At 39.1% G+C, this 121896-nt stretch overlaps 8 protein-coding genes and 1 long non-coding RNA gene across 11 annotated transcripts; 6 read left to right on the top strand and 3 right to left on the bottom strand.

The window, feature by feature from the left end:
- Positions 1–31961: 31961 nt before the first annotated feature.
- Positions 31962–35373, bottom strand: LOC105383791 (mitochondrial pyruvate carrier 1). Its single transcript, XM_048621787.1, has 4 exons — positions 35240–35373; positions 34721–34793; positions 34281–34381; positions 31962–33299 (listed from the first exon to the last, which is right to left on the bottom strand). The coding sequence occupies exons 2-4, from the start codon at positions 34786–34788 to the stop codon at positions 33124–33126; spliced, it is 345 nt and encodes a 114-aa protein (XP_048477744.1). The 5' UTR covers positions 34789–34793; positions 35240–35373; the 3' UTR covers positions 31962–33123.
- Positions 35374–35668: 295 nt separating this feature from the next.
- LOC119694164 lies at positions 35669–36246 on the top strand. Its single transcript, XR_005254786.2, has 2 exons — positions 35669–35907; positions 36051–36246. It is a non-coding gene; the product is annotated as an uncharacterized LOC119694164 (long non-coding RNA).
- LOC105383792 lies at positions 36102–48747 on the bottom strand. Its single transcript, XM_038119969.2, has 11 exons — positions 47834–48747; positions 47486–47619; positions 47200–47329; positions 46598–46763; positions 45746–45926; positions 44635–44752; positions 44105–44225; positions 42802–42921; positions 42215–42503; positions 37149–37266; positions 36102–36914 (listed from the first exon to the last, which is right to left on the bottom strand). The coding sequence occupies exons 1-11, from the start codon at positions 48605–48607 to the stop codon at positions 36660–36662; spliced, it is 2406 nt and encodes an 801-aa protein (XP_037975897.2). The 5' UTR covers positions 48608–48747; the 3' UTR covers positions 36102–36659.
- Positions 48748–48906: 159 nt separating this feature from the next.
- On the top strand, positions 48907–53611 carry LOC105383793 (50S ribosomal protein L1). Its single transcript, XM_038119604.2, has 9 exons — positions 48907–49066; positions 49168–49220; positions 49312–49442; positions 49645–49858; positions 50325–50492; positions 52369–52463; positions 52796–52934; positions 53231–53328; positions 53414–53611. Exons 1-9 carry the CDS (start codon positions 49048–49050, stop codon positions 53544–53546), a joined length of 1050 nt encoding a protein of 349 aa, XP_037975532.2. The 5' UTR covers positions 48907–49047; the 3' UTR covers positions 53547–53611.
- Positions 53612–53737: 126 nt separating this feature from the next.
- On the top strand, positions 53738–69359 carry LOC105383794 (ras-related protein Rab-11A). The gene is made up of 6 exons (XM_038119605.2): positions 53738–54008; positions 54478–54599; positions 56167–56399; positions 60179–60294; positions 67006–67131; positions 67667–69359. Exons 1-5 carry the CDS (start codon positions 53969–53971, stop codon positions 67125–67127), a joined length of 633 nt encoding a protein of 210 aa, XP_037975533.1. The 5' UTR covers positions 53738–53968; the 3' UTR covers positions 67128–67131; positions 67667–69359.
- A 91-nt stretch (positions 69360–69450) lies between these two features.
- Positions 69451–71911, top strand: LOC105383796. Its single transcript, XM_048621898.1, has 5 exons — positions 69451–69904; positions 70209–70366; positions 70775–70947; positions 71264–71668; positions 71868–71911. The coding sequence occupies exons 1-4, from the start codon at positions 69733–69735 to the stop codon at positions 71439–71441; spliced, it is 681 nt and encodes a 226-aa protein (XP_048477855.1). The 5' UTR covers positions 69451–69732; the 3' UTR covers positions 71442–71668; positions 71868–71911.
- On the bottom strand, positions 71906–77985 carry LOC105384101 (synaptic vesicle glycoprotein 2A). The gene is made up of 10 exons (XM_038119602.2): positions 77725–77985; positions 75953–76114; positions 75321–75483; positions 74825–74946; positions 74088–74332; positions 73686–73846; positions 73109–73253; positions 72633–72922; positions 72274–72401; positions 71906–72078 (listed from the first exon to the last, which is right to left on the bottom strand). The coding sequence occupies exons 1-10, from the start codon at positions 77813–77815 to the stop codon at positions 72026–72028; spliced, it is 1560 nt and encodes a 519-aa protein (XP_037975530.2). The 5' UTR covers positions 77816–77985; the 3' UTR covers positions 71906–72025.
- Positions 77986–79815: 1830 nt separating this feature from the next.
- LOC105384102 (synaptic vesicle glycoprotein 2B-like) lies at positions 79816–101774 on the top strand. Of its 3 annotated transcripts, XM_048621602.1 has the most exons (12): positions 79816–80063; positions 80143–80211; positions 81013–81113; positions 85803–85964; positions 86433–86595; positions 86950–87071; positions 87821–88059; positions 88429–88586; positions 90417–90525; positions 91439–91725; positions 99375–99502; positions 100757–101774. In XM_048621602.1, the coding sequence occupies exons 2-12, from the start codon at positions 80150–80152 to the stop codon at positions 100828–100830; spliced, it is 1605 nt and encodes a 534-aa protein (XP_048477559.1). In that variant the 5' UTR covers positions 79816–80063; positions 80143–80149; the 3' UTR covers positions 100831–101774. The 3 variants fall into 3 exon arrangements, with proteins under 3 accessions (XP_048477559.1, XP_048477557.1, XP_048477558.1); XM_048621600.1 differs by lacking the exons at positions 79816–80063; positions 80143–80211; positions 99375–99502; positions 100757–101774 and adding an exon at positions 80544–80696 and having other exon boundaries at positions 91439–91810; XM_048621601.1 differs by lacking the exons at positions 79816–80063; positions 80143–80211; positions 99375–99502; positions 100757–101774 and adding an exon at positions 80634–80744 and having other exon boundaries at positions 91439–91810.
- Positions 101775–102827: 1053 nt separating this feature from the next.
- LOC105384088 (organic cation/carnitine transporter 7) lies at positions 102828–121648 on the top strand. The gene is made up of 11 exons (XM_048621599.1): positions 102828–102991; positions 105879–105957; positions 111256–111417; positions 115540–115702; positions 116287–116408; positions 117502–117746; positions 118051–118214; positions 118546–118666; positions 119431–119714; positions 120175–120302; positions 120753–121648. The coding sequence occupies exons 2-11, from the start codon at positions 105888–105890 to the stop codon at positions 120854–120856; spliced, it is 1563 nt and encodes a 520-aa protein (XP_048477556.1). The 5' UTR covers positions 102828–102991; positions 105879–105887; the 3' UTR covers positions 120857–121648.
- The last annotated feature ends 248 nt before the right edge of the window (positions 121649–121896 follow it).

Consider the following 121896-nt stretch of genomic DNA (forward strand, 5'->3'; position numbering starts at 1 on the left):
GCGTAGTGATATGACAATTTCGCGAAACCTGTTTCTGAGTTGAGTTTCACTCTTCCGCTAACAGCTTATTATAAAGTTCACTTCACTATGTTACGTGAATGATGCCTTAACTTTTAATGATATAATGAAAATGAATAAAATAATACATTTATTTTTATTTTCTAAGTAATTTCAATAGTAAGATTACTATAGTACTTGTCATAAGTAGTTTTAGTAATTGAAAGGTAAACGTTGGCAATGCTATTATATCTATCAATTAAAAAACAAAGCAAAATATCATCCTACTTCAGCTATGGATGATTACGGACTGATGATGACGATGTCAGCAAAGTTATTATTTGTAAGAAAAAGTACCAACTATATTTTATAGATCGTACAGAAAGGTGTTTTGTGTGTTTGGCTCTTAAGTCCCAAGCTGCCACATAAGGCACGCACTTGAGTCATTATTTTATAACATTAGACAATAGCTAAGCTAGTCCTCAGTAAACACAAAACAATATTTGAAAGGATTCTTAGAAAACGGAAAATTAAACGTTTCATATTCATACATTCGTCTTCCAACGCTTCTTTCCGTTTTCCTGTATCATCCTGTATACACCGCGCACTCGGCACAGTAGCTATGTATTATATTGATGATGGTGCAATAGTTTTATTTAAGCTTTTAATTAAATACACTGAAAACTATGAAAACGTTCCAGTGAGAATGAAATTATTCCTGAGCGGAGCTATTGCGCTCATCGCGGTGACGCGGTCTCGGCTATTTGTAACTTAAGGGCCCGTACAGGGTGACGTGCCGCGCCAATTTTGGGTTTTCAATGCTCTTCACACAGCACACGCAGTGACACGCACACATGTAAGTTTGCACAGTGGGTCGATAAACTTTTACTCGCCAACTTTATTGACAATTATGTTCAAGTACATTTTGGGTGATTTTAGGGTAAGTAAGTATAATTCTTACTTACACTGGTAGGCACCAGGAAAGAGTAGAAATTAATAGGGGTGCCACTTTACTCTATACTCGGAACCCGATTAGCTTTCTCAAACAAATGTGGTATTTACTTGTAGAAAGGTAACTACAAGTATTAAAGTGTAGATAATAAGTTTCGGGCATCCTCCAGCCAACTGAACCCCGACGACAAAGCAAAGTAAATACATAGTGTCGCAAAAGGGCTATACTAAGCCAAAAGGGGATGACTCAAGGGGTCATTCTGAACAACTTTTGTTCTACGAGATTTGCAAATTCGCGAAAAAAAATATTCGTTTTCCATGGTAAAAAGTCACATGTCCAACAAAGTTAATTTCCAAAACTCGTAGAGCAAAAGTTCAGAATGACCCCCTGTCTTAATCCTTTTTACCGGACTGCCGAAAGAGGAGGGTAATGTTTTTTGATTGTATGTATGTATGTTTGTCTGTTTCTTTGTTCCCTCCTGTAGCCTAAACGGCTTGATAGATTTTGATGTATGAAGTATTGTTAGAAGCGTATTGATGGCGCAATGGTTATAGGCTATGTGACGTTCTATTAAAATGTACATAGCGCCCTCTAGAGGACATAACGTGATGATCGAAAAAATAATAATTCAACTTTGCCGTGTAAGGTATCAAATGAAAGGGCATGATTTTCACATTATAAAAATATGCATATTGAAGGTATTTAAATAACAACACCAAAATTATTGAAATAAAAAATTATCATGAACTACTGACGTAAAATTTCATAAAATAAAAACAACTAAAAAGTTAGAAATAAAAAAATACAATTATAAACAAACGAAAAACCCGACTGTACGCTAAAAACATGAAAACAAGTCCCAATGTTAATGGAAAGTATCGCAGGCGGGGACCAACTTGACCGCCACTCAAGGCCGTTTTCTAAGTAACATTCAGCTAAATGGTGAACCCTCTGCTGGTCCCCGCCTACGATACTTTCCATTAACATTGGGACTTGTTTTCATATTTTTAGCGTGCAGTCGGGTTTTTTGTTTGTTTATAATTTGTTTAGTACTATATACCGCTTTTTCAATACCTGTAAGTAAGTAATATTTTTTGGTAGCAGCATAATATTTTTAATTAATTTTAGGGTTTCGAACATCAAAAGAAAAAAAGCAACCGTTATAGGATCTCTTTGTTGTCCGTCTGTCACCGCCCTTTTTCTCAGAAACGGGTAAAGATATCAAGCTGATATTTCACATAGATGGGGAGTAACCCAAAAAAAATATTATGGTACTCCCTGTCCCACACAAGTAAATTGGGGCTTATATTTTTTCCAGTTATTTTGATGTGTATCCTTTTTTTTCTTTGTTGTTTTGTATAAGTATGTGTTTGTTTTCTTTAAATCTGTATTTTTTTTGTTGTTGCTGTCTATGTGTCGAATAAATGTATCTTTATCTTCAAGTCACGCTATCTATCGTTTGTTTTTTTTGTGGCTACTGTCTATACAGGGTGTTGCAAAATTGGTATACTAAGCCGAAACCTTCATGTGCAGCATGGTATATCTAAGCCCGAAACTGAAATCAGAATTTGGAAATTCGCGAAAAAAAAAACATTTTCCATAGTAAAAAGTCACGTGACCAACAAAGTTTCTATGGAAAATGATTATTTTTTTTCGCGAATTTTTAAATTCTGATTTCAGTTTCGGGCTTAGATATACCATGCTGCACATGTAGGTTTCGGCTTAGTATACCCTTTTTGCAACACCCTGTAGAAGAAATTCCGTCATTGACAATTTTACGTTACGAATTTATTTTTATTTATTTTATTTTTATTTTTACATTTTCGTGGAGAACCAACAGCATTTTGTTAATAAATAATTATTACTTATGAACACATAACAACTTGATGCCATTAACAGAATGAACTTAGTAAACCCAGTAAACCTAACACATACAGAGGAAAAACAAAATCTCTTTCTCTCTCTCTGAAAAACATACTTAATAGCCCAAACTCGATGCTTTTAGCTATTAACATCTTTGAAATAAAATTGAGCCACCACCGTGTTACTGCCCTCATCAGATCCTCATGAGACCATACCTCAACCAGCACCAAGAGACTGTATTTTTGATCCCTAACCTAATGTTCGTGCGTATTGTCATCACTTAGATCCATTCGCTATATTCCTGCTCCTCATCAGACCTTTACGAGACTGTAATGTCACGAGAATATTGCACACTATCTAATTTAATTTAATGTATTGAATATACTGGAAGAATTATGCTTCCTCAATTTCAAATCAAATTATGTTGGTGTCATAAAAGTTGAAAAAGTGCAATGACAACCAATGTGCAGTGATTTTGTATCTGTACACGATAAGATCGCGAGCTGTCAGTGCTGCCTAAACCGACGTGACCCTTCTTTGGAGGCCAGCGGCCAACTGAGTCAAACGTCACTTGTGTTTATGATTTTATAACACAGAAAGCCGCCATAGATATTTGTATGAAGATTTGAGGGAAAAAAATTGCTCAAATTTGGGATTAATTTACACAAAATAAGTGTATGTTTATTAAAAAACAAGGTATTTAGCGCCTAGTCCAAGCCTTTAACTTTATAATTTGATAAGAATCATATAAAAATTCTTGATGATTACGACACAGTTGTTACAATACGGGAGTGGTTTTTCGTCATATTCTGAATTTAATTTACAGTTATCCATAAGCATTTACTTAAATTCGAATGATTCAGCTCCTAGCTAGACTCTTCGACTACCGGTGTGATTTTTTTCAAGGCTGTAGAGCATCATTTACTACATAATTCTATGACAATGCCAACCCTCGATTACCTATTGCTGACCCTTAAAAGAAGAAGGTCTACACTAAACATGTATTTTAATACCTAATAAACTTACAAAAAAACGCTAACTCACACAGAGTTCAGCGAGAAAAATGACGTCGTTAACAATAACAATACGCCTAAAGAAAGCCGAAGTGGCTCACTGGCGGTCCCTATTCTGTACCGAACAATTCGCTTCATGCGTGTACCGTAAATAATAATTGGAGGAGACACCCCCCCCCCCCTCCCCTGTGTCAGCGCCCCCCCCCCCCCCCCCCCGTGTCAGCCTCCGTCTCTTTGTTAGCTACAAATCGAAACAATCAGATACAGCTTTTCATTTCTTTTGTAAAATACGTTTAAGGTAACGGCAAAGGAATCCTTTTGGTTGGGTGTATAATGAGAGTGAGTATGTATTATTATCTGCTTGTAACAAAGCCTTGGTTTTTTTGTTATTATTTGAATGGCTTCTGGTTAACCTCGATAATGACAAGGATGAAATCATTATACAATGTTTTGTTATTCCTACAATATTAATTATCTTCAGTGGATACCTAAAACCTGATACCTAAGTATTAAGTATTTTTAAGGCTTAAAGTAAATATTGCTATGGGAAGCGACTTCCCATACTAGACTTACAGACTTTTTTTATGTCATTAAATATGATCATATCTAGGTACACATATTATTATACACAGCATACCTATACCATTTTCCAGAACCAATGATATGGGTGACACTTTAAATTTTTCCATTTAACGCATGAATACTATTGCAAAATCTGTCATTTTATTGACAACGACCACAGATAATATATATTTCTTGAGTACACACTTTGGTAAAATGGAACGTACTAGAGACGGGACACATCAAAGTCGACGTTCTGAAATCGATAAAATATTAGAATTTTTTACATTGTATTATAGTAAGTAGGTATATAGTATTTCTAACTTACTTTCTCATCGACAGCTTTAAAACAAACTATGATGTTTTTAATCAGAGTGCATATCTCCCTCATGCTGCCTCTCAGAATAATAACAATTTTAATATATTTTATTAATAATCTACCTTCATGTAGTTCATCGATATCCTTCGTATAATTTGAGTAAAGTTTAATTTATGGTTTTATTATCCTATTGTTGTTGGAAAATTTCGGTCTGTTTTTTGTCATTTTGTTTGTTATTTTGGTAAAAATGCCGAGAAAGGCTGTTTTAAACTCGGAATGTCGTGAGTTTGTAATTCATTTGAGTTTGGTTGATAGAACAAAAAGAATTATATTACAGGACTGTGACTATTTGGCTCGGATAGATTGTTTGCAAGATGAACTGATCATCAATGTCGGTGTTTAATCTGACACATACAAATTGACCCGTACAAATATCGATAGGTACAAGTCGATAGAATTTTACTCTCGGACATCTCTAAAACTGCCAAACTCAAAACGTCATGAAAACGTCCCCCATATCATTGGTTCTGGAAAATGGTATAGATACTTTACTGCTACTTATGTATCTCGTTACACAAAGCCATACATGTTACTCATCAATAAGTATGTGTATCACGTTCGTTCAGAATATACACAACAACATAAATACATACAACAACAGAACTGAGTGAAACTCTACAAATACAAGTCAAAGATAGCATGTAAGTATCACAGAATTCAGAGAGACTCCATTTCCCCACTTTAATATTGATACACTTAAAACGCCCGTATTCTTGTGTTTAAACGTGAACAATATGTTATCTAAAGAAAAACCAGTTATTAGTTAAGAGTCTTTTTAAATCTTTACATCACAAATTATTTTAAAATCTAAAGGGTTAAGTGCCAATTTCTCCATAGTGGGTTAGAGCATAACCAGGGATTATTGCTTGGCTATTGACACATCGGTCAAGAATTTAATATGAAAATAACGTATAATTGATCAACCTTTCCCTGGTTACGATTTAACCGACTATTGTGAAATTGGACCTCAAGGTTTCTGTTTGAGAAATTTGTAGCTGTATATTTAATTTACGTTCCAACAATAGAATACCGTCTTTGTGTTTATTCTCATTTCTACTCGATAGTAATTTGATACAATCGAATACAAACCGTGTACACACAGGTAGAGAATGCAGTATGGCTTGACATAGATTCGAAAACGGTTACTAGTGCACGGATGTAAATAAATGTATTGTCTTGGGATAGGTGTATGAAATAGAGGTATAAAATTTGCATAGGTAAGTAAAATAATGGCTTAAATGTGATATATTTAGGTACTGAAAACAAAATATTATATTGGGTTTTATGCGTAAGTAAGCAAGACTTTCTAGTTTTATTAAATCTAAAAGAGCCGAAATAAAGGTAGGTTTACTTATTGTAAATATTATTCATATTTGTTATTATTATGCATATAGGTACTGTTGCCCGAGCACAGGATTCGAAACCTCCGTTTACGTTGCGTATCGTTAAATGTCACTGTCAAAATGTAAGGCAAATTTGTTAATTCCAAAAGTGGCATTTGTTTTTTCCATGTAAGGTGGAATTTCAACAAACGCTAAACGTATTTAGTAGCCTGTCATACGTCTGTCAGTTAGTACAAAATGTATTTAAAATTTGATTTAAATACGTTTAGCGTTTCGTAAAAGCGACCCTTCGTGTAGATTCGAAAATAGTATCGGTTCCTATGCTCGCGCCTCTGATTAGTTACCTTAGTCCACGTATTCAGTTTAAAAAAAAAACATTCAAAATGTTTGCAAGGTGTCAAAAAGATTTGTAGGTATAGCAAATTTCAAATATTCACCCAAATTCACCTCGGTTCCACTTAAATTAACATACTTAAATTGGTTTTCAGTAGTCACACCAAATACAAAACAGAAGGTTCTGAAATAGAAACCAAATAGAAAATTACAAATTCAAACAACACAAAATCCAGGCCCCACCTAAAAGTATAACCCTAAGCAGCGGTGACTGTTATACAGGGTGTTACATGCACGGCTTGCATACAGGGTGTTGCCAAGTTTCAGGAGATGTGACGCAGACGTGCCGGTGACTCCTCCGTGTCACGATACATAATTTGAAACTATGTCTTCAGGTAACATACACTTTCACACACACAAAACTCATAAACAGATAGTCTAGAGTGCGACAACGATAACTTAGCAGCAGGAACACAAAAAAGTTTAAGTATAAGGGAAACAATTTTACTATTTGTAAACTCTGACACTAAGGTAGTACTTATTCTGGTTCATTCATTACAAAATTGTCGGATTCTTTTAGGTACTAGTTCATTGGTTGACATTGGACAATATACAGAAGTTAAATAGACTTTGGGACGAGGACGGGCCAATAGGAGTAACTGCCACGTCCTTACTCTAAGGGCCATTTGCACCAACATATTAAATCTCGATTTAGTGTCAAATTTTATATGGACTGACGTTTCTTAAATCGAGATTTGACACTAAGGGCGTCTTGCACAACAAAGTTATAGTATATTATATAGTATATATAAAACTATTTAATTTTATTTAACTTTGTTATGCAAGCCACCCTAAATCTAGATTCAATATGTTTCTGCAAGTGGCCCTAAACCCATTACTGACAGTAACTTTCCTCCCAAAAAGTGATTCTGCATAATCCTTCCCTGTGCTAAAGTTTTGCATAAAATTTTATGAGATACCTATGATGAACAAGCTGGTCCCGCTGGCTTCGCTTCGCCTTAAAAAGTTTTCCCGTGGGGATACCGCGATAAAAGGTGCATATGTGTCCATGGGTCTCAGCTAAATCCGTACCAAATTTCGTTAAAATCGGTTTAGCCGTTTTGACGTGTAGAAATAATAAACATACTCACAAACTTTCGCATTTATAATATTAGTAGGATAATTCTGCGTGTCCAAAGGTTGCATTAATTTCGTAATCACAACTCTATCTAGTTGCATAAAAAATCCGAAACATCATATTTCTTCAAGCTAAAGAACTAATGGGTGACTAAGGCCCGGGTCTCCTATTTACGCCGTAGGTCGCGTCCAGCGTCACGCCGTAGGCCGCGTCACGATGCTCACTATAGAAATGTACTGATGCGGTCTCCCTCACACGCCGACGTTGGCGCGTAGATGTAGTGAGCATCGTGACGCGGCCTACGGCGTGACGCTGGACGCGATCTACGGCGCGTAATAGGAGACCCGGGCCTTAGGAAATAGTCGGCGTGAATTATCGCTCTAAAATTTATCTATTCTATTTCTGTAAAGTACCTACATTTTATTAATTTTTTTTTTGTTCTTACCCAAAAACTACCTATGCCTTGTTTCACGGGGAAAGACATCTGACAGGACCCTTATTACATTCGAATAAGAGTAGTTTTTGTTTGTATCAGATGTCTTTCCCCGTGAAACAAAGTGTACTTTATTATAAAGCTGTTTCTATTATAACTTTATTTCCTTAGAATATTATGTGGGTCGCTATGATTGGTGGAACATGCATCGAAAACACACAAAAATGAGTTTATCGACGCTGATAACGAATCCGTGCAGCGGCCGCACTTCAAAGAAGCACTAGATTCATAAACACAGTATTGCAAACTGTCTGTAACCGCGAGTGTAACAGACCGTACTATGTTTATCTCGTGTGCTACAGGCGGTATGTTTTTGCTAACGGTCCCCGCAGCGCCCTCGGTTCTACCGACCGACCTATCAATTCTACGGCGTCTTGAGGCGCACCATGAGTTACTACTGGTTTGGGACAAGACTGAGACAGTGTATATAATGTATACTTACCTAATTCACACAATATTATCTCCTAAGCTTGATGGATTGTGTGATGGCGCTGCCTTAACATCATTGTATACCTATAACTCACACAATATTATACTTAGTTTTGTGCATAATGTTGCTTCGAAGCTTGAATCATTGCATTTTTTTAAGTACGTACTTATGTTATTTTTTTAATATTTATTCAATTACTAGAGTTTTTTAAATGAGCACCGATTCTAGAGGTAATAAAAACTACGGGAACAAATGTCATACTGCTAACAATATTTCCTGTTTTCATAGTGATCTTTATAAACCTAATTTTAGATTTTCAATTATACCTCGTATTCTCTACTCACGAACAGTTACAATCATGTTTGAGGTAATTACACCTCAAACATGATTTTAACTGTTCGTGAGTGGAGACCGCGACTGGGTTGACGACTTGCGAAAGGTGGTTATGATTGGATGCAAAAAGCTTTAGATCGCATTCAGTGGCATGCTTTGGGAGAGGCCTACGTCCAGCAGAGGACTGGTATAGGCTGATGATGACGTTCCATTATGTTTTTTTGTTTCTTTCCAAAGAACACATTTACATGGTCACCCTACAATGACAACTGCACCTCGGGGACCACTATCTATGCTATAAGTCAGACGCGGCGAGAAGACACAAGACTGTCTTTATATTGATTACCGTACACAACCTCTACCCACGACCTTACACGGTTACTTATAGAGACTGTTTTTGTACCTCACTCGAACGCGGAAAGTTCTAGATTTTATACCTGCAAGTCTCTGATAGAAGGTGAAAATGAAATGAACTAACCAAATACGCTTATTTATATTTTTCTCAACACAAAACACTAATGTAAACAACTGTATTACTAGCCGGTTATGAAGGCGACTTTGAAACAACTATAAGCTTTTGTAGGTACTCATTCCTGTTTAAACTCAAGCAGTTTGTGAACAAAGCAAACCTCACAAGCAACAGCAGTTATATAATAATAGGTATAGGTGTATACTTAATATATAGGTAATAAACGAAGCAATATAATATGAACTGGGCAAGTTAATTCCCCGCCCGTAGCTTGCCAATAAAGGTTTACCTTTAGCGATATATTACCCCACGGGCAGTCCGCTAGTCGCTGAAAATGTTTTATGTGGCCTCGGTGACCTCTCTGTTTACATGCTCGCCTGGTACATCATCGAGATAAAAAAATATATACCTACTTTAATTCTTACTGTGTAGGTAACATTTTTATAAAAATATTGCGATTAATTCAGGAATAAGTTAGTATCTATCGTCAGATTATAAAATAAGTTATATTTTAAATAATTATGTTTTTTTATGGTTTTTACTATTTGTTTTACCTACCTAATTTCACGCGCTGATCATAATAATGAAAAGTTATTCCTTAAACCAGAAATGACTACCTTCGGCTAGCACTGTCTCCAAAACACCCTGTATAAACTAATAAACCCAGCAGAAGCTGCAACAAAGAAAAGCGAATACTTATTAACATCGCCCAGTAGGTCATTGCTCCGAGGCGATCCGGGCAATCTAATTACCTAGTGAGAATCGTATTAGTGCTACAAAGGACGACACGAATGAACGGCGATAAGGGCTACATTAGTAGTGGACGTACTCAGGTGCGACGGCCATATAGGTGCAAACGTATATTAGCCTAACCAACATTAAAACCCCCGATTACCATTACCATATTCAACACTCCAATTTCTCCATAGTCGGTTAGATCGTAACTAGGGAAAGTTTGATCAACTATACGTCATCTCTATCTATCTATTAAATTCTTGACAGATGTGTCAAAAGTCAATCAATAATCCCTGGTTATGCTCTACCCACTATGGCGAAATTATAAAAAACAGTGCAGCCGTTTTGGAACCACGCTTCCACAGACAGATACAGACACATAGATACATAGATAAGTTAAACTTAGCCGTCTTTGTCAGGAGTTAAAATTAAGACGTTGTTAAAATGGGGACAACAGTACAAAGTACTTCTTGAGACTCATTTGGTGGATAGCGAGATGACGATTCACGATCACGACACGTCCATGAAAATACATATAAAAATAGTGATGTTGCGTCTTCTGCAACCTCAAGACGTCGGCGTCGGCCACCAATTGGCACCTTTACCGAAAGTATCAAAAAAATTCAAAAGTAGTCTTAGTCACAGGAAAACACTTAATACATAATTATAACATCCTTTACAGGATCTTACAAAACACGCATATTTGTTACCAATCAAAGCCCTTGGTGCCTACGTTAATGCATCTTGCCCCTGCCCTCAACGCCTGAGCCCGTCTCTGGCAACATTAGCCCCATTTTTCTCGGAACTTCCCTAATGACATCTTTTGATGTTATGGAGGTGAATGCTAGTAATTATTTTGATTAAGATCGATCTTATTCGGTGCCGTTTGCTGCCTATTTTCGGTATTTGGCCTTTTATTGCCTCTGGAGAGCTGTGTTATAGCGAATTATGAGACGGATTAGGCTTCTTGTTTATTCTACTGGAAGGTTTGTAGTATTTCTTGGTTCCCCGAAATGATTAATTTAATTATACTTGGAAATTAATCACTTACTATCATAATATATTTTTACTTAAGTACAAAAATAATATATTTTTTATTATGAAATTGATTTACAATCCAGTTTCCTTCAGTTAACCTTAACATAATGTGGTAGATGGTACCTAATGTGTATATAAAAAATAACCACCTAATTTGCTTATCCTCGAATATCCCTTTTTCTTTTCGGTGACAATACTTAGAGCGCACTAGCCTATGTCACATTGGTCCTAATCACGGCGCCAATTCCTGTATTGGCGTTTGTTGTTCACAACCTATGTATGCAATAAAACTAAATAAATATATTGCAATATTTACTGAGCAATTCGAAACAGCAATAACTTGTACTCGTAATGTAAACACACATTGCCTGAGCACCACCCCCCCTCCCCCTTCCCCTCTCTTATCATGAGAAATGACAAAACTGAAACTTTCGCAATAGCCATCTTCAATTGCTCTTCTGAAATAAATAACGAAGTTATTGAATGATCCTTTACAGTGTCCGATTTGGAGAGACGAGAGGCGTTTCAGAAAGAAACTGTAAGGTTACGTCAGCATTAAATCTAACGGTCTTATTCATAAAAAAACCTTAAAGTAGGTTTACTGAGCTCAATAGCTACGGAACACTTTAAGCCTATTTGAGGTTTCATAAAAATCTCTATTCATAATCGTTCCGTAAACCTTCCTTAACTATAGTGATGCTAATAGATTTCACAGACCAAACATTTTGACATTTACCCTATTAAGTTGCCGGTCTGACGAAACCATAAACAAAAATAGCGAAAACTTTCATTCATTTATCAATCTCTATTATCTATGTTACCCACGGCGTGGCACTTAAAAAAGTTTACGTTGGCTTAAAGGCGCAGTGGCCAAGCCAAAACCCACAAAAAAAGTAATTATTTTTTTGCGTTACCATGGCAACTTATTTTCAGCAAATATTAACTCACAACAAATGTCAAATCGTCAATAAAGCAGAACAGCTGTTGACCGGCCGCCATGTTTTTGTACAATAGGAGGTTTACGGAAGGTGTATAGTAGGGTTCAGCCAACTTTAGCATATCAAGGTTTTACGAATCAGTTGGAGAGTTCTTTAGCGCTATTGATCGTTTATGAATAAAGTTTTTTTGACATTTGCTTATAGCAGGCCTATAGGTTTCCCGTAACTTTTTATGAATAAGACCGTATGTCTATATCTTTCTGTATATAATGTCAAAGCAAGCCAGCGATACATATTTTAAGGTCAATTAAAGTAACTTTACTTGGCTATAAGTACCTAATTTAACTTCAGTAGTCTCGGAGAGAGAGGGCAGCACTGTGCTCTGACCTACATCAGTTCCGTAAAGTAAATAATTATTTAAAGAGAAATATCAGTCATTCTGCATCAAAAAGTGAAAGAATACATTAAGTGTTACGTTACTATGCTGTGTAAATGTTATCTCAGTGATCGTGAATGAATCCTGCAAATAAATGCGAAGTGAAATACGTAAACACAAAACAAGGCTAAATACCCAAGAATTTGTGCCAAAGAAGACATTTTGTGAGTAATTTCAATGACAATAATGACATTAATATTTCTTGAACCTAAATTTAACAATGGTGATTGTATAACGAAGCAAAAATATAATTCATGCTCAAAAAATCCAGTGAATTCAAACTGTATACAAACATCAGCTGATTGACCAATCAGCTGTCTCTAAAAGTCGACCACAGTAACGCCACCTAGAGGTCAAGACAACTAACTACGATAAAAGGTCCTACACAACATTGATCATTGGACTTAATTAAAACACTAGTGACACCTCCCGGAAATCATCTGAACTACCTGGTACGTGAACAATACTACATTGCACAGATGGCTACAAATGCGAGCAGTGGCCGTAAGATGGCGCAGTCAGTAATATGTCATACATGTAAAAAGCAGGTTGATGCTAAAAGTACCATGATATGTTCGATATGCAATAATAATTTTGAATTTGAATGTACTGGTTACTCACAGAAATTATTCCGCTTAAAAGATGTAGAAGCAAGGAAGAAATGGAAGTGTAAAATATGCGAGTCGAAAACTAAAAAACATATACCTAATTCAAACGTCACTATGAGAAAAAAACATTCTCCGGCTAAATCAACTACAAAAATAACTGCTGCCAGTACATCGCAATCTACACCAAGGGGTCAGTCATGCGATTTAAATGACTCCCACTTACTTACCCCTAGAGACTCACCAACGTCACCGGAACTATTGTTTTCCAGAAGTATGGAATACACCCCAACAGAAACGGTGTTAGGCCAAGAAATGAAGGATACCATCGTTATGCTACAAGCACAACTAGCTAGCTCACAAAACGAGTTAGATAACACTTTCATGGAAAATCACGATCTTCAACGACAAGTATCCAAACTTACAAAAGAAAATGGTACTTTGAGGCTATTATGTCAGTCTCCGCTACATGAAAGTACCAATAAAAATTGCAAAAGATACTCCATGACATTTGGGGATCGGAACACAACATTCACGCCATCGCCACCCAGACGCCAAATGGCAACCAAAATGGAGTTGCAAAATAAGGAACTAGTTCTGAATCTTCAACGAAATATCAAACAGTTAGAACAACAATTGAAAGAAGCCCAAGATGAAATAATGAAACTTTCAGATCACATATGCGCACTTCAAAATAAAATGAAATCCCGTGACTTCTCACCCACTCAAGAAAACAGAGGTAAAGACACCTATCTTGAAGATACGTCAGACTACCTACAGCAAAATCGTAAACTGCTCATCTTTGGAAGTCAGCAATGCGTAGGGTTAGCGTCAGCTCTCATAAAATCAAGAGACAATACTGCATATGAGAAATATACGATATCATCAGAAAGCAAACCTCATGCCCTTACTGCTGATGTGATTAAGAATTGCCAACAGGTCGAACTGGCTTCGGATGACAAACTGATTTTATGCACTGGCGAAAATGACTATGATGTAAAAATTCTTTCAGCTCAGTTGCACAAATTGATTAAACTATTAAATAACATCACTGTAATAATTGTATGTCCATTAGAAAGTATGTATATAAGTAAAAATGACTTGTTCAATTGCTTAAGTAAGGTCTGTAGTCTCTATAAAAACTGCCATATTGTTCAGGCATCGGTTGGACTAGATAAAACATGTAAATTAATTAATTACACTATTGATTGCATTGATTATGACCAAAAATATCTTGATGCTAAAATGCTGAGAAAACTTATAATGTTAAATAAAATTAGCTCAAACAAGCAACAAAAAATGACAGAAAAACATTTCACTAAGGGTACTATACCATACTACTTTGCGAGGCAGTCGGGCAGGATTTCAGAGAGATCTGATTCCATTAGAAAGGGCGATATACCCTGCGATCTCCCCACGGACAATAATGGCCCTCAGTTATTGCTTAAAAAGGTAATAAAAGGAACTATCCCGTACTACTTCACGACTGCGTCAGGAGAGAGTACTGCTAATAAATCTGATGTCAAGGAGACTGCAAAGTGCAAATCCATCAAAAAGAGTACTATACCATACTATTTCCCCACGGTAAATAATTCACAGTTTTTTCGTAAATAATAAAAAGCTACATTCAACTTCAAATATGACTATAATGCACCAAAATATAGCCAGTGTCTCTGCCAAACAGGAAATATTAGAACTAACTTTAGAAGAATTAAAAGATACAGGCGAACACCCTGATATATTATGCCTATCGGAAACTTTCGTACGTACTGGTAATGAAAAATACCTTCATATCTTTGACTACGAACTAGCTACTTCGTTTTGCAGAGATAAGCAGCGGGGTGGAACTTGTGTCTTTATTAAACAAGGAATGATCTTTAAGGAACTAAAATACCTAAAATCATATGCCACGCAAAATACTTTTGAGATATGTGGAATCGAAATCCCTGATCAGAAACTCATAATAATTTGTGTGTATAGAACGCCTACATCTGACCCTAATATATTTATAAACAAACTAGACCAGGTTCTTTATGACATTTCCCGAAAGCAAAAATTAAATGTTAAAATAGTAATAACTGGCGATTTTAATATTGACACACTCAAACCAGGAATAATTAAAAATCGTTTACAAGCCTTATGTAATAATTTCAATTTAAAAATTCATATAAATGTTCCCACCCGGAAAAATTCATGTATAGACCATATCTTAAGTAATATTAAAAACGCATGTGCAAATGTTATACCTCTCTACCTTTCAGACCATGATACAGCTCAGTTTTTGAGGTTTCCAGTGAAACAAAAAATTCAAAAACCTAGGTCATATTTTGTATACAAAAAAGATTACAGTCTCGAGAATATCAACAAGTTCAGAGTTTATCTCAGTAGTCTATCATGGTCAGATACATACTTAGAAACTGACTTCAACAAAGCTTTCAACAGTTTCTACGAATTATTTTGTTTACTCTACAATCTATGCTTCCCAACAATAAAAATAAAGGTAAACAATATGTGCTATAATAAAAACTGGATAAGTAAGGGGCTAAGGAAAAGTTGCGTCACTAAACGGAATCTACGACATATCTACTATAAAAAGAAAAGTAATGAAAATAAAAGTAGTTACTTACTTTATTCAAATATATTGAAAAAATGTATATTGAAATCTAAAAAGAATTGTAACGAAAAGTTTATTAGTAAAAGTAGAAACAAGTGTAGAGCAACGTGGTCAGTAATAAATAATCTAGTTGGTAAAACAAAAAGTGACCCGAACAGCATATCAGAGTTAAATATTAATAAAGAACACATCTCAGATCCTACAAAAATAGCGACAGCCCTTAATAATTATTTTATTGAATCTACAAATACCTCCAACGTGACATCCAACACTACCGAACAACAAAGGAGATGTGTTTCGTATGCGAACTCTATATTTCTTTTACCCATGACTACCGCAGAGGTAAAAATGGAACTTATAAGCTTAAACGATACAAATTCAGAGGGATGCGATGGAATCAGTACCAAAATAATTAAGATATGCACTGATCAGTTACTTGAAATACTGACATATCTAATAAATCTATCATTTTCGATGGGTTCCTTTCCGGAAAAATTAAAACTTTCACTCGTTAAGCCACTGCATAAAGGAGGTAGAAAGGATGATCCTAATAATTATCGCCAAATAACACTCATACCAATATTATCGAAACTCTTTGAAAAATGCATGCTTAAAAGATTATTAAATTACTGCGATAAGTATAAAATTATCTCAAATGAACAGTTTGGATTTCAAAAAAGAAAGTCGACCACTCTAGCAATATTCACTCTTATTAGAACTGTTTTGACGAATTTAAATAATAACTATTTTACGACAGGTTTGTTCTTCGATTTGTCAAAAGCTTTCGATTTCGTTGCTCATGATCTTCTATTACACAAGCTACAAAAAATGGGCATAAGAGGACTTGCTCTACAATGGATTATAACATACTTAACGGGTCGACAGCAGTGCGTCGTAGTTAACAAATTACAAGCAAATGAGCTAATGTCGTATTCTTCTAACTATAGAGAAAACAGATGCGGAGTGCCTCAAGGTAGCGTGTTAGGGCCGTTACTGTTTATACTATATATAAATGATATACCGCAGATCACCTATCAAAAAACCATCTTATATGCTGATGATATTTCAATAATTGTAGCCACTAATAAAAAAAACAATTCAGTAAAGGACCATGAAGTGGACGTTAATGAGACCATTGACAAAATCATCGAATGGCTACAATCAAACAATTTAAAAATTAATTTAAATAAATCTGTATATATGCAATTTAATAATCCGGTTCAATCCAAATATAAATTTAAACTTGACATAGATAAAATAAAGAGTGTAACACAAACTAAGTTTCTAGGCTTAATTATAGACCAGGACCTAAATTGGAAAATACAAGTAGATAATTTGTGTAGTAGAGTCAATAAATTTATTTATGCTCTAAATCAAATAAGAAAAATCACTGATAGAAAAACTGCAGTCATATCTTACCGTGCGTACATAGAGTCTCTATTTCGATATGGAATCATACTGTGGGGGAATAGCACGGATATAAATAAAGGATTTATTGCTCAGAAAAAATGCATCAGGGCTATTTGTGGGGTCCCTCCTGACGAATCATGTAGAGCCCTTTTCAAAAATCTGGATCTGTTAACACTACCTTCACTCTACATATACGAAGTTAGTAAGTTTGTCAATGAGAACAAAGATTTATTCAAAATAAAATCGGATTTAAGCTTAAGACCTCAAAGGAATGCTAATAGATTAGTTTATGATGAGGTTCCTAACTCTTCTAAATACGGGAAAAGTTGCTTGACAATGTGTGTGAAAATATACAATACCATTCCGTGTGAATTCAAGTCACTAAGTAAGCACTTGTTCAAAAAAAAGCTTTACCAATGGTTGTGTGATAAAAACTTCTATGATATTAAGGATTTATTCAATATTAATTATTAATGTTATGTGAATTTTGAATAGTATATTATTGTGTGACATTTATTTAGTTTTATACAAAGAAGCATGAAAGTTTAAAAATTTATTGTGACATTCTGTACTTATATTTGCATGCAATTATCAACTTGCTAAACATGTGACTCTAATATGTAAACTGTATCATCCATATACCGTGTTTTTTGCAAATAAAGATTTATCTTATCTTATCTTATCTTATCGTATTTATACCTAGCAATAAAAGTTATCTTTAAGGGTAATTGTTTTTGTCTGGCTCAAGGATCAAGTATTTGTCGCGTTAAGAAGCACCTTATCGCGAACTTGTTTTGACAACGATTTTCAGACTGAACTAACGATTTTCGGAATTAATGTGACACTAATTACTTCGTAAAGGTTATTTTGGCGATAGGGCAACTAACTCTACGGAAACTGTAACTGTTTAATTTTGGTATTAATTAATGTATATTTCATTGCTTAGAGACTTCTTATTATATTTATTTAGAATATGGATAGACTAGCTGTACCCGCGAGCTTCGCTTGGCCTTAAAAAGTTTTCCCGTGGGGATTCCGGGATACAAAGTAGCCTATGTTTTTTCTCAGGGTCTAGACCATATCTGTACCAAATTTCATTTAAATCCGTTCAGTATTTTTGGCGTGAAAGAGTAACAGATAGACAGACAGACACAGTTACTTTCGCATTTATAATATTAGTTAGGATATTCGGATGCAACAAAAGGTAAGCAAAAAAAGTCGTGAAGTGTAAAAAGCCTTCGCAGAAAGAACTCTTCACTGATCCCAAATAACGAAAGTTCCCGACGACCAGATATAAATTTCCTTCTCCTTACATTTTTTTATGTCAGAAGCCCGTTGAATATGTATGAGCTAGGCCTAGAGCCCTACAGGCCAACTTCATAATGTGTTATTTTTAAACCCCGACAAAAAATGGGGCTGTTATAAGTTTAACGTGTCTGTGTGTCTGTATCTGTCTGTGGTAGCATAGCTCCCAACAGCTGAACCGATTTCCGATTTAATTTGGGTCATAGGTAATTTTATTGGTGCGATGAACAGTTTATAATAAAACACTATTGCTTCTTATTGCTTTTCGAGATTAAAATATATTATTGTAATTCCGTATATTCAGAAATACGTATGGATTGCTGTTACGACAAAGACACAGAGCAAAGAAATATTACGAAAAAATATATAAATCTCAGAACAGAAAACAAAATAATTCTGAAGGTCGGGGTCTCAGCTGGATGTTACTTAATTGTTGGGAATAATTTCCTATTATGTGGATTTCCCTAATTAAGATAAGGTCGTGTATTTTGTGAATATTTTCCGTATTTTTATGAGTATAATAATATTTTTGTTTCACTTATCCTACTGCTAGACAGACTTGTTTTACTTAAACTGTAAATTAATATCTCTAAATTCAGTTACGGTTCGAAGATGCATAAACTATACACCTACCTAAAGGTGTCCTGATAAAAATAAAAAATCTTCTTCTTCTAGCGTGTAGCGGGATCGGTGACAAACCCTTGACAGTGTTAAGTGACAGTGTTCAGTGTTAAGTGTTCAAGACCAGCTGGAACTTTCACCAATGTATTTAGGCGTCTCTCCAACGTTTGTCAAAAAAGAGTACAAAATGTTTCTTATTATGTAGCTAGTACAAATTATGTATTTTGTTTTGTAACAACTATGTACACCTCCTAAAGTGCCGTCTGCCACTAAAATATTTATCTTTATTTCATTAGCACCGCTGGGAACTTTCATTAGCACGCCAAATTAATGAGACCTTCCGAAAACAGACCGTTACTGCGTAAAAGCAGCGGATTTCAAAACAAAGCAGCGATAATAAAATTAAAATTAACAAAGGCGATAATACTCAGATTAAAAATTAACATTTAGCGAAGGTCTCGAATTCGAGCAGTTGGTTAAAAATTAACAGCAAAGTCACAGGGCGACGGGCAATAGGGGAGGGGGGTCTGAATTATAAAACTGTACTATTCTTACTGAACATGATTTCCGATCCAAGATTTGTGCCGAACACAATCCTAACTAATATTATAAATGCGAAAGTAACTGTGTCTGTCTGTCGTGCTGTTACTCTTTCACGCAAAAACGACTGAACGGATTTAAATGTAATTTGGTATACATACGGTCTAGACCCTGGGAAAGAACATAGGCTACCTTTTATCCCGGAATTCCCACGGGAAAAATATATGCTGGACATAGGCATACGATTAATAAAGACAGTTGAAATGTTTGTAATTAACAATCACAGGTGAAAACCTTATTCTAGCTGCGATTTTCGTTTTAGTTTCTTTCACCGACCAGTGAAACAGAACATTTAAACTTTCAATTGAAACACTCAGTGTTTCATAAACCAGTTGAATTTGCAACTTGGCACTAACTAAAAGATACAATGAAGCAAAAACCACCGCACTAAGTAATTCAGGTTTCCCGTTAAGTTTAATAATACATTAAGTTTGAATCAGGGGCGATATTCTGGCCGGTGGGCGGCGTTGGGCGGCGGTGGGTAATGGGAATGGGGCAAGTTGTTTTCTTTACGATATCCGCCGCTTGCCGCCCTGCGGGGTTACTCTATACTGACTTGACGGCTGAATAGTGTAGTGGTTAGTGGCCCTGACTGCTATGCCGAAGGTTGCGGGTTCGATTCCCGGCTGGGGTAGTTATTTGTTTAAATACAGATATTTGTACTCAGGTCTTGGGTGTTTATATTTATATTTAGTATGTATCTATCTATGTAGATATATCAGCTGTCCGACACCCATAACACAGGTTCTGCCTAGCTTGTGGTTGGATGGCCGTGTGTGAGATGTATGTGAACGAGAGCTGTCGTGCAATGGACACGCTTAATACAACGACATAGATTGTGATTATTATTAGACATTATTTGTTTTATGTTATACAGGGTGTTGCAAAAAGGGTATACTAAGCCGAAACCTACATGTGCAGTATGTTATATCTAAGCCCGAAACTGAAATCAGAATTTGAAAATTCGCGAAAAATAAACTTTTTTCCATAGTAAAAGTCACGTGACCAACAAAGTTTCTATGGAAAATGAATTTTTTTTTCGCGAATTTTCAAATTCTGATTTCAGTTTCGGGCTTAGATATAACATGCTGCACATGTAGGTTTCGGCTTAGTATACCAATTTTGCAACACCCTGTATAGAGTGACCCCCCTGCGCCGCCCTTTGCCTCCCGTGGCAACCGTGAGAGATTTCATTTGGTGCCTGAATAAACGCACGGTTAACGCGCCTGTAACATTATTTCATATTCTTCCTAACTAATATTATAAATGCGAAAGTAACTGTGTCTGTCTATTACTCTTTCACGCTAAAACTACTGAACTAATTTGGATGAAATTTAGTACATATATGGTCTAGACCCTGAGAAAGAACATGAGCTACTTTTTATTCCCACGGGAAAACTTTTAAAGGCGAAGCGAAGCTCACGGGAACAGCTAGTTTTTCAATAAGTATTAATGATATAACGGCAAGGACTGTCTGTTTGTTCATTTGAGTAGTTTTAGCCGAAAAAAGGGACAGTTAGCCGAAACTATCTATGACTTACCTAGCGTATGCTGCGTGTTGCCAATATTGCAACTTTGAAAGGTACAAAATTGCTACGGCGTAGCGCTACGGCGTAGCAATACTCCCTACCCACTAGCTACGATGGCGACGTAGCTCGACTTTCTAATTTTTTTTAACTCAATATATTTCTTTCTTCTATACCTAAAACAGTTTCTTACATGAATAAGTTGGCATAATTAGCCACAGCGGTCCAACCGCCAGTTTAAAGGCAGGTGTTCGAAATAACGCAAACTTTTTAAATAATTCCCTTCATTCAGCTCGGTAGGCACAATTAAAGGAAAAAAGGTGGAAAAGGAAACAAAAGTTAACGCCCGGAGTTTCGAATTCACCAATTGTATTGTGAAACTGGCTTTGAACCGGTAAAGATAAACTAATTTAGGTCAGAACTGTTATAATATTATTTTAAGTACGGGCATTTTTACGAGACTTCATGACTGATAATAAGACAGGTTTTAGGAGATAACCTACATTTATTTCTTTTTTATGCAATCTTTAAGAAGTATTATTTAGAATATTGTGTTTATTACTTTAGTACTAAAGTCTTTGATGTAAGCTCTACATAAAGCTCTTCAGTAATTGACAAATCTAGACTAGCCATAAGACAGCCAGTCTGCAAACACATCTGTAGGTACTGCTCCAATTATCTCTAGTGCTCCTAGAAATTATAAGTACATCGAAACAAATCCTAGATAAGCTAGGTGAATTAATAAAAATCTTTGAATGCATAAGCATTCAAAGATTTTTATTAATTCACCTAGCTTTTATAGAATAAAATAATAATATGTGTATTTAAAAGAAACATATATTTTTTGTTTCGGATTTTAGTGTATTTTACTGTCTACTTAAACGTAAAAATTATTATCTGTGGGAATATGGTTATATTAGTAGTTATTAGTAGCCTATGTAAAAATTGGGAATGTAATTAACTTTAATTACTTATATTACACTTTCACAAATAATGTCTACAATCTACATCCAATAAACATACCAAACCTTTTCGTTATGAAATGAACAAGTAACCTCAACTTGTTCCTTATCAATACATTCTAAATGTAGGTTTTCCTTCAGTACAATTTAGTGCAATAAAGCATTCGATAACATTATTACGATGACGCGGACCGGAAGCAGTGTTGTTGTAAAATCGCATCAAATTGCCCATTACGAGCCCGTAATTCGGGTGTTGTTGCTAGTTCATATACAGGGTGTACATTATAGTGCGCCGTCAAATATAACGTGTTCCGACGGTAATATTTTGATCTGTAGTGTGAGCGGGTTGTTTTGCTCTGGGACGCAAAGTTTCGGTGTTTCGAGCCACTTTAGGGTGATTGTAACTTTTACGAAGCTTCGAAATAAGTAGGCTATGAAGGGTAATTAAAAAATAATCATAGACGCACACTTTGGACAGGACTAAATAAATGAATAAATCAAATATACCGTACCTATATATAAGTTCAATATTTTAGATTTCGGTTAGACAAGACTCATATTCGTACCATAATCATACGCAAAAACTGAACAAGCTCCCTTTAGTAAACTTGTTTTGACAACGATTTTTGGATTCAAATTGTATTGAATTTAACACTGATTACTTCATAAATATTAACTTTGTTTTGCCTTCGCAATAGGCGCCCAGTTGTAAGTACAAATAGCTGATGAAGATTAAAAAACAAAGTCCAAATACGAACACCACCGATGAACTATTGTGTGCGCGACTGTATCGGAACCAAACTGTGTTTGCTGCGGGCCGCTCGGGGCTTTTCAATGTTGCCAATTAGCATTGTTTTATTGGCTTGTCTGCCCGACTGTACTCTACATACTGACACGACCGTCCGATCTTTTGAATATCAAAGTGATTTTTGTATAACAAAACTTAAAATACTTAATATTTTTTTAACGTGAAAGTGTATCTTTTTCAATCAATTATTTACCTACATCACGGCAATAACAACTTTTCATCCCCGAATGCCAACGGGCAAATCTTTATAATTCGCTCGCTCAACTGTAAACCCGTGAAGCCACTAGCTCATGTACCGACCAACCGACCTGACATACCGACAGAATCATTAAGCCTGCATGCACAGTATTACTCACTGCCCTCCAGTGGCCAGCGAGACAGTACGTATGTGAGCTATGTGCCCAGTACGCCCCATATCATACCCGACGCAACACTGCCCGACTAAACCAACTGAACTGCAAGTGAATTACGCCACTTATTGGAAGCGTCTCCGGCAAATTGCAGGAGCTCCGACCGAGAAATGCGATTTGCTAGCACCAACCGGACTGTGGACACCCCGAGCCATTTACAACCTTCAACAAAAAACCTAAGGTGCAGTTTACTTGGATTTGAAATTCGTCTTATCGCAGCTTCAAAACGTCTTCGATTTGACAGCAGTTAAAATCAAAAGCGTTATTTATCATCGACAAGCTACGCTGGAGTCTATCTTGTTCGGGTTAAGATTTAATTTTATTCGTACAGAGCTCAAGGTGATAAATTGATAAATTCGGTCTCGGAGTTGGTAAATGTCTTTTGCATAATAAATTAATACTTTGATAACAGATGTTTTGAGTTAAAACATTTTGCCTTTGCTTGCGTCGCGTCCTATCCGAAATTCAGTTATTTATTCAAATTGAAATTGTCAAAGCAATTTTAGGTGAATTTGTATTTAATATAGTAAATTGTACCTAAATACACAGAATGGGATTCTCGTTATCTCTTCCATTGAACTAAGTATATATAAAACAATTTTTTATATATATCTTAAATCTAAAAAGGTAATTGTTTATTTAGCTTCATAATTATCAAGGAGTGCAAAGTCTCTAACAAGAAGGTTAAAAATAAAACTGATACCTCAAACAAAAATTTATTGCATTTAATACGGCCCAGCCATTTCGTACAGGTCAGTTGATCAAATAATAAATAGTGTAATCATTAGAGAATCTATTACCAACTTCACGAACATTCCAGTTGTTTAAACCGATCTGTAACCACTCTCATACGTAAAAAGTGAGGGAACAACAACAGTTCGTAGCCAGACTTGTATAGTACGGTGGCCTGCGCCTAAAAGTATACAGGCGGAGTTTTTAAAATAGCGATCCCTAATGATGAAGGGACCAGCTACATCTGTTATAAATCCAGGGACGTGTTGTGTGTGATGTGTGTAGCAGTGGTGTTTATGTGGATGTGCTTGAGCAGCATGTGAGCTTGAGATCGCTATTTTGAAAACTCCGCCTGTATACTTTTAGGCGCAGGCCACCGTACCTAACTGGAGTAATCTCAGCTGTATTTCATAAAAGAATATAAGGCATTATCAAGCGCTAACAGCTTAGCAGTGACTTCCAATAGCTGCAATGCGGCCCGCAGCCAAATCCTTGATTTATCCTGCAGCAGCAGAAAGCAGCTTAGGTCTGTTACTTGAGCGACGACCGAACCAAGAATTAATATGGATTTAAAACCGAGGTTTGTGTTGCGATGTTCGCTGTGGTATTAACGGGCTTTCTCTGTCAGTCGTCTGGGTGTTTTAGTTTATTATGTATTGAGAATTTAAGCCTTGATAACTAAATAATTATTGTATAAAATATTGTTTGCACATAAAACAAATCAGTAAGTTAACCTTTGGTGATGTCGAGAAAGTGACTGGTAGCGCGAAAGGCTAAATTATACAGGGTGGCCCAAAGAGTGACGTCCAAAGGAAAATGTTTGATTCCTTAGGTCAAGGGGTAGCCAAATCACCCCCAGCCCCCATGTATGTTCAGCATTTTTTAGTAGTTTAATTTAATTACTACTGTTGAAAATCTAGCAGCATTTTATTCATAAAACTTACAATAGTATTAATAATACACGGACTAAAAAAAACCTAATATAGTTTCGCCACTAACTACCTAACTCAAATTCTAATACAATTCTATATAGCTAATTTAGCTAAGTAAGTTGTGTTTTGTTTGTTTGTTTGTTTTATTTATTTTTTTTTGTATTTTATTTTTGACGAAGCTAGGGTGGATTTTATGTTTAACGTTTGATAAATTTTGTATTTTATTTAATAAATGATTCTATATTCATATCGCTCAGTACCATTTTATTGGTTGTATAATTTCCGAACGATCATAAATTACTTATGCGGTAATAGATTGCTATTTAACATAATAGAATCCCGAACATTCCTTCACGTGTATATTACAAAATGAATATTTGAATTGCAATGGCGAGGGAGCGCCTACACTGGAACGACCGTACTTTTCCGTCCGTATCCTTCCAAAGGTGAACAAATTGTGGCATGTATTTGAGCTATTCTCTATTCTATTCTATTATATTCTGAGTGGGGTTGAAGCTCCTGTACGTGGCTCTCTCGAGTGGAACCTTTGTACATATCCCCTAATTTTCGCTCAGCAAGCTTAGCTCTCGTGTAAATTGGAGCAGCCAGCCTGGATGTTGTAAAAGCTGAGATAGTTGTAGCCTACCTCATATCTAATGTTTAATCTATGTGTAGCGGATTGCTTACAGTTGCAAAACGAAGATAACCGATGGCCGTAATCCACTTGAACTTGCTTCTTAAGGTTGTTGAATACCTAGGCTTAGGTAGGTGACCGGGGCAGAAGTAAAACTCCAGTTTCTTTCTTGAAAAGTGAGCAGAAAGGGAGGCAGAAGTGTTTTCAGGCTTCTTCTAGTCTTCTTATTGTTCCTCTGTTCGGCTGGCGTAGTACGATTTCTACCTAGCGAAATGGTTGCTTAGCTACCTCGAAGCTATGCCGCACAGACGAACCTTGTTTTTTACTCGTTTTTTATTGCCCTCTTTTGCTTCCCTTTACTGTTTCAAACGCATTTATTTATTATAAAGACTTAACCTATGTACATTTTAACGTTTTAATCAACTTAATTACTAAATAGTCTAGCAGGGAAATAAAACACACCTACTCTAGGTACATAAACTAAAAAGTTATAACAATTTTCCTTACATTTTACTAAGTAATTTCTAAAGTTGCACAATCATCAATATCTCTTTATTGAACTTAAAACTAGTTAATAACTTATGTACATGAACAAAATAAGCGTAATCATCATGATTTTAAACAGAAAAAAGGTAAATAAAACAATCAAATTTTCACAAAAAATAAGACCCAGGCGGAATTGGTCACGCAAGCGCTATCTGTTTAGCGCAGCATAAACATGGCCGTTTTTGGCATCGTTTACCGCGGTGAGTGTTCCTTTCAGCATTCGTCGTCAACACTATGCTACAGGCTAAATCCGTCAATATAGCTGGTAGAGAATATCCTGCGTTTACCCCCAGCAGCAGCCATCAGCTTTTCAAACTTTTCCTGGGTGCAACTTGCTCGTGAAGCGTTAAATCCTCTACATAATGCCTTGACCAAGATTATTGTCAAGGTATAACTGCTCGGCTCGGTGTGGCACGTGGTTCGTTAACTAGGCAGACTGAGCAGTTCCCTTGCCTGCATAAATGAACAAAATGGCGGCCAGGATTAGGCGGGAAAGCGTGATGCGAAATTTAATTACCGTGCCGCTGCATAAGTCACTCGGTATTGATTTTGTTTATTACTGCTGTGATCGGTAAATTAATTGTAGGTTTTATTAATAATTATGTTTGTTTATTCTGAGGGTCGATCTAATAAACGTCAAGTACCAAAACAATACTTTTGGCAATCGTTACTAAAATACTAAATCTTAACTAACTGATCATTGAAGTTCAGCAACACATGGCACGGTGACTCATTAGATGGGTGACCAATTTCAAGTGTTTATTTTCGGCACATTAAGCCGTGGGTACCGGTTGCTGTTTCGGCAGCATCCGTGAAGCCTAGTCAGAGAACTTCGCACAGCTTGAAAACATCTGACAGCCGGGTTGACCTCTTACCCGACACGACAACTCTCAGCACAAGCTTGCTTGTGTTGGGATCCACCAACCCGCACTGGGCCCGCGTGGTGTCCACCCTAGGTACTATAAACCCTTCCTTCATGGAAGAAGACCCGTGCCCCAGCAGTGGGGACGTAGTGTAATGATGAATCTATACGGTTATAATTCACAAGTTTATCGCCACCGTGGTGTCTATTCTGGTCGGCACCAGCGTATAACGAGATCAGCCGTCACGCTGCTCCTCTGAGATGACTGGAGGACAATTATCGACGAGGAGGGATTTCCCCTGCGGATATCTGCGTGCGCTTCAAGGCATGAGCTGGAAACGGAAAATATATACAATTAAAAACCTTACCAACGTTAAAAACCCCGAAATTACACACTAAAAGTAGCATAACTTTTTTGCGGCTGAACCGATTTTGATAAAATATAGCTAAAACACTGGGGTTAACATATGCCACACAATGCCACAAAACAAGCAAATCGAAAATCGGTTCAGCCGTTTGGGAGCTACGCTACGCTATCACAGAAAAAAACACACATACACGATAAACTTACCGATAACACACCTACTCTATTTCGCCGGGGGTTCAAATATACCTATGTTTTTTTTCTATTGTGGGGCATAGACGTTACGCTTAAAAAACCAAAGAGTTCGACCTGTGTTAGGTACATACTGGGACAAAGAAACCTGACCCCTGTAAGAATAGAATAGAATGTGCCGTACAGTAACTCGTATGGCTACAAAATACTATTTAAGTACTTAAAGGCACTTACATAGATATTTAACCTATTAGGTTGGTACACCGTCAGTAAATATTATGGGTATGTCAGAAATAAATGAACATCAGCAGTAGTAATTAATGATTACGACTGTCATCGATCGTCATTCATCATGAGATCATCATCAATCAATCATATCCACAGCAGGTAGAGTTGATTTGTCGTTGAACCTACGTTTTACCGGAATAACTACATTATAAAGTATAGTGATTTGATCTTCAGAATGTCTTCAGATCAAAATATATTACATATTATTAATTATATATTTCTTTTAGCACATAATAGAATACAAGCAATATATTTTAGTAACTGTTTCGGTAAGTTCACAAATTCATTGTACCTATATAAAATCGCTTATATCTTACACTGTGCACCACCCCACTGGGTAGGTATTTGGTGGAGATATAAAATCGCCGATACATCAGCTCCATTGATTGAGCCGTAACAGAATTACGGGGCGATCATAGTTTTATAGTTCCATTGGTTATTGGCCAGCCCACCGCCGCTACTATCAGGTATAAAGTTTTATGGAAGCCTGGTAAAAGCCTCCAAATTAAATTTACGGATACGGCCCAGAATGCCAGCCGTATTTTTCCTAACTTTTATAACAACGTTAAACATTTTTTAAATAACCTCGAGGCTTTACAGCCTATGTTTAAGTTTTAAGCTCTTGTCTGACTAAAAACGCTCACGAGCAATGAAAAAGTTACACAATCCCATCCAATGGCTGACCGTGCCATGTGTGCTGCTTAATCTCAATTATCTGTAACGATCACTGCTGAAGCTAGCTTCCTGTGCCTGACTGCAAAAACTCTCGATTAAAAGGGTTTTCGTAAGATTTTTCATGCGATTTTCAAGTCCAAGATAAAAAAAAGCCCGGTTACTTATTTAGGTACTTACTTATTTCTTATTCGAAAACGCGATTACCTGACTTATCAGCTTATCATGGCAATTAATTCTACCCATCCCATTAATTGCCACGTCAAGGACTCAACTGAAAGTTGGATTAGAAAATTAAAGCGTATTTCCACGAGCGGAGCGTCGACCAAAAACGAGAATGATTTTGCAACGTGGCAAGTCCGCGTGCGACGCCCGTCCGGCATTCCGCGTTTCCAATCTCGTTGACAAAAGACAGATTAGTTGCGACACGGGTCCGGCGTCGGCGAATGGCAACGTGAATTTAATAATTCAACAGAATTCTGCCCGGCGCTTCTATACAGACGGCGCTTCTGCAAAAACATAAGTTCAGGATGCTGAATAAGAAAGCTATTCATTTACAAATGGGCCCTTTGGCGTGCGAAGAATTTTGTATCCTCATTATTTTGCCAATTCAACGTCCATATTTTGTTAATGCGCTGCTTAGTGAATACTTAAATAAATATAATCTATGGAATAACCGAACGATCAACCAATAAAATTTAAATTTAGAGGTCATAAAAATTTTGTCAGGCTGACTCAGGCTAGGTAACTAGATAAGCACTTTTACAGATAACAGAGGAGGATACTATACCCATTTCGTTACTCTTGATACTCTTAAGTTTTAACTTTGCTTTTTAACTCACAATATTTTGTACGATCACGAGCCACATTTTTCTCTACGTCTACAATTCTCTCTCAACCATTTCAAATAAAATGGCCAAAAAAACTAACGTAACTAAGTAGTTCCTGTACGACCCTCGAGCATCGCCAGTAGGTGCCTACACAAATAAGCTGCAATAACTTAGGTAGCGCATCAACATTCAGCGTCGTACAAATAAGCCGGTAATAGCGGTGTTTTGTTTGTGCAAATGGCTGCTGAGTTCCCGCCAAAGGCCAGCCGCCATGTTTTCCCGCGCGCGCCAAACGGAAGCCGGACGGCGTCACGCCGGCGCCGACGTCCGGAAACGGCGGGTCGGGTGCGTTCTGAACTCTCACTTGAGAGTCAATCGAGCGTGAACATGTGTGAAGGACTTTATCTGCCCCACGTTTGAGTTGTACTGCGAATGCGATGCAAGGAGATAAAGGATTTCGGAGTGCAGCCGGCCGCGCACCGCGCAGCGAGGCGAGATCTAGTTGATAGCTTTTGATGTGATATTGCCTGCGTCTATGAGACTTTCATTTTACATTGGATGAAAATGTATGAAGGACCTACCTATATATTTTATGTGCTATCTACCTGAATCGGTTTGGTACCCGTTTATGGTTAAAAAATAAAGATAATATTTTTGTTTTGTTACTTATCTACATGAGTGCCTATTACAAAAAAAGAGTTCAGACAAACATATTATTTATTTGCCCTAATCTATCACATATTCAGTCAGTAGACATATTCAGTCGGTAGGCAAAAAGAATATCCACAACACAACAGAAGCTCTGATGGGCGGAAAAACGGCTATTAGACGAGAAATATCGGTTTCGGTAATGTGTATTAATATGTTTGTTTACAGCAAACGACTCGAGATGGGCGGATAAAAAATGATCCCCTTACAGCTATCTCATTCAACTGAGTAAAGTAGGGGGCAATAAGAAACGCAAAATATGCTGGAGACAACATTATTGTACCGTACGTTAGCGAGCATCGGGAAAATAAATAATGAATATTTATTTTTTCTTTTAAATACTTAACTACCTACCTTCTTAACTACCAACGTTATTTCAGTATGAAAGGTAGGAAATTACGGGTAAAATTTACACTGATTTTTAAATAAAAATGGTTTTCATGCATGGAATAGTTAAGTTTATGTGAGAGGGGAAATCACTTTACAAGGCTCAAGTCATTCACAACGGATACCTAGTAACAAGGTGGCACGGTTGCATCAGTGTGAGATATCCCCATCTATCACTATGTGGTGATGAGTATAGAAAATGTCACCGACTCAGCATGTGCGCAAAGAGAGTACCTAGGTATCTAACTATCTACCCTATGTGTTGATGGTTGCATCAGTGTGAGATATCCCCATCCACCTTTCGGTATCCTACGTAATGGACGCATCGCATTCAGTATTATTTGATTCTTTGTAATAGGAATTCGCAAAAATGCATCCACTTCATCGGCATTGCTGACATCTTTTCTCCATACATTTATGAAAATCCGTTTGGTCCGATACGTACATTATGATACCGATCGATGGGAGGACGCCCCTTTACAGTTCTGTCTAAGTACTTACAGTAACTATACCTACCTACCTAGGTCCTTAGTTAGTTTAAGCGCAGTCGGTTTATTTAAAATGCTTGTTCTCGTGACTTTCTACTTATCTGTATTAGTGCAGCGAGTGTGTAAGCACGTTTGTTCCCGGCGTTTACAAACAAAAGCTTTTTGCGTCTTCCAACTATTCCGTGCAGAGCTAGGCTAGGAGGGTGCCCGCAATACCTACGTTAGTACCTACCACCTAGCTGCCTATGCTAATCTGAGTGGTGTTTATGTAGGTGGCTGTTATGCTAACTAGAGTAACATGTGGTGTGGTAGATATAAATTCGATAGGTGGTTCACAGGAGTTAGTATTAAGCGCTTATCAAGATGTCATAAAAATTTGCTATCGAATTACCTACCTATCGAGTAGAGTCGACAATATTCGTGATTGACATACTGGTCTCTTTAACAACTATAGCAGGTGTTCAATCACATTGTTCATTGCAACCTGCACGATTCTCACTAGCTGTTTTACAGCTTATGATAATCCTGCTTTGTTCTTCGCTAGACGTTGTTGAAAACCGTATGTTATACATGACTTTACTTGACCTACTAGAGGTATAGATCTATCTATCATATAGGATGATCCTAACTCGACGAACGAAGGAACAAGAATTGCCACGCAATCTGCACGCTTAATACAACGAGATAGAGCCGTAATAATTCTTGTTTGTTCGTTCGTAGATTTAGAAAATAACCCCCTGTTGCTATAATAGGGATAGATATACCTACAGTGGTGAACAATCCAGCGTGCCTAATGACGGTCTTTGTGATTGCTATCACTATCCTACTGCCTACGTGAATCACAAATATAATTCAAATGACCATGATGGAAGTTCAGGGCTGTAGTGAATATACTTGGGAACGGTTATCTTTACTTTATCTAGTTACATAGGGCGAAGAGTTCACGACCGTAAGTTTACTGATAACATTTACAAACTTACAAATATAAATGATATTATAAAATAAAAAACGTAGTTGTATAAACAGATCAACAATAGTATGTATTTGGAACATAATAAAATAAATAATTTTATCAAAAAATATTCACCTGTATAGTTATAATAATTAGTAATAGATAACTACTTCTGCCCACGGCAGTTGAGAAAATGCTATATTTGTCTATTTAAGCTAACTACACTATCTACATCCTTGCATTAACAAAACTAAGTTTTCCATAATAAAAATGTGGCTACAACAATATAGCCGGTTTTACATAAAACATATTATAAGATTTTAACCCTGAAGGCGTAAAAAAGGGAAACATATTTCTTGCAAGACGTTAAATTTGTACGTTTTCAGAGTTAATAATATCACTAAGTTTACGTGTTGGCATTTGGCTACAGACTTTACGTATAAACACTTGTATTCACAGCAGTACCTTACGTATTTATTACGTATTATTTTACCTTACGTATTTTATTTCTATACTCTATCGATATTCCATTGATATTGAATGAGCCCGAGCTCTATAGGTACGAAGATACACTTGTTTTATACTCAGTTTTTGAGAATCCATTCAAATTCAACCTATGATTAATAATTAAATTCTTCTAAGATGCAAATAGCAGTGATATTCATTCGCACACGCGCGCTTTCGTGCTGATAAATAAACAAATTGAAAATGCAGCCTTTACGTGAGTGTGAAGTAGAAATGATTCAGAGAATCCGCGATTAGTGTGTCCGTCCGCCATTTTCATTTTGATTCTTTATCTTCAACTACAAATTCGGAATATCACTACTCTCAAACTGCATAATGAACCACCTGAGCTGCGGTCTAACAGGCTAACCCGCTGTGAATGGAAGGTTTTCTGAGAGCTCATAAAATAGGAGTAAGTCATAGATTAAAGTTAAATCCAAGGCCAACTAGCCCGGCAATTGAAAAAATCATAACTTCCGTTTGAAAACGTTTTTCCCAAAACTGACACATTTCACGCCTTCTTCATGTTAATTCCGATTTTAGTACTACCACCCAGTACCCAGTACCTCGGGTTTATACCTTAAGTTATGTTGGTGATAGTAGAAGTGTGTGCCACACTCATGGAATACCTGGCACACCCTGTATCTTTTTATGAGCTCTCAGAAAACTCTCCATTCTCGACTCCAGACTCCAACATCAAGCAACCAATCCCCACTAAACTTATTCCTTCTTCTCCTCCACAGGTTTCGGCCCCTCGATGTAATGGTAGTTGATAAAGCGAGCGCCCTGCGTGAGTTGCGCACACTCGTTGGTGAAGTGACACGCGAAGAGAAGCATGTTGCGGGGCTGGACGCGCCACGCGAAGCGCATGAACATCATCGAGTAGAATGTTAGCGCTGGAAGGGAACAGGGTTTTAGAATAGAATAGAATATTCTTTACTTATTGATGTCACTGAACACAGGAAAATAACTCAATAGGCGGCCTTATAGCTAAAAGGGATAACTTCCAGGCGACCTTTGGGTGGACTTAAAGAATAAATCAGAATGGTGTTAATATTGAAGTAAACATTCACATGGTTTTAATAACAGGTAAAACCTACATTTTACATACATAATATATTTTGGCAACACTGAAATAAATATAAAAATTCAAAACTAATATACTAGGCACATAAATATAGAAAATATACTCTTTGCTTTCATGAAGGTGTGACTGCTTTCGTGAAGCTTCAGTTTGTATGTATATCAGCTATTTGAGGGTCTTATCTGGCTGAAATTCACTCTGAAAACCTTTCCTCTTTGAATCCTCTTGTAAAAATTTTGACAGAATAGAGTTGCTGACACCCGTAAATTACATTTTAGGGATGGCGACGTCGGTGTGTGAGATAAAGGAATGTCCCACCACATTATTACAATATCAGAAATAATCTTTTTATCTGAAACTGTAAGATTTAGCTCCATATTATGATTATAAGGCACTTGAATAGCAAAGAAGATAACAAACAGAATAAAGATAGCATCAAGAGGGCAATAAATGAGAGATTGTTGATTTACTCAATTAAGTTTATCAGTTACAGTTTGAGATGATAAGGATCCTGAGTACCTAGTGACTAGTTAGTTCTCTTAATCAAATCTAAACAAACTCTTTGGAGTAGCCACTTCACCTCAATAGCATAAATTAATTAATAGTATAAATTATGGTTGTCTAGTGGTATGCTACTGTACAGATTATAGATTATATCCATAAATTTTACTATTTGCAAGGAAAGTAATGAAAGTGTTGAGTTGTGGTACAATTTTGAGTATTTCTCAGAGTATTTGTGATTGTAATGTTTCTGTGTCCAATGAAAATGATGTTTGCAATGTAGTACTCTTACCTAATGTCATTTTTCCACTGATAAAGCTGGGATCTTTCTTAATGTCTGCGAGAGCTGCTAACGGAATTCCCCAGTTTGCTATTGGACCCCAGAAGTGTGTGCTGGAATCATACAGAAAAAATAGTAAATCTCTTCATTTCTGGGTTATATTTAAGCTTTACTTATACTCTTAATCACCAAGTGGTGCTTTATAAAAAACTTGTATACACAATGAAATTGGCAAATCAAATATTTTCCTTGTATTGATACAAGTTACAAGTATACATATATAATAAAGTCAGTGTATATTATAAATTAATAAATAGATGACAGATACCCTTTGTATTGGTATGCCTATGATGAGAAAACAGATACAGGCATGCAAATTATACCAAGAATGAGAATATAGGACACACACATACATGTATTTTGTGAAGTAAAGCCATGTTTATGAATCTTACCTCATTAAATAATCTCTGAACTCCTTACTCTTCAGTTGACCAAACATTTTTCTTGCAAAGGCGCTCATTTTGACTGAAATGAAATAATAATTCAACATGAACAGAGTGTCTAGGCAGTCTTTGTGTAGCATAATATTATCCAGTATAAGCACTGCTATGCTAATATTATTATATATTCAATCACGGAAGTTCTTGGGTGGATCACTTATTTTGAGGGGATGGGGCCAGCAACTTATTGTATGGCTTCAAGCAGTGAATTTCGTAAGTAAATATTAGATAATTTAGATCTATGAATTGGATTAATAATTTAGATATATTGTAAATACTTACCTACTTATTACATTAATAATGTTTGTCTCTAAAGCTTAATCTAAAATGATCTAAATATTCATAAGTTCATTACGTATTCCTTGATATTGTAATCAACGTGTCAAGGTTGAAACATAATGGTACATAAGTGGGGTATGAATGAATATGATATGTCTGCTAAATAGAGATATCTGCATAATGTATACTTACTTTTTAAAATGTGTTTAATTCAAAACGTAAAATAAAACACTTTCTCACAAAGTTAATTTGCCCTTCAAAATTTTATTGCTGTAAATGAATGACAGAATGACAGTGACAGCTGACTGATAAGGTGATAAGAAATGGTGAATTCTGATTGGCTATGGATGGGATGGAGCCTCTATGTGAAACGTCAAAATTGGCTGCGTTCATAGTTTATTATCCTCTGAACACCGAGCAAACACCGAGTGTGGAGATGGAACAAGATGGTGAGATGGAAGAGCGAAGCGGGGACGTGTTCTGGATGTTTCACCTCCTCATTCCACTGGCTCTGTGTCATGCTTGTTGCGTGTGTCATGTAAGTAAGATCTCAGAATATTCATGTCATAAAAAAACAGGTTCATGGATAGTACACCCGAGTCCGCGTTGTTCTATGGGTTTATGACATGAAAACAAACAATCACAAAACTAATGGGCAATATTTATTAATTTATCCACCTGTAATATAACAAAGCTATAGCCAAGATGACGCTGAAATATGAAGACAACACATAGATACCATGGGTCATGGGTGTACTGCGTGCTATAGTTATTTTGTATATGGTGGTTTTTATGGTCAGTTACATCGCTTTAGTATCTGCTTTGATTTATGTGAGAAGTCTTCTACTCAGGGGCAACACGTACGTATAGCTTTAATTTCTCAAGTCTAAACACGATATTTGCATTAGAGAACAAAAATTTACTGCTGGATATAGGCTTCATTCCTACAAATAATTTGCTTACCACCATCCTATTTTGTTAGAAATCCAATAAATATTTTCAGAATTCCATTTGAAGAACAATGTCAAGATTAAAGGATAAAAAAGACTGCTAAAATTTCATCATATTTATTGCAAAATTGTAAAGGCACTCATTATGGACGGTACAGTTCATGCTAATTTAGCATAATCATTTATTTTTACAATTACTGCGGAATGTTTGTAAAATCATGATAATAAAATAATATGAATTATATAAAATATTGTGGTCTACTTGTATAAATTGTACATAATTAATGTCACACTTATAATATAACTTAAGTAACTAAATAGATGCAAACTTGAGATTCTTATAATATAACATATTTTCAGTCTATATAAATGGAAAGTAAGTATAAAGAAAATTATAAATGAGAGTAAGTAAATTTAAAAAATAGAATGTAGATTTTAAAGTAAAAATTTAGATTTGTGTAAGTACTACTCGTATGATTAAGTATTTGATTTGGACGGCAGATTTATATAATTCATACGATAAGGCACTTAAAGATAACCACTACACTACAATTCGTTAGAAAAACATATAAAAAATTAAGATTTGAACGAGATACAGCGTAAAATCAGTTTACCCGTAACTTTGGGTATTTTTTTGCGTTTGGCAACACCGGGCCGCCATTTTACCTGAGCTGGTACAATGCAAACAAGATGGCACCGAGCACAGTGAAGCTGCTCTGTATGGCCGCCGCTCCCGCCAGTCGGCACTTGAACATGTCAATTCTGGTTTCTTTGTCGGCGATAATGTTCTGGAACTCCGCTTCGACTATCTGGCCGTCGTAGTAGGTGATGAGGTCTTCGAATGGGTACTCGTAGCCTTGGAGACACTCGCACTTGTAGCCGCCAGCCTCGAATCCACGGCCTTGAATCGGGACGCACTGGAAAAAGAAATGGGGATAAGTCTGCTAGTCATTCTGAAAAACTTTTGTACTACGCGATTGGAAAACACCCTCTTTACGTCTTATCACCAATACCAATTTATATGGAAAAGCGATTTCTTTTGTCTTGTATGGTCCAAATTGTTTTTCAGTATAATGAATAAAATTGCTAAAATTGCTTATAATATCTGGAAATAAATGTTTAATAATAATAATAAAGTAGAGTATACTCACATAAGAGGATTTTCGGTCGCATTTGTCGGTGCCCTTGAACGCGTTTGACACGTAGTACTTGTCCGGACACTGGTTGATGTCCAGAGACATCAGCGACATGGTGACTGCGACAACGCCCCTGAAAACGAAATTAAATGTTAACCCACTTACTTCCACCGACGACCGAATGGCGTAGTGGTTAGTGACCCTGACTACTGAGCCGATGGTCCCGGGTTCGATTCCCGGCTGGGGCAGATATTTGTTTAAACACATATATTTGTTCTCGGGTCTTGGATGTGCCCGTAAAATGGCAATAGGCCCGCCCCCTATTACATTGGGACTAACATACACTCTGGCGAAAAGTGGGTGCAGCAATGCACCTCTGCCTACCCCGCAAGGGAGTACATTAGTACAAGGCGTGAGTGCGTGTTTTTTTTTTTTTTACTTACTTCCACTTAATCTTAATAATATCAGCCAAAGTATGAGGTTGGCAAACCTGTATTATGTGTTCCGTAGCGACATCTGAAATCCATGTTATGAGATAGCATCTCCCTTATCGTTACGCTAACTTGCAGTTTTCAAATTTTCGCGCCTAAATTCCACGCTTCTCATTGGTCAAGCACTCGGGCGGCGTCACTTCTAGCCGTCAAGTTGGTGAATTTTCCGCCATTATTGCGTCCAACTTAAAGTCGTACGCATTGCAGTTTTTTCAAAATCTTGTTTTAACTGAAATATTAGCAAATTTCCAACAAGATTTTGTTCGCGTCTCGCGTGTTGTGTGAAAATACCAAAATTAAGATGGATGCAGTGTCAGATGAGTGCAATTCGAACGCGCAAGTGTTTTCCGCAAGTCAAAATGACGCGTGCCTTTCCGAAGAAAATGAGTGTTTGGTGTACATGCTGCGGTCCCCCGTAGCAGGCGCGCCAGGGGAACACAACACGCAAGTGCAGGAGGCGGGCGGCCCGGCGCCGCGCCCAGCCGGCGCGGCCGCCGCCCCCGCCACGCCCACGCCGCTACTGCCGCCGCCCTCTCGCTCTCGTAAGAGACGTCGAGATACGTCGAGTTCCCGAAGCCATGGTTCTCGGAGTGGCAGCAGCAGGAGCAGGGCCAGCAGCTCATCAGAGTGCGCGCGCCGCAGCCGCAGGGATCGCCGCGGCACGCGCCACGCGTCCCGCCGTCGCGCGCGCTCGCGCTCGCGCCCGCGCCACCGCCGCTGCCGGGGCGCAACCCGCTCCCGTGTTCGCTCATCGAGTTCTTCTGGGCTCGATACAAGGTTTGAAGTTCTGTCGCAGCAGCTGGTAAGTCAATTATCTGACTTAGTGAGTGCAAATAAGGAAAACCAACTAAAGCCACAAGAATTTTTACTTCCACCACAATCAAATGACGAGGTGTGTAATTTATCAATTTCCATAAAAGAACCGTTAGTTCCGGCGGCGCCATCTCATAGAGTGGCTAAGCTTGTGGAACATCAACACTTTAACAAAAGTGACTGGAAGTCTGTGCGATATGCTGACACCCAAAAGAAATATTTAGCGTGTCCCGCGTTCGTAGACTTAAAAGTTAACGAAGAATTGGCTAGCCTGGCCGACGAGTCGAGTTCCTTTATTAACTGGCCTCGTATGGAGCGTAGTATTGCAGCATTATCGAATGCATTTTTAACTCAAAATGAAATAGTTAATTCTTCACTGCAAAATGTTATTGACTGGGCGTCAAAGGTCAATGAACCGATAACAGCTTCTACCTTGTATACGAAAATTAAAGAAATTTTTGATAAGGATTCTAAGTATAAACTAGTGTCTCAGGATATATTACAGATTATTTGCGGAAAGCGGAACGAATGTATTGCGGCACGTAGGGGGGCTCTTTTGAAACATATTGGCGATAAATATATTAGTCAGGGCGTAGACAATATTCCACCGTCATCTGAATATTTATTTAATCCAGTAATGCTGGCAGAGTACATCAATAAAATAGGCGGTATTGACAAGTTAAAGCGTGCTACCGTGAAATATAACACTGAACCACAACCTTCGACTTCAAGGTCAGGGTTATCGGTCTTTACATCGCCGACAAGACAACCTGCACGCAGTGCTAGGCCGTTGCAGTCGGTACATCCCGTGCCCCCGGCACACTCTGCTCATCCGTCTTATAAACCAATGCCCTTTCGTGGTTTTCAAGCAGGAGGGGGAGACAAAAAGTTCGATAACAAAAACAAGTCCCATTACAATAAATTCAAAAAATCTTATAATAAATGACTTATAGCCGTTTGTAGGTGGCTGCCTTCAATACTACCTTCACGTTTGGGAATCACTCATGGCGCCACCTGTAGTACTAAAACTAATAAAATCAGCTCCAATCCCAGTTTTTATGAAACCACCACTGATTATACCGTCAGCAGAAAACATAATAAGTTTCCATACACAGATGTCGCAAAGAATGACTGCTCAGATAAACCAAATGGTTGCAACAATCACCAATTGGATAGCGGAAACCCTCAGGACTCGAGGATTTCACATAATTGTGTATCTCGCCGATTAATGCCTTGTCAGTCAGTGCAAAGAGAGAGATCCTCTTAGAACACACAAGAGCAACCATAGATCTTCTACAAAGCTTAGGATGGATCATCAACTTTCAAAAGTCCATAATGTCTCCATCAAAAAGCCTGGATTTCTTGCGTGTGGGTTGGGACATACACGCAAACTGCAAGTCCCTCCCACCGTCAAAGACAGACAGTATTCGACAGTCAATTACTCGTCTGTTGGCATGTGGCAGTTGGATCCTAAAGCAGGCACAACACCCTCTTAGGGATACTCAACTTTGCAGCCTTCATCACCCACCGGGGAAGGCTGCATTGCCGTTTTATGCAAAGACACTGTCAAAAAACTCAAACTATGCCCCCAGACAGAGTTATTGATTCCAGAAGAGGTTTCAACAGAACTAAAGTGGTGGCTACAGAATCTGCACATCCTGTCCTTGATCCACGAACCACATCAAGTGATATATTACCTGGCCACAGATGCCTCAGACCAGGCACAGGGAACCCAAATAAACGATTCCAAAGTCATCGGCCAGTTGGAGAGTTTTCAGATGTCATGGCATTGCAATTGAAAGGAAATGTTCGCTGTTATAGGTGCCATAAGAATGAAATACAAAACACTCAGACATACAACAGTATTACTGCAGACTAGAGCGACACCTGGACAGTTATGGCCTACATCAAGAAAGAAGGAGGGACCAGGTCGTTGACCCTACATTGTCTAACCAAGACACTACTGGACCTCATTGACGAGCTGATACCACAGTACCTTCCAGGCCGTTACAACGCAAACTGCTTGTCACGTGGTCGACCAACTCCAGAGTGGCATTTACTCAGCCCAGCAGTAGAAAGGATCTTCAGCCTTTGGGGCATACCTCAAATCGGTTCTTGTTCATAAATCTGTAATTTCTAGTATGTGTGAATTCAGTTCTCAGGAAAAAACACCATAGAATCCGGTGTAAAAAACACGATTTAAAAGCACCCATCTGGGATGCACGGGTGCTCATAGAATATCTACAACATTCTTCTCCACCGGTAGATAACTGGTTTGAAGTAACTAAGAGAACAGCTGTTTTACTCCTATTATACTCGAGGCGCAGGGTACATGATTTAACTTTGCTGCGTTGTGACAATGAACATTTAATTGACAATGGTAATAGTATAGTCCTAATTCCTATATTTGGTTCAAAAACAGATACCAACTCATTTCAACAGTCAGGTTGGAAGCTGTTATCGGGGGCAGATCATAATATTGATGTAATTTTCTGGTTAAGATGTTCATTAGAATTGTCTAGTATTAAGAGAGAGGGGAAACAGCTCACTGAATTGTTTTTAACATGTAGAGGAGAAGTTAATCCAGCTTCGGCTACTATTATTGGTGGATGGATTAGACGTTGCCTTAAGGATTCCGGTATAAGTGCTTCACCAGGAAGTACACGGTCAGCTGTTTCTTCCTTAAACTGGATAGAACAATATAATGTAAATGACATTATTTCTAGAGCCAATTGGCAAGCTGTGATAACTTTTCGTAAGTTTTATCAAAGTTTTATCAAAGCTACCAGTTGTTAAACCTAATGAGGGCAAACGTTCCTTGTCATTATATTTTGAATCTGTGTAATACTCTATTGTTAGTATTCTATTCTTGTTCTTGTTACATTGTGATTGAGATAAGAATATTTTGTGTGATAATAATTATATTTTTAGAAAATTGATTTCTGTTAACAGAATTATTATGTGATATTACATGCCTAAATAGGTACATAATTATTCTAAGTTTGTTGTGATTAGGTCCTATAGGTTCATGGCCAATTTATTTCCAATAAATTAGTATTATTATATAATATGGTTTCCTCTATTTCATTGGTATTTCCATAGTTAGTACCTAGATTCTCATCACAGCTTTATATCTGATGATGATCAAAGTACCTACCTACTTCACATTATTGCGTCATCTCTAGCCGCCAGGTGATAACAGACATTTCTCATAACATGGATTTCAGATGTCGCTACGGAACACATAATATTGGAGTTTTACCTACCATTAAAACTCTTATTATGTTTCCAGCGACATCTGAAATCCAGCAAGCGCTACCTGGCGCTGCATTATTATTATTATTCGGTAATATAATGGCGGAAAATTCACCAACTTGACGGCTAGAAGTGACGCCGCCCGAGTGCTTGACCAATGAGAAGCGTGGAATTTAGGCGCGAAAATTTGAAAACTGCAAGTTAGCGTAACGATAAGGGAGATGCTATCTCATAACATGGATTTCAGATGTCGCTGGAAACATAATAAGAGTTTTAATGGTAGGTAAAACTCCAATATTATCTGTATTGTATAAGGACGAAATATTGTGAGTAGAACAGATTTTGATAAAACTTTACAGTTCTACAGCTTATATTATACACATTGTTATAATAGGAAAACAGCGATGTTTTGTAATGTTAAACTACTAGTGGAACCAGACTTTCCCTAAGATATGTTCAGTTAGACCAGTATATCAGGGGTGTCATTTTCAGCATCATTCTAAAACCCAAAACAATACTCACTTAAACTCGAGTTTCACTTTAACGCTGTCCCACCCAAAGAAAGGTGCGGCATACGTGATCACCCATTGTTTCAAATGGCCATGACAGTCGTAGTAAGGCCGCGTCCAATGGCCGTGTTCTATATTAGCTGCTCTGTAAAACGTCGGATATCTTTCGTATCTCTTCAGGTACTTTCCTAGTTCGTCGTCACGAATCTTCATCTTGAGGTAGAATTTCTCGAGGCTGTCGAATGTGGTAGACCAGCGTTGTTTTAGAGTTTGGAACCAGTCTTTGTTGGTGTATACTTCCTCTGTAAACAAATAGTTTGTGATAAGGTTTAGTGCGCTAAGATAGATAGATAGATAGTCATTATTTATACACAAAAAACTAACTTATTAACATATAGGTACAAAAGGTGGATTCCACTGGAATGTAGTAAGATTTACACAACGATGCTTTAATACGAACTAGACTAGATGGAGTGTCGGTGCAAAAGAAAGTGTCGACAAATTACACCCAACTTCTGAACTCTTATTTTGAAGATTTGCGACTTCATTAGAAGCGTATAATATCCAACTGTGGGTTACGAAGATCATAAAAAGCCTCACCAGTAGTGTTCAGTCGTGCCAGATCCTCCAGTTTGAACTTCCTCGTGTTGAGCTCCGTCTTGTACGCGAAGGGAGCGAAGTATGTGCGGTTTGTGAACTTGTTGCGGTCCCAGTACGTGCCTGGAAACAGATGGAAATTGATGAAGGGTAGGGATAAGGTGATTTTTTTTTTGTAGATAGTGACGAAGTTGAGAAGGTAGATGTTTTTACAGCTCTACAGGACCATATCGACCTCTCTAAGCGTTTATATAAACTCTCTAGCGCTTTATATAAAAAGGGTCTTGACAGACTGAGAATGTAAATAAAATGGGTTCCGCTCATCTCGCATAATCTTTATTGACCAATACTCATTTCGCATAACTCGTATGGTCTAATTTTTTTTGGCCGAACCATCACTTTCTCAAGACTTATGTGGCATAAGGCTCGTTTCGTCTAAAACTCTTTAGGCACAATCTTTAAACACCTAAGTTTCGTTTGCTCAAATGTATGTTCGCCTATACCTATGTATAATCTTGTTGCTCTCCTAATGTTATCTTAATAAATAATATATTATGTATGTAGTAAATGTACAAATGGTGGTATTTTTCTCCTATATCCCGAAATTTACAATATTGTATGATCAAAAAATCGATAGCTATCGACCAATATAATTATTACAAACCCCATGAGATCGAAACCTAAAGATAGGTGCGACGACGAGCAAAGCGAGGAGGAGCGTGTTAGGTGCACATGTTCATCAAAACCAAAGCGGAGCGCAGTGAATCGGAGCGGAGCGTTTTCCAAACAGCGGAAACAATACAAGGCATTAGTTTGCGCTATGTAGGGAGACGCTCCGTCAAAGTTAAAGCCAAACGAATATTATTACTTTGTATAAACCTATGCCATAGCATTGTTAGGCTATTCAAGATTTGGCCATACCATTATTAGGCTAAACAAGATAATGCGAAATAACTTTTTACTAATCGAGATTTATGCCATACGATTTTCGGCGAAACGAGACTTTGACCAAACGTAACTGTGCAATACGAGATTAGGCTAATAAATCTTAGGCCTAAAAAGGTAGAACCAAATAAAATACCCTACTTAGATTTCGTTTTAACTTTTGAGGTACGGACGGACCCTTAAAAAACTATGTTTCTGAGCGCTGATGGGCTAATCATGACCTCTTTCGTTAAAAAAATACCGATAGCATGATAAAAGAGAGCTCATTTGAAAAGCTTCAGTAACCTAAACGTTATGGCCAGGGTGGACAAACTATAATACATATAAGTTAGTCTGGTAAATAAATATAAAGTGCACCAACCAGCGGACCAAATCTTGCTGTCTCCCAGCACGAGTGCGAGCGTCTCCCCGATCATCTGGTCCTCGGTGAGCGGGCGGTCCGCCACGCGCGTGCCGCTGAACACTTCTGATGGGTCTGACACCTGCAGAGGGGATGGGTTATACAGAATGGTGGTAAATGAGAGATTGAAAAAAAACAACTTTATACCCCAGGTCTGACTCCTGGGTTAGAGAGGGTGTAGGAAAATGTAGAGTAGTGATTGGAAAAAAAATAACTTGGTACTGGCGCTAAAACAAATCAACGCACTCAGACATTGAGTATGAATATTCACACGAGTCCGCGTTGTTCTATGCCTGCAGATACAAAAGCAATATGAAAATAGCTTATAAAATTCATGCTTCCCTTTTACTAACTATATTAATTTTTAAGTGGTTACTTATGTATCTCAAAGCAGCTATTTTCACATTGAGTCTACGCGATGTGAGTGAGCGTGATGAAAAACTTTTGTCAATCTTAATTGCGCCCGTCCTTCAGAAGGTAACAAACAGTACCTGCAAGAATGCGCTGATGAAGTTGGCGAGGCGCACCGCCATCTTGGCCTGGTTCTGGAACTGCTCCTCGTTGCCGTACGCCACGTCGCCGTTCAGGAACAGGTCTGATGGGTTGTATCTGGAATGCACATTTAGGGTGGAGATTTATGAGTGAACTTGACTTAACTGAGGCAGAAAGAAATAGCAGTACCGTGTACAGTACACATTGTGAAATTTTAGTACCGACTTTCTCGAGCTCAGCAATATGTAATTTTTTAAAAGTTACAGCTTTGGAATAACAAGCTTCTGCTAAACTTCTGACTGAAACAACCTAATCTAATGGAAAATACGAGTTTACCGACAAGTAGTCGAAAGTTTTAATATTTTTGCAAGTGTTAATCTAATCGTATTTGTCGCCCGGAAGTAGGTAAATTGTAAGAAAAAAAAATATTCTAAATAAAATTCGGTCTTATTCATAAAAAGTTACGGGAGACCTATAGGCCTGCTATAAGCAAATGTCAAAAAAACTTTATTACGATCAATAGCGCTAAAGAACTCTCCAACTGATTCGTAAAACCTTGATATGCTAAAGTTGGCTGGACCCTACTATACACCTTCCGTAAACCTCCTATTGTACAAAAACATGGCGGCTGGTCAACAGCTGTTCTGCTTTATTGACGATTTGACATTTGTTGTGAGTTAATATTTGCTGAAAATAAGTTGCCATGGTAACGTAAAAATTAATATTTTTTTTTGTGGGTTTTGGCTTGGCCACTGCGCCTTTAAGCCAACGTAAACTTTTTTAAGTGTCGCGCCGTGGCTAACATAGATAATAGAGATTGATAAATGAATGAAAGTTTTCGCTATTTTTGTTTATGGTTTCGTCAGACCGGCAACTTAATAGGGTAAATGTCAAAATGTTTGGTCTGTGAAATCTATTAGCATCACTATAGTTATTGAAGGTTTACGGAACGATTATGAATAGAGATTTTTATGAAACCTCAAATAGGCTTAAAGTGTTCCGTAGCTATTGAGCTCAGTAAACCTACTTTAAGGTTTTTTTATAAATAAGACCGTAATCTATATCTATAATTTCCTACGACAATCCTCAAACACTACAAACCCCACTCACTTGGAACAGTTATTCGGCTGCACTCCTCTAATAAAGTTCAGCACCTCATACACATTGACTCGCTCCGTGTGCAGCGCGGCGGGCCCACTCGTCGCGTTCACATACTCGTAGTACTGGTCCCGGTACAACGCGCGAATGAACGGGTGCGCCTTCTCCCATTGCACTGGCATTCTCTGCACCCCTGGTACAAATGTTGTTTGGTTAGGTAGTGGTATTGTAAGAAAGGTTGCCGTATTATTGGTGCAATGATTGTGCGATTAGATACTGGTATTCTTTGGACTCCTGGTACAGATAGTATGGTTGGATTGTAGGAATATAGAAATGAATAGATTTGTTTTAGTTAGTTAGTGCCTTTGTATGACTGTGTTCAATGATTTTCAAAGTTCTCATTCAGTCTGACATGTATTATTCACATTGGGAGTCACTGAAGGTGTGTTGTTTTTGTGTATGACGAAAACAAGCAAGTCCTCAAGAGATAAGTAGGTTTGCCTTTGCTTATATTCTGAGAAGTGCTTGATGTTTATCTTGTGTGTTTATGTTTATATGTAAAAAAATAAAGGTCAATTTGATTACAGTTCGAAGAAAAGAAGCCACGTGTTTAAATTTAATAGCTACATAAATAAATCATCATCGGCCTGTCCTCCTCCAAACTAGGCATAACATTTTCTATTTGGCTTTATATTAATTACTACTGGCTATCTCTGTAAGATCGTCAGCAGGTCCACCCTGCTTGGGCGTACCACTGTTGCTCATTATTATTAAAAGTAACTGGGTACTAAGGGACCAAAGAATAACCTCCGAAATTATTCCCCTAGTCAATAGGTACTCCCTCCATTTACGAAAAATACTCACATCCAATAGGCATACAGTCATAGTTGTTGTAGTACTGGTCGGAGGTGGCTCGCTCCAGGATCTCCCCGAGGTAGGGGCGGCGGACCAGGTTGGGCAGGCGGAACCCGGGCCGGCAGCGGCACTGGTAGCCGCCGCGGCGGAACCCCCAGCCGTGGATTGGGTCACACTAGAAGAAAAAATAGATTGTTTATTTAATATTTTATTGCACAAATATAACATATAAGTGTACAAAAGGTAGCAGTAATGCTAATCTATTTCCACCAGCAAACCTACAATTTAGAATTAATATGTAGCGATGAAACTACTACTTTTATAATTTTTAAAGTATCTGACTATGTATTGAAGGGATAGACTAAAAAAACCCATATTCTGTTTTAAGGATTAAGGAATTTTCTACTGCTACACAGATGATGCAGCTTTAAATATTTCATACATTTATCAGTATTCAAGCCTTCGGAAGACCTATCAAATGATGCATTGATGTGATGGTTGCCCAGCTTTTGCAATCATGGTAATTTGTGAAATTATCCACAACAATTTAGAACTGTAATTTTTGTATAAAATAATAGAAAAAAAGGCAAAGAACAAGTACTTTTCCTAACCTCTGTGGTCTCTTCTTTACATCGTGCTGTAGAGGCAAATCTATTCGGCCCATCATTCCCTTGACTCGGTGGACATTGATTTATATCTATTCGATCATAATCCAGTTCCATTACCACTGCAGCTGTGTACCTGTTCAGAACAATCAATAGGATAATAAGATTTCTTTTTACACACATTTTGAGTCATAACTGTTGTTTTGTTATTTAATAACTAACATACTCAGCAAATCATAATAATATAAAAATCAAAGTTTTAGTAGTTTTAGTTAGACAAAAGTGAACTTACGTTGGGTATTCAATGTGTCTGAACTGTGTGTGACGAGGGTAGATGTCCGCTACCGGTGAGACAGCTCCCACCAGCCATTTGTTCAGTCTTCCGCAGTCAAAATATGGCCGCGTCCAGTTTACTGGACCTGGGGTCTGAGGGTTAAGAGAAGATTTAATTTATTGTTTTTAATAATCACCAAATTATTTAGTACAGGCACAATTTTTATCAGCTTATAAGCAGATTGTGGGATAATATTGGCATTTTTTATGATAACTACACATTTTCGGGGTGATTCCTATAAGATTTTAATTTAGGATTGGTAATACCTTCATTTATAAATATTGAACAACTGAAATATGAACTTACCTCATCATTACCAGGAGGTCCGTGGAATGTAAATGTCTCATTAGTGTTATTAGAGTATCTGATCTCTACTTGATAGGTAGTCTTTGTGTCATGTCTCTTATCAACTTTGTCAGGCAGCCACAGGTGGTACCACTCATTTGTGCGGTAGAAATCACTGGTGTAATCCTTAGACAAGCTGTCTTTCTCAAAAGCCCCCAAATCTTCAACATGGAATGTGTTCATAGTGGAGATTTTCTGTAGATGCACAGGATCATTGAAGTCATCAGCTCTGTAAGCTCGGGGGGCGAATCTCGGCATGGTCTTGTTGAAGAAGCCTCGGTACGAAGACGTGTACGACATATTAGGGGAGAAGTAAATGGAAGAGGCGTTGATGTAGGGGTTGGCGGAGACATCAGCTACAGAAGACAGGAAGTAGTACATCATACCGGGGTCGTAGGTGTCGTTGATGGCGGGCCGGATGAACCGCGACTGCAGGATGTAGCTCCAGAAGAAGGCCCGGTTCATCGCCATGTTGTGGAGATGCAACAGAGCGGTTCGATTCGGAAACACAGGGTTTATGTTTATCTCCTTCACGTCCGGGTGATGCGATACCGAGTCCTCGGGCAGGTACAGATCGTCCAAATGTGAAATATAACAGTTGTCCGGCGAGATTTTATCCATTTTACCACGAATTTCGTCGAAGGAGTCGCGTATTTGCCATTCGTATTGGCCGGCCACACCCCAATACAAAACACATAGCGAAATCGCTAAGAGAGTGCAATTAACTTTCTCCATAGTGGAAACACTTGTGATTAAAGAATCTCAACTTAATAACTAGTAAAGAAATACATTTTCAGTGATAAAATAAAATATTTGGGCGTAAAACACACCCAAACAACCGCACCAGCCAAAACGAACTTTTTGTTTGACAGTTTTCGTTTTAAAAACGACCACTTCCTGAATCACAGACAAAAAATGGTTATGGACCTTCAAGACTAGTCCTACCTTTTATATACCAATGTTTATGTCGCATGTCTACGGTAAACCTAAACTTTTATTAAATTGAACGCAGCTTTCTCAATGGCAGTCTCTTTGGATTTCCTTCGTTCCCTTTTTGACACCAAAAATTAAAAACATAATTCTAACCTAAAATTTGAATTGTTTTGTAAGAAAATATTAAAAAGTTCTACTATTTGATGTTTTAATTTTAATATCTAGGATTTTACGAAGATATAATGAGTGGAAACTTGTTCCGTATGTTATGATGTTGTTTAATAATTAGGATTTATGTAAACAGTGTACATTTTCGGTATGTAGATACTTATTTTATTTATAAAATTATTTCTTTCTTTTAGGCTCCTTGTTCAACACTTCGGTATCATTAACTAAATCAAATGCTACGAATTTGGTGAGTATCAAGCCTCAACTGACTGCTTATTGTATCAGCAATTTATATCAATGAATAACCTAATACTCACAGCTGACCTTATTATTTTTAGAGAACACTTCACACAGCCCCAGTGGTGTATGCCGCCCGTAAAGGAACCAGGGCAAAAGCCCGCGCCAAGAAGGTCAAAGTTGAAGTCACCAAAGTAGGATTTATACCACACAACCAGAGGGGAAAAGACAAGTAAGTCATTCAGCAATAACAAAAATACTTAGTAAAATTTATTTAATACATCATTATAATCATTTATAAAGACTCAGACAATGCTACAATGCATACAAATTTGCATTAATTTTATTAAGCTTTTCTTTTTTTTTGCAGGATGAGTTTCTTTGATGTTATAACATTTTTGGTATCACACTTAATTTCCTAAATCTATTTACAGTGCAATCACAACTAAAGTCAGCAAGCATTTAGATGATTCATTCAAGCAGATATCCAAAGATGATGTGTTCCCGATGCGCTACTACCGCTGGCCGGTGTACTCCGCCGAGGATGCGGTCCAAGCACATCAGGAGACGCACCACCCCACCATGTTCAATGTACCCGATGCTCTTGTGTTTGCGAGGGTTGAGCTGAACATGGAAGCTGTTAAGAAGGTGAGGAAATGCTTCAGATATCTATTTTTACAAAAGTTTTCTTTGTCAAGTGTTATCTTTTATGAATTGACCAGTATTAAAGACAAGGTATGTTTAATTGTTTATGCTGAAAGTTAGCTAATCTAATGCTTGTAATATGTGTAGAAGCTGGAAAATAATATGTACTCTCTAAAATTTCATTTATTTGAATGATATAGTCATCATCAATTATGGTGCAGGAAAAATCCCGTTTTTACATAATAAGTCTGCCTATGTACAGTCAGCTGCATAAGTACATACTATTCACTTTTGTACCTTGTCAAAATCACACATGGTCTATTCATTCATTCATCAGTAATTGATGGTTTGATGTGTTGGTAGTTCGACAATGTGTATAGCTACATATGCAGCTGACCAATCATTGTTCCTACAGTACTCAGAAATAGCAACTTGAACTTACATTTAAACAAAATTATCTCATTTACAGAACCGCTACCTAGAAAGCTTCACTAAGCTGACTCTGCTGCCTCACGGGTTCTCCCGTGATGAGGAGCGCACCATCCTGGCATTCTGCAAGGGACAGGACCTCATCTCACAGGCGGCCGAGGCTGGAGCCACCACGGTTGGAGGGACTGAGCTGGTCAAGAAGATTCAGGTTGGTTTAAGTTCCAAGTTCAAACTAATGGCTATAAGGTTTACAACTGACCACAATCTCTTTAATGAATCTATAATATGTAAAGTAATGTTTACAGTCATGCTACTGCTATGCTAATTTCTAATAAAGAAATTGAATGAGGCGTTTGTTAAAAAAAAAAAAAAAGTTCCTTTTTGGAGAAATAGATGGCGTTGTCTGGGGTTGTACCAACTTTCAAACCCTCAGAACACACTCAGATCACAATATGTTATTCTGTGAGGCTAACGAAATGTGAAAGTGACGTATAGTGCCACAATCTTATCTGTTCCGGTGGTCAAAATGTGCAACTAACGAGACGTCATTGTCAAACGTCATTTCATACTCTGTGCGTTATTTTAGTTGTCAATTTCTGCGAAGAGGCTGACGCTACGTTATTTAATTTGTTTTGTGATTTTCTGGGTGAAATAATGCCAAAAGCGCTGTAATGTGATGCAAGAAAAGTAGTACTATATATATTGGCTTTTATGCAGGAAGAATAACATATTCAGGCGCCTTTAATTCCGTTTGAAAAAGTGGAAGAACGTGTTGCAGCGGCTACAGGTTAGTGTTGCCAAATATGACGAATAATTTTACCCATATACTCCATGTAATTTTATTAAATATTTTCCCGAGAGGCCCGTGCCCCAGCAGTGGGGATGGGATGGGTCGTAATACTCGTGATGAAAACTATATAATCTTTATTTTTATTTGATTACAGGTGTGAGGACATGACATGATACTTTAAATCTTAGGCAGTATACCAAGAAGAATTTCTCGCACCTGCAGCGATTTTAGACGAAATAATGATGATTTATGACAAGTCATTGTTTTCCCAACCTATCAAGAGTTGGCTGAAAGAAATTGCTTTTTGGCAATTAGCCTTTGGAAGGAAACCCGTGCCCCAGCAGTGGGGACGTGATTGGTCGTGATGATGATGATGATGAATTAGCCTTTGCACACTGTCTGAATTTCTTTTAATTGTATGCTCTTGTTTCTATTTACTTTATAAAATGTAAAATAAAGTGTTCAAAAATAATAATTTATGGTTTTTTTTTTAAGTCGTATCTTGTTATTCCTACGACCCACATATATTACCTATACCATTTTAATATAGATTTAATCTCCTATATCAGAACATAATCAGGACTAATTTTATTTCTGTTCGCCGTGGACAAATTTTCCATACAACAAATGTCGTTTGATATATTATATCCTCTTTCATAATTTACTATTGACCCTATATTTTGATTTATCTATAAGTACTTATGAATGTACTGTACCTAATTATAACAATAGGTAATAGCAGAAATGCATTGTCGTTTAAACCAGAAATAGGCGAAATTTATTCGATGGCATCACTGGATTCAATCACAGCGACGTCAGCACCGGAACAGATAAGATTGTGGCACTATAGGTAGGTAGAATTGTAGTATTATTTTCTCTATGATGTCGATGTCACTGTTGCTTCAGCGTTCAGTGCGATTGTGCGTACAGCCGTTCTTTTCAAGTTTTCTCAGTTTCCTTGTGTTTCTCCTGTATTAATTAAGTTGTAGTTGACCTATCTGCTCCTCCTCCCTCCCGCCACATGCAGTCTGAGCCTCGGAAGGATGGCTCGCGCTACCACCCGACATTTAATCACAACTAGTGAGTTCTTATTCTGAGTTTAGTACTCTTTGCTCTCTATGTAATTTTTGACAGTTGGTACACTGCGTTTTCACGCCATCTATCGGCTTACCCAAAAGCTCAACTGACAGCTGTCAAGGAAAACGGCTCATTGTCCAAAAAATACTTTGACCTTCATTAGTTGCCCATGTAGTCTGCTGTTACATGAAAACTTAATTGAAATTTAACTTTTCAGGAGGGTGAGCTGAAGCTGCCTGACTACGACTACATCATCGCTCACCCCAACATTCTGACAGACTTGGTGCCGATCCGAGGGCTCATGAAGCGAAGGTATCACTACTCTTATTACAGTTCAGTATTTGATGGCTGGGCGGTCAGTGATAACTGCCGAAAACCAAAGTAGGCAGGCTTGCGGCAAGGAATTTTACTTTCAAAGTCGGATCGGATCGCGTTGGATCGTCGGCGCCGCCCGTTTCGTAGGTCCTTACTATAGTAGTCGGCTATCATTGTGGCTATTTAGGCCCGTCATGTTGCAACTAACAGCTTTTGGAACAGCTCTATGGTGGACATACTGAACCGTTCGGCGAGGTCCTGTAGCCAGTGGGTCCTTCTACAGCCAGGTCTTCTCTTGCCCTGTATTGACTAATACCCTATCCCCGCAGGTTCCCGAACCTCCGCGCGGGCACCCTGGACGCGGACGTGCCCGGGCTGGTGAAGAAGCTGGCCAAGGGAGTGCAGTTCAAGGTCACCGGGGACGAGCAGCAGAAGGACTTCGGTTCTGTTGACGTGCCCGTTGGCAGGGTGAGTGTGACTTCTTCATCTTTGATAGCAGAATGTAGGTGTGTTGTTGGTACAGATGGAAGGGAATGTTGTAGCTGTCCTAAGGTACACCAGTGGTACAAAGGACCTCGCAAAAGTGCGCTACGCAATTTGTCGTTGGCAACTTGGCAACTACCCTGGATAAATGTAGGTATAGTAAAGTATGGTCGTTGGTGATTGATGAATCTGATGATGATGAATACAAAGATTGCCATGATATACCTATAATCTATTTGCGGGTTTTTGGTGCTTGCTAAAACAATATCTCTTTATTGCAGCTCAATATGGAGGCCAAAGATGTTGCGGAAAATATTGGAGCCTTGCTGAAAGATATCCAGTCCAGCCGACCAAAAAGAGACGGTCTTTATATTACCAGGTATTACCTACTAGTCTACTTAATAGTTATTTGCCAGGTTACGTTTCCAATTCATATGTTTAATATAATTTGTGTGTTCTCTCAGATGCTACATTTTGAGCCCGCCATCCAGTGAACTATTGAAGATTGATCCGTTTGTCTACGTCGAGCGTACTTTGAACTCGGAAGCCCAAAACGAAAGTGACGACGAAGACGAAGCAGCAGCTGCTTCTGCGTAGAATTTGTATTATAGTTATTGTAGAGTATTTTATAACGGTGGCAATAAATGAAATGTTAAAATAATGAATTATTCTTTCTACAATCTCCAATCCAACAATATTTTCTCTGAACGAAGCCTTAAATTTTGTAACGTCACGTTCAAAAATGAAACGTCAACGCTTCTTGTGCTGTCAAATAATTTTCTGACGAGAGGGGCGTAAAATAATCCGCCATTTTGTCCCAATAATTTCGTTAAAATAAAATTATAAATCGTAAATAACCAAGCTAATCTCAACACGAAATATTTTTTTGATAAACAGTGCAGTGTTTCAGGACCTGTGATAATTTTGTGTGGAACTATTTTTTGTTTACGTTCAGTTTGACGTTTTATTGTTGGACGATTTTGACGTCGAAAAGAAAGAGCTCCTCTAAATAAATCAAAATGGGCACAAGAGAGGACGAATACGATTATTTGTTCAAAGGTAAGTTAGCTAATATCCTGCCTATATCAGTGTTATTTTCCCAAATAGTCCGTACGATACTCAAGGTTTCGTTTCAATCCCTTTGTGTTGGTCTCATTAAATGACGTAGAAAATATACGTCTTTTTAATTTCTTTGCTTGTTTTGAGTCATAATACATATCTACGGACTTGGTGTAAGATAAACACCTGTTCAAACAAAGTCTACAATGGTTTAAAGTGTTAAATTTTGCATTTGTTGTCCATCAGCTGATTGAGACAGCTACAATCGATCTCAAATGTTTCTCATTCTGACTCACCCACCGACTCATACTGATGAGATAATGCATGGAAACTACAATTAAATATCAAAAATGCCCAGAAATCATGCATAAAATTACTCAGTACAACTGAAAAGTGTAGAAAAATATAAAATCCCAAGAGATGTTGATGAATGGTTGAGAGAGGTAGATTAATGGTTGTGTTGTTTCAGTGGTGCTGATAGGAGACTCCGGAGTAGGGAAGTCCAGTCTGCTCTCGCGTTTCACTAGAAATGAATTTAATTTAGAGTCCAAATCTACAATTGGTGTGGAATTTGCCACTAGAAGTATAGAGGTGAGTTTTAGAAATCTATTGTTTGTATGTTTTTTGTCCGTCATAAAGTCTCTTGAGTTTCATGGTTTGTTTTTTCAATTAAATTCTAACATTTTATGATCCTATTGTGATCAACATAGTACATTTATTATTTCACTGCTAATTCCAATACACACTATACCAGTTTTAGGTAATAAAATGAAAGTTATTGTTCTACTTGAGAATTGAAGATGAACTAATGAGCATTTTTAAATTAAAACTAGTGTAGTTACATAATTTTATAACATCAATGTAATATTTGCTCATACTTCTCTAAATTACATATCTGTGGAATAACTTTTAGTAGAATCTTTAGATTAACAGCCATTATTATTGCATTTAGAATTGTCACCAAACACAAGTAGATACCTACTATCGGAGAATCTACCAGCAGTCTAACTATAACTTTATACAGCTGTGTGTTAACTTTCTACAATAATTGGAAATTATCCCTTTATTGATCCATACAGCTTTAAATTTATGCCCTTAGCTAAGTAAAGCAAGCCTCTAACTTAATGGAATCTCCATTGTTAAGACTCCCACTTTCAATCATGTCTTCCATAATTATCCTGCCAATAGCAGATTTGACAAATTATTATGTAAGTTCTTAATTGAATTTATCAATGGGTCACAAATTAGGATCAATTGGCCATAATACAATGTCAATTACTTACCATTGTGTATGAGTGACAAAATCTGTATGGGGTTGTCTAAATACACAGAGATTTTTCATTGGTATTTTATTTTCCATAATCTAGAGGCAGTTTTATGTTTGCTGTGAATTTTGTTCTTAGTTTTCAGTTTCTTAATAGTCCAGCTGTATCCAGTATACTATACTTTATCTATCACCTGGCAGAAATATTTTATCTTTGGTCACCAGCATTCTGACATAAACAATCACAAGGCAAGGTTCTGTACACTTACAATGATTACATTGCATGCCATTGACTCATACAAGAACAATCATAGGATATACCTACTGGTTATTCATTTGCACTTATGTAATTATTGTGTTTCTAAGCAGAATTAGATTAGGGTTTACTCATGCATTACTGTGATTGAAAACATAGCTCTTGCAAAGTAGATAGTATTTTATCAAACCATGCCCACTATCTTCAAGGCATCTTTTCAATTAAATTTAATCTTCAGCCATGCATTGTTTAACAATTCAGATTTTAAATCAGATAACATGTAATGTGTCAGGCAAAGATCATTGCCATGCCAATTAAATTTTTTAAACTTTTTAATGCTTGGAATAAATCTGTGAAGGGTAGAAGTTCAGTAGAGAAGTTGATCAAACACCAAAAAACTCCAAAAAGCTCTACTGCCGCTGCACGGGTTCGTTATCGACGTAGATAAACATCACTATATCGCGACTCTTCCTTAATACGGTACTGTGATTTGAGGAACGCACATTAAACGAGTTTATCAACGTCGATAACAGACCTGTGAGGCTACCACTGGCACCATTCGTGTTCAGCTGAGCAATGAACCTAAAATAGCAGGAAACCTCTTCAAACCCTCCCCTTAACCTACACCTCTCCCACAGGTGGACGGCAAGACCATAAAGGCCCAGATCTGGGACACGGCGGGCCAGGAGCGGTATCGCGCGATCACGTCCGCATACTACCGCGGCGCGGTGGGGGCTCTCCTGGTCTACGACATCGCGAAGCACCTGTCCTATGAGAATGTGGAGCGGTGGCTGCGCGAGCTCCGTGACCATGCTGACCAGAATATACTGATCATGCTGGTGGGGAACAAGAGCGATCTTAGGCACCTCAGGTTTGTGGCTTTTGTTTTGTGTTCTAGTTCATTAAGCTGTCCAAATATATCCTGGTTCAAATGACCATGTATCCCGTGAAGTACAGTAATCATATTAATACAATACAATACAATCCTCTTTATTTGCACCAAAAACAGAATAAAAAAACAAAATAAAGCTTAAAAATAAAAACATTGCAAAAAAGCGGCCTTATTGTTTATAGCAATCTCTACCAGACAACCATATATACATAAAAGTATTTACGATTACTTCTTACAGTAGGACATACATATACTGAGCTATACTTTAAGGCTATGGATGGACGGTCTATTGACTGAAATACTATTCATCATAGATTCATTTTTTTTATTCATTTTAAGGTCCTTTCACTAGCTTTCTATCATTGGAATTATGAAGACGACTTTAGGTTTTATAAATAAAAACATAAATAATTAATTTTTACGAATGTTACTATAATAATTATGTTACTCGTTTTGTTTACTACGCTGACCGCATAACTCATAGTTCAACAATCATCAAGATGTTACTAAAAAGTTTATGAATATTGAACGTAATTGTTCTGTAAACAAAATGGGTCAAAACAATCTTCTAGTTTGTTGCCTGCAAAGAATTTAAATTGCAGTGAAATAAGTTGTCCACTCACATACATATACATATTATACATACTCAATAATACTCATTGAAAAACAGACTAGATATACAGATTGATATTTTATTGCCAAGAACCGAAATCCTTGTTTTAATTACATAGGTTACTAACATCTGATATAAATTACTTAATTTAAAATTCCTTCAGGATCTCTAATTGTACTATCTTCAGGTAACAATGATAAGTTACACCTTTATTTATACCTGAATTCTACTTCATTAAACTTTTGTTTACTCTGTCTTAAATACATTGTCAGCACTCCTACAATACTCAATTACTAGTAGTCAGTACAATCGTTAAACAAATATTATGGTCCTTTACAAAGTTTCAGCATAGCCATGCAACAACAGCCTCTATTTGTTTGTATTAAACACACAAATCGCGTAGCAAAGTCACGAAAGTTCGCAACTACTCAATCAAAGTAGGGCATCCTAGGCAATCAATATTGTAAAGTCTTGAACACATCACTTTGTCAAAGTTACTTCGTGGATGAACTTTCATTTTTGTCGCTGTGACGTCATAACTGCCTACGTTTACTAATAGCACATACAGTATGCGTGTCAGATCGCCTTGTACCGTTATCCTAGCCATAGCCAGAGTAAGGCATCCTGCCCGGCCCACTACTGCCGTTTAGATAAATGTTCGCGCAAATTATGTTATGAATCTGGTTTTCAAGGTGCCTTCGGTGTCTTAACTAACTAGCATCGAGTGGACATGATTTAGGAAGATAAATATTAATTTTGAACGCGATTGCGGAGTATATTATTGACGAAATTACGGATTTTTGAAGATAATTTCAATATTTATTTGTTTGACTAACTTTACTTTCAAGTCGTGAAAAAGATTACAATGCAACTGATAGGTAAACTATAATATAGACAGCAATTTGAAGCCACAACAGTAAATAACCTTGTAAAGTAGTTGAAATTCAACCTTGAGTCAACCTACATCAGCATAACATAATACGGGAACGGGCCGCCACAGATGCACCTGTATCAACGCAGGTTGCGTTCAGTTTAGGAGGGTCACACTAGTTTACAAAAAAACAAGTTTTAATACACTGCAGTACTAATCCCGACTCTATGACAGCTGGTCGTGGGTTCGTTTTTTGTAAAAGTAGAGTAACCCCCTAGTGTGTAGTCGGCTATGGGAATATGAGAGTAATCCGCCCATTGTTAACTTCACAATGGATTTTATATTAATACAAATAGATGCGATTTGGAGCTTACGTGCCAGATATGGCTGAATGGGAGAATCAGTTTATGTATTGTTGCACTTGCTTTCATTTTTTTTTACTTAATTGCGTCATGGCTAGGCAAGTCTATTGGGTGTGTTTTTTTCGCTGTGACCCCAGGTAAAATCAGGCATCCAAAATATTGTATAGTTATGTAAAATATTGTTTAGACTTAAGACAACCCTAGTTTAGCATTTATTTAAATAGTGTATGTCTCGATGAGACTGACATGGTCACAGTTTATTGTAAGTGACCTAGGTCTCTTTAATAAATAAAGACAAAAAAAATAATTCATAATTCCCAAAAGGATACGTCTATTTCGAATATTTTAGTTCTAATTGGATTGTCTGAGCAGTGTAACTGTTACTTAGGTATTAATTTACTAAAGTAAGTCTAGTTACTAGTTAGGTTCGTAGTGAATAAACAAACAACATTCAGGACTACCTCGTAATTGGCTGTATTGCATGAGTTGGCTACACAATACCAGAGCTGTTTTAATTCATTTTATTGACACGCAACCAATGACTATCGCGACGACATTCTACTTCGTAACTACTGAATTACAGATACCCTATTAACAGTACCTATACCTACCTACCCTGGTTCGTTACTCAGTCTATTCAAAATCATTTTCAGCCAAAAAACGTGGACTACACGACATATGGGCCTCTCCCAAGAAGCGACACAACTCTCTATCCTCAGAATTCCTGATCTAAAGTATTCATAACGAGATTTCTTTAATTCATCAAAGCACATGCCTAAAGTTGCAATAGGAACCACCCCCCGGGAAGCAACATACATACATACATACATACATACATATACTCACGCCTGTCTCCCAGAGGGGTAGGCAGCGACTATGGATCTCCACGTGCCACGATCCTGACATACTTCTTTCGCTTCCTCCACATTCATTAGTCTCTTCATACACGCACGTCGGTTTCGGAAACTCCTAATTTGGCTCTTCTTGAGTATGTCGCCTATCTGGTCGACATACTTTCGCCTAGGACGTCCTCTACCGACACAACCATTCATCTCCGCACAATACATTTCTTTCGTCAGTCTTCTTTCATCCATCCTTTCAATGTGACCAAACCATCTCAACATTCCCTTTTCAATTTTGGTCACTACGTCTTCTTTTACTCCAACTCGCTCTCTTATAATACTATTCCTTATCCTATCATTCAGTTTCAGTCCACACATACTTCTTAGAGAGCGCATCTCAACAGCATTTACCCTACTTTCATTCTTCTTCTGCCAGACCCAGCTTTCACTTCCATACATTAGCGTAGGGACCAACACTCCGCCATGAACAGCCAAACGAGCCTTTTGAGACACGCTTTGACTCCTCATGAAAGAGTGCAAGGCCCCATTCACTTTATTTCCCGCTTTCACTCTTCTTTCAATATCCCCCTCACATTTCCCATCCCTCGTAAATAGACTACCCAAATATGCAAACTCATTCACTTGCTCCACTCTTTCGTTCTCGATCGTGATCTCACATTCAGTTACCTCTTCATCTCTTTCAAACACCATCACTTTCGTCTTACTAACATTCACTTTCATTCCTTTCCTTTTAAAACTTTCATGCATGAGAGTTACTTGTTGTTGCAGCTGTTCTACCGACGATGCAAGTATGACTTGATCGTCAGCATACAGCAAGCACTTAAGAAGTAACTCTCCTATTCGTAAACCTCTTTCATCATCTTTCATATCCTTGAGACAACTATCCATAAACAGATTAAACAGCCAAGGCGAAGCCACACATCCCTGTCCCGGGAAGCAATGTACTAGAAATTCTCTCTTACGTAAGAGTATGAGAGTTAGAAGTAAGATTTTTGGATGAGGAGATTATGAATGAACCATGTAATAAAAGTAAATATTTCGTTTTCCAGATCGATCCCGACGGAGGAGGCGAAGGCGTTTGCGGAGAAGAACGGCCTTAGTTTTATTGAGACGTCCGCCCTCGACTCCACCAACGTGGAGCCTGCATTCCAGAACATTCTCACTGGTGAGTGCAGCATGGGGCACAAGACATGCCGTGATAGGAGTTTATGTTGCGCTCTGACAGTAAGACCTAGTTTATACGAAGCCAAGACTGCAGTCAGTTCTGGCTTGATATTTCACTTGTGTAGACAGTTTTTTAAACTAAGCCATGCAGAATAGATTTCTGTATGTCTATGGTGTAAAACGTGTAAGTGAAACAGCAATTCAAGTTCAAGACTATTTATTATTTATCTACCCACTTATACCCACAACCCCCCTTTTACAAGGCTTTATATAGATATATACCATACTCACACAAAAAAAAATTGAAAAGAAAAATTTAAAAACAATACCTAAGTAGGTATAAATATAAATTTACAAAGCATTGTTTAACTTGTATTAATAAGGATAAGTACAGTAGGTACCTTGTAATAAATCTTAAGCTATCAATTTAAGATTTCAAACAGTTTTAAATACAACGTATCAATTTATCATCACGTAGTTACGTCGCTTTTATATTGTATTGTAACGATAGTAAAGTAGGCAAGAATTAATCATAAATCTTAACTAAGAATCTATATAAATATTAGCGTTACATAACCACTAACACAAAAAATACTTATCAATTTAGTTAAAGTTTTGACTATAGTAGGTACTTAATAACATTAACTAAGTATAATTAAAGGTTTACATCTAGGTATGTACTTACTAAGTCTGTTACAACACTTATTTAAATTTTGTTTATGTAATTAACTAGGTATAATGTAAGTAAGTACATAATGTTTTAACTTAGGTGATTTATAGTTTAGTAGTAGGTATAAAATAACAGTAAACTCCTATACTCAGAAAATAACAACAATGAATCATCATAAAATAACAGTCGGTATGGCTAGGTACATGGCTATACATAGTTTTATAGTATATAGGTACACTGAAGGCATCCGTCTTACTTAAGTGTGTGAGTAGCCCCACCGATCAGGACGTCTCACTTCCCTGCCAAAACGAGAAACATATGGTTGACAAACAACATTATTGTTAATTGGAGGTCTAGGAGGACTATTCTGGATGACGATATCATCGTAAGCTAATGTTGATTGATCATGGTTTGATCTGTTGGCGTTTGGATTGATTATGAGATGCCGTCGGTTTCGAATCAATCTACTGCCACCATCAATTTGAACCGAATAGGATCTTTTACCCACGTATGAAGTGATTGACCCATCGACCCACTGTTTAGATACTCGTACTTTTACTCTTTGTCCTACTTGTAATGGTGCTAGATCACGTGCTCCCTTATCATAATATTGCTTTTGCATACTTTGCCGTTTATTTAACTCGTATGTTATGTTAGTTTGTAGCTTCGGCTTAAGTAACTTCGGAATGCACGGTAATAGCCCCCTCATTTTTCGACTATTTAATATTTCCGAAGGGGAGGCCAATGAACTACTAATAGGTGTATTTAAGTACTCCAAGAGGGCTAATCTGTAATCAGTACTTTCATACCTACATTTTTTCATAATATTTTTCACAGTTTGGACAGTTCGTTCTGACTGCCCATTCGACTGTGGGTATCGAGGGGAAGACGTTACATGACTAAAATGCCATTGTTCCGAAAACTGTCTAAACTCAAACGAACTATACTCCGGACCGTTATCGGTCATGAGAATGTCCGGAACACCCTGTTTACTGAAGATTATTTTTAATTGCTGAATAATTTCCTCGGATTTTAATGACCTAAGCTCGGCTACTTCAAAAAATTTACTATAATAATCAATAACAATTAAAAACAATTTTCCATCAAAATGAAAAGTGTCTGAACCTAATTTAGACCACGGCCGATTTGGAATTTCGTGTGATATCATAGTTTCTCTCCTGTTCTCGTTTTTAAAATTTAGACAAGCTTGACACTTACTTATATAATCTTCTAATTGACTGTTTATATTTGGCCAGAACATTGTCTCGCGGGTACGAAGTTTGCATTTCTCTAATCCTAAATGCCCTACGTGTACTCTTTTAAGCATTTCATGTCTCAATGCTTTAGGAATAACAATTCTATTATCTTTCCAGACAAGACCATACGATATCGACAACTCACTTTTAAAACACCAGTACGGCTTGACACAGTCGGGCACATCTTGTTTATTATCTGGCCACCCTTCTTTTATGTATTTAATAACTAGCTGGAGTTCCATATCACTTTCTGTACTTTTTTGCAAAATTATAAAATGTGTATCCGTCAATGGATTACACGCTGTGACGGCACAAACTTGAGCCTGAACATCAAAATGATCCCGCTCCTCTAACTGCTGATTAGAGACGGGTAGTGGTGCGCGAGATAACGTATCTGCAATGTATAGGTATTTTCCCGGTTTGTACACTAGTTTAAAAGAATACAATTGCAATCGCAGTAACATTCTTTGGAGTCTGGCTGGAGCGCTGGAGATGGGTTTCATTATTATATTTACCAGCGGTTTGTGGTCTGTCTCAATTATCACATCATTTTTACCAAAAATATAACAATAGAACTTTTCACAGGCATAAACACATGCTAGAAGTTCCTTTTCTATTTGTGCATAATTTTGTTCGGCTTTTGTTAGTGACCTAGATGCATAGCTTACTGGTAAATTATCCTGTAGAATACATGCACCTAATCCATTTTTACTCGCGTCAACTGATATCACCACGGGCTTATCTACAACATAGTATTGTAAAACAGGTGCATCTACTAAGATATTTTTTAAACTATCAAATTCATTTTGATGTTGGTCAGTCCAATGCCATTCCACATCTTTTTTTAAGAGCTGCCTAAGTTCATAAGTTTTGTTTGACAGATTAGGTACAAATCTACCTATATAATTTACTAATCCCAAAAACCTCTCTAAATCTTTAGTATTATCTGGAATTTTCATTTCTTTTATCGCAGATGTATGAGATTCATCAGGATAGATACCATTTTGTGTAAACTTATGACCCAAATATTTTATTTCTGTTAGACCGAACTTGCACTTATTTTTATTTAGTTTCAAATTGATCAATCTGCACCTATCCAATACGGCCCTCAGCCTCCTATCGTGTTCTTGTCGCGTTTTTGCAAAAATCAAAATATCATCTATGAAATGGCATACGCCCTCCATATCATCGAACATCTCAAACATTCTTTTATGGAACACTTCGGAAGCAGACGTAATGCCATACGGTAGTCTTAAAAATTTATACCTTCCAAACGCTGTGTTAAAGGTGCAGAGGTCTGTACAGTCACTACTTAACTTTAATTGCCAAAATCCGTTTTTAGCATCGACTGTACTAAAGTATTTTGCCCCCGATAGTTTTACAGTTATATCCTCTAAGGTGGGGAGACTAAAGTGTTCTCGCTTAATAGCTAAGTTCAAGTCCTGGGGATCTAGACAAATTCGTAGATCACCATTTGGTTTCCTAACTACCGTCATACTGTTTACCCAATCTGTTGGGCCATCTACTTTGGCTATGATCTGTTGTTGTTCCATTTCATTCAATTTATTTCTTAGGTTTTCTTTTATTGCTACCGGTAATTTTCGAGGTGCATGTACTACTGGCCGTACAGTATTATCTATACAAATTTTATATTCTCCAGGCATACATCCAATGCCTTCAAATACGTCAGAGTAATCATTTAGAATACCCGACGTAAACTCATCTTGAGAATTCATAGTAACTGCTAAAGTTAGTTTAATAACACCTAGCTCCTGACAAGAATACCTACCTAATATAGGTGGGGACGACACATCTGCAATTATAAAATCAATTATATAGGACTGACCTTTGTATAATACTTTTAAGTTACATCTACCTATTACTATAATATCGCCACCAGAATAGCCTCTTAACTTCATTGACGTTGACAGAAGGTCCTCTTTTAATAAACCTAGTTGTTGTAAATAACGACTGGGTAAAACGTTTACATCTGCACCCGTGTCTAATTTAAAAGGTATTTCGCAATCATTTACTGACAAAGTTATTGACCAATCACCACAATTTTTATTAAAGTAATAGATTACCTGATCTGGATTTTCATCGGCTTGTACATCATAAATATTGCACTTCCTTGAAAAGTGATTAACATTATTACACTTTAAACAACGTTTGCCGTATGCGGGACACATATTACGTTCATGATAAAATCCGCAGTTTTTACAGTCAGCACTAATAAACGGTGTTTTATTCAGTCTAAATGAAGGTGAATCTGGTTGGGTCTGACCTTGGTACCAGCGTGTCGACGAGGGCCCGGCCCGGAGCTGCACAGGGGCGGGCGCGCGCGGGCGGCCGGCGCTCGCCCAGGCGGCGGCGGCGCGCCCCGGGCCGCTCCAGCGCCCGCGGGCTCGCGCGCGTCCTCTGCTGCCTCGCTCGTTGTTCCTTGTCATCCAGTAAGCATAGGCCTCATCGGGACTCTGTTCATATTCTTCTACAGCGTATACATCTTTTTCTGTCTCGGTTTTTATCACTCCTACTTGCAATCTTGACATTTGCGCAATGTTACAAATGTCCAGTGACTTTTTTAAGGTTAGGTCAGGTTCTCGTAGTAGGCGCTCCTTCAAAGCTATATCCTTAATTCCGCAGATGAGCCTATCTCTAATTAGATCATCACATAAATCTTGGAACTCACATTTTACACCCATCTTTTTTAGCTCAAATGCGTATTGTTCTATAGATTCACCATCCAGCTGATTACGTGTAAAAAAACAATGTCTTTGTACCGTTATATTTTTCTTTTGTAAGAAGAACTCGTCGAACTTTTTAATCAGTTTGTCCTTATCAGTAAACGTTTGGTTGAATTGTTCATACACTTCCCGGCACTGTTCACCGACAACATGCAGTAATATGCTCACTTGCACTTTTGGATCCTTTTTAGAAAGTTCACACGCGTCGAAGTATATTTGGAACGCGTTTTTCCATTTTTCCCAATCCTTAGATAAGTTACCCGATGTAACATTCTCTAAGTTATTAACGAATGCAAATGGCGCCGGCGGCTTTAACATTGATTCCATTATAACAAGTTACTCGACGAATTCGTGTACGTCTAACAATATATATTATTAATTAATATCCCCAGGTACTGGTATACACAATTTTCTAAATGTTTTCTGCACTAAATACCACGAATTTATATTTTTTACGGCTGCGCCATGTAAAACGTGTAAGTGAAACAGCAATTCAAGTTCAAGACTATTTATTATTTATCTACCCACTTATACCCACATTCTCTAGCATTACTATGAACTCTGCTTAAATGGTACGATCCGGTGTTCATGGGGTTCACGATACCTCCCCTAGTCACATTTATCAACAGTTCCTTGTATACGTCTGGGGCACACACTTTACTTGACATCTGACTGGCCAATCCTCTCACTACGGTGAAAACCTGTAGTCCAGCTCTAGTGTGTCACCGACACGATAAGAAGTTATTATGAAGTACGTTGCTATACGACACGATTAGTTCATTAGTTTACGAGTCGTTCACTTTTCACACTTCTTCTATGACTCATAACATCTGCAAATAGTGATACACATATCACATCACCGATAATATGAGCCTATTTTCGTAGTGAAATTTTGTAAATGGCATTAAAATACCTCAACGATGGTAGCTCGGGTATCTCTGTGGGTCACTGTACTCAAGAGTGAAGTATGTCCGTATGGAACATACAGTTTTAATAACTTATACGATTTAAAAATGTTAGCTGAGCTTGGTTAGTTTGTGTTTTACGTACGTTGACTCGTATCGATCCGTCCGTCGTCTAGCAATCTTCTAGTTTTGCTTCTGTCTTGATAATTTGTCGGGTCAGGGTCGGGCCAGCCCTGTCTTGACTGTTTCTATAATAGCTATAGTCCTATTTGTGATACTATATTCGTATTGGCTGAAGGAATGTTGTTTATTTGTTTACATGCAATACTTTTAATACGGTTAATACCATTACGCCCCTGAATAAAGAATGAATATTACTCGTAGAGATCGCTCCTTTTTACTTCAACTTATGAAACAGTCTCCATTTTGATATGGTTTATTTAATTACTTGGTGTTATAACTAAGTACTTACATAATTATATCGACGTAATGAGTAGGTATGGTGTATGAGTAGGTATGCATAGTCTGTTGTTCTCAGCTTATCAGTACGCACAGTTCAATTATGTTTATTGTAATTGTATCGATCCAGATAACAAACGCATAGTAATAGCAATAAATAAATAAAAGTTGATAAGGAAATAGATAAATAATTGATAGATCTGCCATGTTAACGACATCCTTGACGTATGATTATCGCGCCATTTTAATTTAGGTCCATCCATAGACACAATTATTTTTGTTTCCTTTTCGAGGCAAAGGTCGAACCTATTTTGTCGGGTCATTGACGTTTTATTAATGACCTGTCCGTTCAGTGTTTTGTTTTTAAGTTGTTGAACTTTTCTTATCTATTTTAAGATTTACTTTTCTTACTAACCTTTATGATATTACGCGTTATGTATATAAAAATGGTCGCGATAACAGTAAGAAAATTCAATTTTAGTAAATATATTTCATACACATTTTGTTTATCTAGGATTCTAGGCTCTTGATTCTAGGTAATCTAGCATTGTGCATCATGTATAACTAGATAGGTATTATGATATGATCGGCTTGTAGACTAGTGACATTCCACCAATTATTATAAGATATTTAGTTTTGTCTGTATCTAATCTAATCGCTCCTCATTCTCTTCCGCAGAGATCTACAGGATCGTCTCTCAGAAGCAGATGCGCGACCCGCCCGAGGGCGACGTGATCCGCGCCGACGTGGAGCCCGTGGACGTGCGGCCGCAGGACAGCCGCAAGCAGTGCTGCCAGTAGACAGGCGAGTACACAGTAGACAGACGAGTACACAGTAGACAGATGAGTAGACAGTAGACCAGGGGCCGTGGACGTACGGCCGCAGGACAGTCGCAAGCAGTGCTGCCAGTAGACAGGCGAGTACACAGTAGACAGACGAGTATACAGTAGTCAGATGGGTAGACAGTAGACGTGTGGGGTCGTGGACGTGCGGCCGTAGGACAGCCGCAAGCAGTGCTGCCAGTAGTCAGGCAAGTACGCAGTAGACAGACGAGTTCATAGTAGATAAACGAGTAGACAGTTGACGTGGGCCGTGGATGTGCGGCCGCAGGAGCCGCAAGCGATGCTGCAAGTAGACAGGCGAGTACACAGTAGACAGCTGAGAACACAGCAGAAGAGTAGTCAATCGTCATATAAGTTATTTATGAGTAACCAGTTGATGGTCCTGTTGGTATTGGCAGTGTCTCAGGATCGGCAAGGAGATTATTTATTACACTTTCCATTCATCATCCCGTTCCCAGTGTTTCATAAAGCCTAATTTGTATTTTTTTATATTACAGAGTCCATTAAATCCTGGAAGGCGAAAGAAGTAAGCGTGTATGGAACACTAAATGCAATCAACAGGAATCATTCCCATATAATGGTCAAAGCGACGTGAAAACATGAATATAACTAATGCTCAAACCTGTCTGCCCTTCTTTCAAGATTACTGACGTTAGAAGTGATAATTCATCTATGGTATTTGTACGTAGGATCGTGTAGTACGAATGGTTGCCTATTTTTCCAGGCCGATTTTAATAGCAGTCTCTCTAATAGACTCAAGACAAATATCTCAACTTAATTAACTGCCATTTAGGGTTTATGACTTTACTGTAATATTTTGTGAAGCAATCAATATAACATAATCATAGCTAAGTCTTAAACTATACAAGCCTAATAAGAATTCCTTTAACATCTTAAATATTCTTCTAATTATGGTCTAAAATATTTATGTGTATGATGTTAAAAGTAAGTTATACTTGCATCGAACTATTTGTAATATTATAATCGCAAAGTTTGTTAAGTTGATGTTTGTGGAAGTAAAATGTTGACTGTAAATGCGAGAGATAATTTTTGTAAGAAAGGCATAAAGAACAGCGGTACAAAAATGGGAAAAGTGGTCTTGAAATAATGGCAGATATTCTGAGTGGCAATAAATTCGTCTGCAGTAAGTGGCTCATGTAGATAGCTTTGTGTATAATTATTGATATATTAGTGTCCGAACGAATAAAATTAACATACTAATAACGCGAACACCACGGTTTTCTAGTGCCCAGCTTATGTTGTAGACTAGCACCTAAACTTTATTTGGCGCTCCTAGGTCTTAAAATTAATACACACCGCTGTGTTAAATTATTCGTGGTAAATTTTATTATTTAGGGGAACAACTTGTTTCGTTTTAGTAGATAATTCATATTATATCTATTTATTTAGTTAATTAAAAGTTATTTGAAGGCTAGACTACGGAAACTTTATTTTAATCGTTACAAGTTCATCTGGTAAAATGGATTGAATGGCTGACTACATAAGTATGCAATATCGTTGTTTGGATATCAGAAAGGTAGCAATGTTGTTGGAATCGCAACTCAAGTAACTTTGAGATATAGATTTTTTGTGTGCAAACTGTCATAGACGATGCTTACACCAGCCACTTAGCAAATGATGAACTTATATTTTCAATGCTACACAATAGTATCTAAAGTGAACTATCAAAACTAGTCACAAAACTCTGCTTCTATGGCCGTTTGCATCGCACCTAGATGTTGCTAAATAACAAGATAGCTTTTAAAAACATGTTTTCGTTTACTGATGTGCCTTCTCTGACGTGTATTTCTTTTAAGCTTGTTTCTTTAGTCCGCTGTTAATATTAAAAATTGAAAATGTATATTTGGTGTTGCAATAATGTGTTGGGGAAGGTTGTAGGGGGCGCTGTAGCAGCACTTCTCTGAATACTCATTCTAGACGAGGGGTGTTCGTGCCATGAGGCCCCGGGGGTCACCGTGCCCCGCCGGGGTCGCTAGCCTCCCCGGCCTGATTCTCGCCGGACAGACAATCTGATGGCCGGTACGTTTTCCCACGAGCCGGCATTATACGCTCGTTGTAACTAAGGATTATTATAATTGTATTATGGTCTTACATATGCATGGTTATTTTTTTAGTGCCTATCTGTAATTACTTTATTAAAGACAAAGATAATAAAAAAATAATGTAAATTTTGCTGCGTTTCATTTGCAAGTAACAGTATACGACACAACACAAATATCCATCGTCTATCTGCTAAAATAACCACTCGATAGTTACAATACAACTCAACTGGCAGCGGTGTGATATTGTTTCGGTACCGTACTGTAAGATATAATAATATAATTAGTTTCCTTATCGTTTGAATGTCATTGGTGAGACACGAGGCAATCGTAACTACTTCATTTATTATGTACATAAACACGACATAATAAATGAAGATACATAACTTACACAATAGTGATAGAATATACATTACGCCTACGATTACAACGAAAAAACGGGTGTTTCTGTGTTAGAAAAATACTTAGTGAATATCATAGAATAGCTTAATTGAATATCAAGAATGGTGTGGGTGCGTCCGAAAGACATTGAGTATCCGAAACAATGGCACAAGTTTGAAGGTCCGACAGGGCGTAAGTTTATAATAAAGGATCTAACTCCAGAGTACTACGATATTGCACTTGGCTACACCACGAATATCTTCATGCATGAATCCAATATCATGGGACCCCTGAGTAAGTACCTTTTATTGCTAAATTAGTCTATTTCACACAGAAAACTATAAATTTAATATTTAGATTACGCCTTGTTGGTTTTGTTTGTCAAACTACCTACTTTATGGTAATACAATAAACTACTTATTTTGGTAGGTACTTTGTGCAAAAGATAGATAGAGATAGGTACTTACTTTAGTATAGTCAAACATGTTGGTACATTTTCCTCTCATCACTGCAAATTCAACCTAGTTATATTAACCTGCCTCTACCAAATAATTCGAGAGAAACTGCCCGACTATTCGTGTACCTTCATCTATTCCAGGAATATTCCACGACCCCACTGAGCGCAGTAAGTTGCAGCAGAAGTGGCTGTCCATATTCAAGCGGAACGCGTCCCTGGTGTGTGTGACGGACGAGGAGCTGCCTCGCGTGGCCGGTATACACATCACGGTGGTTAGAGAGAAGCATGACGAGAAACAGGTACTTAGGTACCTATGTACATAAATAGTAAATATTGATGTCTCTATGGTACAGCACCATAGTTACGAATGCAGAATGGTATGGTAGAGGTACCTACGATAAACAAAATAGATAGGCAAGGTACATGAAGTTCTTTTTTCTTTCAGCAGTTAAAAAATAAGCCAGATTATATGTCTTTTTATGTATTTCATCAAGTAAATCAAGAGTAAATAGCAAATTTGTCTAGCTGTCCAAACGGGCCTATTATATTTCGACGACTGTAGTACTAGTAGGATACCAACCTCTACTTATACTTAGGTATCTTACAGTATAACAGTAGAGTCTTCTTCGTTTAGCCTACCCACCCTCTTCAGTTTAACTGATGAAGCGAACCGTAGCTAGGTCCTATACTTATTGCGTCTTCCACAGGACCTACCAGCCACAACGGCTTATGATAAATTCGTGAAAGCAGTGGAAGACCTCCTGAAAGAGTCTAATTTCTACGAGAAGTTCGGTGGAGACACGTATCTGTCTTCACTTGGCCTGTTCGTGCTGCCTGAGTTCAGGTGCCAGGGCATCGCTACTGAGTTCTTGAGAACTAGGTCAGTATCATGTACTACCTATTTATACTATGTGTAGGTACCTGAGTTTATTATGTAGTATCATGGACTAGGTACCTAATAATAAAATAGCTCTTTATTCTACCATTTCAAAAGATCGGTATGCCATGTGCCTGCCTATAATTTATGTGTCGAATAAACCGTTCAATAAGAGTAGGTAACCACATTATAAATAAGCTGATTTTTACAAATGTCTAGTTAGACCGGCTAGGCTACACCTTTTCCAAGCATAAAAGTGATCTAGCATTCTACTCTTTACCATTCTAGCATCCTGCATTCTCTTTATCTTTTTGTCCAGATTAATAATGTGCAAAGCATTAGGACTCCGTGGTACTGCCAACGTGTTCTCCACACCGCATGCTCAGCTCGCAGCCAGGCGGGTGGGCTACCAGGTGGCCGCAGTACTCAGGCCGGATCAGACCTCGTTGGACATACAGGCCGACTTGGCCGCAATGGGCGCTGCCGTTGACACGTAAATGGCGCAGTTGGTAGGATTTTAAGGATAGACAGCTCTAAACTATGGACTTATGACTAATCGACTATGAATAATCGAGAAAAGCGTTTTTTGTTTCAATACAGTGCTGCCTCTACACGGGTTTGTTATCGATGTAGATAAACGTTACTATATCGCGATTTGGTGGAACGGGCATTCATCGAGTTTATCGGCGTCAATAACAGATCCGTGAAACGGCAGCGTAGGTACGTCTAAGGCCCGGGTCTCCTATTTACGCCGTAGGTCGCGACCAGCGTCCCGCCGTAGGCCGCGTCACGATGCTCACTATAGAAATGTACTGATGCGGTCTCCCTCACACGCCGACGTTGGCGCGTAGACATAATGAGCATTGTGACGCGGCCCACGGCGTGACGCTGGACGCGATCTACGGCGTAAATAGGAGACCGAGGCCTAACTCTCAATCTAATGAATAAAGTAAAACATAGCAAGTTATTAGCTGTCATTTATTACTTATCTTTAACTTAATTTACATTCTTAACATACTACTCAGTTCAGTTCAGGTACAATTAACCTAATATAAATAAATTAAAGCAGAATAAATTCAGTTCATTTCTGTGGGTCCTTGTCCCTCGGCAAGAACCACGTGAAGACAAATGCACCTGAAATAATGATAAATAAGATATTATAGAAATTTAGTAGAACTATGCAAAAGCAGCTGGATTTAGCTGAAGCGAGGCCAAAAGCCCAGCCGAAGATAGATTATAGTGTCAGATGATAGTGGATAGACCCTCTGCACATCTTGATATTAAAGTGGGGTATAATAATTATATTGATGAGAATAAAAGCCAACTTACTCAGCAGCAGTATCGACCAGCCATAGAACGTTGCTTCACAGTTGTTCACTAGTAGGGCTCCGATGGCATTCACTCCTATGAAGGCACTGGAGCGCCCCACCATGACCGACAGGCATGCCGCCATACCCCTGGATAAAGGAAATTGCATTAGTAAGACCGTGGTAGGTGGCAAATACATAGGTATATTTTCGAGAAAGTTTTTTTAGTAACTATCCTGTCTAACTATTATGTCCAGTAGTGGAAGTACCGGCTGATGATGATGTAATCTAACTGCTAATATTTATCACTAATACATCTGACATATTATATGCTAAGTATACATTTCCTGAACCTGAACCTAGGCTTCAAAAGAAACTCACCTCACAGAAGTAGAGTAAAGCTCCACAAAATACACGCTCAATATCCCCATGGACAAGGCGCTCATGACGAAGAAGAAGTAGAACATGACTCCAGCCAACGGCACCGGGACCAAGTTGACCAGGAGAGCAGAAGTACTGGAGACCGTCAGGATACACAGCATGGCCAGACGCTTTCTTGAGCCAGCCGTTAGTGAAAGTACCAGGTTTGCACACATCGCAAGAGATCCATAGATGATGGAGGATATTAATGTTGTGTTCTGGATTGTGTCGTTGCAGACTTCTGTTAGCGTCTGAAAAGAGGGAAAATGGTATTAGGTGGGTATAGGCAAAGTTCATCAAAACCCTAACTTTACTAAGTTACTAAGCTACAATGTATAGATAAGATTGAATTATCTTGATTACAATGTCTGCTTCAATGGGTCAATGCTATATAGGAAATGAGGTCCATAAAACTAATGAAATTAAATGGAACTTACAGAATTATTCTCAGTGATAAGGACGTCGTCACTGGGCGTCATGGCGATGACGGAGCAGAGGTTCATGTTCTGCCCCCCGCCCGTCTCTAGTACCGCGAACAGGTTGTTCATGATGTACGGCAGCCAGAGTAGGAAACCACTGCCACTGGAAGATTAGAAGCTTATGTTAAATGAAAGAATACAGACAACCCCCAAAATGCTACACAAGATCTCTCAAAAAGGTTCGTTAGATGATACATCTGCCTTATGATTTCATTGTTGAACTAACTACAGGAGCTTAGGCACCTAACATTTATTTACTGCTACCCACGTGCCACCACTATTTGTTATTCCCTGATTACCATTTTATGTTTATCATAGTCGCTGCCCTCCCTTGGATTTGACTTCACAGGCCTACCAACTGACTATAAGTATGTATATACCTACTATGTATTTAACTACGTGTTTTTTTTGCATCCACTATTGGCTGCTAGTCTTTATTCCCACAAAGCATGTGGTCATTCCTTTCAGCACACTGACAAAGGCCTCTACTGTTTGCGTAAGAAGAATGTAGAAGCTTTAAATAGTTGTAACTCACGTCATGTAAATAACAGCGACGAGGTAGTACAGCTGCAGGGTGGTGGTGAGGAGCGGGGGGCGGAACAACGCCGCCGTCTGCCTCCACATGGCACCGAAGAACGAGCAGCCTTCCGTAGAGGAGGACTCCTCTTCGCCGACCTCGGGGATCAGCTTCTTGATCTGTGAAGGGCAAAATTTTGGTGTAAATTTCAAGAAGAGAGAGTAAATGGCTGTGTATAAGTAAGTCGCGTAGTTGTAAAGCCGGTTAACTGTCCATCGATATTGTAATTCCTGCTTGGATGTCCCTATTGTGTATGGGCATCAAATGCTTGGTAAAGGATATGGTTCAATGAAGTACCTAATTATAAGCTTTTCATATTTATATTACCTAACTACAATAGGATAAATAACAATAACTTACAGGAAACTCATCCCGTCCTTTGCCAGTGTTACAAGCATAGATCCTCTTCAACACATCCAGCGCCTCTTCATACCTCCCCTTGCTGGCGAGGAACTTGGGGCTCTCCTCGAAGTGCGTGAGCAGGTAGGCTACCAGGAGACAAGGGATGTAGAGAGCCAGCACCAGCAGGCGCCACGGCCGGTAGTTGATGCCGAGGAACTCGATCGGATAGGAAAAGTCGAGGAGCAGGATTGGGTATGTGATCACTGTAACAAAATAAATCCAAAATTTCATTAAAATCGGTTAAGCCGTTTTGACGTGAAGAATTAACAAACAACACAAACTTTCGCCATATAAAGGCGAAAGTTAAGAAAATATTAGTGTGATCTACGGGATTAAGTTCTGGTGCACCATATTCTGGTGATTCCATTTAAAATTACAAAGACTATTCTAGCGGGTAGCCGGTTATTTGAAGGCAGATTATGATGTGGATAGAGCTAGAGCTTGGTGAAACCAGTGTAGTCCACTGTTTGAACCTAATTGAACTGCGCTTTTTGGTGTCGTCACTATCCTTTAAATGCTACACAATAATATAGGATATAGGTAGTGGCTATTGAGCAACGAACAGCTCACTAAAACCATCGTATCGGAGATCGCTGTCAAGTCAGGTTACGTCCGTCATCCAACTCTACCAACTTAACTACAACGATATAGGGATAGAAAGTGCCCGCATAGCCAAAAAGGTACAAAATACTAACCAGCAGCAACAGCCTGGCAGCACATGAGGGCACAAGTACACAGCAGCATGGCGCGGCCGCGGGAGCGCGCGTCGCAGCACTCGCCCACCAGCGTGTAAGCGCCCGAGTTGCTGGCTGAAGTGCTGCAAGCATAATGAGAGGGATTTGTTAAGCTGTTGTGTCAGGAAATAAGGAGAATGCCTTTGCCATCGAGAGAAATAGACGCAGTATTCGATATGTTAGACAGAGTTAGGTCTTGCCCTCTTCTTGCCAATGAATTTGCAGACAAAAGCAGCTACAGGGCTAAAGTATCGCAATGCCGCGATGAGGCTACATTTGTCAAAGCTACAGCTACAAAGCTAGAGACAGTCTGAGGCATTGGCACTTAACTTGGTCAGAGGCAAATTAACCTGGCCCTTCTCAGAGTGCCAACACTAACAGATGAGGTCACGATTCTTTTGACCTTTGTAGGTACATAGGATAGGATATCATTACGATAACTGCAGTCAATACTCACAAAGTAGCGCTCAACAGCTTCAGCACGGCCATGGAGACACACCCGGGCGCCAGACTGCTGCAGGAGCCGAGTGCGGCGCCGGCGGCCATGGACACCACGAGCGTGAGCCGCCGCCCGCGCGCGTCGCACACGTAGCCCCACAGCTGCGCGCCTAGTACTGCGCCTGGGGGGGAGGGAGAGTTCTAGGTAACATGATGGTTATCTGGCGAATAGTGGGAGCAAAAACGTAGTTACCTCCTGCTTAAGTGCCTATGGAAGTACCAGAGTTTTTTTAAACTGATGTTGTCAATCTTCTTCTTATTGTGTCGGTGAAAAATACAAGATTTATAATTTGCCAGGGTTTATCACCGTGGTGAAAAGATTGGCCAGTCAGATTAGCATAAGCCGCTGACTGCGCTGGGTCGTCCTCTGAACGACCGATATGGACCATAGGCTACCACAAGTTACCGAGTGCTTTAGACAGTTCGCTGGCTTTAGTAGGTACATAATAACCTCGCGAGCATTGAAAACGTTCCACTTACAAAATACCGACATCAAATGACCCCATTTTTTTGTAATTTGTTTCTACGGTCACTGGAACTTTTCATTCCTCAAAAGTGTATTAAACTCTACAATCCGTGTCACCAACATACCTGCAAGAGGTATCCCAGTCAGCAGCGCCTGCTGCGTCAGCGTGAGGTGCAGGTCGCACACGGCGGCCGCCACGGTGAAGGAGGACCCGAACATGTCCAGCCCCATGGCCTGCAGCGACCCCGTGCACACCAGGAGCAGGCACAGGTTGTATTTGCCGAACCCTGGGGGAGAGGTGGTGTGGTTATGATGAAGGAATTTGTAGTTGAGCGGCGATTGATCGAAAGCTTCTCGTTAGATAAGTACTTAAATATGTTCCTTGATCGATAGAATTTGATAAAATAGTAATTACCACTTTAATTAAACTTACACAATATACGTGTAGACCATAAAGGAGCAATGTAGAGTACGCTCGATCAATGATTGCCCTATTTCAAATCAATTGAGCGAAAGGTATACTCAGAACAACGCGATATATGCCATTTTTTCCATTATGCGGAGAAGAGGTGTAATTAGTATACATAGTAAAGTACAGAGTGTTTCAAAAGAGGTATATCTAACACAACTGTAAGCGAAGAGCGGAGGTATATTTATCTCAAGCAATCCCAACTACGACCAAAAGTCGGTTCAAAAATTAACTTGATCAGTCATTTGACCACACGGAAAAAGATAATAAATAACAATACCATGTCCAAAATAACTGCACATAATTCAACGAATGATGTGGCAAAATAAAACAATTCTTGTGTGAGATTCTGAGAACGGTTAAGATTGAATGCCCGTTAAAGTTAAACACTGCTTGGTTAAATTGCAAAAAAACTACCTGAGATTCAAATGATTTGCAGCATGTTAAAACAATATTTTAAAAGACGGTGCAAAGGGTAGCCAATGAGGATCCGCGTTGAGTTATTCAGGTATTTTGGAATGTACCTATGTAGGTATGTAAGTACTTATACATTGTCACTGTTCCTTGAAGCAGTGTTCCTCGTACCATCTTTGCATTAGGACTAAAACTGAGCCCTATCGTGTGTTTGTTTGTGTTGTGTTTTGGATATGATGACTGAAACTGAAGAGTCTTGTGCTGGATCATGGACAGCCACGGAGGTCATGCACACTGACTCTCCGTAAGTACACCTATAAGAATCTACTTTTATTACCTAACCCTTTACTGTTTTATTTTTAGTTGTTTATGTATACTCGTAATTCCGATGTAACAGAACATGTTTGGCATATTTACATTCGTATTATATGTTATATTGGTACTATGTATGGTAGTGGCCCCTGGTTGTGAAGGAAAAAATAATCGCGATTTTTCAAAAGACGCTTAGATTTGAATGACCGATGACACCCCTTTCATACACCCTGTATACACATTTCGGATCTAGATCTAGCAGATAGCATCATTATAATGGTAACACGGCAAAGCTACATATCAAAAGTCGTAACTAAAGTAAAGGTGCGTGAACACTGGATTGGATGGGATCAGCCTGAGAGATAAGACGGGAACGCTAGCAATCGTAAATGCAGTATGCAGCTAGCAAAACTGGTTTCATCAAACCGTTAGAACGTAGGGAACTTTATATGGTGGTACTTTTTTGTCTTATTTTAAGCGTGACATAACATAACGTCGTAAGTACGACGCTCATTAAAAAGTTATAACTGGAAGATTACGGGGCCGTTCCTCCCGTGGTTAGACCTAGGTACCTGCACCCTATTAGGTTGAATCTACGTCAGCTTTGAAAAATACATCTCTTAACTGATAGATCCTAAGTAGGTTAATTAGGTAGTTGAGTCCCCACGACGGGAAGTTATCCAAGTAAGGAACGAGTCTTACCAGTGACAGTCAGCGCCTCTTCCACAGTCGCTGCGTGTGACACCGGTCGCACTGCATCGGCTTTCTCCATTAACTCTAGTTTACCCTTCATTCTAACCAGACTACGGCGAAGTGCACGTTAAAAAGGTAAGTCCAATAAACGTTCCTAATTTAAATCTTTCACATGTGAAAACTAAATTTTCTTAAACTAAAGAGAGAAAATCAGACACTTTTCTTTCTCTCTACATTAATTGTTTCTGTGCAATTTATCTGAATATAGTGTGTCTTGTTGTGATGTTTTTCTGTATATATAGCTGGGGGTACGTCACCGAGCTAAGATCCAGATAGCTAGTTCTGCCTCCGTCATGGCGGGTCGGTAAATCTGCATGATACCTGTCTCGGTAGAGCTCAAGTCTTTAGTTTACTTTCATTGTTTGCAGCCAGTCTCTCGACGATTCTATTAATACGCGGAGAATATTGTTTGTCGATGGTATATTCCATTGGAACTGTTCATAATTAGATCTTTTCTTTCTAACTTTTGTCTAACGCCGCCTGACGTGAGTGTTCAATGCAACAAATGCATCAATCAGTGCATGCACATCAGACTCTTGTATTGAATATCTGTTATGTACCTTCGGATTGTTGGATTCTATCTAAGAATTTGTCCTAGTGATTGCATGATATTACTTGTCCACACGTATTGTTCTCTTCCTGCTCAAATAGTTAGGTAGCATTTGTAATAGAATTTACAAAAAGGTAAAGTTAAGGATTCTTTACGTTAATTTCATTATTCCCATCCATGTGGACAATTCTACACACACTTCTCATTCTACGTATCTATCGATGCAATTACTTTTTGCATCTTATTAACATCAAATTGAGCGTATCAGAAACTATTACACCCAGCTCAGGTTTTTGGGAACCAGAACCGAGATTCGAACCCGGCATGAAGTTGGTCGGCGCGAGAGAGTGTCGGTCGATAACCGCTGTGCCATCCGGTCCCTCTATTCCAATAACTTTAGGCCTTAAATCCAGTTAGATATATCCACTTTGGTTTATTCCTAAATGTTTTGTAGTAAGTATCCTACTTTTAGAAGGAGTTGACGATCTCTTATCGCGTATTGTGTGTTGGTTTAAATAATACTTGTTTGATTTGCTGATTTACTTAAGGCTCTACTTCACTGCTGGGGGCGAGATAGTGTGGAGATAATGAAAGTGTACCAACTCTACAAACAATATGGACAAGGTATTAAACCCTCTGTCTATATGTCTACTGTAAGTTCTGGAATTTCTAGACGTGTATACTTAATTCTACATGTGTATCTAATTGCCTACTTTACACTTTGTGGATGTTTGAGGACACCTCTTTTGAGTAAATAGCTACAACCTAATTTATTTGATAAAAATCCCAAAAACTCGGCATAAATAACTGAAATGCCTTTGTCCTACGGATTCCTACCAATTAGTAACTTTTACTGATTGTTATGTCGAACTTCGGATACTGTAGACTGTTTTCTTGATCCTAAATTATCACCCTACCAATCATACAATATGTTTCATATTATAACATTATGGGAGTCTCCCATTGGGAGAGAGTTAGGTGTGTTTTAAAGTGTTCGTACCCAATTAGTACCTACCTACTTACTTATTCCTACTACTAATTACTTACACTAATACGGTAAGTACTCATAACAACACAATTAGGAACCTAATCTCTACAGTTACGTAACAAACACTCTTGGAAAAAATATGTACTTAGTTAACCAGAATATACTTAAATAAAAAAATATATACCCAACCATTTGTTTCATAGATTTCTTTCAGGTTTCAGTCAGGCTTTTTGATGATTGGCGCTTTGGAACTTATGTTCATCATCATCATCAGCCCGCAGTCGTCTGCTAGATTACAGGCTTAGAATATACGTCTGGTGATGTCTTCGGTCATTTAACTTTTCAGATTTGTGATACAGAATTACTTACATTATCTGTTAAGATAAACGCTGAGTAGCGGCAGAGTTTAGAGTAGTTTAGGATCTAGACGTTCGATTCAGACTTATATTTTATTCTTATTTAACCGAAGGCAGCTTCAACTCTTAATTTCCATAATGCTATAGGTACTTTAAAAGGACTTAAGTTACCGTAAAGTGTTATCTAAGGGGTTTTAATTACTCAGTGGCCAGTTTACCATACACGCGTCGAATATTATTGATCTTGGCCGCTTTTTTTCAGGAAACCTTCACAATTATTTCACAATACTTTTTATCTATTATCTATACATTGCAACACATGATTTGTATCTGTCTATTACATAAATAACCTTTACTTTACTTTATCGTTATTTAATCTTACTGAAACCTTCAGGTAAGTCATGAAAATTTATAACTAAATTATTTTGATGTAATTAAGTATTTTAAATATAGTTCTGTATTTGGTTTGTCAGAAACACGATGGGTGCGGGGGACCTCTCTGAAGAACTGAAGAAATATTGTTTGCAAACGGAACTGAAAGAGTAAGTTTTAATTATTTACCTTGACCTAAAAATGTAGGGCTGAAATATAGAGCTAATTGAATTACTGGACAGTGGCTCAATAATACGATAACTTGTGGTGTTTTTCGGTGATGACAGTGGCAGAGTGAATAGCGACAGTATATTACCTACATTCCAACGTAGTGAAAAATCGAGTGTTATATGTTTGACGTGTCTCTATGTGTAAGACTGTATAGCCATGTCGAGCGAGGGTAGCTGATTCCGTAAGTTTCCTTTCGGCACTTTAAGCAATCTAAAACGATTGTAGGTATTCATTACGCGTTGTTTACGTTTGACATCAAACATTGTTAGTAAGTTACTCGTAACTCCACCGATAACCAGTATAATGATTTAATTACATTATTTATTAATAACTATCCCTGTGTATCTGCGGCCAGTATCTACGAGGCCGGCGCAATGTACCGCAGGAAAGCTTGCGCGTACGCGCAGTTGAATCTTGTTAAAATGTACGGAAATCAAAAACCTTCTCGGTGACTACGAAGTGTCCAAACGTTGTATGTAAATAAGAAAATTACTACAACGTACTACGCACAATACTTAACAGCACTTAACATAAAATAGACACTTTCTGTAATAGGCATTTAACAATACTTACCTACTTTAGGATAGGTATAATGAAGAAAAAAAATATGTTATGATAATTAAGCACGGATCTTTAGCTAACGATTATTATTTGTGATTATTTTGCTTGTACTGTGTGTGCTTGTCAGTGGCTGGTCGTTTCCCTGGCGAGTGGGTGTGACAGTGCGTGTGTTGTTGCAGAGAGGGTGCCATGAAGAAGGCGATGTTTGTGGTGAAGGGCGCTCCGGGGGACCAGGAGCCCAGGGTTGACGTGGAGCTGGAGGAGGCGCTTGATATCGCTGGTGAGTCTTCTTCTGTTCTTTGGTAGGGCAGTTAGGTCCTGAACCTCTATAACAGCTTTATGGTCTGAACTCTCTGTATATACTTTTACCGTTTCCCTAAGGGCTGAACTCACTTCCTAAACTCGGATCATTTCCCAGCACGCAAGTCCTCTTTTTCTTCTTAAGTGTCTGTGATTGTATGATTGTACCTACTTTTATATGTTTCCCAGTCCAAAAATAAGTCGCTAACAAACTGTCACTAATCGATTTTCAATAGAAAATCTACCGGCCGCATCGAACTAAATAATCGTTCACCGACCGGCCGTGCCTATTAATTGTTGTTAGTTTTGAATATGAAAAATCATCCTAAATATTTGTATGGAAATAGTACATAAATAGGTATATTACCTACCTAAATAATATAATAAGTGTGTGTCGTTCCTTATACTTAATTAACCACTCTGTACGCAGTTGTTTGCACGCTAACTAAACGCTAGCTAAGGGGGCAGTGATTCCACATTACCTACTAAGAAGGCGCATTCTGAGTGAAGAGCTTGTTGTTTTGTTGTATTTCTAAGTAAGAATTCCTCTGCTATGGAGAGGTTAATACACCTTTATCGTTGAGAAGACGTGGTCAGTAGTCGAACAGGCGAAATAAAATAATAAATAGGGTAAGGTAACGTACCTTGGGACGCTTGTACCTCGGGACATTGATTTTATTTTAAAAACAGGCTAAATAAACGGTTCTACCTTTTTTGGCCTAAGATTTATTTGCCTAATCTCATATTGCGTAGTAACGTTTGGTCAAAGTCTCGTTTCGCCGAAAATCGTATGGCATAAATCTCTTTTAGTAAAAAGTTATTTAGCATAATCTTGTTTAGCCTAATAATGGTATAGCCAAATCTTAAATAGCCTAATAATGCTATGGCATAGGTTATATAAAGTAATAATATTCGTTTGGCTTTAACTTTGATGGAGCGTCTCCCTACATAGCGCAAACTGGTGCCTTGTATTGTGGCCGCTATGTGGGAAACGCTCCGCTCCGCTTCGCTGCGCTCCGCTTTGCTTTTGACGATAATGTGCACCTAACACGCTCCTCCTCGCTTTACTCGTCGTCGCACCTATCTTTAGATTTCGATCCCATGGGGTTTAATGGCGTTTGTAATAATTATAATGGTCATTCACTTTCGATATTTTGATCATTTAATATCGTGATTTTCGGGATGTAGGAGAGAAATACAACAATTTGTACATTTAAAACATACTTAATACAGTATTTGTAAAGATAATATTAGGAGAAACAAGATTATACCAATACGAACAATTAGAGCAAACGAGACTTAGGTGTTTCAAGTTTGTGCCAAAAGAGTTTTAGACGAAACGAGTCTTATGCTACATAAGACTTGGTGAAGTGATGATTCTACCAAAAAAGTTTAGACCTCACGAGTTATAAGAAACGAGTTTAGGGCAATAAAGATTAGGCCAGATGAGGGGAACCCGGTTCTACCTTGTTTGGCCTAAGATTTATTTGCCTAATCTCGTATTGCATAGTAACGTTTGGTCAAAGTCTCGTTTCGCCGAAAATCGTATGGCATAAATCTCGTTTAGTAAAAAGTTATTTCGCATAATCTTGTTTAGCCTAATAATAATGGTATGGTCAAATCTTAAATAGCCTAATAATATGGCATATATTATACAAAGTAATCATATTCGTTTTCCTACATAGCGCAAATTGGTGCCTTGTATTGTTTCCGCTATATGGGAAACGCTTCGCTCCGATTCGCTGCGCTCCGCTTTGCTTTTGACGAACATGTGCATTGTGCACCTAACACGCTCCTCCTCGCTTTGCTCGTTGTCGCACCTATCTTTAGGTTTCGATCCCATGGGGTTTAATGGCTTTTGTAATATAATTATAATGGTCATTCACTTTCGGTATTTTGAATTTTCAATGATTTAAGAGAAAAATATCGCAATGTATACATTTACTGCATAATATATTATTCATTAAGATAATATTAGGAGAAACAAGATTATACCTATACGAAAACTAATTTGAGCAAACAAGACTTAGGTGTTTTAAGATTGTGCCATAAGAGTTTTAGGCGAAACGAGACTTATGCCACATAAGTCTTGACGAAGTGATGATTCGGCCAAAAAAGTTTAGACCCTTCGAGTTATGCGAAACGAGTTTTGGGCAATACAAATTATGCTAGATGAGTGGAACCCGGGGAACCCACGTAAAACTGTTGTTATCCTACCTATGCATGTTCCTTAAATTTCACAGTAGGTAGGCAGGCTCTCCAGTGCTTGCCTAGTTTTACTAAATCAGGTTTGTTTGTTTAACCTAGGTACTCATGATTTGCGCATAAGAAATTTCAAACACAACTACGTAGAACACAAATTAATAAATAAACCTGTCTGCAATAGAGGAAAATTAATAGTAAGTACCTACCCAAGTATTTAAAATAACTTGCAACAAATAAAATACAAAGTTTATGTTACATCTTGCTTGGTATTCATTAATATTACTTACCAACGTTATCAAACATACAATTTTTTATAATACACGTAGCACGTGCGTATCACGTATTGTTTTACATAATGTTTTACCTACGATGGTGTAAATTTTGCTGACTGGGTACATAAGACATAGTTACTTATCTGTAAACCGATATCCCAACCTAACTAAGGGAATTTACAATATTGGACAAATATGCTAACCAAAGTATATTAAATAAGTATATCATGAATAACCGTACTTAGATATCATAGGTAAACTACTTAACTATCTAGTTAACTACTACATAGAGATACACTTGACAAGTCAAATATTACATTAATATAGGGCAAATATTACATATGTAAGTACCTAATGCGATAGCTAATGACCTGCCACTCTATTATTCCAGGAAGACCTGTACATAACTAATATTTCTTGACCTAAGCAAGTCAACAAAGATAAAAAGATGATGTGCCTAAGCTAAGGGAAGCGCCTGTCTTATTAGAATCAGCATAAACTTTCTAATATGTGTAATTGTGTAGTCACGCCTGGCATAATTGTATTAGCAATTGATTGAAAGAAGGAATACGGAAGATGGTTTGGAAGTCTTTTTCATGAATTTTCCAAAGCGTATGATTTAATATTTCAGAGTTAAGAGCTGAGCTGAGGCTTACAAGGCTATTTTCGCAACACTGTACATGTGTTGCTAAAGGGGTATACCGAAACCTACGTGTGCAGCATGTTATCTATATGTAAGCCCAAAAATGAAATCAGAATGTCAAAATATTCGAAAAAAAACATAGAAACTTTGTTGGTCACGTGAATTTTTACTATGGAGAATGATTTTGTTTTTGCAACACCCTGTATATTTCGGGTATGCTCGTTCCACATATACATAAACAATGATGTTGATTCTGAAGGCAGAAATTCTAATTTTAACGCTGTCAAACTAAAAAAATTGCTAGCATAAAATGACATTTACGAAAACAATCATAGAGTCGAATTTTAAACAAAGAAATTAAGGTTTTGACGTCTCTAAATTTAAAATTTCCGCCTTCAGAATCGATATCAATATCCACCATCAGCTACTATACATTTCACCACCCAGCTTATAACTAACTTTTTTTTTATAATTTATTTAATTATTTCCCAAAAATACACAATCAATTTTAGATAGTAAATCTCCCAAACTACAATATAGTTTAGCGGGAGAGGACTCGCTAGGTATATAACAATATGCATAATCTTAAGTAGGTATAATTAACTTACACTATATTACTTATTTCTAATGTAGGTAACATGCCACTAGGTAAGTACTTTTCAATGTTTACATATATTTACGGTATTATTAACAAAAAAAGATTTTAATTTTTCTTTTACAACTTTTTTGGATACATCAGCTTTTAGTGTTAGATCTCTGGGGAGTTCGTTAAAGATTTTTGGCACAATGTACTCTTTGGTCCGTTTTCCATAGAAGTTATTAACTTTCGGCACCAGTAGGCTATCTATTACAGCTTGTCTAGTTGGATAGTTATACTTGCGTGGTTTTTTATAGTCATCACGCCAATACTCCTCAAGTACATGACATAACAAATATTTTTTTTCAATTGGTACAATTTTACAAACATTAAATAGCAATTCGTAGTTGTTTTTACATTCTTTCCGGGTCTTATCATCTCTTAATGACTTGAGGAACTGTTTTTGAAGTGATTTTATGTTATTAGTAAAAATGTTGACCCGTAGGTACCCACACCATAGCCTACAATAGATTCAACTAGCGGGTAGTATCCTAACTAATATTATAAATGCGAAAGTAACTGTGTCTGTCTGTCTGTCTGTCTGTCTGTCTGTTACTCTTTCACCCCAAAACTACTGAACGGATTTAAATGAAATTTGGTATACATATGGTCTAGACCCTGGGAAAGAACATAGGCTACTTTTTATCCCGGAATTCCCACGGGAAAACTTTTTAAGGCGAAGCGAAGCGCACGGGGACAGCTAGTAAAGAATATAGTATACTTCGAGGTGTACAGAAGTATGCGAAACTTGCCCAGTACTTGTCGTCAATGTGTAGCGTCCAGTTAAATCGTTCATCTATTGTCATGCCAATGTACTTATAGCTCAATACTTGCTCGTCTACTGTGCAGCTACACGTGACGTCACCGTGCAGACAGTTAAATGACCTAACCTCCTTCCCCCTCACATTCCAGGTGCCGGCCGCTACCAGCTGTGGCACTGTCTGCTCATGGTGCTAGTCCTCAGCTCAGCTCTGCTCGAGATCATCGGCTCGGCCTTCGTGCTGCCGGCGGCGCAGTGCGACCTGGACATACCTGACGCGCTGAAGGGGGCGCTTATTGGACTGCCTAATATTGGTGAGATTGAATTTGAATCGCTTTTCATGGAGGCCTTCTTTAAAGTCTGGTAAAGCTGCGGAGGCTATAAGGAAACTGCCAGGATTTGAATGTCAGCCTGACAGCTACCTTAATGGCCTATGTAGCTTTCCGTTACTTATGGGGAAGGTTTTGCGTCGTATGGCACTGGAGGCCTACTCGGTAACGCGAAAATCGAAATAACGTTCAACGTTCGTGTCATTTCGCACTCGAAATCGTACTAAACACAGGCCTACTACCCCTGATACCCTTATTTACGAGCGAATACACCTTACGTAAGTATAACTCGGCTGTCTCGGCTCATATATTAAAAAAATTAAACCTATACTACATTTTCGGGCTTAGATACAACACATGCTGCACAAGTAGAGTTCGGCTTAGTATACTTACCTTTTTGCAACACCCTGTATACAGCGGGACATATTTACAAACAATTCATCTCCCCCCCAGGTATAATCCTAACAGCGACAGTGTGGGGTCGCCTAGCAGACTCGCGGGGGCGGCGGCCCGTGATGCTGGCGTCCACCGCCGCCGCGGGCACCCTGGGCGCGCTGGCTGCTTTCATGCCCAACCTGCCGTGCTATGCTGTGTTCAAGTTTGCTGCTTCGCTGTTGTATGTATTGACATCTTACGAATACTGTGAAAGTTTATACTGATATTCGAGGTAGATTAAAAGTGATTACATATTCTAGTGATCAAACATTATACTTGACCTTACTTTACTTTCAACCTACAGATGTGGTTGTAATGTCTTGACAGTAGAGCATGAGAAGTTATCCACCTATTCACCTTCATAGGTACTTGGCTTTATCCATAAACTTCTTACATAAAACTAACGTCTCTCAATTTTACGTTCAGAAACCAACATGGAGGGTAGTATGCCAAAACATCGCCAACTTTAGTACCAAGATCACATAGCTCACCAGCATCTCATCACTAACTACCCCTATCTCCCTCACTCCCGCAGTCTGTCCTGCCCGTCGTCTCTTTCCTTCGCGTACGGAGGCGAGCTGGTGCCGCGCCGGCGCCGCGACCTCGCTGTGCTGGTTCTGAGTGCTATGCTCATGATGATGTCCACGCTCAGTCCAGGTATTAAATGGAAGGTTGGCTGGTAGAGATTGTTATGAGCTATAAACCGAACGTCCACTGCTGGCTAAACTAAGTTAGTTCGTATAGTTGAGCTAGTTTTTCATACATAGTGCATAGTTTGCGGTGGACGCACATACTGTATGAAAAACTGGCTCAACTATGCGATGCGAACTAACTTAATTTAGCCGGCAGTGGAGGTTCGGCTATAAAGTAATTACCAAATAAAATAAGCGATATGTGCTATAAGATGTCGTTGATGTATGTAGTTATGTAGGTAAGCATTAATTAAGCCATTTACACCATGAATTAATTTATCTATCTTTCATCTAATCATTAATGTGTATCTGATAATGTTTTTGTATTGCACAACTTAATTATGTACATCGATATTTATAGTTTAGGATACGCTATCAGTTGAAAGCTGTGTGTTTATGAGGTAAATTGATACTTTGCTAAAACCGTAAATTAGGTAGGTACTATACCGACTACTACTACTAACTAGACCGAAGATTAGGTATTAGGTATTAGGCATGGAAGTAGAAAAAAAGATTAGTATATAATTTTACTTTAGATGCATGTCATTACATTACATTAGAACTGTTTCTTTATAAACCAAATAAGTATCTTTAACTTCTGGAGATCAGTGCATCATCATCACCATCCAGTCCTACACAGCTTTAAAAATGTATGACGTACCTATGTAATTTTCTCAACATTCACAATAACACGTCACCCTATTCCATCCCCAGTGATAGCGTGGGCAATCCTGCCCTTCAACTACCGGGTACCCCTCGGGTCAATAACCTTCAGGCCGTGGCGTCTGCTCACGATCGTCTACTCGCTGCCACTGCTTCTGTCGTCTGTGCTCCTGGTATTCGCCAAGGAAAGCCCCAAGTTCCTGCTGACCAGGGGGCGAGCTGATGAGGCGTTAGAAGTGCTGAGGAGCATCTATGAGACTAATACTGGATACCCGAGGGAGAGCTTTCCGGTAATTTTGGAATTGTTGTTTTATGTATTTTATCCTTACGATCCTATAGGTATGATAGTCCAGCTTTTAAGCGCATGCTAATTTTTAATATGTCTTTGTTACCTATAATGGAAAGTTTCTTTCAAAGGGGTGAAATAGCCCGAAGCAGGTAATATTTAGGAACGCTCCGCGGTGATATCTCATTCGGATAAGCGCCCTCTTCTCCCGACAGAGATGGGAATTCGAATCCCAGCCAATAAGTCCTTTGCGATGGAGGAATAATTCGAATCATGAGAAAACATGCAAATAATTTCCTTACCCATATTTTCAAGAGGCCCAAAATCACCCCATTTACTACCACAACACCCTGTATAACCCCTCTGTCTGCAGGTGGCATCCCTCAAGGTGCGCGAGGACATTCCCTCAGAAGCCGGCTCGGAGCTGGCGCTGGCTCAGCCGCGACAGTCCTCGGCTCTGGACCTGCTGAGACCCCCGCATCTCAAGTGGATGGCTCTTACTGGCTTCCTCATGTTTGGGGTGTTTTGTTTGTGAGTACCTAGCTTCTTATGTTACTCATCATCTCAACCCATCACACCCTTACTGCTCGGACACGGGTCTCTTTCCAGAGAAGGGTTTTCATGTGTTGTTCTAAATAGAATATCAGTGATCTGTATCTTTTCATTCATACCTACATAAATGTTATATTTAAGTTTGTATCTGTTGAAATAAAATACTGACTACATTAGGTATATGCTGAACTGCGTATTTTCCATCACTACCGTACAAAACATGATTCAAAAATTACTTTGATTATCTATCCATTCATCCATATTCCATTATTGCGATTAATTTATTTTAATTGATGATGAATGATGAGTTGCTTAAAATATTAATGAACGCAGGTAGGGTAACGTAACGTACCTAGGGACATTTTCGACTACCCCAACTTTGAATGAAGCTATCGCAGCGTACAACTAAGATATTAATGTGAAATTTTCTTTATTCAGTAGGATATATAATCTATTATCACTAGTATTTGTGCTTAAGCTTTAGTGTGGCCAGATTATATTAAATTAAGATAAAAGTAAAAATGCTTGTTTTGACCCAAGGTACGTTACACGTTTGTACCTTGGGACACTGTTTCCTGTAGCTTTGTACTATGGAAAATGCAAACTTCTAAATAACGCCTTATATCTCTGTTCTTATTTATTTACTGCATCTCTCTTCTGTCTAGTTTCACTCTGGCACTAATAAGAACAGAGATATAAGGCGTTATTTAGATGTTTGCATTTTCCATAGTACAAAGCCATAGGAAACAGTGTCCCGAGGTACAAATTTAATCGTGTCCCAAGGTACAAAAAAGCAATATTTAACCAAAATTTAAATATCTTTATTTTTAATTAATAGGAATCTTTCAGATAATTGCCATGTCATAAAATTAAATAACTGAAAAGTTATACGTGACATCCATGTCTTTATTTTGAGCATGCCTCAATGAGATAAAGCAACACAAAAAACTATACAAAAGCTACTTTTGACTCCAAAAAACTTCATACTGTCTTCACCACACACTAGATGCTGGTATGATCACGAGACTCACTAGTTTTGCCAAGCGAGTAAAATACTATGCCTAGGGTAGAATTTTAATGTGTTCATTTAGCCGGTTTTTAAAATACAATCAATGTCCCGAGGTACAAGCGTCCCAAGGTACGTTACGTTACCCTACTTACCCCTATAACAATAAACATATTAAAATGGTGGACGTCACGTAATGGGAGTGGGAAAGAGCAACAAACCTAATAGGGCCGAATATCATGTGTTAGTTTACCATATTGATATTATCGTTCCTTTATCTTGCTTCTCTGTAAGCCTATCACAAGATTCACTAGTCCTGTCAACTCAAGTCGCTAACGTAATTCGATAGCAATTTGTATGACATCTTGATCAGCGCACCTGTCGGTAATGTTACAGAAACTAATAAAAATCATACAAATTCCAGTGACCTTTCTGTCGAATTCGTATCGATTTAGGTCGACAACACTGGTGATCGAGGTACTGATGTTAGACTGTGTTCTGGTTGACGGAATACGAAGTGCCTGATATGATGAATGACTTAAGTTGTTGAGGATCAGAAGGCCTAGCATTGGCATCGGGGGCAAGAAGCGCGCGCCATGACGTGTAAAAAATTTGCGTCGCACCCACTCACATCTCGCGGGTTCGAGAACGAATGCGATGGAAAACTTATGCCACGTCAAGACGCGCGCCCCGCGCTACCCCTTTAGGTCACGATAAAAAATATATGTATCACGAAACTTTCTAAACGGGTTCGGTAGTTCCTTTAACTGCATATTTGTAACACCCATACTTCACTTCCCCAGACTGAACGGCCTCTGGATCTTCTCCACGGACACCATCAACAAGGTGATGGCGGATAGCGGGGCGCAGGATGGCACCATCTGCATCCTCATGAACCAGCTGCAGAACCAGGTGAGTAGACCCGAGGGAGGAAAGGTGGAGCATTGCAGAAATGCTACCTCCAATATATTCTAAATCTCCACCAAAATGGATAAAGCGTCATCAAATCATGATATATATTGTAGAAATGAGAGAGGCGTGTTAAATAATTTTGGAACCTAAACGTTTTTGTTTTGGTGTCTCGGTTAGGAGTAGGTTTTATTAGTATGGTCATTTTTCACCTATGCAATAAACTGCATATCTCTCCTGCCACTTCCTTTATCATAGGTGCTTGTAACGTACTCGTAATAGGTAATATTACACATGTTACATAATAATAATAATACCCAAGTGGCTGGATAATTTGCTACTCACCAAATGATTTCTATAAACCTATTGACACACTGGGTCTTTTAATTAGGATTATCTTAATCGTGAAATAATCACCGTCCCCGATTCAACATCAATCGTGTCTTTCGCATAATCTTTATTAATTTAATTGTTTTATTGCTAACCTGGATGGCCAGTGCGTCTAATCCTTTTATACGACCACAGCTGATATCTTTGTGCGTTAGGTAATACTAACTAGGTACTTACTTAACACCAAGTAAGTCTTTAAAAAGTGTTTATGGAACAGCACATTTCCCAAAATTCCCCATAGGTTATTAATACATGTCTGCATTGATCAATGTGTGTCGGGTGATCTGGTGACCTAACAGCTTGAGCTCCAATTTATCCAAATTCGGTTAGATCATAACCAGGGAAAGGTTGATATATTATACGTCATCTCCATATTAAATTCTTGACTGATGTGTCAAAAGTCAAGCAACAATCCCAGCTAGCCATTCTGGTTATTCTCTAACCCACTATGGCAAAATTGGCACTGAACGTCACTGATAAAACTAATTACCTAGTTACATCAAACTAACACCAGCCTTTCTTCCAGACCTCAAACGCCACCTGCACCGACGACATCTCAACCGACACCTTCTCCATCATGAGCATCACCACCTTCGTCTACGGCCTGGTGGTGTTCGGGGTCATCCTCAGCCCTCTGTCTAAGAAGAGTCTCCTGGTGTTCACCTACGTGGTGTGTGGAGTAGCGAGCCTGCTGTCCGGGGCGCTGCGGCAGAGGATGGTGGCCGGGGTCGCCATGTCCGCGCTGCAGGTCACCGCGCTGGGGGTCGGCCCGCTCACGGCGTACGCTGTGCACCTGTTCCCTACTAGCTTGAGGTGAGGGCTGTCCCACGCTCTATGTACTATATGCGAAGCATATGAGGAAGGGTGTCCCACGCTCTATGTACTATATGCGAAGCATATGAGTGGCGGGTGTCCCACGCTCTATAGTGTGATGGTTCCCCTCAGTCCCTGCTGGTGTTCACCTACGTGGTGTGTGGAGTAGCGAGCCTGCTGTCCGGGGCGCTGCGGCAGAGGATGGTGGCCGGGGTCGCCATGTCCGCGCTGCAGGTCACCGCGCTGGAGGTCGGCCCGCTCACGGCGTACGCTGTGCACCTGTTCCCTACTAGCTTGAGGTGAGGGCTGTCCCACGCTCTATGTACTATATGCGAAGCATATGAGGAAGGGTGTCCCACGCTCTATGTACTATATGCGAAGCATATGAGGAAGGGTTTCCCACGCTCTATGTACTATATGCGAGGCATATGAGGAAGGGTGTCCCACGCTCTATGTACTATATGCGAAGCATATGAGGAAGGGTGTCCCACGCTCTATGTACTATATGCGAAGCATATGAGGAAGGGTGTCCCACGCTCTATGTACTATATGCTGCACATATGAGTGGCGGGTGTCCCACGCTCTATAGTGTGATGGTTCCCCTCAGTCCCTGCTGGTGTTCACCTACGTGGTGTGTGGAGTAGCGAGCCTGCTGTCCGGGGCGCTGCGGCAGAGGATGGTGGCCGGGGTCGCCATGTCCGCGCTGCAGGTCACCGCGCTGGGGGTCGGCCCGCTCACGGCGTAAGCTGTGCACCTGTTCCCTACTAGCTTGAGGTGAGGGCTGTCCCACGCTCTATGTACTATATGCGAAGCATATGAGGAAGGGTGTCCCACGCTCTATGTACTATATGCTGCACATATGAGTGGCGGGTGTCCCACGCTCTATGTACTATATGCTGCACATATGAGTGGCGGGTGTCCCACGCTCTATAGTGTGATGGTTCCCCTCAGTCCCTGCTGGTGTTCACCTACGTGGTGTGTGGAGTAGCGAGCCTGCTGTCCGGGGCGCTGCGGCAGAGGATGGTGGCCGGGGTCGCCATGTCCGCGCTGCAGGTCACCGCGCTGGGGGTCGGCCCGCTCACGGCGTACGCTGTGCACCTGTTCCCTACTAGCTTGAGGTGAGGGCTGTCCCACGCTCTATGTACTATATGCGAAGCATATGAGTGGCGGGTGTCCCACGCTCTATAGTGTGATGGTTCCCCTCAGTCCCTGCTGGTGTTCACCTACGTGGTGTGTGGAGTAGCGAGCCTGCTGTCCGGGGCGCTGCGGCAGAGGATGGTGGCCGGGGTCGCCATGTCCGTGCTGCAGGTCACCGCGCTGGGGGTCGGCCCGCTCACGGCGAACGCTGTGCACCTGTTCCCTACTAGCTTGAGGTGAGGGCTGTCCCACGCTCTATGTACTATATGCTGCACATATGAGTGGCGGGTGTCCCACGCTCTATAGTGTGATGGTTCCCCTCAGTCCCTGCTGGTGTTCACCTACGTGGTGTGTGGAGTAGCGAGCCTGCTGTCCGGGGCGCTGCGGCAGAGGATGGTGGCCGGGGTCGCCATGTCCGCGCTGCAGGTCACCGCGCTGGGGGTCGGCCCGCTCACGGCGTACGCTGTGCACCTGTTCCCTACTAGCTTGAGGTGAGGGCTGTCCCACGCTCTATGTACTATATGCGAAGCATATGAGGAAGGGTGCCCCACGCTCTATGTACTATATGCTGCACATATGAGTGGCGGGTGTCCCACGCTCTATCTATAGTGTGATGGTTCCCCTCAGTCCCTGCTGGTGTTCACCTACGTGGTGTGTGGAGTAGCGAGCCTGCTGTCCGGGGCGCTGCGGCAGAGGATGGTGGCCGGGGTCGCCATGTCCGCGCTGCAGGTCACCGCGCTGGGGGTCGGCCCGCTCACGGCGTACGCTGTGCACCTGTTCCCTACTAGCTTGAGGTGAGGGCTGTCCCACGCTCTATGTACTATATGCGAAGCATATGAGGAAGGGTGTCCCACGCTCTATGTACTATATGCGAAGCATATGAGGAAGGGTGTCCCACGCTCTATGTACTATATGCGAAGCATATGAGGAAGGGTGTCCCACGCTCTATAGTGTGATGGTTCCCCTCAGTCCCTCCTGGTGTTCACCTACGTGGTGTGTGGAGTAGCGAGCCTGCTGTCCGGGGCGCTGCGGCAGAGGATGGTGGCCGGGGTCGCCATGTCCGCGCTGCAGGTCACCGCGCTGGGGGTCGGCCCGCTCACGGCGTACGCTGTGCACCTGTTCCCTACTAGCTTGAGGTGAGGGCTGTCCCACGCTCTATGTACTATATGAGAAGCATATGAGGAAGGGTGTCCCACGCTCTATGTACTATATGCGAAGCATATGAGGAAGGGTGTCCCACGCTCTATGTACTATATGCGAAGCATATGAGGAAGGGTGTCCCACGCTCTATGTACTATATGCTGCACATATGAGTGGCGGGTGTCCCACGCTCTATAGTGTGATGGTTCCCCTCAGTCCCTGCTGGTGTTCACCTACGTGGTGTGTGGAGTAGCGAGCCTGCTGTCCGGGGCGCTGCGGCAGAGGATGGTGGCCGGGGTCGCCATGTCCGCGCTGCAGGTCACCGCGCTGGGGGTCGGCCCGCTCACGGCGTAAGCTGTGCACCTGTTCCCTACTAGCTTGAGGTGAGGGCTGTCCCACGCTCTATGTACTATATGCGAAGCATATGAGGAAGGGTGTCCCACGCTCTATGTACTATATGCGAAGCAAATGAGGAAGGGTGTCCCACGCTCTATGTACTATATGCGAAGCATATGAGGAAGGGTGTCCCACGCTCTATGTACTATATGCGAAGCATATGAGGAAGGGTGTCCCACGCTCTATGTACTATATGCGAAGCATATGAGGAAGGGTGTCCCACGCTCTATGTACTATATGCGAAGCATATGAGGAAGGGTGTCCCACGCTCTATGTACTATATGCTGCACATATGAGTGGCGGGTGTCCCACGCTCTATAGTGTGATGGTTCCCCTCAGTCCCTGCTGGTGTTCACCTACGTGGTGTGTGGAGTAGCGAGCCTGCTGTCCGGGGCGCTGCGGCAGAGGATGGTGGCCGGGGTCGCCATGTCCGCGCTGCAGGTCACCGCGCTGGGGGTCGGCCCGCTCACGGCGTAAGCTGTGCACCTGTTCCCTACTAGCTTGAGGTGAGGGCTGTCCCACGCTCTATGTACTATATGCGAAGCATATGAGGAAGGGTGTCCCACGCTCTATGTACTATATGCGAAGCAAATGAGGAAGGGTGTCCCACGCTCTATGTACTATATGCGAAGCATATGAGGAAGGGTGTCCCACGCTCTATGTACTATATGCTGCACATATGAGTGGCGGGTGTCCCACGCTCTATAGTGTGATGGTTCCCCTCAGTCCCTGCTGGTGTTCACCTACGTGGTGTGTGGAGTAGCGAGCCTGCTGTCCGGGGCGCTGCGGCAGAGGATGGTGGCCGGGGTCGCCATGTCCGCGCTGCAGGTCACCGCGCTGGGGGTCGGCCCGCTCACGGCGTACGCTGTGCACCTGTTCCCTACTAGCTTGAGGTGAGGGCTGTCCCACGCTCTATGTACTATATGCGAAGCATATGAGGATGGGTGTCCCACGCTCTATGTACTATATGCTGCACATATGAGTGGCGGGTGTCCCACGCTCTATAGTGTGATGGTTCCCCTCAGTCCCTGCTGGTGTTCACCTACGTGGTGTGTGGAGTAGCGAGCCTGCTGTCCGGGGCGCTGCGGCAGAGGATGGTGGCCGGGGTCGCCATGTCCGCGCTGCAGGTCACCGCGCTGGGGGTCGGCCCGCTCACGGCGTACGCTGTGCACCTGTTCCCTACTAGCTTGAGGTGAGGGCTGTCCCACGCTCTATGTACTATATGCGAAGCATATGAGGAAGGGTGTCCCACGCTCTATGTACTATATGCTGCACATATGAGTGGCGGGTGTCCCACGCTCTATCTATAGTGTGATGGTTCCCCTCAGTCCCTGCTGGTGTTCACCTACGTGGTGTGTGGAGTAGCGAGCCTGCTGTCCGGGGCGCTGCGGCAGAGGATGGTGGCCGGGGTCGCCATGTCCGCGCTGCAGGTCACCGCGCTGGGGGTCGGCCCGCTCACGGCGTACGCTGTGCACCTGTTCCCTACTAGCTTGAGGTGAGGGCTGTCCCACGCTCTATGTACTATATGCGAAGCATATGAGGAAGGGTGTCCCACGCTCTATGTACTATATGCTGCACATATGAGTGGCGGGTGTCCCACGCTCTATCTATAGTGTGATGGTTCCCCTCAGTCCCTGCTGGTGTTCACCTACGTGGTGTGTGGAGTAGCGAGCCTGCTGTCCGGGGCGCTGCGGCAGAGGATGGTGGCCGGGGTCGCCATGTCCGCGCTGCAGGTCACCGCGCTGGGGGTCGGCCCGCTCACGGCGTACGCTGTGCACCTGTTCCCTACTAGCTTGAGGTGAGGGCTGTCCCACGCTCTATGTACTATATGCGAAGCATATGAGGAAGGGTGCCCCACGCTCTATGTACTATATGCGAAGCATATGAGGAAGGGTGTCCCACGCTCTATGTACTATATGCTGCACATATGAGTGGCGGGTGTCCCACGCTCTATAGTGTGATGGTTCCCCTCAGTCCCTGCTGGTGTTCACCTACGTGGTGTGTGGAGTAGCGAGCCTGCTGTCCGGGGCGCTGCGGCAGAGGATGGTGGCCGGGGTCGCCATGTCCGCGCTGCAGGTCACCGCGCTGGGGGTCGGCCCGCTCACGGCGTACGCTGTGCACCTGTTCCCTACTAGCTTGAGGTGAGGGCTGTCCCACGCTCTATGTACTATATGCGAAGCATATGAGGAAGGGTGTCCCACGCTCTATGTACTATATGCTGCACATATGAGTGGCGGGTGTCCCACGCTCTATCTATAGTGTGATGGTTCCCCTCAGTCCCTGCTGGTGTTCACCTACGTGGTGTGTGGAGTAGCGAGCCTGCTGTCCGGGGCGCTGCGGCAGAGGATGGTGGCCGGGGTCGCCATGTCCGCGCTGCAGGTCACCGCGCTGGGGGTCGGCCCGCTCACGGCGTACGCTGTGCACCTGTTCCCTACTAGCTTGAGGTGAGGGCTGTCCCACGCTCTATGTACTATATGCGAAGCATATGAGGAAGGGTGTCCCACGCTCTATGTACTATATGCGAAGCATATGAGGAAGGGTGTCCCACGCTCTATGTACTATATGCGAAGCATATGAGGAAGGGTGTCCCACGCTCTATGTACTATATGCTGCACATATGAGTGGCGGGTGTCCCACGCTCTATGTACTATATGCTGCACATATGAGTGGCGGGTGTCCCACGCTCTATAGTGTGATGGTTCCCCTCAGTCCCTGCTGGTGTTCACCTACGTGGTGTGTGGAGTAGCGAGCCTGCTGTCCGGGGCGCTGCGGCAGAGGATGGTGGCCGGGGTCGCCATGTCCGCGCTGCAGGTCACCGCGCTGGGGGTCGGCCCGCTCACGGCGTACGCTGTGCACCTGTTCCCTACTAGCTTGAGGTGAGGGCTGTCCCACGCTCTATGTACTATATGCGAAGCATATGAGGAAGGGTGTCCCACGCTCTATGTACTATATGCTGCACATATGAGTGGCGGGTGTCCCACGCTCTATAGTGTGATGGTTCCCCTCAGTCCCTGCTGGTGTTCACCTACGTGGTGTGTGGAGTAGCGAGCCTGCTGTCCGGGGCGCTGCGGCAGAGGATGGTGGCCGGGGTCGCCATGTCCGCGCTGCAGGTCACCGCGCTGGGGGTCGGCCCGCTCACGGCGTACGCTGTGCACCTGTTCCCTACTAGCTTGAGGTGAGGGCTGTCCCACGCTCTATGTACTATATGCGAAGCATATGAGGAAGGGTGTCCCACGCTCTATGTACTATATGCTGCACATATGAGTGGCGGGTGTCCCACGCTCTATAGTGTGATGGTTCCCCTCAGTCCCTGCTGGTGTTCACCTACGTGGTGTGTGGAGTAGCGAGCCTGCTGTCCGGGGCGCTGCGGCAGAGGATGGTGGCCGGGGTCGCCATGTCCGCGCTGCAGGTCACCGCGCTGGGGGTCGGCCCGCTCACGGCGTACGCTGTGCACCTGTTCCCTACTAGCTTGAGGTGAGGGCTGTCCCACGCTCTATGTACTATATGCGAAGCATATGAGGAAGGGTGTCCCACGCTCTATGTAACTACTATATGCGCAGCATACGAGGAAGGGTGCTCACGCTTCTATAGTGTGATGGTTCCCTGAAGTCCTTGCTGGTGAGGGTTCCCTACTAGCTTGAGGCGAAGGGTTCGGAATTTAATGCGCGTTTTACGCTGCCGCTGCTCCGCATCACGCTACGTATGGATACCTGAACGCAGCAGTTAGATGCGTTTTAAGTGTGTCATTGGACTGTGCGTGTTTTCTAGAGGTGTACACGCATTCACGCAACTTGCAGCCCGAGGCGTGGCATGAGCCACGCTCTATATACCTACTATATGCGAAGCATATTATGTGGAATGGAAGGGGTGTCCCACGCTCTGTATACGGTAGTGAAATTTACTTTCGCATTCTTATACATCGTCGCGCCTAAGAAAATGCTGCACGTGATGCGTCGCCTGATGATAACTGAAGCTAAATAAACCAAAAGATGATGTACCGTATGTTATTTTGTAGTCGGTAGAGGTATATTTTTAACATGATGTGTTATGAACTTACCTAAACTTGAACTAACTAGTATGTGTGGGTAGGTAGATATAAGTATATTAGAATGTCAAGGACCCAAAATAAGTAAATATACTGGTTTAATAAAATATAATAGATTAGGTCATCAAAATCAATATAAGTAATTTATATCACAGTAACAATATAAAATGCAAATAAAATTGAATCATTTCTATTCATACTTCATCCTTAATTTTATTCTATTTTACTAAATGTTACCAAAAAAATACTTGATACAGTAAACAACGTTTCTATGAGCGTCGGAAGAAATATCACATAGTGATAAGTTTATTAATTATAATTATAACATTTATAACTCTGTTGTTTTAGTTAATCACAACAGGTGATAATTTAATATTGTTATCTCTGGGAATCTCCAACTTCACAATATAGTGATTAAACCCACTGTACCAATGTTGTTGCTTTCTGTGACTTCAAATAAGTCGGGCCATAAACTTTACTGCTCACTTTATAAAGAGAAAGATTATTTTAATGAAGTAATTATGCTTGACAGGAAGTTTAACTCCACATCAATCAACAATATTTAATTAATATTGCACATAGCACTTAATAATTGAATATCAACATTCAAAAACAATAAACAAACATGGTCATAAGATGTTGTCACTTGTGGGAAAAAGTAAAAACTGACCTAACCTCAGCTATCGAATGTTGGAAGCATCTTGGAAGCCGGCGGTCGGTGACAAACACGGGCTGAACTAGGGGTTGTCACCGGGGTGAGAGGATAATCACCAGGATTATCAATCGCTGACTGCCCAGGGTGCGCCTGACGCATAAAAAGTCACTCGGGGAGACTCCTTTATATTACCCCTCGGAGTATTTATTTTTAAAAATCTAGTTTATTATCAATTATCATTATGAATAACCCCTAAGACCTTATTCGATCTACCAGGGGCACAGCGGTGGGCACGTTGCTGATGTTCGGGCGCGTGGGCTCCGTGGTGGGCGCCAACGTGGCGGGAGTGTCGTTGGCCGTCGCCTGCAGTGCTACCTTCTACGGCTTCTCTGCGCTCCTGTTCCGTGAGTTTATTGTTTTTGTAATTTTATGAGGAGTTTTTGGGAAGTCCGTGATAAGGAATTATTATTTATTTATTAATTTAATAAAATTTATACTCTCATCCTTTTTTCAAAATTCGGTATGATTCAAAATTCGGTATGACCTACAATTTTCTCTATTTACACACACACACGCACTCACGCCTTGTACTAATGTACTCCCTTGCGGGCTAGGCAGAGGTGCATTGCTGCACCCACTTTTCGCCAGAGTGTTATATGTTATGTTAGTCCCAATGTAATAGGGGGCGGGCCTATTGCCATTTTACGGGCACATCCAAGACCCGAGAACAAATATCTGTGTTTAAACAAATATCTGCCCCAGCCGGGAATCGAACCCGGGACCATCGGCTCAGTAGTCAGGACTCTAACCATTACGCCATTCGGTCGTCAATTCTCTATTTATTCAATTAAAAGAATATGTTTATTTACCAAATCGTTTGCAACTTAGCGCACTTTCACCAAGCAACTTTAGACAATATACGGACAGAAAGTGAAAGAAATAGATTATGAAAAATATATTGTATACCCTCTTATTTAGTGCGACAATCGCTTTGATCGGATGGAATTAAGGAAAATGTCCTTAACAACTTGAAGATAAGGCATCACATTTCTGTTCTATCAACTGCTGTAAAGATAATACTAGGAAAGTTCCTGATGCCATAATATGCATAAAAACACCTCCGTAGAAGGAAAATTCTGTAAATAACGATAATTACATACCTGGATAATAATAGCAATCGGTTCCAATTATGACGATATGTTGATGTTGAATTCGTCAGCAGATAAAATAATTACCTACCTAAGTAGGTAAGTACTTACAATAAACACGAACATCTTTATCAATGCAATCTTTCACAGAAATTATAGATGAAATTAAATCAATCATCTTCACTAATCTGCTTATGAATTATGAATAATATAATTATGTACGTAACGTTACTCTAGTTTAAAATAACCAACGCACGAGAGATGTCATGCATTCGGTATTTTTAATGCAACGAGGGAACCGTAGTTATTGAAGTAGAGCACTCCCAAACCAAGCTTTACGTAAACTATAATGACCCCCAGGGATCTTCTTTATCCGCGTGACGACTAAAAAGAATGACGATTTTCATCAAATGAATTAATTTCAAGCAAAATAGCAGCATTAGTAGTAGAGAGATTTATGTGAAAAGAGCCTCTTTGTTGAGTGTAATAAGTGCAATCTTGTATTCGCAGTGTGCGCCGCACTGAGCCTCCTGCTTCCCAAGGAGGCCTCCACCACAGACGACACCGACAGCAGAAACAGCTGATATTCAAGCACCTGTACCTGTACAGCTGGGTGCTGACGTTACGAGGTGTAACGTAACATGTTACGCGGCGAACATTCGTGTGGGCGATTCGAAACTAGCGGTTCTTTAGATAGATAGATGAATAGAGTATTCTTTATTTGTACCGCAAAAAGATTAATAAAATTAACAAGTGAAAACTTAATTATAAAAGGCGGTCTTATCACTTAAAGCGATCTCTGCCAGACAACGTTTAGCCTGAATGTTTGCTATGTAACATGTTAGGTACAATATATTCTCGTAACATTCGTCAGTAGCCAGCTTAATGCCTACCTGACCTGAGTACTTAGTAATAATAATAAACATAATTAATTATAATTATAATAATGTAGCTATTTGTAAATGGGGATGTGTGATGTTGTTATTTCACGTCGTCTTTAAGCGACGCGACGACACTATGGTATGATTTATTGACTGTAACTTTGTGAAAAATCGTGTTAAATACATATAAACTATGTGAGTAAGAATAAGGTGTCTACATTCAATTATAATATTATGTACTTAGCAAAGTATACATACAATCGATAAATTATGTCTGTTTAAATTCATTCCTTAGGGATAAGAAAACCCTAATTTTGCATTGATTGATTTATAATATTGTTTTGAATTCGGGTCAAACGGATTTTCACGATAATACCTTCATATTGTTCACATACTGACTGCTACATATTACTACGGATTGTAAAGTAAATAACTAAGGATTTATTTAAGTTTAACGAAATGTAAATGATTAAGATAAAAGTAACAAATAAAGTACTTTATTTGTATTTATAGTCGTAGTTAAAACAACGTATTTTAGTTGGGAAGAGTGTCAATCAAGATATTAAGTTATTTTTACACATGACAATTACGAGCTTGTATACTGTATAAATGAGATTATATTTTTATATAAATTTTGTTATATCTGATAAAGATGTTTTAATTACCGCACGTACGTACGTTCCCACTATCTGTAGGTTTTTTACTTCTGCAAACAATAATCATGGTGGACTTACCCAACACTACATTATAAATAAAACAACTACGCTACCACAGACATATTCACCCACAGATACAAAGAAAAACAGATACGTAACGTTAAAGTTATAAAACCCCTCTTTTTTCAAGCGTAGGACAGAGTTGTGGCATTCCTTGTGAGAGGTTATGTCCAGCACTGGCCTATTACTGGCTGATAATGATGATTATTAATTATTAAATTCTTTATTGCACAAAATAAATTGGTACAAAGGCGAACTTAATGCTAGTAGCATTCTCTACCAATGATGATGAACTTAACTACTTACCGTACCTATAACCTATAACCTGGGTCAACAAGTCTAAAATAATAATGTAGAATTTAAACTATCGTTTGCCTTTTCGTTTGTTCAAACTTCATTACATGTCAAGCTACTGATGAAGACGTATTTGGACCGTAGTTCGCGGCACCGCGTGGCGTCGTCACTTTATTGTACAGGGTGCATGACGTAGAGACGGACAAGAGTTGCAATTACGAGATAAGTATATAGCGCCTTAGTCACAGAAGTAGGCTGATCAATCTAATCATAAGACGTGCTCTTATGGTAAACGAGGTACCTTTAGGTACATTTTAACAATGTGAAGAAGATAAACTTGTTCAGTTGAGTTCGATTCAAGTTAAACTTAAAATGAAAAATGCAATATGTCGTCACATATTGTAATACTTAGAAGTGGTTACCTGCCTGAGCGAGCGCGGATTCTTTACCATCAGAATCACAACTCATCACATCGCCATGACTGGTGCACGGGTCTTATTTCAATGAAAAGTTGTAAAAGTCTTTTATTTTAAATTCAGATTAGGCCTAGTTCACCAAGTAGTCCTAGGGTGTATCTGTCAATCTGATGTTTTCAATTGTGTGTCTTTTCCCGTAAAACACGTGGTAAATCCGCGCGACGTCACAAAATCACCCTGTACGTAGGTAATTTATATAAAAGCGTTAGTTAAAAGTTTTGCCGCATCACTCGGTGATACGAGATAAGAGTGAACAATAACACAGCTCGCTCGCGGTGGCAACGTGTCTCATTAGACAAACACAGTGGCGGGCAGTGGACGCTCCTGAAAAAGTGGAAAACATATTTTGGACACAAATTCTGGATATAGTTTTTTGAGGTATGATTTGAAGTTTTTGTTTATAAGTTAATGTTAAGTAATTCTTATAGAAAGTGTGGGATGCAATTTATAATTAAATTATCAGATTACAAAATCGACACACATAATTATTTTTCCTAAAAAATATCATTAAGCTATCATGTTTTTTCTATCATCGGGGTATTCATAATTCAGGATTTTCACAAGGCTAATAGTAATTTCTAATGCCTACAAGAAATGGGTCAGTCACTAGAAATTATACAGAATCCCCAATTTTAATCCTTAAAAGACCTTAATCTATATTCATAAAAAGTTACGGGAGACCTATAGGCCTGCTGTAAGCAAATGTCAAAAAAACTTTATTCATAAACGATCAATAGCGCTAAAGAACTCTCCAACTGATTCGTAAAACCTTGATATGCTAAAGTTGGCTGGACCCTACTATACACCTTCCGTAAACCTCCTATTGTACAAAAACATGGCGGCCGGTCAACAGCTGTTCTGCTTTATTGACGATTTGACATTTGTTGTGAGTTAATATTTGCTGAAAATAAGTTGCCATGGTAACGTAAAAATTTAATTATTTTTTTTGTGGGTTTTGGCTTGGCCACTGCGCCTTTAAGCCAACGTAAACTTTTTTAAGTGCCACGCCGTGGCTAACATAGATAATAGAGATTGATAAATGAATGAAAGTTTTCGCTATTTTTGTTTATGGTTTCGTCAGACCGGCAACTTAATAGGGTAAATGTCAAAATGTTTGGTCTGTGAAATCTATTAGCATCACTATAGTTATTGAAGGTTTACGGAACGATTATGAATAGAGATTTTTATGAAACCTCAAATAGGCTTAAAGTGTTCCGTAGCTATTGAGCTCAGTAAACCTACTTTAAGGTTTTTTTATGAATAAGACCGTAAGTTATTTCATTCTGTAAAATATGTCAGATAAACAAAATATTAATTTTATAAAATTTTAAAGGACCTATTTTATACTTTCCTATCTAATTAAATTTTATCTAAACGCAATTGAACTCTTTAAGCATATCTTAAGGTTAAAAGCACCCCACGGCCGGCTTACAGATAATAAATAAGTAATAAATATTTATTATTATTGTGTAAGTCACCGTGCGTTAATCTCTAGGTTAAGTCGATAATGAGTGAATGATGAAACCATAATCTATTATGACAAGTTCACTTGTATGTAGCATGCACAGTGTTATGGATAGACACAGGGGGTCAATACGTCACGACGAGATACAGTCGTTGTTAGGTTAGGTTCGGTTACCACGACTCTACAGGGTGTTACAAAACTACTGTTTTGTTTTTCGCGAATTGTGAAATACTGATTTTATTTTTGGCCTTAGATATACCATGCTGCACATGTAGGTTTCGGCAACCCTTTTGCCCTTTTTGCAACGCCCTGTAGAATAATCACCAAGCGCAAAGAAACGTTTCTATCATAAGATAGAGTGACCCCCTGGGCGGCAAATCTCTGAAACGTCCGAAACCCTTCAAAGGCATGTCTCTTCGACTGATAATGTTACCAACCATTATAAATTATAAACAACATGCAATAGCTTGCATCAATTTCATCTGCAGCATAAAAATGCAGCCTAAATTATGATATCGTCTAGACACTTTTATTGGAACTTGTAAATTTCGGACGAAGTTATCTCTTATCTTAATTAATACAGTCAGATTATTAGCACCTAATTAAGTATGGGTTGTGCAATGTAATTACTCTTTTACTGCTTTTCAGTAGGTAAGAATTTTAGTGGAAAATCTCCGATAGACAATGATTTTTTTACCGACATACAAGTTTTCCTCTTTACGGCTGAACCTGTAATCTCAAATTATATACGTAGGTGGTCTGAAAAGTTTCCGACCTCAACGTGAAGATGGTAGCACACATCAATTAAAGTCAGGGAATGTAATGGTGCATCTTTTGACAGCAACACTTCAAAGTTTCAGCCATTTTTGACGCGCGGTTTTTATTTTACAGTCGTTTGAGTGAGTCGATGTGAGCATTTCTGTGAAAATGGAAAAAATCGAGTATCGAGGTGTCTTAAAATATTCGTTTTTGAAAGGGAATTCCCCTACGCAAATCAAAGATGAGTTAGATTCTGTGTACGGGGACTCTTCACCGTCATTTACCACAGTAAAATTTTGGGCAGCCGAATTTAAACGTGGCTGTAAGAGCTTCGGAGATGATGAACGTTCGGGACGTCCAAAAAATGCAACTACTGACGATAATATCGCTAAAGTACACCAAATGGTGTTAGACGACCGCCGAATTAAAGTGAGAGAGATAGCAGAGGCAATGAAAATGTCCAGAAAACGTGTTTGTCACATAGGTATTAAATCAAGATTTAGGCATGAGAAGGCTGTCCGCGCGTTGGCTGCCGCGTTTGCTAACGGCAGACCAACGACGTGTTCGAATGAACATTTCCAATGCTCTGTTGGCGCAGTTTAGGCGCAATAAATCCGAGTTTTGGCGCCGCCTAATTACTATCTGAGAGACTATGTAGAAGAATAAAAATAAATTTTAAGAAAAAAAAAATTGTATCTATGTTAGGTCAAAAACTTTTCAGACCACCCACGTATACCTGTATAATAGAGTAGAGAGACATTTCGTGTAATATTGGGACTATATTACAACTGGCTCTTGATATAAATGATCGGTGTACACAGTAAACTCAGGTCTAGGGAATTTCGTGGTAACTTTTGAAATAACCGACCGAACTTTGAGTGTCTTGAATTACAATAATTTGTCGTACCGGATTAAACCGATTAAATACCAACAACATTGTATTTAGTTTAGGTACCTTGTGAGTTTTAACTAATTTAAGTAAGATGTAAGTTATAGAGTAAAAAAATACAACTTTTCTAAGCTCTACATTTGGTTTTCCAGCGCCACAAGATGAACGGGATAAAGGAGAAGGAGAAGATCGCCAACTCCGCCACCCTGGACGAAGCCATGCTGCTCACAGGTACGCATTTTATAGTGATTACTTGGTCCATGGCTGAGAAAAACAAGGAGGGTTACTCTATACTGACGAAAAACCAACGAACTGGAGCTATCACGCGCAAGATAGAGTCGTGGCTCATGCAGCGCTTCGAAACTTCGTTCGGTATCACTCTATTCGTATGTATATGACGAAAGTCACACCCCTAGGGTCTGGTTCTCCACCAACCGCCTTTAAAGTGGCGCTTTATATGTTCATAACGCTAGATAATAATTGAGGCAAGTGGTTGAGATACTACGTGATGCTAAGTTGCCTCGCCGGCTGTACCTTAGTGATTTCTTGCTCATTGGTAGGTACCCACAACATTGTTTGTAATGTGACATAATGATGACGTTGTCCTAGACCCTGATGGTGCCCTGGTACCTCGGCCGCGACCCCGTACCAGTTTAGGGCGTATGCTCGGAACCTAGGTCTAGTTAGTACAGGTTTTAGTAGATTACGTATAATTAAATTACCTAGGTACCTAAGTTTCCGGCATATTATGATGTTACGGCCTTATTTAATATTATGTCAAAACAAAACTTATGATTGGCAAAACGGTAGGTACTAAGCCTTCGGTAACTATAAAGGTGCCTGGATACTGTTGCTGCTTAGGTCTAGTCTAGTGGTACAGAATAAGGAAAACAATACATATTTTAATGATTTCACTGGAACATAATTTGTAGGTACTATAATTCAATTAATTTCGGTTAATTATAGGTAAATAATACGTAGTACTTACTTGTTATTCCATTCTGGTTCTATTTGAAATGAATGTAGAAACCAGTTTTATTGCGAATATACAAAATAACCTAGAGTCTATTTATTGTTGGGTAACACTTTGTTAAGTTTAAAATAAGCGATACCTTATTGATTATTGAATTCGAAGTTCACCTTATATAGGTAAGTAAGTACACTAAGTACCTAACTTATTTATAAATAAATAACATGTTTAATAATATGTTTGAAAGTGCGCTTTAAAAACCAACTTATCATTTAGTATTTAGGTAAATATTTCTCTTACTTATTCACAATTCAAAATAACAACGGGAGGGTGACTCTATACTGACGAAAAACGAACGAACGAGAGCCGTCGCACAGTCGGCACGTTTAATACAATGATAATAGAGTAGTAGCTCGCGCAACAGCGCTCCGAAACGTCATTTTTCGTCATTATAGAGTGACCCCCTATGATATCTATAACCATAGAATAACCAGTATTAATACTACTGTACACTTGTCCAAAATTAATAATGCACATGCAGATCTTCACATGCGAATCATTGAATCGTAAGATCCTTAAAAATAACACTTGCATTTAGCACCTTGTTTCGAAAGAAATAGGACTCAATATCACGTGTCACATAATCGAAAACAACCGATCTGTCAAAGATTTCTATGCGCATTATCAATTTTGGAGCACTGTACTTGTTATTCTATGCTATAACGTAAATATCACCTACGACTCGACAATGACGTATAAGTTTAACAGCCGAAACTCACTTGTTCTTCACATTTGACCCAGCCTTATCATTTAGCTATCACATCACAATAAAACGTAATACCTAAGTAATAATAAACATACCCTCAAGACCCAGGACAATGTTGGGTTCCAGCGAGCTTCGCTTCGCCTTAAAAAGTTTTCCAGTGGGAATTCCGCGACAAAAAGTAGCCTATGTTCTTTCTCAGGGTTTAGACGATCTGTATACCAAATTTCATTCCAATCCGTCCAGTAGTTTTGGCGTGAAAGAGTAACAGAAAGACAGACACAGTTACTTTCGCATTTATAATATTAGTTAAGATTAGGATATATAAGTAAGGATTAATAAATAATTGAAAGCTGTGTCCTTGTGAAACACGCCCTTAGTAAAAACAAATATGAATTTGATCATGTTAAATACCTATAATATTGTAGTTGCTAATGAACTGTAGCTATTTAAAAGGAACCTGACATCACCCGTGCAGCTGCTTTATCAAACTGTTTGTTACAACAATTAAATAGATTACTTCATACGAAAGAAGTATTGTTTAAATAACATAATCGCAATAGGGAACATCTGGTAAATTGAGATGATTTGATAACATCTGATGATTAATGCAGCACTTGAAATCATTTAGCTTGTTGTTGAAACTCCAATTTGATTGTTCTGCATCGGGCGAATTAATTATAAGCTCAATAAAGGACAAATATTATGAGCAAAGCTTACAAAAGGTCCAGATGTTAATACAAAAATGTTATTGAGAAATAAGACAAGAAACACTATCATAGCGTTAGTATAGATAGATTGTTGTACGTCTCCTATGGAATATTTAAACCATACTACAAAAACTAGGCACACTTGAAACGATGGTTTAACTCTTTGACATACCTAATCCTAATGCATCGTATTTACCGTGTTAAATCCAGTTTAAACTTTGAATGTTTACATGATTCTTCAGAAACAGTTTCATTATAAAATGTTTATTTTTATATTTTATGGCTGAGTTTTTTTTACAATTCTACTGATTTCCTCTGATTTAATGACTTGTTGTCGAATATCCGTTCCGTTCTCTATCAAAACATGATATCATAGAATGTTTACGTTCCTCTCTTATCGCAAGATTATGATGTAAACTTTATAATGATTATTATCAGCCACCCGCAAACACTATAAATAAGTGGTTTTACGACAGAATTCAACCCGCATAATCTTTTTGTTATACAGTGGCTTAGTGCGGAGTTTTTGAGAAATTTCGTAATTAGTATTATGTTTATATCAATTAAGATTTGTAGCAGATGATGGACGATGTCCAGACAGTAATCGTACCCTGTACCATTGCGTTGGAACAATCTCTATAGTACATTTGGTTGTCAACAATAGTTTATCGGGAGATATCAGTCATACCTACCTACTTAGGATAGGATTATAATTTATAACCTTATTATGAGATATAATATAACCTTTGTATGCTGTAGATAAATAAACATATTATTTAACCAGTTGACCCTATACCTATCGATTGCAGATAAGTTTTATAGAAAAACGAACCTATGTAGGTAAAGTAAGCCAGTATTTATATTATTACTAGCTGTTCCCGCGAGCTTCGCTTCCCCTTAAAAAGTTTTCCCGTGGGAATTCCGGGATAAAAAGTAGCATATGTTCTTTCTCAGGGTCTAGACCATGTTATACCAAATTTCATACAAATCTGTCCAGTAGTTTTGGCGTGAAAGAGTAACAGACAGACAGACAGACAGACACAGTTACTTTCGCATTTATAATATTAGTAAGGAGTAAGGATAAGGATGTATTTACATGACTAATCCCTGGGATAACGGGAAATTACGACGATTATCTTAAGATTATTTAAAGATTGAAATATGAAAGTTACAACATTTTAATATATTTTTTTCTTTCTTACCAAAAATACTCAACATAATACCTAAGTAATGTAAAAATTTTGGGCTTTCTTAAAAAAAAACTATTTTATATAAAAAAAGCTAAAGGAGTCAAAGGACTATCCTTTTGTTGGTAAAGTTATTTTATTATAAATAATTTTCAATGCTGTAAGGTGCTATATTTTTGCATTGGTTTTGAAATCGTTTTCATTTGACACCAAACACAGTAGGTATATCTACCTTATGGTAAATATTCATCAAGCCATCCTTCTTAGTGATTATTTTTAAGGACTTTGATTGCTTTAGAATCACTACTATATACATACACACAGTCTGAATAAAACATTCAATATCTAAGTACAATTTCGTAATCGTTAATTTAAAAAATATATGTCTAGACACCTGTAATAACATATTGTGATAAAAAGTTTTGGTTTCGAAATATTTAATGACAATTACTTATGTTTTCCTAACCTTGCATTCGGTAGGTTCTACTATCATAGATAAAACCTTACCTTCACATAGATAGAACATTCGCCTTGAGCTAAGTGAAGCTCATAGACTATACAGGGTGGATTATTTGTATATTATCAGTGAGCCCCTCGAAGTATGCCAAGTCGGTTGAGTATGAAGAGTGTTCATTGTTTGTGGCGTTACGCTCACTCTATGCAATTAGTGGTGTGGCGCGCCTAGTATAGCAACGAGTAGGCATTACATTAGGACCGGTGTAAAAACCGTGGAAGAAATATTTAAACTGGCCAAGAATAGAGAGCGCTGCAAAGAGCTGACTGCCAACCTCCAATGATGGAGAGCCACTATAAGAAGAAGAAGGCATTACATACTGGAAAACTAGCTCATGATCTCTGGATTATGTTATAATATTGCATATAGATTCGGCAGAAACATTAACCGATATTCTACCGACAGACACATACACAGATATAAATAATGGTCAGAATTCATTCGTATAAGATGAATGATATTTTTATATCTTAGAATCATTATCAAGCCTTAACTAATTATTTAACCATGTAGGTACTTATAGAAGTACATAAACTTAGTTTAATTAACACATTTTTTCATGTAAACTGCGAAGCAATCCTAATTGACGCTAAGTCAACACAGGGAAATCTCTGATAAGTTATGCAGGTATTATGATATGATGTTTATTCTTTAAGGTTCGTATTGTGGTAACGGTATAGGTTATTTTATATTCACTCTTAAACTTGAAATTTGCCTGTATTCTATCCTGAGTATCCTGATCCTACCGTATGACTTTATGACAATAGGGAACATGCATGTATTTTTTATATTCTTATTCAATACCTAGTTTTACATCGCTTTAACACCCTATAAAGCCCATCTTAAAAGAATAAATGCGCCTCTGTCAAGCCTCCATAATGGTGCACATCGCGTGAGGGTTTCTTCTATTCTATTCTTATTTCCAATTGCTTTACAACCGCATTGTAAATAGCATTTGTGTTCAGAATAAGATGCTCAGATCGTACGGGGTTCTTTCTCCGCTTAGTGCTAATTACGTATCTAAGTACTCAAACAACTATATTTACTTACCTACTGAATATAATAAACTGTGGGAAAACCTGCGTATGTGACGTGAAAAATATGTTGATAAGATCGAAATCTTAGGGCTAGGTACATTATGTTTGAAATATTTATTAAGTTGCGTAGCTCCAAACGCACATCTTGATACCACTCATGTTACAGATTTATGCAACAAAATAATGATCAGATTTCTCGAATTTCCAAAAGTCGTAGAAAAACAGTTGTTTAGATTGTCCTCCTCAGTCACCCCATTTTATCTTACAGTACAAGTTCTGCCAGAGTATACAATAGCCAGCGTTATCGCCAAAAGCACTTAAACCCTAACTTACCCTCCCCTTCCCCAGGGTTCGGCCTCTACAACATAACGAACATGCTGCTGAGCGGGCTGATCCTCATGGGCATGATCATGGAGACCCTCGGCCTGAGCTACGTGATCCCGGCGGCCCAGTGCGACCTGGACCTCAGCCTCGCGCAGAAGGGATGGCTGGCGGCGATACCTTTTGTTGGTAAGTCGCGTTCTTCTTTTCGTGTGTTGGTGGTGAGAAGCAGGAGAGCAGAACTCTCGCGAGTGAATGAAATAGTTTCAGTGACAATAGCACCAAATTACTCCTAAATACCTACTAGCTTAATGACTCCGCTCGCAGACGGCGAGCAATGTTTATGTAAATAAAACACAAAAAAATTAAAGTGGAACTTTTTGATTGCTCGCGAGTGCACTTAAAAGGGTTTGTCTCGGAGCAATCCTTACGCTTGCAGGACAGTCAGAGGAGCGTGACATTGAACGTATTGCTGACTGCCTACGGTGCGCTGGATGTATCATCATCAGCCAATAATCATCCACTGCTGGACATGGGCCTCTCCTAAGGAGCGCCACAACTCTCGGTCCTCGGCCTTCCTCATCCAACCACTACCCGCCACCTGCCTAAGGTCGTCAGTCCAGCGGGCAGGAGGGCGTCCCACGCTGCGTTTGCCTGTTCGTGGTCTCCACTCGAGAACTCGTCTACCCCAACGGTTATCGGTTCTGCGGCAGATATGACCAGCCCACTGCCACTTCAGACGGTTCAGACTTCTACGCTGGATGTATACCTATGAAGTATTTAGTTCTTATAGTATTCGACATAGAACAACGCGGACTCGGGTATGGTATTCGACGATGAAAACGACCTTTTACTGCCAGTTTCTATAACTCTATCTACCGATAACTGGTAGATACTTTCATACGATTTTGACAGATTGTAACCTTTAATTATGTCAAAATCGTATAAAAGTAACTACCAGTTATGGATAGATAGAGTTATAGAAACTGGCAGTTAGTCGTGAAGAGAATGACATCTTCATAATATTTATGTAATCGAAGTGCGCGTTCGTGAATGTTTCACGCACACATACAACAAAATACTCGTACATTGAATTCGCGTACATCGTATCTGCAATGCAACCTTTACCACCACTACAGAAATTATGACGTAGATTTCAAATTACTCCTGAATCCTGTGCGGTCCTAGTACTCTGGGAGGTTACCGTTACGTAACTTTCCCGTACTACTGAAATGAACTTGACTCGTGGCTGCGGGGTTAATGTTTAACTGCTGTTTTAAAAAGGTCATACATATTTATTGGTTACATTAATATAGCAATTTCACTACATCCTATTAACATTCAGTCAAGATTATTACAGTTATAATATGCATATTATTGCCCAAAAACATTTTGAAATGTGAGGTAAGCACAACACAGCACCCTACATTGACTTACAAAATGGGGAAGCTTTCACTAAGCTTTACATAATTAATGTTTGTTGTTACAGTCGTTAGATGGCGCCGTGTGTTAAACACGAGTAGTTAAGTGCATCGAATTATTTAAACAACTCTTGGTAAAATTGTTATGAAAACATCCAAAAGCATACATAAACTAAGCATACGGTATTAGTCATTTATCACTATTAAATAATACTTACTGGCAGAGTTTACATTAGACGGTAGGGTTCAATTCGTTGATAGTTAGGCTTCCTAGATGGCATGCAACTACATTCTTACCTAAAGCACCTCCTCTGCTTTTTAACATCCTGGTATATTGGTAGCAGTTTAGACTTGGTGGCGCTACAAGCGATTTCAAAATCAATGGGATGGATGCTTTCATCCATCCGATTGATTTTGAAATCGCTTGTAGCTTTAAGTATTACTGATCATAATTTTTATAGTTTTATTACTTTTATGAATATTATGCAAAATTTTCATAAGTAAGTTAGCCAATGGATTGACTTTAGATATAAAAAAAATAAAACTTGATGGCCTTCAAATTAGTTGAAGTATCGCTACTTTCGTGTGAATAAAAAATATTACAGAAAAGAATATAAACAAAGAACTACGCCGTCTCGGGTATAAATATCGATTGCGGAGAAACGAGCTTTTGAGCAATTGATATACTGCTCATAAACATGGTATCTTGGTACATTACAGCCTTGCACTGAAAGCTTCACACATTGGTGACGTAATTCCCGTGCAACTTTTCAGCTATCTGCTATCCTAGTACATCGTCAGTTTGCAGTAGAACCTTCACGAATTGATGACGTAATATCAACGTGCTATATGGGTATGATATCCTAGTACACATTGAACTTACACTGAAACCTTCAGCGATTGATGACGTAACTATTTCAGTGAAAACATAAAAGGTAACTGATAAGCTAGATGAATAAAGAAACAATAAATAAAGAGGACGGCCTAAGTAATGCTCTCTTCATCTTCTACTTCCTACTGGGAGGCTTATTTTAATGAATATGATGATCGCTATTTTCATATATTATTTATCTGTCCGACAGTGGTCCGACATCAATTCACCTTTAGCGCATAAAACACAAAGCAGGAATGAATAATAATATTGGACATCAGCACAATTAAAGTACAAGCGAGTTCACGTTGCTCTACAATTCATATTCAAAATTCTTATAAATTGCTACCTAATTAATTATTTTTCCATTACCACAATATAGATTTTCGGCCAATAGGTATACCGATACTTTTGATATCCTAGTAACTCGGAAACAGTCGAGCTTTTCGCTCGTAGCACGTCCGGCTACGAGCTGCGCCGAGCTTGCGTCGTAGCTCGTCGTAGCCATTCGTTTCCGCCTTGTAGGTGGCTCGTATCCCGAACACCACCCACACTACACCAATGTCACTTCCTGTTCCTGTTCGACTTTCACTCGTATTATTTATTGTTATTTTCAATTTGTAGTTAATTATGTTTTCATACAAAAGAGCGTCGCAGCTGTATTTTTCTATATTCATACTGACATATTGTTTTGAATGTCTACTCTCCTAGTAAAAAGGAAGCAAACAAACGTCTGATGGCGTTACTATCACCATAGCCTTTCAACTGTATGCAATCCTAGTACATAGAAAGTTCAGACTAGAGCTTTCACCGAGGTGGCGTGATAGTGCAACGCGACGTTAATAACTACGACGGGACGGCTCGGCTGCGGCTATGTGAATTTTCCCTGTTTATTGATATAACTTAGAAAATTTCTTAAGTACATGTAAAACAAATTTTATTAGCCGTCAACTATGTTTGTTGTACATTGATAACAATAATGTTTTAATAGCATGAATTTTAACATACACACTATACGACTGATTGCTGATCTAAAAGAAAAACTCAAACATTTTAAAGCCAGTTAGTAAATGAATATCACGGTCACGTTCACGAATAGTTAATTTCAATGGCAACTAAATTCATAAACATGTCAAAAAGTCCCATCAACATGTTTAGCGCGTCGCATCACCTTCCTTCGTTTCTCTTATCCTGGTACATCGATCGCTTATGAGACTCGGTGGCGCTGCAAGCAACGTCAAAATAACTTGTTGCACAACACGCCCTCTGTCAATTTAAACGCAAAATTAGTGACATCTATCAGAACTCCGCAACATTATCGGAAACAAAGATTAATTGAATATCGTAAATAATGTCAATAATAAATAGGTGCGGTGCAGCCACGAATAAACGGTATATTTAACTAATGCTTGACGATAGCTTTAAAGCAAGCCTAGATAGGGTTTTCTGTACTTCATTAATTTCAGTAATGATAGTAATACTTAGTATGTTATTAGCACTCTCTGGATAGAACAACAGGCTGCGTTACTAAATTGTTGATTGTTGACTGTGGTCGTTCTTTAGGTATTCACGTGCGTTCACTTACAGAAACTTATGTTATCCTAGTAAGTCGGAAGTAGCGGATTTTTCCCCGTAGCACTTCCGGGCTACGAGTGCTACGCGGGCTAGCTACGAGCTTTCGTAGCATCTTCGTAGCCATTCGATAACAATTTAGTTACTTTACTTACTTACTACCTATACGCTCGAAATATTTCCTTTTCCTTAAACACCGATCTGAAATTAGTGTAATATCCACTCTCCGCTCCCATTCTATGTAAATACACTAATAAGCAATGAAAAAGTTCCAGTGATATATGGAACGTCAATGGCGGAAGTTTTTAGTGTAATAGTGTAGTTTAATAGTGTATTATGCAATTTTAAACAAACGATTATTGGACTATTTAATTAAACAACTAAACTTGTTGATAGATAGATAGAATATTCTTGTACTAGTAACTGATGCAATCTTCTTTCTTCCAGCAATAATAATAACGTCTCACCTGTGGGGCTGGCTGGCGGACACGCAGGGGCGCCGGCCCACCATGCTGGCGACCATGGCCGTGTCCATAGTGCTGTCCATACTCAGCTCCTTCTCGCCCAACCTGGCCGTGTTCGCCGTGCTGCAGTTCTTCGCATGCGTCTTGTGAGTTTATGACAGCCTGGTACTTGTTTCAGTGGCGCGCAGGTTGCTTGGTTCGTGGAAACTGAAAATAGAGTTTGAACGGCTATCGTCTGTTTCCATTTTATTGGCTTAGGGCTGATTTTTCAGTCTGACTGATTGTATTAGACAGTGACAGCTACAATTTTATTCGTCAGATATTCGTTTATCTGACCATTGAAAAATCAGCCGTTATAAAATTATTTATCAACTATTTTTTCGTTCAAAATGATTTCAAAATAAGAGAGAGGATAGTTTAAAATTTAATGGCAATCATAAATAATCATAGTTCACAACACAGCACCCACCATCTCGAATAACATGGCAAATTTTCAGTGTTGAAACATCTTTGCCAATGGATAAATTTCATAACGTTTTGATTCATACATGCCTGGTACTAAACTTGGCGCCGCGACGACGACGGCGACACTGTCGTTTTTTGTAGTTTAGACATTTCGAATATTACATAGAGAAAGGTGTTTGGGTGGTGAAGTTAAAAATTTAATATTCCTAATTACACCCTATATTTCCAAGTAAATCATAATAATGACATTCCCATTCAATTCCAGTATCTCGGGCCCATCAGGCGTAGTGTACGCGTACTTGGGAGAGTTCAACAGCATCAGACACCGCGACAAGATGGTCGCCTTCGGAGCTGCCTTCGTGGGCATCGGCACTGTCATACTGCCTGGTGAGTACTGCATCCCTGGTTCACCTAACGAGTAGCACAAACAAGTGACTGCTCTCGATATTTTAAAATCATTTGGGGTCCTATTCCTTTTAATTTCTTTGACATAAAATGTGCACAGCAGGTGCTTAAAATCTAATTATTCTCTATCATACCAACTTACGAGTACAACACTTAATTGACGTAGTTTCTGCATTCGTATCGAATGCATAATAATTTTATTATTATAGCAATTACTATTAGCAACGTCACTGTGAATCATTCATTCTAGTTGCAAAGTTCACAGAGATAAAATCAGACTTCCGTTAATTCTTCATATCAAAGTACGTTGTAGATAACTTCTAAAATTAGGTAATCTTGATAAACTTCTAATTAAAAACACGTTGATACGATCTATTACATTGATAAGATTAATCATGACTGAAAATCAATTAATTGCCCATTGAAATCAGACTCTCTACCATCCTTCAAAAACAAGCTCCGACAGCACTACTTAAATTTATCTTATCCTGATTAGAATGCACCAGCAATTATTTATTTATTTTTAATAATATTTATGTATTATTATAGAATATATAGGTATATATTTATTATTAACTATGTAGGTTTTATATATTATTATATGTAGGTATTTACATATCGTTTATACTTAATATTAATGTAGTTTATAAATATCTCTTATTTTCACACGCTACCCTTTTTCATTATTTCTATGTCCTTTCAATTTGGTTGTCTGGAAGAGATTACTTTTAGTAATAAGGCCGCCGATTGTGCTATTTATTTTCTGTTCATGTTTGTAATACTGTTTCTTTTTGTGTGCAATAAAGAGTATTTTATCTTTATCTTTATCTTTATCTTTAATTATGATAAATTAGTTATTTTATTCAAGCGTGTAAGAAGGCGTAATTTGAGATATAAATAGGTAGGTGTTACGTCAAACTATAGCAATCTCGGGGAAATACCTACAATTAAATGTGAACCAAGGTTAAAGAAAGTTCTGGATACACACAATCACTTGATACGACCCTTCGTACAGTATCTACTACTTTTTGCAATAACACAATTTGCAATAACATTTTACTCCTACCCCTTTCAGCGATATCCTGGCTGATCTTGCCTCTAGACTTCTCGCTGCCGATCAGTTTCCTCGGCATACAGTACCGTCCCTGGCGCCTGCTGGTGGTGGCTTGCACCGTGCCCTACCTGCTGAGTTGTGTCTTCATGCTGTGGGCACCGGAGAGCCCCAAGTTCCTGAACGCCACCGGGCAGCATGATGAGTGTCTGCGGGTGCTGCAGCGGATGTATGCGGTTAATAAGCGCGCGTCGGTTGAGGACTTTCCGGTGAGTTTTGTGTAATTTTTTGTATATGATGGTAGTAAGTAACCCGAGATAACGTGGATATGATAGAGTGTTATGTAAATCCTAACAGAGTATTGCGATCCGAAAGGGGGTCTTATTTTTCTTCATTATTTAAGGTAGGTAACAATAAACTGAAGATTTAAAGTATACTATCTATTACCAGTTGCAAAGTTAGAATTGTCGGTTGTCGTTGTCGGACTCTACTTAGGTTGTGTAATTTTATGCGAGTATACGACCACATTCTATGAAGTAGAATAAAGACTCACAGGTTTAACTCCACTTTCAGATCAAAACCCTAATCATCGACAACCCGGCGACAGTCTCCTCCACTCAGACGGGCCTACTAGCGGTGCTGACCTCCATGAAGGAACAGACGGTACCTCTCTTCAAACCTCCGCTCCTGGTGTGGACCTGCCTCGCCTGCTTCGTACAGCTGGGGATTTTCGCCACGTAAGTGCTCAAAACTTCTTATGCTGTATGGGTTCCTGGTACCAGATAGTTCAACTTTTCGTACAGTCTGGCCTGGCTTCTCAAACTAGTTGGGGATAGAGGCCAAGATTGCTGTTTGACGTTGGGGGTGCCTGGTACATGATTGTGGAATGGCCACAATGTCAAGGTGGCCTGGTATCGTTTGTTATTGTGAAAACTATAGACCAACGCGGACTCGGGTGTGTTAAACTACAAGAAAAATAATTAACGGTATGAAAGAGATCAGGTATTGCTAAGTCCGCTGTTTTACCTGCTTTAATTAATTTATTCTCAATACGTTTCGGTCGTTCAGGTCTAACGGGTTCTACGTGTGGTTCCCGTCGATCCTGAACTCGCTGGCGAACCACGAGGGCGACGAGACCAAGATCTGCGATGTCCTTGGAGCCAATGCAGCTAACAACAACGGCACTGTGGTAATTAGAAGTTTGGATTAGGTACTTATTTATACTTACTAAGAGAAAAAAAAATGTCCTCCTAGCCGAGTTTCGACCACGGCGGCCAATCTCAATTGAGATCAGCCATCTACACAGGAGTAGATTATAGTGCCCAAGTGTGTGCGCAGTACACAGGAGCACTCTCTGTTCCATCACTCTCATAGCCCAATGGGACGGATTGACCGACACGACTGGAGAGAGCTAGGCGCAGGACCGACTGCTTTACATGCCCATCCGACAGCATGGATCGTTTCACTGTTTCGGACTTCAGGTGATCAGCCTTCTGTGTCCTAACCAAACTTAGAACCACAATTTAGAAACACAAATTGATGGTCCCACCCGGGAATCGAACCCGGGACCTCTGGGTCATGAAGCGAAGCTTCTACCACTAGACCACAGAGGCAGTTTAGTGAAAAAAAATAAAAGTACGAAGAAAGGGGTCCGATTAGATATAGTTAAGTTTACCCATCGTCAAAAAGTAAAAGCCTTTACGCCTTTATAGGCGTACGAGTGGAGTGATTATTTTATTCTACCGTTCTTCAGTGTTTGAAAAAGTACCTACTATTTATATGCAGGGTGGTACTGTACGTCATGGCCAAACGAAAAATGGTGATTCGATAAGGTGTCCTTTTCAGCGAATGACCAAAGTATACGCGGAATGTAGTTTTAGCATATAGGTAATATAGTATTTTTTAACTATATTCATTTAAATTTTATACAAAACAACCCATTTCCCTTCCCAGGCAATATGCGACGACACCGTCAACACGATGACGTTCCAGCGTGCGATCCTGGTAGGGCTCGTCTTCTGCTCCATGTACCTCATCGTCGGCATCATCGTGGACTTGGTCGGCAAGAAGCCGATCCTCGTGATCGTGCTGTTTGCGGCAGGACTCTGTGGGATCTCTGCGCACCTGGTATCCAACCAGCTGGCTGCGGTGTCGCTGTTCGCGATATTCCAGATGTCTGGAGCGTGTATTGGACTGTTGACCGCGGTTGTGGTGGAACTGTTTCCTACTAAGCTCAGGTAGGTTGTGATTATGATTGCTTGTTAATTTATTACAGAATTGATTCAAGCGTATCATTTCACGTATATTTCGTATGATACAGTACAGATACAAAGTTCACCACTATTGAAATGGAACTTATATCACTTCCGTGCTGAAAAATGTCTGACCGTAAAGTCAAGGCGTTGCAAAGCCATCACACACATTGTTAGGCATGTTGCGAGGATCGTGTTTTTTTCTAGGAAACGTTTTATTTTAAAAAAAACCTCTCTATACTTCAAAGTTATCTGTTACAAAGTGGGTACTTTCTAAACGCGCCTAGTAGTAAACTTTCCTCCAGCTTTCCTCCAGTCCAGTGTGACCTTCCAGATTAAGAATACAACTATGTGACCTCCCACACCTAAAGTTCAATAAAAATTCACCGTTTTAAGCATTCTGATCTAACCTAACCTAACCTCTCTATCAACTCATCTTCTACAGAGCGATGGCGGTGTGTCTGTCGCTGATGTTCGGGCGCGTGGGCTCGGTGCTCGGCTCCAACGTGATCGGCATCCTGCTGGAGACCAGCTGCGGCGTCAGCTTCTACCTGTTCGGGGGACTGCTCATAGGTTAGTAGTTTAACATTACTTACTCATGCTCTGGAAGTAGCAAATACACTCAGAATGAAAAATTATCAGTGACAATAGCACTAAATTATTTACTGCTAAACGGAAAAGGCTAGCTTAATGACGCTGTCTGCACTATTATTGAATATTGAAGTATACAGTATACATTAAATTATCATCATTATTTTAGTATCGGTCATTATAACAAAAGTTGATCAGAATTAAGAGCTCGTGGATTTAATTTCGGATATGCACTTTATCATAAATACTCACCCAGAACTTAGCTTGGAATCCTTAGGTTATTTGTACTATTAAACATTTTGAGATATTAATTTATTTAGGTACCTAATTCATAACAATCAGTTCCAAAACAGCCTAAGAAAATACGTTCCCGTGCCCGTATTCCAATGACCTCCTTATTCCAATAGCAATAACATCACTTTCACGTTCCAGTGTGCTCACTCCTGTGCCTCACGCTACCAGGGAAGCAGAACAAGAAAGCAGACAAACAAGCCGTCCTCGAACCATCCCTGAACGAGATGCACGAACCTGCCTGAATACTGAAAAATAGATTCTGAATCTGATACAAAATTCCCCACGAGATAGGCAATAAACGCTTCTAAAGCGATCGAACTAAAGCCTAAATTCATAGAGATAACCATTTTGTATTTAAGTCTAGATTTGCAGTTCATGTCCTGGAAAAGCAGCACTATCGAACAAGTGGTTGTGCTGCAACCCATTCTTTAGAAGCTTGCAATGGCGATGCCATTATGCTTTATCATGGGGGCTAGAAAGAGATGGCTATAAAAGTGTGTCTAAGCCACGCCCCTTATAAATGTGGGGTTCATAGTTAGAGTAAAGTTCTAGTCATGAATTTGCATAAAACTTATTCGAGAAATTTGTCGACGATAGCGCTATAGTTAATACTAGAGTACATTATAAGAACTCCATATTATGATTGTTTTACCAAAAAAATACATTAACAATATCAAAAGCATAAATAAGAGAGTTGTTTAAAATTTTAATTGATATACATAAGTACAATAATTATATTTCCTAATGTCCTTTTATAATACGATGTAAATACAAGTAAAATAACCAAAGGTAGTATGAGTAATATACTTATTTAGATAACTACTTTATATACTTACTTATTTAAAAAAATGTAAGTTTAGCATTTTTAAGTGCCATAAATTTGTGACTTTTTTATAAAAAGTCAACTTATTTTGTAAATGTACATAGCCATAAGTTTAAGTATCTTAATTATAAAAATATTTATATACTTACTTCACATAATTTGTAAAATATTAAGTTAATAAGTAATAATAATATTTTATATTACGTATCAACTTTTTTGTTTTATTTCAAAACATTTACCTACCTTCCTCTACGAAATTAATTAGAAAACTTACGACTCTTACGATCGAGGCCTTTCAGTACGTGTAGTCGGCTTATTCAAAAGTACCTAGCTGATTATATGCTTATATGAGTGGCAGTCCAACTGTGATATTATGTAGATATTTACGAAGAGACAGCATGAAGTAAAAAACCGGCCAAGTGCGAGTCGGGCTCGCGCACAAAGGGTTCCGTAGCAAAT

Source organism: Plutella xylostella, chromosome 6, assembly GCF_932276165.1.
Source record: "Plutella xylostella chromosome 6, ilPluXylo3.1, whole genome shotgun sequence".
Taxonomy (NCBI): domain Eukaryota; kingdom Metazoa; phylum Arthropoda; class Insecta; order Lepidoptera; family Plutellidae; genus Plutella; species Plutella xylostella.

What these genes read in the sequence shown, in the direction of transcription:
- LOC105384101 (XM_038119602.2), bottom strand. Translation starts at nt 77,815, where the DNA reads ATGAAGGGTAAACTAGAGTTAATGGAGAAAGCCGATGCAGTGCGACCG. An exon ending in GACTGGGATACCTCTTGCAG is followed by an intron (nt 75,484 to 75,952) that starts GTATGTTGGTGA and finishes CCTCCCCCCCAG; the next exon opens with GCGCAGTACTAGGCGCGCAG. An exon ending in AAGCTGTTGAGCGCTACTTT is followed by an intron (nt 74,947 to 75,320) that starts GTGAGTATTGAC and finishes TTATGCTTGCAG; the next exon opens with CACTTCAGCCAGCAACTCGG.
- LOC105384088 (XM_048621599.1), top strand. Translation starts at nt 105,888, where the DNA reads ATGAACGGGATAAAGGAGAAGGAGAAGATCGCCAACTCCGCCACCCTG. An exon ending in GGCGGCGATACCTTTTGTTG is followed by an intron (nt 111,418 to 115,539) that starts GTAAGTCGCGTT and finishes TCTTTCTTCCAG; the next exon opens with CAATAATAATAACGTCTCAC. An exon ending in CTGTTTCCTACTAAGCTCAG is followed by an intron (nt 119,715 to 120,174) that starts GTAGGTTGTGAT and finishes CATCTTCTACAG; the next exon opens with AGCGATGGCGGTGTGTCTGT.
- LOC105384102 (XM_048621602.1), top strand. Translation starts at nt 80,150, where the DNA reads ATGGGTGCGGGGGACCTCTCTGAAGAACTGAAGAAATATTGTTTGCAA. An exon ending in TTGCAAACGGAACTGAAAGA is followed by an intron (nt 80,212 to 81,012) that starts GTAAGTTTTAAT and finishes GTGTTGTTGCAG; the next exon opens with AGAGGGTGCCATGAAGAAGG. An exon ending in ATGTTTGGGGTGTTTTGTTT is followed by an intron (nt 88,587 to 90,416) that starts GTGAGTACCTAG and finishes TCACTTCCCCAG; the next exon opens with ACTGAACGGCCTCTGGATCT.
- LOC105383794 (XM_038119605.2), top strand. Translation starts at nt 53,969, where the DNA reads ATGGGCACAAGAGAGGACGAATACGATTATTTGTTCAAAG. An exon ending in ATACGATTATTTGTTCAAAG is followed by an intron (nt 54,009 to 54,477) that starts GTAAGTTAGCTA and finishes GTGTTGTTTCAG; the next exon opens with TGGTGCTGATAGGAGACTCC. An exon ending in ATTCCAGAACATTCTCACTG is followed by an intron (nt 60,295 to 67,005) that starts GTGAGTGCAGCA and finishes TCTCTTCCGCAG; the next exon opens with AGATCTACAGGATCGTCTCT.
- LOC105383791 (XM_048621787.1), bottom strand. Translation starts at nt 34,788, where the DNA reads ATGAGCGCCTTTGCAAGAAAAATGTTTGGTCAACTGAAGAGTAAGGAG. An exon ending in TTCAGAGATTATTTAATGAG is followed by an intron (nt 34,382 to 34,720) that starts GTAAGATTCATA and finishes GTATGATTCCAG; the next exon opens with CACACACTTCTGGGGTCCAA. An exon ending in CAGTGGAAAAATGACATTAG is followed by an intron (nt 33,300 to 34,280) that starts GTAAGAGTACTA and finishes GTTCCCTTCCAG; the next exon opens with CGCTAACATTCTACTCGATG.
- LOC105383793 (XM_038119604.2), top strand. An exon ending in AATCAAATGCTACGAATTTG is followed by an intron (nt 49,221 to 49,311) that starts GTGAGTATCAAG and finishes TATTATTTTTAG; the next exon opens with AGAACACTTCACACAGCCCC. An exon ending in GACGGTCTTTATATTACCAG is followed by an intron (nt 53,329 to 53,413) that starts GTATTACCTACT and finishes GTGTTCTCTCAG; the next exon opens with ATGCTACATTTTGAGCCCGC.
- LOC105383792 (XM_038119969.2), bottom strand. Translation starts at nt 48,607, where the DNA reads ATGGAGAAAGTTAATTGCACTCTCTTAGCGATTTCGCTATGTGTTTTG. An exon ending in AGACACATTGAATACCCAAC is followed by an intron (nt 47,330 to 47,485) that starts GTAAGTTCACTT and finishes TGTTCTGAACAG; the next exon opens with GTACACAGCTGCAGTGGTAA. An exon ending in TGACTGTATGCCTATTGGAT is followed by an intron (nt 45,927 to 46,597) that starts GTGAGTATTTTT and finishes CATTTGTACCAG; the next exon opens with GGGTGCAGAGAATGCCAGTG.
- LOC105383796 (XM_048621898.1), top strand. Translation starts at nt 69,733, where the DNA reads ATGGTGTGGGTGCGTCCGAAAGACATTGAGTATCCGAAACAATGGCAC. An exon ending in CAATATCATGGGACCCCTGA is followed by an intron (nt 69,905 to 70,208) that starts GTAAGTACCTTT and finishes CATCTATTCCAG; the next exon opens with GAATATTCCACGACCCCACT. An exon ending in AGAAGCATGACGAGAAACAG is followed by an intron (nt 70,367 to 70,774) that starts GTACTTAGGTAC and finishes CGTCTTCCACAG; the next exon opens with GACCTACCAGCCACAACGGC.